We start from the raw sequence: 144179 nt of genomic DNA, 5'->3' as shown, positions 1-144179 counted from the left end.
TACATTATTGGACACTGAGCTCTCAGCAGTCACTCCTCTCTAAAGCTGAGGTCACAGTAGAGTGATGTGTACCTGGCCAATATGGATGCCGATGGGCGGTATACATTAGAATAATATAAAGGACAGAACTGCCCCACCTTCATTACCTTGCATGGCACCGCATGTGATATTGTGCGATTGACTGTACAAAATGGCCGACTGGACATCAACGCATAGGACTGCGGGAGCGCACAGACTGCCTTACAAATTGTAATATCTGGCCGAACTGAAACGACATATCAGCTGGATCATACAGTGTGATCAAACAGGATTTTATCACAGTGTGGCCTTGTGCTCGCGTGCTATGATCTGTACTAATGCGCAGTCCTTAGATATCTGCTCAAATCTGCAAATTTGTGGCCGTGTGATCAGATCTGAATAACCCTAACCCTAACGCTACTCCTAACCCTAATATTTCACTAATCCTAACCCTGCACCTAAAACTGATGATAAACCTAACGCTAATGCTATTTCTAACACTGGAACCAACCCTGACTGTGTCCCTAACCTACTACTAGGTACTTCTCCTAACCCTAAACCAGACCCTAATGCTACCCGTAACCCTGATGCTAACCTTAATGCTACTCCTAATGCTGATGCTATCCCTAATCCTACCCAGGGTTTAAAGTGAGGGAGAACGGGGTGGAACTGAGTTCCACCTCCTCTAAAGGTGAGGTGGAACATTTTAACCTCCACGTTGGCCCTGCACAGTAATTCTCACAGAAAAGCATTCTAGTTTCCATGGGGATGCCAAAAAAACTACCACTGGCCCTGTCTCTGCCTAATGGGGGGAGGGGGGTAATTAGGTGGCATAGAGAAATGAGTTCCCCCACATCTGCATGACCACTTTATGCCCTGATCCTACCCCTAACATTAACGATATCTAAAACCTAATGCTAACGTCAGCCACTCCTCCTAACCATAACATTAGTATTTTTTGCCATTATGACTATTTAGTGATGTTAGGTGTGTAATGTCGGCATTATTAAATTGGACAACAAGAATATATGGAGTGTGGCGTACCTTGCCTAAAAGATGTTCAAAGAAATCAATATATCGATTTGATACAGGATTTAATGCAAGTTAAAAAATGAACAAACACACATTTATAATGAGGTATATGAAATAACAAGGATGTAATACTTAATAGGAACATATGTTTCTCTCTGGTTCCGGGTACAGACAATCAAACATTAAATGGATATCTCACCATTTATGAAAACTGCGGTGGGCTATACTTGGAAGGTGTAAGTTTGCGGCACCACTGCAGTAAGCTTTGTCCGAAATTGATCCCAGGATCCAAAGTGCAAGTGCGTTCCTAGTCAAGTGCATCCAGAATAAAGTGTCCAAGTGCCAAGGTGCTTTTTTTCAGAAAGTGCAGTGGCAAATATCTAGCAGCAACGCGTTTCGGAGACTTAGATAATGTCTCCTTTTTCAAGCTGGGTATCCGCCCTGGGGTAGATGTATGAAGCAGTGATAAGGGAGGAGAAGTGAGCCGGAGGAGAAGTGAGCCAGAGGAGAAGTGCACCATGGCAACCAATCAGCACTGAAGTAAATCTATAAGTTGCATCAAATAAAATTATACAGAGCAGCTGATTGGTTGCCATGGGTTCCTCTGGCTTACTTCTCCTCCCTTATCACAGCTTCATACATCTACCCCTCTGGTCAACCTCACATTGTTTTCTCCAACCGTACTTATAATGCATTATTCTGCACTTTCATTAGGAGATCATCTGTGTTTTCTTTATTATATATTGTACCTTACAATGCCCTCCATTTATTAAACATTCCATTCTTATTATTTATTTTATTATTATTAATTTTATTATATATTTGAATTTTCTGCCTACTATTTTCTTCCTCAAGATTACTTTTCTCTGGACTATGGCCCTTAATCTGGTCCACATGCAATGCTGCGAAATTCGCAGCATTGGGCGTGGATGAAACGCCGCCCGCTGCCCCCATGCCCCCTCCTCGTTTGGCCACTTCCCCAGCACAACTGCAAATGGATGTGTAGCATAAACATCCATTTGCAGCCTTGGGTGTAAGGGCCAAATCATTCAATGGCCGGCGACCATCAAATGATTTGGAAGGTGCACGCAAATCTAAGACTCTCTGGTGTCTTAGATATGCGTGCTCCCTGTACGGGAAGAGGGTGGGCAGCTGACATCCGCTGACCTCAGCTACCTGCCCCCAGCACCCATGTCACGCCCGCATCAGCATGGAAACACCCAGCGTTTTCATGGGAAAACACATAAAACACTGGGCGTTTCCCGTGGGCGCCGCCGCCCCACGCCGCCCACCCATGCCCACTCGCACCCAGCGTCTGCACATGCACAGATGCAAAACATCGCTCCCCCGTGCGCAGGGGAGCTACTGTACGTAACTAAATAAGGCCCTATGTCTGCCACTATTTATTGACTTTTTTTTTACCATTCTGTTCTTAATATTGAAGTACGATTTAATTTACTGAGTGTCATCTTGTTTTTAATTGCTGGCCATTCACAAGGTGTTTGACAGAAATCTAGCGTTATGGGGTGGTAAACGGACGTTTTTGGGAGTGTAAGGGAAAATGCAGGCGTGCCCAAGTGTTTGGCGGGAGAATGTGTGACGTCAGCTCTGGCCCCCATCAGTCTGTTTCTATCGCAGCCACCGAGTAAGTCCTGGGCTTAGTACAGGCTGCCCCCCATGGGAAAATAATTTGAGGTGAGCGGCTTCATCTAGTTTGTATGTTCTTTTTATCGTCAATTTGCTAATGATTATGTTTAATTATAAAGGGTTTCCCGGTAGCCGCAGGAGCGCTGGGAAAGCCCCCAATGTAAAACAGACATATAACACGCAGGTCACATCCCGATACATCATATACCAGGGGCATAGCCTCACCTCCTTTTGATCACCTTCGGCGCCAGCGATGGCAAGTGGCCCGTGTGCAAATCACCACAGGACTCTGAAGAGCTGCAGACTTTACTGATCTATGGCTGCAAAGGCACATGACAAGTGGATAGCACTAATGCAATCCACACAAAGCATGTACAATAACCCTACCTGCACTTAGCACTTTTACCTCTAAAAGGTATACAAATTCATATTGAGCTAATGGCTCTAGAGCTGTGAGGCAGTACTAAGGATGGCCATCAACCCATCGGCAGTTTGACATTTATGGTCAATGTTTTTTTTCCCATAAATGATGGAGAGCTAGTGATTCTCTGCCATCGATGGCGCAAAGCATGGTGATGGTGTTTTTTCTTTTCACCTGTGGCAGAGAAAAATAGCTTAGCTCCTCCCACACCTCTGATTTGCTTGAGCAGAGATGGTTCCTCGATTGATGGTTTTATACCAATAATGTTAGCCATTGATGGCACTTTCAATGATTAAACCACCAATGGTCATCTCTGGACAGCTATTCCATCCATGACACCACTGTGCGGCATAGTGTTTAAAGATATGTCGAGAACATTGATATTTGAGATAAGGTTATGAATACTGAGGAAGGTTGTTTTTTCTTATGCAGTCTAGAATTACTTTACATCCTCATTCACAGGTAAGGGAAAGGGGGGGTCAGCGGGGTGGCGGGGATGCGGCGAGGCGGCGGGCGGCGAAAAGAAGCCCATAGGGTATCGCCACCTTTGGGTGGCGATACCCTGCCCGGCGAAATCCGTGCGGCCGGGTAATAGTACATAGGAAAATGCGGTAAAACAGGCGTTTTACCGCATTTTCCCTTTAGTACATCCCGCCCTAATGCTGGGTACACACCAGGATGACAAGGGTCCGATCCCATCAATCTAGATCCAATTCCGACTGATTGGATGTAGATTGTGTGGTGATTGGGCCCTTTTCTGTCCTGGTGTGGACCGGTACAAATCCGATGCGCGTTCCCGCAGGTCGGTCGTTATTCAGATCCTACCTGCAGCAGGTAGGATCTGGAAACGACCATACTCCCGGGTGCGGGTCGCCATCGGATCGGACCCGCTCACGGTGCACATCGTGAGCGGGTCGTGCCCCCGCGTCATCGTGAGCGGGTCTGAAGAAACACTGGCGACCCTCTCACATCGTGCATCGTGAGCAGGTCGACCTGGTGTGTACCCCACATAAGGGCCAGATGTATCAAGCTACAAAAATTGATAAAGTGAAGAGTGATAAAGAAACAGCCAACCATCTCCTCCCTGCCATTTTACAGGCTTGGTTTGAAAAATGACAGGTAGGAGCTGATTGGCTGGTTGTGTATTACTCTCCATTTTATCAATTTTTGAAGCTGATTACATCTGGCGCTTAATGATGAGAATTGCGGTGCACAATAATCGCTGAGACAGGTCGAGAGGATCGGGTGCCATTGTTTACACTCCTGTGCAATGGCCCCCGAACCATATGTGGTAAATAGGAATCCCCCCTACATGGGAATTTACAAATACCAGACATGATTTAGGCCGGAACGCAGTATCGATAAGTCAAAAACGACCAACGTTTTCAGGACTGTGTATGCACCAAGGCAGCAGTGCGCATGTTCTATGTTGTTAATGCGACCCTGGACGCTGCATCGGGTCACCAGCATGATGGGCGACAAGAATTAGGTCAACATGACTTAAGGTTGACATGCAGGAAGATCGACAGGGTCATTAGGTCGACAGGGTCATTAGGTCGATAGGGTCATTAGGTTGACATTGGTAAGGTCGACAGGTTCATTAGGTCAAAATGTTTTTTTTACTGTTTTTTTGAGCCAACATGCCCTACCATCCTCTAGGTCAGGGTGGGAGATTAAAATAGTGTGCCGAGCGTAGCGAGACACTGTGCCCGAAGTATGGCGAGGGGACACAGTGCTACATTTTAGTGTTTATGTTGACTGTGTTGACATTCCTGTAAAAAGAAAAAAAAAGTCAACTTTTTCAATGTCGACCTTAACAATGTCGACCTAATAACCCTGTCGACCTTACCCATGTCGACCTAATGACCCTGTCGACCTAAAGTCATGTCAACCTTCCTGCATGTCGACCTTAACTCATGCATGTCGACCTAATGGTGTCGACCATCATGCTAGTGACTTAATGATCCATACCCGCAGGGTCGCATTAACAGCATAGAACATGCACACTGCTGCCTTGGATGCTGCAGCATAAATGACATGCTGTAGGTGTTTGGGACAAGGAGATGGGTAATGTTCCTCAAAATGGAGGCATGTTGCCTCCATTTTGGGAGCATGAAGAGAACCTGTGGTTGAGCCCTCAGATGGAGTTTCATTGGCCTTGGCAGTATAATTTTGATGCGCATCCTGAGTTACCTGAGGGATAATCTGATGCTATGACCATTTTGACGGAATGTTGATTGGATGCTACATCTCTCAGGTGCAGCTACTTTCTCAGAGAGCCGGCTGTGGGCGTCCAATATACACATTCTGCGGCTTTTACATATTTTTACGGGCGGTCACTGTGTACATAAAAATGCTCCTATTTGCTTCAATCTCTGAATCAGGCCCATATTGTGACATCCTGCAGACATAGAGGAGCAGTGTTAGCCTTTTATTTTATGTGTTGAACATTGTGTGACGTCATAAGCACATTTTTGTTTGTTTTATAGCTTTTTAGTTTATTTTAATTTCCATGTCATGATGCTTATTACTATTGCTTGCATGTTTTAAAAGAATATATAACATGCAGTATTGAATGCCACCATGCCACCATCTCCACTGCTTACTCTCTCTATACAATATACATATTGTTATTACATTGTCCTGTATGTGGACTGTATATGATCGCTATCACGCACAGCACGAATAAAGATTGTATTTAAGAAGCAGCAAAAAACCTGCTCCAGGTGAGGCTCGAACTCACAACCTCGGCATTGCTTTGCATTGTACTGCTGTATAAGTACCGCGCGCTAACCGATTGCGCCACTGGAGCTCTGACACTGTCTTCCTCAGAACGCTTTATCAGGCTCACCATAGGACGGTTCTGTGACGTCATATGTGCCCGCCTACTCACGGCACGGAGCACAGCGGCGCCGCCGAGAGCTGATTCCCGGACGGACGGCGGCCGCTACCGATAACATGGCGATTGATATTAACACAATATTGTAGGGGGTAGTATCCATGGGGAGCGAGTGCAGGGAATGCCCGTTCCGTGTGGCAGTGTAGCGCTTGCTGTGTCTACCATGTAATGAACAACGAAGCCTGACCCCTAGCGGCTAGTTAACGCCTGCAATACACTACACGAATGGTATAAATACAGGTCTGCACATACCCGAAGTACTTTATTATTGTGATTAGCGACAGTCAACTAAAACACGTGTATGTATATATAATATTTTTTTTAATGGCAGATGTGCTACAAAATAGCATTTTTACACGATGCAGACCTGCGTGATGTACTTTGTGGTGAAGTCCAGGCGAAATCTCACAATAAACATTTTTCGCCACCTACAGGTGCAAAAACACTTTCCATTGCTGTTGTTTTTACAGGTGTTATTTATTTTCACTTTGAGGTGAAGAAAGTTTGTGAGGTTAGGAAGCAAAGTAATCCCTGGATAAACGATATAGGATCTGATTCACAACTGATTGCATTGGCGATATTGGTGTTGCATCGAAAGATTAGATGGAGGAAGCCCAGCCATTATTTGATGGTGGGCTTCCGATGTCCATCCCTAGCCATTGGTGGACCCCACCCCATACAATATTAGGTACTTGTTTCCTAGCACGGCCACACCGATTTACATCGGGGTGGTCGTGTCGGAAAAATCGGGTCGATCGCATCGCATGCGATTTGGTCGCATGCGATGCGATCGTCGCGACCGACCGATTTTGGACCCGATTTTTTTTTTTGAATTAAATGTAAATCGGGTCCCTGGGACCCGATTTTACATTGGATTCAATGTAAAATATTCCCAACCCCCCCAAATGTCACGGCGTACACCCCACCCCACGATAGACGCCAACCCAAAGCGTGGCGAGCGCAGCGAGCCCGCAAGGGGCGGCGGTGCGCGTCCTCCGACCTTTTCATTCCCCTACTATCCACGTCGGCGTGGAGTTGAGAATAGAATAGTGTGGCGAGCGCAGCGAGCCACCGAGCCCGAAGCGTGGCGAGCGGACGCGGATACCTTCACAGGTAAACGCGTCCCTTCGCGGACTTCACAGGTGTCCGCGTCGCCACGGACACCTGTGAAGCCCGCGAGGGGACGCGTATAACTGTGAAGGTATCCGCGTCCCCTCGCGGGGCTCGCTGCGCTCGCCACGCTTCGGGCTCGGTGGCTCGCTGCGCTCGCCACACTATTCTATTCTCAACTCCACGCCGACGTGGATAGTAGGGGAATGAAAAGGTCGGAGGACGCGCACCGCCGCCCCTCGCGGGCTCGCTGCGCTCGCCACGCTTCGGGTTGGCGTCTATCGTGGGGTGACGACGGGGACATCTAAAATGTGAAATGGGTCATATTGGCCCATTTCACATTTTTCACATTTTTTCAGGATTTCAATGTTAAAAAATCTTTTAACATTGAAGCCTATGTAAAAATCGGGGGCATCGCGTCGGGACCTATGTTAATGGTCCCGACCGACGCGATGCCCCCGATATTTTACCTTTCCCGACACGATTTCAATGTTAAAATATTTTTTAACATTGAAGCCTATGGGGAAATCGCGGGCATCGCGTCGGTCGCGTCGGGACCATTGTTAACGGTCCCGACCGACGCGATGCCCCCGATATTTTGTCCTAGCCGGCCAAATGGACCTGATTTCAAAGGAAATCGGGTCCATCTTATGGATCGTGTACCTTAACTAAAGGTACACGATCCATAAGATATGTGGCCGTGCTAGGAAACAAGTACCCAATATTATGTTAATATCAATGGCCATGTCAACCACAGCGGGCACCGGCCACAGATCCCACCGTCTCTCTTCCGCCTCTCTGTGCCGTGAGTAGACGAATGCCCAAGCAGCCTCAAACTAACCCAGAGAGCGATCAGCAGTGGGGAGGCCCAACGTACGATCGCCAGGTTGAGCGGCGGGTGGGGAGCGATGAGGGGGAGGGGCAAGAGGATTGGTGGTGCACTGCTGGAGGCGCCGATGACACATGCCTACTTACCACTGGCGTCACTGGAAATTTGGAGAGCCAGCAGCGCAGCTCAACCCGGAAAATTTCCGGGTATACCACTGATTTCAATGAATCTTCATTATCTGCAAATTTGTTTAAAATGTCGTCTAGTGTGTACCCAGCAAGGGTTTTTTATAATTACCCCTGATAATTACTTGCTAGTGATTGCTTAATTGGGGGCTATCCTATTAGACCTAATAAGCCAGCACAATTTGTGGTTTATCTGGAATTTTATTTTACCTGCCCCAGCCAGGTGTGTTTTTGGTCAAATAGTATTTTTTTTGCGAAAGATGTAACTGGATGTTGTGACATACTGTAGTCCTGTTTTTTATTTTGCACTTAGGAACCACACTTATCCATCGTGCCTTACAGATGGAGCCACACTTATCCATCGTGCCTTACAGATGGAGCCACACTTATCCATCGTGCCTTACAGATGGAGCCACACTTATCCATCGTGCCTTACAGATGGAGCCACAATTATCCATCGTGCCTTACAAATGGAGCCACAATTATCCATCGTGCCTTACAGATGGAGCCACACTTATCCATCTTGCCTTACAGATGGAGCGACAATTATCATCGTGCCTTACAGATGGAGCCACAATTATCCATCGTGCCTTACAGATGGAGCCACACTTATCCATCGTGCCTTACAGATGGAGCCACACTTATCCATCGTACCTTAGAGATGGAGTCACACTTATCCATCGTGCCTTACAGATGGAGCCACACTTATCCATCGTGCCATAGAGATGGAGCCACACTTATCCACCGTGCCTTACAGATGGAGCCACACTTATCCATCATGCCTTACAGATGGAGCCACAATTATCCATCGTGCCTTACAGATGGAGCCACAATTATCCATCGTGCCTTACAGATGGAGCAACACTTATCCATTGTGCCTAAGAGATGGAGCCACACTTACCCATCGTGCCTTAGAGATGGAGCCACACTTATCCATCGTGCCTTACAGATGGAGCCACAATTATCTATCGTGCCTTACAGATGGAGCCACAATTATCCATCGTGCCTTACAGATGGAGCCACACTTATCCATCGTGCCTAAGAGATGGAGCCACACTTATCCATCATGCCTTAGAGATGGAGCCACACTTATCCATCTTGCCTTAGAGATGGAGCCACACTTATCCATTGTGCCTTACAGATGGAGCCACAATTATCCATCGTGCCTTACAGATGGAGCCACAATTATCCATCGTGCCTTACAGATGGAGCCACAATTATCCATCGTGCCTTACAGATGGAGCCACACTTATCCATCGTGCCTAAGAGATGGAGCCACACTTATCCATCGTGCCTTAGAGATGGAGCCACGCTTATCCATCGTGCCTTACAGAGGGAGCCACAATTATCCATCGTGCCTTACAGATGGAGCCACACTTATCCATCGTGCCTTACAGATGGAGCCACACTTATCCATCGTGCCTTAGAGATGGAGCCACACTTATCCATCGTGGCTTACAGATGGAGCCACACTTATCCATCGTGCCTTACAGATGGAGCCACACTTATCCATCGTGCCTTACAGATGGAGCCACACTTATCCATCGTGCCTTACAGATGGAGCCACACTTATCCATCGTGCCTTACAGATGGAGCCACACTTATCCATCCTGCCTTACAGATGAAGCCACACTTATCCATCGTGCCTTACAGATGGAGCCACAATTATCCATCGTGCCTTACAGATGGAGCCACAATTATCCATCGTACCTTACAGATGGAGCCACAATTATCCTTCGTGCCTTACAGATGGAGCCACAATTATCCATCGTGCCTTTCAGATGGAGCCACAATTATCCATCGTGCCTTACAGATGGAGCCACAATTATCCATCGTGCCTTACAGATGGAGCCACAATTATCCATCGTGCCTTACAGTTGGAGCCACAATTATCCATCGTACCTTACAGATGGAGCCATACTTATTATCTTGCCTTACAGATGGAGTGACAATTATCATCGTGCCTTACAGATGGAGCCACACTTATCCATCGTGCCTTACAGATGGAGCCACACTTATCCATCGTGCCTTAGAGATGGAGCCACACTTATCCATCGTGCCTTACAGATGGAGCCACACTTATCCATCGTGCCATAGAGATGGAGCCACACTTATCCACCGTGCCTTACAGATGGAGCCACACTTATCCATCGTGCCTTACAGATGGAGCCACAATTATCCATCGTGCCTTACAGATGGAGCCACAATTATCCATCATGCCTTACAGATGGAGCAACACTTATCCATTGTGCCTAAGAGATGGAGCCACACTTATCCATCGTGCCTTAGAGATGGAGCCACACTTATTCATCGTGCCTTAGAGATGGAGCTACAATTATCCATCGTGCCTTACAGATGGAGCCACAATTATCCATCGTGCCTTACAGATGGAGCCACAATTATCCATCGTGCCTTACAGATGGAGCCACACTTATCCATCGTGCCTAAGAGATGGAGCCACACTTATCCATCGTGCCTTAGAGATGGAGCCACACTTATCCATCGTGCCTTACAGATGGAGCCACAATTATCCATCGTGCCTTACAGATGGAGCCACACTTATCCATCGTGCCTTACAGATGGAGCCACACTTATCCATCGTGCCTTAGAGATGGAGCCACACTTATCCATCGTGCCTTAAAGATGAAGCCACACTTATCCATCGTGCCTTACAGATGGAGCCACACTTATCCATCGTGCCTTACAAATGGAGCCACACTTATCCATCGTGCCTTACAGATGGAGCCACACTTATCCATCGTGCCTTACAGATGGAGCCACACTTATCCATCGTGCCTTACAGATGGAGCCACACTTATCCATCGTGCCTTACAGATGGAGCCACAATTATCCATCGTGCCTTACAGATGGAGCCACAATTATCCATCGTGCCTTACAGATGGAGCCACAATTATCCTTCGTGCCTTACAGATATAGCCACAATTATCCATCGTGCCTTTCAGATGGAGCCACAATTATCCATCGTGCCTTACAGATGGAGCCACAATTATCCATCGTGCCTTACAGATGGAGCCACAATTATCCATCGTGCCTTACAGATGGAGCCACACTTATCCATCGTGCCTTACAGATGGAGCCACACTTATCCATCGTGCCTTAGAGATGGAGCCACACTTATCCATCGTGCCTTAGAGATGGAGCCACACTTATCCATCGTGCCTTAGAGATGGAGCCACAATTATCCATCGTGCCTTAGAGATGGAGCCACACTTATTCATCGTGCCTTACAGATGGAGCCACACTTATCCATCGTGCCTTAGAGATGGAGCCACACTTATCCATCGTGCCTTACAGATGGAGCCACAATTATCCATCGTGCCTTACAGATGGAGCCACAATTATCCATCGTGCCTTACAGATGGAGCCACAATTATCCATCGTGCCTTACAGATGGAGCCACAATTATCCATCGTGCCTTACAGATGGAGCCACAATTATCCATCGTGCCTTACAGATGGAGCCACACTTATCCATCGTGCCTTACAGATGGAGCCACACTTATCCATCGTGCCTTAGAGATGGAGCCACACTTATCCATCGTGCCTTAGAGATGGAGCTACAATTATCCATCGTGCCTTAGAGATGGAGCCACACTTATCCATCGTGCCTTAGAGATGGAGCCACACTTATCCATCGTGCCTTACAGATGAAGCCACACTTATCCATCGTGCCATAGAGATGGAGCCACACTTATCCATCGTGCCTTAGAGATGGAGCCACACTTATCCATCGTGCCTTAGAGATGGAGCCACACTTATCCATTGTGCCTTACAGATGGAGCCACAATTATCCATCGTGCCTTACAGATGGAGCCACAATTATCCATCGTGCCTTACAGATGGAGCCACACTTATCCATCGTGCCTAAGAGATGGAGCCACACTTATCCATCGTGCCTTAGAGATGGAGCCACACTTATCCATCGTGCCTTACAGATGGAGCCACAATTATCCATCGTGCCTTACAGATGGAGCCACAATTATCCATCGTGCCTTACAGATGGAGCCACACTTATCCATCGTGCCTAAGAGATGGAGCCACACTTATCCATCGTGCCTTAGAGATGGAGCCACACTTATCCATCGTGCCTTACAGATGGAGCCACACTTATCCATCGTGCCTAAGAGATGGAGCCACACTTATCCATCGTGCCTTAGAGATGGAGCCACACTTATCCATCGTGCCTTAGAGATGGAGCCACACTTATCCATTGTGCCTTACAGATGGAGCCACAATTATCCATCGTGCCTTACAGATGGAGCCACAATTATCCATCGTGCCTTACAGATGGAGCCACACTTATCCATCGTGCCTAAGAGATGGAGCCACACTTATCCATCGTGCCTTAGAGATGGAGCCACACTTATCCATCGTGCCTTACAGATGGAGCCACAATTATCCATCGTGCCTTACAGATGGAGCCACACTTATCCATCGTGTCTTACAGATGGAGCCACACTTATCCATTGTGCCTTAGAGATGGAGCCACACTTATCCATCGTGCCTTACAGATGGAGCCACACTTATCCATCGTGCCTTACAGATGGAGCCACACTTACCCATCGTGCCTTACAGATGGAGCCACACTTATCCATCGCGCCTTACAGATGGAGCCACACTTATCCATCGTGCCTTACAGATGGAGCCACACTTATCCATCGTGCCTTACAGATGGAGCCACACTTATCCATCGTGCCTTAGAGATGGAGCCACAATTATCCATCGTGCCTTACAGATGGAGCCACAATTATCCCTCGTGCCTTACAGATGGAGCCACACTTATCCATCGTGCCTTACAGATGGAGCCACACTTATCCATCGTGCCTTAGAGATGGAGCCACACTTATCCATCGTGCCTTAGAGATGGAGCCACACTTATCCATCGTGCCTTAGAGATGGAGCTACAATTATCCATCGTGCCTTAGAGATGGAGCCACACTTATCCATCGTGCCTTACAGATGGAGCCACACTTATCCATCGTGCCTTAGAGATGGAGCCACACTTATCCATCGTGCCTTACAGATGAAGCCACACTTATCCATCGTGCCATAGAGATGGAGCCACATTTATCCACCGTGCCTTACAGATGGAGCCACAATTATCCATCGTGCCTTACAGATGGAGCCACAATTATCCATTGTGCCTTACAGATGGAGCCACAATTATCCATCGTGCCTTACAGATGGAGCCACACTTATCCATCGTGCCTAAGAGATGGAGCCACACTTATCCATCGTGCCTTAGAGATGGAGCCACACTTATCCATCGTTCCTTACAGATGGAGCCACAATTATCCATCCTGCCTTACAGATGGAGCCACAATTATCCATCGTGCCTTACAGATGGAGCCACACTTATCCATCGTGCCTAAGAGATGGAGCCACACTTATCCATCGTGCCTTAGAGATGGAGCCACACTTATCCATCGTGCCTTAGAGATGGAGCCACACTTATCCATTGTGCCTTACAGATGGAGCCACAATTATCCATCGTGCCTTACAGATGGAGCCACAATTATCCATCGTGCCTTACAGATGGAGCCACACTTATCCATCGTGCCTAAGAGATGGAGCCACACTTATCCATCGTGCCTTAGAGATGGAGCCACACTTATCCATCGTGCCTTACAGATGGAGCCACAATTATCCATCGTGCCTTACAGATGGAGCCACACTTATCCATCGTGTCTTACAGATGGAGCCACACTTATCCATTGTGCCTTAGAGATGGAGCCACACTTATCCATCGTGCCTTACAGATGGAGCCACACTTATCCATCGTGCCTTACAGATGGAGCCACACTTATCCATCGTGCCTTACAGATGGAGCCACACTTATCCATCGCGCCTTACAGATGGAGCCACACTTATCCATCGTGCCTTACAGATGGAGCCACACTTATCCATCGTGCCTTACAGATGGAGCCACACTTATCCATCGTGCCTTAGAGATGGAGCCACAATTATCCATCGTGCCTTACAGATGGAGCCACAATTATCCAATCTCGGTGAGCGACGCGCTGAGAGGGGACATTTTCGGAATGGATAATCTACTGACGTATGTATACTCTCCACTCTCCCAAATCCTTGGTTACCTTTCTAGATAGCGGATGTCTGGGTAACCTAAGTTAAATATGCTCATACACTCCTCTTTTCTTACATGATGAAATAAACTTTAGTTATGGATTTAGGTTTTTCCTCTTTTTGCTCTTAATGGTGCTTTGCAATAATGACAAAATGGTTGTCATATGTTGTCATGTATGTAGAATACCTCCCACCATCTATTGGTGGCCCAGCGTTGCTTCATGCACAGCCAAAATTTTTGGGTCGTGGCCTCCCGATGAGGGGGGCGTGGCCTTCAATCGAGTCACTTGCATGAGGCCACGCCCCCATTTTGCCGCTTCTGCCCCTCTACCTGCGGGGAATAGATGCTGTGCACACAGCATCTATTCCATGCTGACAAGCAGGTGGCAGCTGGGACTCCCAACTGCCCCCCGCCACTGCGGGACACTGCTGGCTGCGGGAACGTCCCCAAAAACCGTGACGTTCCCGCAGTAAATGGGACATTTGGGAGGTATGATGTAGATATTCCGGGTTCCTTAACAGACCGTGAAATTCACTCCAGATAATGCCTATCATAACCCTCTGAGGCACTTATGTATTATATAGCTTCCCTTCTGGACTTGAAACTTGGTGGGACTGCTATGCTATTACTGGTGCCCTGGTGCCTGTCCTTGTGTTTCCCTCCTATGTCCCTATAGATTGTAAGCTTGCAGCAGGGCCCTCTTACCTCCAAGTCTGTTGTTACCCAGTTTGTTTTATAACTGTCTACAATTGTAAAGTGCAACGGAATTTACTGCGCTATATAAGAAACTGTAAATAAATAAATGATAATGCACTGACGCATAATATGGAGAAACCAATCTGTGGCTACTAGAGTTCTGCCCTTTGTTGAAAGAGAACTAGTACACTTCACTTTCCCAAGAGACCCTCAAATAGTCTGCGGCTTTACTGCACTGACCTCTGTGACTTGTCATGGGAATCCAAATCATTAAAATCCTTCCAGTAAGAGGCTAATCACCCCCTGCACAGAACAGCCATCTACCCCCTTGTGTCATGCAGCTTAATATACTGTTACAGTTGCTCTAAAAACCTTTTATAAGTACTGAATTAAATGATATTGAAGAACTGGCAGATGCAAGCCTATTTATCATGTGTTAGAGATCATGCTATGCATTCAGCTGAAATGAATTTATTCCAGACCATGAAACTGACATATTTTGTGTCATTGTGATGATGCGTCTTTACTTTGTGCTTTTTAAAGTTAAGACGTCAAAGTTCAAACTGAGGAGTTAGGAAGGCATTGTAGGGGATTCATAATGAAGACACTGGGAAAGTTTCCCATACATTGGTTTCTTTCTTAACAAATTGGCACCAAACACTCACACGGGTTGATTTTTTTTTTTTTTTTTTTGGTGTATGTGTTGAAAAACACTCAGGGAAATGTGTTCTAGGAGGGAAAAGAAACCATTTTGTTTTTTTAGGAGGAGGACATTTGAAATATACAGCTTGATTTGAAGTGGGTGCGCTACTTAGTACATCGCTAGCATGCAGCATAAATATTCAGCTAACAAGTAAGCATTTCCTCCATTGATGGTTACCACCAATGTAAAAGGAGACACAAACCATCGATGGCAGGTAACTAGTCTGTGCGTATCCACAGAAGGTTTTACCATTAGTGCAGGGTTGCCTACCCTCCCGGAATGATTCTTGGATTTTGTGCTGGAGCAGGGGGTGGGGCCAGAGGCGGATCTAGGAGAAAATGACAGAAAGGGCACCATGATAGTGGAGGGTGATAGTGGAGCCAGTGTGCCTGCTCAGAGAGTGGAGAGAGAGATAGAGGAGGAGAGCAGAGAGGGGGCGGGAATGGGATTATAAATAGGCCCTGGCCTTTAAATCAGAATCAACTTTATTGGCCATGTATACTCACGTATACTAGGAATTTTTTGCGGATTCCATTGCAGCTACAAGCAGGGAAACACAAGGGGAGGCATGACATACAAAGACATTTCAACTTTTTTTTGCATACATACAATGGATGTTTTACATATTCAGTGGTGAGAATGGTAGGACAATTTCATACTGCGGATAGATCATGTATTTACGGTAAGCTCAATTTGGCATTAGTTTGCAATACTTGTTCAATTGGCAAGCATAGTTGGCGACGCAGTTTAGCATTAGTTTGCAATACATTGTTCAATTGGTGGATAGCTATCGGAAAGAAGCTACTCGCAGTTCTGGATGACTTGGCAGTGATCGCTCTGAAGCGTCTACGCGATGGGAGAATGTCAAAAAGGTGTTGTCCAGGGTGAAGCTTGTCCGTCGCGATCTTCACCGCACATTTCTTCACCCTGGCTGAGTACAGTTCCTGTACAGGGGAGGTCAGCCCCAATGATCTTCTCTGCTGTCCTCACCACCCTTTGCAATCTGCATTTGTCGGGCTCATGTGCCCCTCCATACCAAATTGTGATTGAGGAGCATAGAATGGATTCCACAATTGCCGTGTAGAAGATACGCATTAGCTCTACTGGAACGTTAAATTTCCTGAGTTGTCTCAGAAAGAATAGCCGCTGCTGGGCCTTCTTGATGGTAGTGTTTATGTTGGGGCCTCATTTGAGGTCGCGGGATATTCTTGTCCCACGGAATTTGTAGGTCTCGACCTGTGGAACCTCGCAGTTGGAGATGATTAATGTGACCAAGGCGTTCGGTTTTCTTCTAAAGTCTACCAGCATTTCAACTGTCTTGGTGGGGTTCAGGTCAAGGTTGTTCATGGCGCACCATTTGGTTAGCCTCTCTACCTCTCTTCTGTATACGGTCTCATCTCCTTCCTCAATTAGGCCGATGACTGTGGTGTCGTCTGCAAATTTTATGATTCTAACTGACTGCTCAGCTGAGGAGCAATCGTTGGTATAGAGGGAGAAGAGCAGGGGGGAGAGGACACATCCCTGGTTCGCACCAGTGCTGATCGTGAGTGAGTTGGACATGTGGGCTCTGGCTTTCACCACCTGTTCCCTACCTGTTAGGAAGTAAACGCGAAGGATGCAGTTGTGTGCGCATCTAAGGCGCACGCGGTTTGGAAAAGGGGGTGTGGTCACGTGAAAGGGGGTGTTGCCTTGAGTGTAGTGTATCACACCATATACCACTTCTACACATTATGCAACAAAATAGTAGACTATAGGGAATGAGCCCAAATTCACATAATGCCACACGGATTGAGCCAAAATTCACATAATGCCACAGGTATTGAGACAAAATTCACATAATGGCACACGGATTGAGACAAAACATAATGCCACATAGATTGAGACAAAATGCACAATAAATTCCACAGGATAATAAAACAGGAACATTGCGCTCCAAAGGCGCACATCAAAAATTGACACCATAATGCCCATTACACATTAAGCCACACACCATGTCCATTACGTATTATGCCTAACACCATAATACCTATTACAAATTTAGCTACATAAATGCTGCTTACCTACATGCTCGTTGCCAGGGGTTCCATGCTTGTTGCCAGGGGTTCTATGTACATTGACATGTGGGATTACATGCTCCTTGCCAGGGGTTCTATGCTTGTTGCCATGTGGGATTACATGCTTGTTGCCATGTGGGATTACATGACCATTGCCATGGGGGTTACATGGTCGTTGCCATGGGGGTTACAATACATTATGGAAAGAGGGGGGCCCTAGACTGCACACCCTGTAATGAGAGGTGCTATCTTGCTGAGATTTTTAGTTATATGCAAAACAGAGGGGGTTTGCAGGTGCACTAAGCAAACATTACTGCTAACATATATTCCTTTTATAATTCATTTCTGAGGATGTTAGCATACATTTGGCCAAATATATCTACCTGCTCACCACGTTAAGGTCTCAATAGAGCAGGTCCCTAGCACTATGGGGTTCATGCCTAGGGTGCAGGGCACCCCCAAGACAGCCCAGCAAAACCACCCCAGGACATCACATAAATAAAATATAGCTGTGAAGTGTAATGGAGTGTAAAGTGTCATAGAATGTAGGGTATGTGTAAGCAACTAATAGTGATAAAGGGTGTGTCAAAAAAGAAAAAATGTGAAAAATGTTACATATAAAAAAAGACATACATAGAAAAATGATATGTTTATGTGAGACTATGTGTAAAGTAGTGATGCCCTGGAGTGGTCCAGCCAGACAAGCTCAAGGGGACCCCGCACCCAGACAACAACCCCAAGAAAACTGACATTTATAGATTATTAGGACTTACTTGGAATTATGCCTTCATCACAGTTGTGCAGTCATTGCTAGTCCCTGCTTAAAAACAGGTATATATTTGGCCAAATGTATGCTAACATCCTCAGAAATAAATTATAAAAGGAATATATGTTAGCAGTAATGATTGCTTAGTGCACCTGTTTTGGGTTACAATACATGTTCGTTGCCATGTGGGAATAAATGCTCATTGCCAATGGGGAATATATGCTCCCGGTAATAGGGGACAGCCGCCGCCACCGGGAAGAACTGTATGCACTGACAGCCAGGCAGAGAGCCTGGGGCTGTATTCAAAGTGCTGCACGTCCCGGACTCCCAGTATCAGTTATTGGAGTCTGTGTGACACATGTACTGTAGCAGTTACTTACTGTCTGTGTACCTGGCCAGAGTTTGCCCAGTCACTGTGCCATTTTCTCTTTGTGCCAGATCAGTGTGTGCCTATCCCATGTCCCAGTGTAGTTTGCCCATGTCCCAGTACCATCTGTGTACCAGGCTAAAAACCGCTGCCCCAATGTTATATGTCTGCCAGCAGGTCAGTGCCATCTGTGTACCAGGCCAGTGCCCCCTGTCTCAGGGTTATTTGTACCATCATGTTATCTGTGTTCATGGGAGGATTTAGGGGGGGGGGGGGGGGTCACCCGGGCATGCACCCCCCTGTTATTTTTAAGTTGATGTTTTTGGTACTCTTTACCTAGCACGGCGCCCATCGCGGGCATCGCGGCCATCAAATGCACTTAAAAAAATGGGTGCGACGCGATGCCCGCGATGCCCGCGATTTCCCATAGGGATCAATGTTAAAAGTGTGATTGGACGCGATTTTACTGTTCAATGCCTCAATGCCCACGATTTTTCCATAGAAAACAATGTAAAATGGGCCACAGAGCCCAAACAGTCCCCCTGAAGTGTGAAATGGCCCCCACAATTGTTAACGCCACCCCACGATCAACGTGAACCCCCAAAGCGGGCCGAGCGCAGCGAGCCCCGCGAGGGGACGCGGATACCTTCACAGGTAAACGCGTCCCTTCGCGGGCTTCACAGGTATCCGCGTCCCCTCGCGGGGCTCGCTGCGCTCGCCGCACTTCGGGCTCGGTGGCTCGCTGCGCTCGCCACACTATTCTATTCTCAACTCCACGCCGACGTGGATAGTGGGGGTATGAAAAGGTCGGAGGACGCGTAACGCCGCCCCTCGCGGGCTCGCTGCGCTCGCCACGCTTCGGGTTCACGTTGATCGTGGGGTGGCGTTAACAATTGTGGGGGCCATTTCAGACTTCAGGGGGACTATTAGGGCTCTGTGGCCCATTTAACATTGTTTCCTATGGAAAAATCGCGGGCATTGAGGCATTGAACAGTAAAATCGCGTCCAATCACACTTTTAACATTGATCCCTATGGGAAATCGCGGGCATCGCGGGCATCGCGTCGCACCCGTTTTTTAGTGCATGCGATGGCCGCGATGCCCGCGATTTTTTACCCCCGATGACCGCGATGGACATCGTGGGCGCCGTTCTAGGTAAAGAGTACCATGTTTTTTTCCCGGGCCACTTGCGTTAACAGGGTCAGGACAGCTGCCACTGCTGTGTGAATACAGTCGGACAGCTCCCAGCTCTCTGCGCATACAGTTCTTCCTGCGGCGGCGGAGGCGGCTGTCCCTGTTAAAGTGAGCGGCCCGGTCAAAAAAAAAACCGTAATCCCCCCCCCTAAATCCACCCATGGGTGGGGCTGAGGTGTGGATGCCAGTTAAGCCCCTGAAAGAGGTGAGGCATACCATTCCCGCCACTTACACACAGAGCTGGAAGCTATGCAAGGCTGCTCCTATGCTTGGCTCCTCTTCATCTCCCCCTGCATGCATGAAGGGGTATCACATCCAGCACCCTGGACATGCGACACCCCCCTCCACCCCTAGTTGCAGCCCTGTGCAGCTCCCTAAATATTCTAGGGCAAAATATAAAAGCATTGGGCATAAAGTCAGGGGTGGTGCCAGGTCGGCCGGGCCCCTGTAAAATGGAGGAGCAGAGATGGAGGGAAGCGGACTACTCCCCTGGCGTGCCCCCCCCCCCAGCCTGGAGACGGGCCACTCCATCACCACGCCGCCGGAGGAGGATGGAGGCGAGGGAAGCAGATGATCCCGGCCAGGCGGGTGACAGGTGGCAGAGAAGCGGCCATGGCCCCCAGCCTCAGTGGTGGAAGACCCCCCCCCGCCTGCGGCCAGAGCAGGACGGAGGATGAGGACAGACGTGGATGACCCCAGCAAAACAACGGCAGTGCCACGGCCCCCCAGAGGTGAGGAGGGAAGTCGATGATCCTGGCAGGCAATGAAACAGCTTTAGGGATGTGAGGTCCCAAAATTCCCAACATACCCCCAACTCTTGCCCCCCCGGCCTCACTGACTGTCTCTACCCCTTCTCCCTGCATGCTGGCTCCCCCCTCCCCCAGCTACAGCTACAGCCAGGGCCCTGACACACTGCCCACCCAAGCCTACAGCCTTATGTCCATCCTGTGGAGGGCTGTAGGGAGATGGACCGTTGAGCCCTTCTGCTGCTGCCTGCAAAAAGCATGATCAAGATGGCGCCGCTAATGGCTGCCTAGGAACTGTGCACTCAGCCATATGTATTCCTGTGTCTCCCCTGTCTCTGCTTATATTGTTACCTACCTGGCTGTTGCAGCGACGAGTGGCGCAGCTGATGGCTGCCTAGATGCTGTGCAGCTCGGCGGTATGTGTTCCCTTGTGATAACTGTATTGTCTCTCCCTATATTGTTACCTACCTGTCTGCAGAGGTGACCAGTGGCACCACTAGGGTTGCCACCTCATCCCTTTAAAACTGGAGACATATTAATTACACAGGTTCTGTGGCTGATTAAAAAAATACAGTTGGAATGAAGTCTGATGGCTGTTAAAAAAAAAAACAGTTGAAATGGAGTCTTGAAGTGAGCCAGCCACAGAACCTGTGTAATTAATATGTCTCCAGTTTTAAAGAGATGAGGTGGCAACCCTAGGCACCACTGATGGCTGCCTAGGCACTGTTCAGCTCGGTGGGAATATGTTCCCTGTGTGATAACTGTACTGTCTCTGCTTATAGTGTTACCTACCTGGCTGTTGCAGCGACCAGTGGCGCCACTAATAATGGCTGCGTAGGTGCTGTGCAGCTTGGCAGGTATATGTTCCCTCTGTGATAACTGAACTGTCACTGCTTATAGTGTTACCTACCTGGCTTTTGCAGCGACCAGTGGCACCACTGATAATGGCTGCGTAGGTGCTGTGCAGCTTGGCAGGTACATGTTCCCTCTGTGATAACTGTACTGTCTCTGCTTATAGTGTTACCTACCTGGCTGTTGCGGTGACCAGTGGTGCTGCTGATGGCTGCCTAGGTGCTGTGCAGCTCGGCGGTATATGTTCCTTGTCCCCCCCCCCCTGTACATGTCCATCACCCTCCCCAGGGTACATGTAGTGTATATCTGTATGTGTTCATGTATATCTGTACTGTCACTGTTGAACTGTTACCTACCCGGCTGTTGCACAGCAATCCAAATCAAATTCCTACTATACGCAAATATACCTGGCCAATAAATCTGATTCTGGTTCTGAGATTACAGGTTGCTCCCTCCCCAGCTCAGCACACAGCACTGAGCAGCGTGTGCTGAGCTGCGTAGAGAGGCTGTGCTGCGGCGGCAACCTGTCATCTCTCTCCCCACAGCCTGACTCCCTGCAACAGGGGAGGGGGAGAGAGACCTGGGCCCCTCCAGCAGACCCTGGCCCAGGTAAAAAGTTCCCACCCCCCTCTCGACGCCACTGCATGCAGTTACCAACGATAGTGTATAATCATCTAGTTATATACCATGGATGGTAAAAGTATTCAACATCAAGTATAGATACTGTATAAAATCATTGATGCAGGTACAAAAAAAATAACACTTTCAAATATTATATTTATGGTGTACCCACACAAATATTACTTTTTTTTTTCTTCAGAAGACTCCGTTCTCAGAAAATACCATTAGTCTTTTTGTTTCACATGGAAGGTCAAATAAAATGTACATAAAATAAGATAAGTGTTTTTTTTTCCCTTGAAATTACAAGACAGTGCACTAAAAGAAAATGTGTGTGGTATATATTTTTAGATAGATAGACACACAGCAAAGCAATAATATAGGTCTGTTCCTGAGTTGGGAGAAAAGTCACAAACAAAACACATAGGGGGAAATTTACTAAGATGTATATTCTACTTCACTTGTGATGTTGCTATGGGCAACAAATCAGATCCTGCCTACAATCTTCTAGAGGATGCTAAATAAATAAGAAGTAGATTCTGATTGGTTGCCCATAGCAACATCACATGTGAAGTAGAATAGTCAATTTCCCCCTTAGCTTGATATATATTTATTTTTGTATTGGAGGTAAATGCAAATGTTGGACAGTTTCATACCTCCCAACTTTCATGCAGGAGATGAAGGGATGCTCACATGAGGAGCACCAGAAATTTTGGGGGTGTGGCCTATACTTGCGGCTCTCCAACGAGGCCACGCCCCATTTTCGACATTGTGGGGCATGAATAGACGCTGTGCGCATGTGCATAGCGTCTATTCACAGGCAACTGTGGGGACTCCCAAGTGCCCCCCCCCTCGCCACGGGATACTGCCGGAACTGGGACATTCCCTCGGTAAGCGGGACAGTGGGAGGTATGCAGTTTTATTTTAGCACTGCAGTTTAGATTTGTTAGGATGACATGTCCTTCCCAAACCTAAGTCTCTCTGGTGGAGAGGCGCTACATCTGACTGGGACGCAGTGGCGTAACTACATTTTGGGCGCCCCCCCGCCGTTAAAGGGAAGGCGCCCAGCCACTCACCCGCCGCTCCCCCAGGTAGCCGTCAATGCAGGTGGGGGGGGACGGATGCTGCGGGGGACACAGAGGCGGCAATTACTTACAGCTGAGCCGGGCAGGGGGAGCCGGGAGCTGTCACTAAGTACGGAAGGAAAAAAAAAAAAGCCCATACAATGAATGGGCAGCCTGTGATTGGCTGAGCGCTCTCTCAGCCAGTCAGCAATTGGCTGAGAGAGCGCTCAGCAGCCAATCACAGGCTGCCCATTCATTGTATGGGCTTTTTTTTTCTTCTTCAGTACAGACAGCTCCAGGCTCCCCCTGCCCGGCTCAGCTGTAAGTAATTGCCGCAGCTGTGTCCCCCGCAGCGTCCGTCCCCCCAGCCGCCTCGCAGCGTCCCCCCCACCTGCACAGGTAAAGACTGGGGATGGTGCGGCGGGCGGCGTGGTGTAACATAACTATAGCACTGCAGCCCCCGGCGCCCGCACATGCATAGCGCCCCCCCCGCGGTCGCGGGGGCTGCGGTGCTATAGTTACGCCCCTGCTGGGACGCACGTGCATCCCAGTCACACGGCAGCAGGGAGCGGAAACCCTCCCTGTCTCCGCTTCAGGAGACGGGCAGGGTTGGGGGGGGGGGGTTTTGCCGGGAGGTGACGGAGAGCAGGGAAGAAAGGTGGGGGCATGCCTGGAATTTTTCCAGGATAGCTCACGCCGACAGCTCAGCTCATCCCAGAAAGTTTCTGGGCATACAACCAAAGTAGTTAAAATCAGGTAAAAATCGGGCTTGACGTCACCCATCCACAGAACCTGTGTAGTTCATTAGTGTCCGGATTTAAAGGGATAGTATGGTCTGCGTTTTCACCAACTTGATTTAAATGTTTCCAGTATATTTTAATAATATGGTAGCCAACAATACAGACAATTTTTTTAAACCTGGCCCACTGTTTTATTTTCCACTTTATGGGGGGCATTTGATGTTATTATTTGTTTAGTGTTTTATTTGTTTAGTGTTTTATATAATTTTATGGAGATCCACTTGATCACCACGAAATACTTTTTTTTTTTGGTACTTGTTTCCTAGCACGGCCACACCGATTTACATCGGGGTGGTCGTGTCGGAAAAATCGGGTCGATCGCATCGCATGCGATTTGGTCGCATGCGATTTGGTCGCATGCGATGCGATCGACGCGACCGACCGATTTTGGACCCGATTTTTTTTTTTGAATGAAATGTAAATCGGGTCCCTGGGACCCGATTTTACATTGGATTCAATGTAAAATATTCCCAACCCCCCCAAATGTCACGGCGTACACCCCACCCCACGATAGACGCCAACACGAAGCGTGGCGAGCGCAGCGAGCCCGCGAGGGGCGGCGGTGCGCGTCCTCCGACCTTTTCATTCCCCTACTATCCACGTCGGCGTGGAGTTGAGAATAGAATAGTGTGGCGAGTGCAGCGAGCCACCGAGCCCGAAGCGTGGCGAGCGCAGCGAGCCCCGCGAGGGGACGCGTATACCTGTGAAGTTATACGCGTCCCCTCGCGGGGCTCGCTGCGCTCGCCACGCTTCGGGCTCGGTGGCTCGCTGCGCTCGCCACACTATTCTATTCTCAACTCCACGCCGACGTGGATAGTAGGGGTATGAAAAGGTCGGAGGACGCGCACCGCCGCCCCTCGCGGGCTCGCTGCGCTCGCCACGCTTCGGGTTGGCGTCAATAGTGGGGTGGCGTTTAAAATGTGGGGGCATGACGGGGCCATATACAATGAGAAATGGCCCATATTGGCCCCTTTCCCATTGATTACTATGTGAAGATGGACTTAATCAAGTCCATCTTATCTTGTGCCATTATAATGGCACAAGACCGACACGACCGACGCGATTTCAATGTTAAAAATATTTTAACATTGAAGCCTATGGAGAAATCGGGTCCATCGCGTCGGTCGCGTCGTGTGCCATGTTAAGGCACACGACACGACCGACGCGATGGACCCGATGGACGCGATTTCTCCATAGGCTTCAATGTTCAAATATTTTTAACATTGAAGCCTATGGAGAATCGGGTCCATCGCGTCGGTCGCGTCGTGTGCCTTATTAAAGGCACACGACCAACGCGATGGACCCGATTTTCCATTTGCCGGTAAAATGGACCTGATTTGAAAGAAAATCGGGTCCATCGTGGGCATCGTGTGCCTTAAAGTTAAGGCACACGACCAAGAAGATTGTGGCCGTGCTAGGAAACAAGTACCTTTTTTTTTAAATGGGTGTTACCATTATCTGGGGTGTACTCGGGGTTAACCCTTGCTGTGACTGGCAGGAGTGCAAGATATTGAGTACAGCCTAATTTGTACTCCTGTGGCCGAGGTGGTGAAACCACAGCAGTACCTGAACCTGACCCTGCCTCTCTCACTATACCCTGAGTCGGCTGGCACCTACACTGGTCTTAGACTTTGCCACTAATAGCTGTCTTTGCAGGGCAGACTAGCTCCAGCCTGTACTCAGATGCCACCTGGTCTTTTGCGGTGACACAAAGTCCCAACCGAGTCAGGGTACTAGTTAGAGGATAAACTGACTAAATAACAAAAGACAACTAGGCTCTGCACATATACAGATGGAGGGCCGGCCATCTAGCGGGGGTCTGACGGTCAGATCGCCAGCCGCCAGAAGGGGACGCACACGCTTCCCCTTTCAACAGAGCTCCCCGCCGCCTTGCTGCTGGTTCCCAACAGGCGCCGCCACCTCCCTGCACCCCCCCTTTAAACCTGCCCGTCTCCCTGAAGTGGAGACAGGCAGGGTTCGCTTCCCCCTTTGCCCGGAACTGGGACGCGAGGTGCTATGCAACCTTGCAAACAGGAGCTGAACACTGGATTTGCGGCCCCTACTGCTAAAATATGAATCTGTTACAAAAAAACAAACAAAACTATGACCAAGGTATTACGGCTAAGTTGGCAATATACCCACCTAAGCGCCACCATCTCCAGGCTAGATTAATGCCTCTGGCATCTGCCGGGAGACAAACAAACGAGAAAGTCTGATCTAGGACTTGTGCTGGGGTGTTCAGCATCACCTTGAAAACTATCATAGGCGTGCGCAGCACATTTTATTAGGGGGTGAGCATCAAAGGGATATGTCTAACACCACCCATCGGGTGTGTCTAACCACCAATCAGGCGTGTCTACCATCTGTTGGTAAGGTGCGCTCAGCACCCGTCTGCATGGCAGCCTCCACGCTGCGTGGTCCCTTCCGTTCCCTGTTCCCTGCAGTGGGAGGTCCCCTGGTCCCTGCACACTGTGACTGACAGCGCGCTCAGCCAAGTGTCCATTAATGCGCCTTCTCTGCAGTGTGTCAGCGTGCCCAGTCAGAGCGAGAGTGACAGTGTGCCCAGCTGTGTGTGTGTCCACGCGCCCCGAGTGTACTGAGGAGTCCCGCACTATTGTGCATCCTAGCCCCGGCAGCTACCCTGCTGGAAGCTGTGATTCACTGCCGCTGATTTGCCTGAAGAAAGCTCTGCAATGCTACCCTGCTGGCAGCCCTCAAGACTTCTTCAAGCTGTCAAAAAGACCTCCGTTACCTCCATGCCATCTGCTGCTGCAGGATAATGATAAGTACCTGCACCTTACACCGGTTCCAATTACACCTGTGTGCACCTGCCTATGTTATTACAATGCTATAGTATACTGTATACCCTTGACTACCCTGCATATTACTACAATAAACCTACATTCCTGGTTAAGTTTCCAAAACGTGTGTCATCTAACAACACCACAAGCACCGCTATATAAGAGGCGGGACCACGGCAGCGCAGGAGTAAGGAGGTAGCAGGGGAGCTCCCTGGAGAATATCCTGCACGTAAAATGACCCAGGGCTTGCCTGCCTGATCATTGCCCGCCGGGAGAACCACAAAGCCTGATCGCTTACCTCCCCTTCCTCTGTTTCCCTGTTGCGGTCCGGGGCATCGAGGAGATCCCACGGCAGCTGTGAGCGAGTGGGGGCTGAATCACTTGTAAAGCTCCGTTCGGTACACGCCGGCAGAGAAGGTACTGACAGTGACGCGGTGATTCAGCGCGGCGCCAGCCGGGTGACGAGTCGGCTAGACGCCAGTGCAGCCGCGACGGGGGAAGAAGCCCAGAGCTGCCAGCGGTAACATACAAGAGCTCCCCTACAAACGGTAGCCTGAAGCGCCGGCCGGGTGACGAGACGGCCAGACGCCAGTGCAGCCGCGACGGGGGAAGAAGCCCAGAGCTGCCAGTGGTAATCTACAATAGCTCCCCTGCAAACGGTTGCCTGAAGCGCCGGCCGGGTGACGAGACGGCCGGACGCCGGGGCAAATACTGAGCCGCATAACGCAGAGACGCACTGACAGGAGAGAGGGGCCATCCGCCCACCATTACATCGGGCAGACACCAAGGAAGAGCGCCTAGCAGTACACTCCGGGCTCTCAGGCCGGGTGAGGAGACGGCCTGTGCCGGGAGGAGTGCAGCAGGGCGGAAGAAATAAGTGAAGCCCAAAGCTGAGCTGAATCCTCCAGGGGCGAGAGACCCTGCAGTCTTTTCTGGTGATTGAGCGGAAAAGCCTGAAAAGGGAAAACTAATACAAGCTGACCGTGGAAAAGTCTCAACATACAAGGAGAACTGGCGACTCCCTGACAAGCACTGTGGGCGAACAAGGTGAGATCTACCCATGTTTGATATATCGGGTGTGCAATACTGAAGAAACTTTTTTTTTTTTTTTGTCTTTTTTCTTTTTGTACTTGGACTTGTTTTGTTGACTGCTCGCATTCTAATATTTAAAGATATCTGAGGCGCCTGAGTGCGTTCAATAGAAACGCCACAAACCTACCTCTGATAGGCCCGAGAAGATCAAGTGAGGCGGGCAGGTTCAGATAATCAAAAATATATTGTCTCAGTGCATCATGGGCAAGACTGGAAACGCAACAGCTGCAGCCAGGCTGGAAAAGTTTTCCCGTTCCCAAACTACCACCAGGGCACAAACCCCAACAAATACCCCGGCCTCTACGCCAGTAAAAGGTAGTGAACCTCAAGATTTGCCAGATATTACATTACAGCAGGTTTTAGAGGCAATTAGAGGAAGCGAACAGAGGTTAACAGACAAAATATCGGACATTCAGATAGATGTGACAGGCCTAAGACAAGACCTTAAGGTGGTGCAAGATCAAATTGGTGAAGCAGAGGGCCGTATCTCGAAACTTGAGGACAGTAACATTGCATTAACAGCAAAAGTGGACGGTATCTCTGCCCAAATGCGAGACATGAAAAATAAGATTTCAGATTTGGAGGGGAGATGTCGCAGAAATAATGTAAGGGTGGTTGGTCTGCCGGAGCGAGAAGAGGGAGCCAACCCTCCAATGTTTATGGAGAAGTGGTTTAGGGAAAAACTGGGTAGTGACATTTTTACCCCCTTCTTCTCCATTGAGCGAGCACATAGAGTACCCTCCAGACCACTACCCCCAGGAGCGCCACCCCGTACAATGATAATAAAAATATTGCATTTCATAGATCGAGACAATCTCCTTCGGGCCGCGCGTGTCAAAGGCCCACTTGAGCATAACGGGACAAGGATTTCAGTCTTTCCTGATTTTGCAATGGACGTACAAAAAGAAAGGGCAAAGTATTCAGAAGTGAAGCGAAGGCTACGCGAGAAGGAGTTGAAGTACTCTATGATGTATCCGGCCAAGTTGAGGGTGGTGGCGAGGGGGGAAACGTTATTCTTTTCTAACCCACAAGAAGCAGCAAAATGGGTAGATAAGTGGGTACCGGGGGCACAACAGCTTGCAGGCGTGGAGTTGGAAAAATAATACCAAACTCCTGGGAGCTCAACGCACGATGGTGGTCTGAAGTAGAGCCCAAATAGAAGGCAGGGTAGGGGGTAAAGGGAATAGGTATGCCACAAAAGGGGTGGGCATGCAGGGAGGGGGGTGGCTGGGGAGGGAGGTTGGGGTGTTATATGTTAAATGTATATGTTTGTAAGTGTCCAGTGCTGAAAAGGAAATATAGGAGGAGGAAAGTTAAAATGAAGGTACAATTATGGTAAAAATACTTGCATGGAATATAAGAGGTGCAAATGACAAGATAAAAAGATCTTTGATCATGAATCAGGTTAAAAAATATAACTCTAATATCACCTGTCTAGTAGAAACCCATTTAGTAGGTAACAAATTAAAATCCCTTAAAAAAGCCTGGGTGGGTCAGATCTTTCATGCCCTCTTCTCCACAGGGTCAAGGGGAGTATCGATCCTGATTAAGAGATCTCTTCCTTTTGTCACGAAAAGGGTAAAAATTGACGCTTTAGGTCGCTATGTTTTCTTAGAATGTGTGATTCACTCTCTACAATTGTTTTTGCTGGCTGTATACATCCCTCCTCCTTTCTCCTATAATGTAATGGCTGAAGCGGTGGACTTTGTTTCCGTCTCCCCGGACCTGCCGGTGATCTGCATTGGAGATTTTAACAACATTATGGATCCCCACCTGGATAGGTGGAGCAGATCATCGGCGGGGACGGGCAGAGGAAATGGAGGCTTTGATTCATATGTACAAAATGTGGGCTGGGTTGAAGCTTGGAGGGAGAAACATCCAGGAGATAGTCAGTTCTCATGTTTCTCCACCTCATACCAGTCTTTCTCTAGGATCGACCTGGCTCTGATCTCCAGAGGATTAATAACTAGAGTTAAATCGGTCGAATACCTCACTAGAGGCATATCCGACCACTCTCCAATAATGTTAGACTTGTCTGATGATAAAGAGATTGGTGTGGTATTTTGGAGATTTGACGCCAGGTGGCTGGAGAGAATTGACTGCCCCGACAGATTAAAGGAGAACTGGCTTGAATTTTGGGAATTAAATAGGGATTCTGCTCCCCTGAATGTTGTTTGGGATGCCTTTAAGGCTTATCTGAGAGGCCTGTTAAAAAAAGAAATTGTCAGGGTTAAAAGGGAAGGTAGGAGCAAATCAGCTGAACTAGAAAAAAAATGTAGAGAGTTGGAGTTAGTGTACCTGGGGAATACCACGGAAGAAAACAAAATTGCATGGTTAAAAGTACAGGGAGAGTGGTTAGATGGGTTGAAGGAAGAAAATGCGAGAGTGTTACAAAATAACTCATTTACAACGTATGCTAGCTCCGATAGATCTGGGAGGTTGTTGGCGTATCTGGCGCAAGCCGATCGCCCCTCAACAATAATAACAAAAATTGAAGATTCCTCGGGGAAGATGGTCGGTGAAGGGGGGGACATTTTAATGGTTTTTAGGGATTATTTTGCAAAAACTTATGAATCCAGACCTATACATAGCCCGTCTGAAACTGTAGACTTCTTAAAGGAAATAAATCTCCCTAGGATATCGGAAGATGGCAGGGAGGAGTTGGAAGCTCTGATAACATTGCAGGAGGTTAAAGACGCAATTGCCTCACTGCCAAATGGCAAAGCCCCCAGCCTGGATGGCATACCTGGGGAGATTTACAAGAAATATTCGGAGGTGTTGGCCCCAATGTTATTAGACACTTTAAACTATAGCTTTCAAGAAAATAAACTCCCGGTATCTATGCAAGAGGCTAAAATAGTGGTAATTCTAAAAGAAGGAAAAAAAACCTTGTTAGTTGAATCCTATCGTCCAATCTCTTTAATATCAGTTGAAGCCAAAATTCTAGCTAAAGTGCTGGCAATGAGACTGAATCGCCATATTGCAGAAATAGTGCATAGTGATCAGACTGGTTTTATGCCCGGAAAATCCACTGCCCAGAACCTGCGAAAAATCTTCACACATCTTCAGATCCCTAGGGTGCAGGACCCCTGCCCAGTGGTGGTGTCACTCGATGCGGTCAAAGCTTTTGACACGGTTGAGTGGCACTACCTCTGGGCAGTACTGGGTGCGTTTGGGCTGGGACCATGCTTTATTAAGTGGGTGAAGTTAATGTACTCCGAGCCTAAGGCCAGGATGGCAATTAATGGGAGTATCTCTCAACCCTTTGCCCTGTATAGAGGAACCAGGCAGGGGAGTCCCCTGTCCCCAAGCCTCTTTGCATTGGCGATTGAGCCACTGGCTTGTTTTTTGCGAAAACATTCAGAGTTGGACGGGTTCGGAATAGGGGACAGCACTGAGGTGGTGTCCTTGTATGCGGACGACCTGTTAATATTTTTAGCTGATGGGGTCAAGGCGGTTCCCGTGGCCCTGGCAGAGATAGAGAATTTTGGAGACTATTCTGGATTCAGGGTGAATTGGGGGAAGTCTTGTGTCCTTCCGATCATCCCCGGGACCATAGAATCACTGCCAACTCATCTACCCCTTAAATATGTTACCACCTTTAAATATCTGGGAGTTTGGATTTCTCGGGATCCAAGAGACTTCGCAGGGTTAAACCTCGAGCCCCTGATGGTCCATCTTGCCGCCAAATTAAAACAATGGGCTAGACTGCCACTTACAACAATAGGAAGGGTAAACTTATTGAAAATGTCAATATTACCTAAATTCCTATATATAATGCAACATTCCCCATGCTTTATAGGAGATGTCTTCTTTAGGAAAGTAAACAGCATGTTTACTACTTTTATATGGAATAACTCTCGACCAAGAATAAGGCTCCAGACTTTAATGAGGAGGAGGGAGGAAGGGGGCATGGCACTTCCAGATCTTAAATTGTACTATTTAGCGGGGCAAATAAGAGCATTAGCAGGCTGGATAACGGGCGATGAGGAATATGATAGAATAATGACTATGATAAAACCTGTGAATAAGAAAAACACCCCTCTGCAAAAATTAATAAAGGGGCAGACGAGTAAAAAAGATCCCCCCGCGGTTACGCAGGCGGTAAGAGTCTGGAAAGAGGCAAATAAGATCCTGAAATTTCAAAGTATGGAGATAGAACATCCAATAAATGACTTTAGAAGGTTAGCCGGGTTAAGAGCACTCCAGGTTGATGAGGTATGGGGACCATATAGTATAACAATGGTGAGCCAACTATTTATAAATAAAGATCTAAAGCCCTTTTCCCAGTTACAGGAAGAGTATAATGTACCGCCAACTCATTTTTTTAGATATATTCAATTAAGGAGGGCCTTGTATACGCAGTTTAGAGGAGAGCCCCCGGAATTCGGGATATCCCCAGTCAAAAATTTTTTGCAAAGGAATAGAAACTGTAAAGTCTCAAAAATATATAGTCAGTTAATGAGGGAGAAGAATGAAGGAAGTCTTCCACAGTTAAGGGAAAAATGGGAGAGAGATATAGGATCTATGGAGGATGTGGAGTGGGACAATGCCCTGTCGTCCGTCTATAAGTGTACAAACTCAATTAGAGTACACCAAGTTCAACTGTATATAGTGCACAGAGTGTACTTAACTATGGAGAAACTGATGAAATTTGGGGGAAGAACCTCGGACAAGTGCCCGAAATGTAATAATGCTGTGGGGACGTTTTTCCATTTGATATGGGAATGTCAAACTACACAAAGGTTTTGGGAAGAAGTAAAATCTACATTGGTGAATTTGGGGATAAATGGGAGTAGCCTCACGCCAGGATGTTGCTTGTTAAATATAAATGTTAACAGCCTAACGAAATGGGAGGATAGGGTGTTTGTCATGAACTCCTGTGCAATAGCTAAAGTTATAATAGCTAGAACGTGGATGGCAAAGGAAGCCCCGGAGTATGGGAAATGGAAGGCATTGATGGATTATACTGTATCTCATGAGAAACACCTTTATATGAATAGAAACACATTAAAGAAATTTTATAAAATATGGCACAGATGGTTAATGAAGTGATCAACTGATATGATCCTTAATATTTACTCGAACACTGAGTGGTGAGGTTTTAAGGATAAAAGGGGGGTATCACAAGGGTAAAGGGAGGGGGGGAGGCGGGGAAGGGGAATAAGTAAAGAAGGAGGGAGGTTCCGATGGGTCGACGGGTCACAGGAATAGGGTGTAGTTGGGGTTAGGGGAAGGGAGGTTGGGTAGTTTGGGGGGGTTTTGCTATCGGTTTAAGGGAGGGAAGAGGGAGGTGGATTAGTATGGTGGGTGGGTGGGTAGGGAGGTGGAATAGAGTGGGAGGGGTAGCCACAAGGAGAATATATGAAGATGATATAGAGTGTCACTTTAGTTGAGAAAATAACAGTCACGTATGTATTAACACACAAATTTTTATTGTATAATCCATAAAGTAAAAAAAAAAAAAAGATTTAATCAATGAAATTGAAGGACCGCGTTCCCTATTAGCCACCAAAAAGGTGACAGTGACGGGAGAGTTATATACCCCTAGGAACGGGAATAGTGGACTATGCACCCGGGATCGAATTGAACTGTACAAGATTTAGAGGAAACCTGATTAATAACTAGTTGAAAAGGTGTAGAGTGGTAGCACTGGACGCACGGGGGGGGGGGGGGGGGGGGTTGGTATGTATTGTAATGTTTTAATGTTTGATACAGCGATAATCTAATTTGATGTATTATTGAAAACCTTGGTTTGAAAAGTAATGGAATCCCTATAGAAAATTGTGTGAGTTCCAGGATTTTTTGGAGTTGAATGTTTCACTGTATCAATGAAATGTATATGTATGTCTTGTCTTATTGCAAAATTTAATAAAAAGAAAGTTAAAAAAAAAAAAAAACAAGCACCGCTATATACTCTGCCAACAGGTTATGGGCCCAGACCCTGCGTGCTTGGAAGATTAACCCCCTAAAAGCTGAGTGATAGCACTGAATATAAAAGAACACACAGATAACTCTGAAGTGACATTTTTTTTTAAATAGTTAAGATGTATAACACAGGGCACAGTGGGCCTTATTTTGGTTAATTCTTTCTGACAAAATCCTTCTTAGATGGGCAAAACCATGTGCACTGCAGGTGGGGCAGATGTAACATGTGCAGAGAGAATTAGATTTGGGTGGGGTTTTTCTTCAAAGTGAGATCTATATTGCAGTGTAAAAATAAAGCAGTCAGTATTTTCCCTGCACAGAAACAAAATTACTCACCCAAATCTAATTCACTCTGCACATGTTACATCTGCCCCCCTGCAGTGCACATGGTTTTGACCATCTAAGAAGGATTTTGTCAGAAAGAATGAACCAAAATAAGGCCCAGTATGAGGTTTACTAAGCTGAAAGGTTCGGAGAATTACACCACGTGGAAGTTCGCCATGGAAATGCAGCTTAAGAGGGAGAAGCTATGGAAGCTCACGGTACAGCCAGGAGAAAGTCCAAACCCAGATGAGGTAGACAGAGCCATCGGAATGATAGGTTTAGCTGTGGAGCAACAGGTCTATTCATTAATTAGTGGGAAAGAATCCACCAAGGACATGTGGACTGCCCTACAAAGTGTGTACAAAGATAAAGGTCTGATGAGAAGAATACGTTTGAGGCGCATGTTATACGGAATGAAGTTGAGTGCCTGCAAGGACATGAACGACTACATTGATAAAATCTTATCGATAGCTCAGCATTTGGCATCTGTGGGAGCACAGGTGGACTCTTCCCCAAACTGAACGAGAAGTAGGCGAACACTGACAGCAGTGTCCACCTACTCGCAACCTGTCAGCGGCTGCAGTGAGCGGGATGGACACCCACAGCACCTGCTCCCCTCCCACACCCAGTCTTTAGCGGTAACCACCACAGGCATCCCCACGCCCAATTTTCAGCAGGAACCCCCACTGTCAACCCCGCAGCCAATTATCACAAGTCACCCACTGCCAGCACTCCAGCAGCCTACACCAAGCACCAGACCTGAACCCTGCACTGATCCACTAGCAGCATCCTCCCTCCTATCTATCCTGCCAGGTACCATCCCCAGGATCAGCCCCCCTCCCTACCCCCATGATCACCGGGCTGCTCCCCCCCCCCGAGATCATCCGACAGCTGCCCCCCTGTGATTACCTGGCAGCCACCCACTGTGATCACCCACCTTGCAGCGTGGTCCTGGTCCCGCACCCGCGGGGGACCAGGTCCCCGCAGCAGACGTAGTGCAGGGTCCCTTGAGGAGGGTTGAGACAGCGGTATTCTTTTTTAAATTCCAAAATTGCCGCGGCTAGCCAATCCTGGCTAGCCATGTCATATCCCCGCCCCCTTAATCTGGCTATATTAGCCAGTGCGAGACACGGGGCAGGCAGTCCGTCAGCAGAGGAGGAACATAGAAGAGCTTCTGAAGACACCGCAGAAGCCCTGGGAGGCGGCAGCCATGCAAAAGAGCTTAAAAGGCCACCGCCCCCAGGTGAAGAACACAGATGGAGACATCAAAGCCCAGGGGGTGCGGCGGCCATGCAAAGGAGCTCAAAGGCTGCCGCCCTCTGGGCGAACACGCTGCAGTTTAATAAATTGTTTTTTTTTTTTTTTTAAAGAAGTGTTTGTTTTTCTTTTAATATTTCCTTTACAGGGGGGCTATAGGTACCCCTGTATTTTGGGGACCAGGGCTCAAGAACCTGGTGTTGGTCCTCAAAATACGGGGGGACCCCCACTCATTTCATCCCTTGTATTTTATGGGAACAGGGCCAGCTCAAGAGCCCGGTGCTGGTCCTAAAAAGATGGGGGACCCCAACTCACTGTGTCCTCCATACTTTGGGAACCAGGGCTGGCTCCAAAAACCCGGTGGTGGTTCAGAAAATCAGGGGGGCTGCTACTCATTTTATTCCTGCCAAAAACGACATCCTGCTAAAATGCAGTGTGTGGACACAAGAAGCTGCGGGATACGGTCACTATGAAGGTCGACCCTATGAAGATCGACATGCATTGGGTGGACCACTGAAGGTCAACATGCCGTATGTCAAAATCTGAAATTTACTTTATGTGGCGGGGATGTGTGCCTATACTCTAGGGGGAGGGGGTGTGTATATACTCTACTGGTGGTGGGGGGGGGGGCTTAGGGTTACCACCTTTCCCCTTTAATTCCGGACACATATTAATTACACAGGTTCTGTGGAAGTTTAAAATCAGGTGAAATGGAGTCTTGAAGTCAGCCAGCCACAGAACCTGTGCAATTAATATGTGTCTGGAATTAAAGGGGTGAGGTGGTAACCCTAGGGGGGCTATACCCTATTTTATTTTATTTTTTAAGTTTATCCTTAACCCCTTAAGGAAGACACATTAAATAAAACATTCATTTAAAAAAAAAAAAAAAACCCTTCCCCAATGAGTATGATTAATACATACTTGCTACTTTGCAGGGAGACTGTGAAGGTGACACTAATAATCATGGTTGTGCATACCTCCCAACTTTGTGAAGATAAGAATAGCGAGTGCCCGAAAAGGGGGCGTTGTGTATGCAAATGAGGGCGTGGCTTATGCAAATTAGGCAGTGCCCTCGTCAGCTGCAAATAGACGCTGTGCGCATGCGCACAGCATCTATTCTGTGAGATTGGGGCGGGGGAACTCCCAACTGCCCCCCCGCAGCGGGACACTGCCGGTCGCAGGAGGGACGCGGGAACGTACCCGAAAATCGTGACGTTCCCGCGTTTAGAGGGACAGTTGGGAGGTATGGCTGTGTACTGCTACTGTAGGTGTAGGTGTCCTTGAGATCTACCAACAGTCCACGTTTTCTAAATCACCTAGCTGATGCACAGCTGTAGTCATTACCAACTGTCACATTTTCAAACATGCTGCATTTATTCCTACTATAGATCCACAGGGTGCCTGAAAGACCTGGACTGTTGGTAGATCTTAAGGACAGGTTTGGCCACCCCTGTTCTAGGTGCTTCACCCTTGTGTCTCTTTTCCAACTGACTTTCCTGGCTGCCCTCCAGCTGCTACTCCTGACCTCCTTCCAGCTGTCACTCCTGGCCTCCCTCCTGGTATGACTCCTGGCCTCCCTCTAACTGTCATTTACTGTATAGTGCGTTTTCTGAGCTCCTGCAATGCATCCTAGTTGTGTGTAGTTTCATGGCTGCTGCAGCTTCCTGCAGCCTCAATATCCAGTTTGGACACCAGTGAATGTGATAACTCACACAATCAGTGGCAAAACACCAGAACGCATTTGTTATTGGCTACACCTGTGTCCACATTAAGCTCTTTGGGTCTCCAAAATAGTTTATGGATCAGAACAGGGCCTGTTTTGAGCAGATAAAGACTCACTGGTTTCTCATGTTCCACAACATTTTTACTGTAATGTGAGTTTTTTTGAACCCCACACAAGTAATTTGTACCCATTTGCTGATATTCAAATGCTCAGCATTAGGTTGCAGTTTTGGATGAATTAATATGTAAAATATAAACATTTTTATTTTTATATATCTAATCACTAGAGGGCGCCAAAGAACATGTAAACTGTATAGTCATTGACTTCACTAACCCACACTTTTATAGTACAAATTGAATACATTATATCTGCATTTATGCATTTGATACCTTATATACAGTATATATATATATATTTTTTTTTCTAAAGGAGATCCTTTGCTACTGAAGAGACACATCCTGAGGCTTATGTATATCTCTCTCTTTCTTCTGCATAAGATATGCATTTTTGTACTGTGATCCACATGTAAAAGTAGGGTGACCAACTCATCCCTTTAATCCGGGACACATATTAATTACACAGGTTCTGTGGCTGGCTTTCACCTGGTTTTAAACTGCCACACCCAAGACTCCATTTCACCTGGTTTTAAACTGCCACAGAACCTGTGTAATTAATATGTGTCCCGGATTAAAGGGATGAGTTGGTCAGCCTATGTAAAAGTCATATGCCGGACTCCCAACTGCCCCCCCACCCCCGCGCGCCGCGGGACACTGCCGGCCCTTGTGGGACGTGTGACTGTCCCAAAAATCCAGGACAGTCCCGCAAAAAAATGGGACAGTTGGGAAGCATGAATTTCCATTTAAATCCAGAACAACCCTGATCATGGCCACACACAGAGCGATTGAGTAAATAATCAGAGGGTTTACTCAATCTTTCTGTGTGGCTATGATAAGGGGTGTTTGGACATTTGGGGGTAAAAAGGTCCCTTCGGCGAAGGAGAACTAGCTGGACAATTGGTCGCAAAAAGGTCCCATCGGCGAAGGTGAACTAGCTGGACAATTGGGGGCAAAAAGGTTCTTTCCGCAACGGGAAACTATCTAGTCATTATGGGGAAAAAGGTACTTTTGGTCAAGGGGAACTACCTTTTGGTGTCAACCTATTGACAGTTTACCATGTAGACACTGTACTTTTCTATCAACATCCTGCCCTCTCCCAACAGTTTAATACATTGGTGGCAGTCCCAGGAAAACAATTGAATCACAAGGTCTATAGGCAGTGGCGTAACTACCTAATTTTTGCCCCCCCCCCCACTGCCGCAGATTTTTCGGCGCCCTCCTCCCCTCCCTCCCTCTCCTCGGCGCCCACCCTCCCCTCCCTCCCCTCGGCGTACCTGCCTGGCCGCATCTGCGGTCACGGTCCCGTCTCTCCCGGCGCCGTCTCCTGCTGCTATAATGAAAACGGACTCTTAGAAAATGGCTGCCCCCATACTGCAGACAGAACTGTCTGCAGTATAGGGGCAGCCATTTTCTAAGAGTCCGTTTTTATTATAGCAGCAGGAGCCGGCGCCGGGAGAGACGGGACCGTGACGGCAGGGCACCAAACAGCAGCGGGTAAGTGGTAACTATAGCCCCGCAGACCCCCCAGTGCCCACATGTTCTCTGCGCCTCCCCGCCACCGCGGGGGCTGCAGAGCTATAGCTACGCCCAGGGCTATTTTTGTGCAGGTTCCAGCAGGAACTGAGGCCCTTATTCTAGTTTACTGTTTCTGACAAAATATTCCTCAGATGGACAAAACCGTGTGCACTGCAGGTGAGGCAGGTGTAAAACCCCACCCAAATCTAATTATCTCTGCACAAGTAACACCTGCCTCACCTGCAGTGCACATGGTTTTGTCCATCTGAGGAATATTTTGTCAGAAACAGTGAACTAGAATAATGGCCACAGTTCCTGCTGGAGCCTGCACAAAAATAGCCCTGGCTACGCCACTGTCTATAGGTCATGCCCTACCATCCACTAGGGCGTGGTGGGAGAATAAAATAGTGTGCCAAGCGCAGCAATGCACTGTGCCCGAAGCATGGCGAGTGAAGCGAGCGATGCAAGGGGCTGTGGTTGACTTCCAACTGTGTCCATGTCAACTGTGTCGACATTCGGGTAAAAAAAAAAAAACCCAGTGAAAAACCCATGTCGACCTCGCAACCTGTCGACCTAACCCATGTCTACCTAACACATTTGTCGACCTAAACCCATGTTGACCTAAACCCATGTCGACTTAGACACCTGTCGACCTTCACCTATGTCGACCTAGAACCCTGTCGACCTTGCTGCCTGTCGACCCAACGGTGTCGACCTAATGACTTAGGGCGACAATTCGATCCACACCCTTGTCAACTTAGATCTTGTGCATGTTGACCTTTTGATGTTGATCCAGACAATGACTGTAAGCAGTGGCGGCTCCAGGGGTGAGGCTGCAGCACAGTTCAATATTCAAATAGGGGAGCCACACCAACTGCCAGTGAGTCAGTTTGGAATGGCAGTTGGTGGCAGTTGCTCCCCTATTTGAATTTTGAACTGCGCCCCCTGATGCCTCCCCTGTCAGCCATCCGGATAGCAATGTTGGGTTACTTGACTAATATGTTTAGAGATTCCAGATGACTGGACGGTTCAAAAAAAGGAAGTTGCCTGCCCACAGACTTCTCATACTGTATTTGTCATTTAGCTACACTTTGGTAACCTGTGTCTGTTTGCTGGGCGTAAAGGTTAGGAGTGAAAGCTTCCTGCTTCAGTGTGAACCCGTCCAAGGGTCACACATACTGTACATGACGTGAAGATTTATTCCATGTATAATATAACACATCTACAGTATATTCCAGTTGTAAAGTAGGTAAATATACTTTATTTAAACACATTTTGTTTTTTAATTTGTATCTACATGTGTCAGGATGCACCTTTGGCCATTGCAACCTTTGGCCAGTAAACATGCAGGGGTCAGTACATGTGTACTCAGTACGCCAAACATCAAACTTCAATAGCTTGCGGGTTCCAACTGCAAAACTCTTCTTAAAGTGTAAGCAGATCGGTTGTCACTTGTCTGTCATGGAGTTGCTGCCAATTAATGTAAATAAATGGATACAAGAGAACAGAACTTTCTTTCTGCCACCCGTGTGCAACAAGCTAATGTAAGTAAAACTTCTTTATGCTGATTCATTTTTTGCAGCTGTCATGACTCTTTAGTAGATTGCTGAATTTATATATTAATACTGATAATTGTGTTTCTCAGTACATGATTAACGCTAAATATGAACCTATCTTGTTTTGTTTAAGTATCTTATCAGGAAAATGATTAAACACAAGAGTATTGTAGGTGTGTCATGCATTCCTATTTTCCATTGCAATGGAGAAGGGACACTGGATAGGGTTACCACCCGTCCGGGATTACTCCGGACAGTCCGGTAATTAGACCGGGTGTCCGGAGTCCGGACGGGTGGCGTTCCCGGACTATTCAATGTCCGGGAACTGGAGCTGGTGGCGGGTATCCCTACAGCCGCCGCGGAGGAGGAGGCAGTGGGCACGGCGGCAGAGGACATGTCATTACCTTGCTGCCGCCAGCGATCGTGCCCCCCAAGCCGCCTCCTCTTCTTCTGTCCCCCCGCTGGCCTGGGCTGCTGTGACTTTCCGCCCCTCCCCTCTCACCTGGGCGCTGGGCAAGCACTGTGACTCGCCTCCGTCTCATGGGGTCACCTGACCTCGCGTTGTCCCAGCGGAGTCTGGCAGTGGTTGGGTGCTTCCTGACCATCATCTTGGGGGCGGAGCTGTGCTCCATCTTGCTGCCACTAGTACGCTGTAATTGTGCCTGCTCCTCCTCCTGCCCATGTGCGAGGCTGAACCCCCGCTCCGCACTGCAGTGTCTACGACTACTTCACTGGGCTCTTTGAGTGCAGGCGGGACCCGAGAAGCAGCAGAGTTGGCTTACTGATCCTGAGGCAGGTAGGCACCTCACCTCGGGCGCTTTCTCTGGTGCCTGTACACTGTGCATGTTGTGCCTGCTTGTATCCAGGCATCTGCTCTTTATTTCTGCTGCAAACTTCCCTTCCCTCCCACACTACCTGGCTGTGTCCTAATCCCCCTGTACCTCTGCTGTCACACCTTGAGGCAGTGTTACATATTTATGTTCATACTGATTATAGTAATTGTTTTTTATAACACTATTATTGTTTATTCATCTGTCACCCTTTGTGTGCCCCGGCACACTGTGTGTGCCCATGTCACCCTGTGTATGCAGCTCTGTCACCCCATGTGTGTGTGTGTGGGCATCAGGGTGTGTCGCATAATGTGTAATGGGCATTAGAATGTGTGTGATGTAATAGGCATCATGTGAGGCGTAACATTTAATGGGCATCAAGGTGTGTGGTGTAATGTGCAATGGGCATTACAGTGTTTGGGATACCGTGTAATGGGCATTATGGTGTTTAATATAATGTGTAATGGGCATTACGGTGTTTGGTATAACGTGTAATGGGCATTATGGTGTTTAGTATAATGTGTAATGGGCATTACAGTGTTTGGTGTAATGGGCATTATGGTGTTTGGTATAACATGCAATGGGCATTATGGCATGTGGTATACTATGTAATGGGTGTGTGATATGTAATCGCCATTACGGTGTCCGTGTTGTCCCTAATTTAGAAAAAATTTGAGTCCTGGCATAACAAGTAATAAGCATAATGTGTAATGAGCATCAAGTTGTGTGGCATAACATGTAATGGGTATTATGGCATGTGGTATACTATGGCATTTTGTATACTATGTAATGGGTGTGTGACGTGTAATCGGCATTATGTTGAAATTTTTTTATGCGCGCCTACGGCGCGCACTGTCCATATTATCCCTACTTTACAAAAAACTTTTTGAGTCCTGGCATAACATGTAATGGGCATTGCGGTGTATGGTGTAACATGTAATGGGCATCACGGTGTGTGGCATAACATGTAATGGGCATTACTGCGTGTGATGTAACATGTAACTGGCATTATGGTATGCAAAATCAATTGAAGCAAATCTTAAAAAAATCTCAACATAAGGCGGGTCAAAGGGGCGTGGCAGTGGGTGTGTCAAGAGGCGGGTCACTGTCCGGGAATCTCTCAACAAAAAGGTGGTAACCCTAACACTGGATCTGATAGACAGGTGCATGCAGATTATGGGGGGTATTTAATGTGGAATATCGACTGTCGGAACGTCCCGACAGTTAGAATCCCAGTCCGTCTCCGGGCAGCTCGCCTGCAACACGGCAGGCGGAATTCAATGTTCCGCTTGTCGAGTGTTGAAAAGTGGGCGAGTCGGCAAAAATTATCGTGGATTGCCGAGAAATGGCCGTGAATTTGACAATCCACAGCCGGTTCCGACAAAACAGATGCAATTTTTTTTAAAGTCAGATCTTTTTTTTGTCGAAATTCGCCTTTAATGCTGTCAGAAACGGCAGCATTGAATAGGCGGTGGGTGCTATTTCCCGTGTCGGAATAATTCCCTATGGGTAGAATCAGGTTCACTCGTAGTGAATCAACTTGCCCCGATGGTCGGGATTTGCCCATTTCTGTGCATGTGCAAACTCCGACTGCAAATTGGCGCAGCGAGTTGCTCACTCGCCAGGGCATGGGAACGCCCGGAGTTTCATGGGCGTCCCCATGAAAATGCTAGGCATTCCCATGGGTTTGTGGGTGGGCGCATGCCTGCTGGGGGTAGGCGACTGACATCACATGATGTCAGCTGTCTGCCCTGTCTTCGTCCCGGCGGGACATGTGAGTAGTGGATGTGTCTACCTAACACATCTATGCGAGGGGGTACGGCTGCAGGGGGGTATTCGGCGGGGCGGCATCACAGATACTTGGTAAGCTGCAAGCTTCGCAACTTACCAAGTCAATCAGAATGACCCACTATGTGTGGTTGCGGTTTATCATGGATTTTGAAGTGCGACAATATGTAATTGGGAGTCAGTCTATGTATTGCTCTTCTTCCTTCCCAATCTCTGTGACACCCGCCTTGCACATCTGAGCAATGTTCACCTACACTGGTAGATACACCATTGATGGCAGCACTGACTTTTCAAGCAGCCCCTGCTGCTATCAGCGCCCCTCCTTCAGGTCTCATCCAATAGATCTGTGCAATTAGATCCTCTCAGCGGCAGTGTCAGTGTGTTTCACCATCTCTTCCCCAAGACCCAGTGTGCATGTGCCACAATGCATGTGGCACAATACCGCCCCCCTCCCCCCCATGCCCCGGTGTCAACATCTGATCCCCAGGACCCACTATGCGTGTGTGTGTGTCACCAAGTCCTCACCAAGCTCTCAGCCAATCGGAGAACGGCCAGTCATTTGACAGGTTATTTTAAAAATCTAATTCCCACCACTGCACTGCCCGTCCCGCTGAGGATATCTGCGTTCACCACCCGGCCAGGTCAGGACTCGCCACCCGCTGCAAGCCCCGGCATCCCGCAGATGATGATGATGACCGCCGGCCCCACTGCTCCCCCGGTCAGGCATATATACAGGGAGGTCGGACGTGATCTTATGTGATGACCGTCCGACCTGATCCAGTCCGATGCGCACGGGACCACGCATCGGTTCGGATCAGATGTCACACACCTTTTGTGTCCCTAAATTAGAATTTCTATGTATCATTAGCATTATTTTTAAGTTATTTACAGTCAATGGATAACATTTGCAGTAGTGGAAGCCTGGTCTTTTGTAATTAAATTAAAAATAAAACCTAAACAGTAGAAATATTACATTATAAAAATAACATATATAAAATATAAAATTATACTTATAACATACAGTATATACTGTATATACAGTAGAACTGTTATATGACAGAAACATAACAGTAGATATATTCAATTATAAACATATACAATAGAATTATTAGATTATAAACATAAAATCTAGATAGTTGAACTAATGAGAACAGAAATGATAATATACACAAGAAGATGAAATCGATAACATATCTAATTAGAGCATTTCATACAGTAAAACTACGCATGACATGATACAGCACGGGGATACATTATTCTCTTGTTCTCCACATGGTTCTCTGTGGAAAGCACTGTACAGTAGGTGGTCAGCTGGAGGTCAGGAGGGATCATTGCCAATGTAAAGATATTCCGGTACTTATGTAATATGGGCGCCAGATTTTTTTCATCGCATCGCATGCAATATAGTAGCATACAATTCATGCTAGCTTCGCAACTTACCAAGTCAATCAGAATGACCCACTATGTGTGGTTGCGGTTTATCATGGATTTTGAAGTAATAAAATATGTAAATAGGAGTCAGTCTATGTATTGCTCTTCTTCCTTCCCAAACTCTGTAACACCCGCCTTGCACATCTGAGCAATGTGCACCTACTGTACACTGGTGAATCCTTTCTCTCTGTATCACTATAGACAGTGCTATTTTTGTAGGAAAATAGGTTCAGGAACTGTGGGCGGGGACAGAAAGTGGGCGGTGATGTGGGAGGAGCTACACAAGGGGCGGGGCATCAATCGGTGCATTACATTTTTTTTAAAAAAAACATACAATTCCTCCAAACAGTGCCAGTTACATAACAATCCCCAACAGCAAAGTGGAAAGAGACGCTGAGGGGGGGAGTCAGAGGGAGGGTAAGGCCAGAGACGCTGAGGGGGGAGTCAGAGGGAGCGTAAGGCCAGAGACGCTGATGATAAATAAATGTGTGTCTAATAAAAATAAAAGCATTAATAGAATAATGCCCCCCCCCCAGAAGACAAAAGACCCCTCCCAGCACACATTACATACCTTATCTGTGCTGTTGCGGCTGGCTGTAGGGCTGGCTATAATGCTGGCTCCAGTGAGTGCACATGTAACAGAGCATCGCAGGAGTGGCTGCCGGGCTGCTGCTATTGGTTAGGAAAGGGGGGGTAGCAGAGGGGAGATAGGAGAGTTGAACTGCTCTCCAGTACAGTCTGTATAGGGGAGGGAGGAGGGGGCGCCATGCTGCTGCTGTTAACTCCGCTCTCTGTCACACAGTGTGACAGATCGATGCGGGTAGGAGCTGTGTGCGGGGATCAGAGGGCGGAGCCATGAGCCGACACTCACGAGCTCCGCAATGCATGATGGGAGGAGCATCGCGCGGCCGGGCTTCCGCAGCAGCCCGGCCGCCGCCATTTTGGAGAAGGGCAAAATGCTGGCGCTGCGGCCGCTAACCGCTGATACTGCGGTTACGCTGTCCGCAGCCCAGCCAGGGGGGGAGAGTGGCCTGGCCAGCCCATGTCGCTGACCCACGGCCCTGTCTGGCATTGAAGGCGGGGGCGGCCGTGGCGCCGCCCCCCGCCTGCGTCCTTCCAATCCTGTGAGTGGATTGGAAGTGACAAATCAATCATGGCCGCCCGGCGCCCGGCTCAGCGCACATTACAAGCGGGGGGAGCTCAGTCGGGACACCGGACAGCGGTGCCGGGCCGGGCGTCCGGAGCGGGCAGAGAGGGGGCTCATTCCCGGCGTGGGGGCTGCGAGGGCTAGGCGGGGAGGTTCCGGAACGCCGTTCCTGGTGACCTAATTTTTCAGGTCAGCTTCAGGAACGGCGTTTCGGACCGTTCCGGCACAAAAATAGCCCTGACTATAGATACACCATTGATGGCAGCACTGACTTTTCAAGCAGCCCCTGCTGCTATCAGCGCCCCTCCCTCAGGTCTCATCCAATAGATCTGGGTAATTAGATCTTCTCAGCGGCAGTGTCAGTGTGTTTCACCATCTCTTCCCCTAGACCCAGTGTGCATGTGCCACAATGCATGTGCCACAATACCCCCCCCCCCATGTCCCGGTATCAACATCTGAGTCCCCCAGGACCCACTATGTGTGTGTGTGTGTGTGTGTCACCAAGTCCTCACCAAGCTCTCAGCCAATCGGAGAACGGCCAGTCATTTGACAGGTTATTTTAAAAATCTAATGCCCGCCACTGCACTGCTCATCCCGCTAATGATATCTGCGTTCACCACCCGGCCAGGTCAGGACTCGCCGCCCGCTGCACGGCCCGGCGTCCCGCAGATGATGATGACCGCCCTCCCCACTGCTCACCCGGTCAGGCATATATATACAGGGAGGTCTGACGTGATCTTATGTGTTGACTGTCTGACCTCCCTGATCCAGTCCGATGCGCACGGGACCACGCATCGGATCGGATCAGATTTCACACACCTTTTGTGTCCCTAAATTAGAATTTCTATGTATCATAAGCATTATTTTTAAGTAATTAACAGTCAATGGATAACATTTTCAGTAGTGGAAGCCAGGTCTTTTGTAATTAAATAAAAAATAAAAAATAAAGAGTAGAAATATTACATTATACAAATAACATATATAAAATATAAAATTATACTTATAACATACAGTATATACTGTATATAGTAGGACTGTTATATGACAGAAACATAACAGTAGATATATTCAATTATAAACATATACAATAGAATTATTAGATCATAAACATAAAATCTATACAGTTGAACTAATGAGAACAGAAATGATAATATACACAAGAAAATTAAATCGATAACATATCTAATTAGAGCATTTCATACAGTAAAACTACGAATGACATGAAACAGCACGGGGATACGGTACATTATTCTCTTGTTCTCCACATGGTTCTCTGTGGAAAGCACTGTACAGTAGGTGGTCAGCTGGAGGTCAGGAGGGATCATTGCCCACTGTAAAGATATTCCGGTACTTGTGTAATATCTGGGCGCCAGATTTTTTTCATCGCATCGCATGCAATATAGTAGCATACAATTCATGCGATGCGATTTTTCATTGTAAAGACCCGATTTTTAATTGTATAGTCACCCATGGGTGATTTCATACCCCCACTATCCAACTACGAATGGAGTTGATTTTATATAGTGTGGCGAGCGCAGCGAGCCACCGAGCCGTAAGCGTGGCGAGCGCAGTTAGAATACATGTAAAGTAATCCGCGTCCCCTCGCGGGGCTCGCTGCGCTCACCACGCTTCGGGCTCGGTGGTTCCCTTTGCTCGCCACACTATATATAATCGACTCCATGCGTAGTTGGATAGTGGGAGTATGAAATCACCCATGGGTGACTATACAATTAAAAATCAGGTCTTTACAATGAAAAATCGCATCGCATGCCTTAAGTAGTGGCATGCAATGAAAAAATAGGGTGCCCAGATAATACATAAGTATCGATATTCCTTCAGGGGGGCAAATAGGGTGAGCTGTGTTTAAATATATAAATATACTGTAGGTTGTTACATTGGATTTCACCAGTCGGGTTTTCGGTCACAGGGTTGACTCAATGAAGAAGATCAACGTACATTGGTTGGACCACTGAAGGTTGACAGGGCTTAGGTTGACACCTGCAATAGATCGACACAGCTAAGGTTGACACAAGCATTATGCCGACAATGTGAAGGTCGACAGTCAAAAGGTCGTCATGAGTTTTTCACGGTTTTTGTCCGGGATGTCGACATAGTGGTCATGGACATTCTCTAAGTGTACCGTGCCCCCTCTTAAATCTGGTCTAGGTATTAGTCATTTATTATTCTATTCTCCCTCTATGTTGGTTGTGGACCCCCACGAGGGAAAATAGCCAGTGGCCGTCGGGAACCCGTCTGTCGATGTTTTAAGTCAGGTATATGACTGTGGGGATTCAGACTGTCGGGACCCTGTCCCCGCACCCGGCCTAGTCTTAGGGGCATATTTTTTAAAGATTATTTGCCTGATATCTGGCGTTAGCCCATAGTCCAGTAGTTTATGGCCGAATAATGTACTGTATATTGCAGATTCTGATTCTTTTTGGAGAGGGATCCTTACAGGCTGCCCTAGTGCAATACAGTACATGCGCCAATGCCGAATCTGGATCCATGTCCCATCAACGGTTCTTTGCTCCATATTTTCACATTGCAAATTTAGGTTAAAATAACTGATCAATTCTGCATGAAAAATGTAGAATGTTATTATAAGTCGCTTGATGTGGCAAAAGTAACAGTAGATTGTTGCTGCGAGGCTATTCTTTGTGTCCATCATTATATAAATATACAGAGGGTTAATTACCTCCGGCAAAGCTAGTTGCCGATGATATACAACACAGTGTTATATGTTTCTATAAATACATAACCTTTTATAGCACTACTCGCACCAGTTCTTCATTATCTACTGAGTCAGTACCTAATATTTTAACATACTGTGTACTTAAGTAAGTTAATTATTTTTCAGTTATATATTAAAATATTGCATTGAGTTCCATTTTTGGAATACTTATCTTTGGAGTTTCCCCAACCCACTGAGTTGTATTTCTAGTCAATATTCCAGTGTACCTTTTAGCTCCTTGGTTTATGAACTGTATAGTCTGTGTACATCTTAAAGGCCCTTATTCTGATCGGTGCGGATATTCCCGCATTCTTACGGTGCGGTCCGCACGCCACGGTGTTTTGCCGCGTGCGGCCATCGTCCGTAGAAACGCCCACGTGTCCTCCGCATTCGGACGGACTCACTCTTTAAGAACAGGGCGTGTTTACGGACGACATACAAAGCATGCGTGTGCGGGAGAAACACTCCGATTCGGCACGGTATTACAGAGTATTACAGAGTATGCTCGGGAATACCGCATCCGAACGGGAGCCAAGCGGTGCTACCGCACGTAAGCGGAGTATTTACGCCAAACAACCCACTATGAAGTATCTTCTGCTATACATCACATGACCCACTTATTCAATTACCTATCCTCATAAAAAACTGCTTATTTGGAACATGTCGAATACACATGTGTATTGCTAGTATTAATATTCTGTCATGTCCATTGTTAGCAGTTTTAAAGTGTCTGACAAGTACAGGATATGTGGGTGTTTAGGAAGGGTTCCTTGAAGCAGCAATGGTTTCAATTAAAGCACTGACAAGCGGCCTATTAGTGAGTAATGAGTAAAGGAGTAGATTCTATTGGGTTCAGGTGTTAATGGTTGTAGTCATTAGGCGTACGTTCGCCTAGCGCATGAACGAGTGGTGTCCGCAAAGCAATAGTACACTTGTGGACACCGCACATTTCTGCCCTTTTTGATCGCGTGCATTCGGAGTGGTTTCCGAATGTACGCCCCCCAACATAAGTGTACTCCCCCGTGTCCGCCCATGTTTCCTCCCCGTTTTGCCCACTTTGAAACTACGCCCATGTGTCATTCCGCATGACGCCCATAATACGCCCCTATTTCCCGAATGATAGCGGTGAACAGTTCTGGACGGGATCTGGCCGAACTGGTACCGAGTCAAGGCGTGGCACATGCGCGTTGCGTTCTCCACGCATGCGCAGACGCCGTAAACACGCGATCCGAAAGTATGCGGTAAAGTCCGCGTCAATCAGAATAAGGGCCAAATTGTGGTAGCTCAGGGTTGCCGACCTTTTAAATCTCTGGAGATTTAAAAATCTGGACAGTTTGGAGGTATGCAATACCACTCCCTCACCTCCACTCCCACCCCCTGTGACGCGCCACCTCCCGCACTCCACTCCCTGATGAGCTCTCCTGGCTGCTCTTTCCCAGGGCCAGATGTACTAAGCTTGAGAAGTGATAAAATGGAGAGTGATAAACCACCAGCCAATCAGCTCCTACCTGTCATGTCACAGGCTGTGTTTAAAAAATGACAGATAGGAGCTGATTGGTTGGTGGTTTTTACTCTCCATTTTATCACTTTTCAAGGCTTAGTACATCTCACCCCCAGAGAGAACAGCCAGGAAGTCAGCAACTATGGTATAAGCAGGAAAAAAAAAGAATATGGAGCAGCGCTGTGCTGAATAATTAGAAAATATTTTTATTTAAAATATAAAATATAACAATATTGTGGCCAACAATAGACAAACAAGACTCACAACATATAGTTGGTTAGTCCATTCCCATCCCTCAGAACTGGTTAGTACTTGTTAGCATGCATATTTAAGACTTTTGTGGCTTTTTAGCAGATATATTCAAGTAATCAGTCCTCTCACTTGCTGTGCACATACAAGATTTTAGAATATACTTATGGTTCTTTAAAGTTTAGGAGCAGTGATGGGGTGTATTGGGCTGTAGATACCGCGATGCTTCTCCGACCGGTGGTTCTATCCAATTATATGGTCATATCCGAGATTTGATCGTTGGTGGTGTCTAGTGGTAGCCACAAAACGTCCCCTCTGTTCCTCAACGCGTTTCTCCACCTAAAAATACTTTTCAGCGGCTTCCTCAAAAGGAAGCCGCTGAAAAGTATTTTTAGGCGGAGAAACGCATTGACACCACCAACGATCAAATCTCGGATATGACCATGTTGTAAAATTTGGGGGTCTAGGGAATATTTTACATTTACAATCCAATGTAAAATTGGGTCCCAGGAACCCTATTCACATTTGATTCAATTAAAAAATCGGGTCGACGCGATTTTTCCGACACGACCACCCCAATGGAAATCGGTGTGGCCGTGCTAGGAAACAAGTACCATATTTTCTAATTATTCAGCACAGCGCTGCTCCATATTCTTTTTTTTTCTGCTTGGTCCTATTATAAGGGGTTTAGGTAATCCACCTTTTTTGGTGCAGCTGCAGTGCAGAATAATCTAATCAGCGCTCAATATCACCTTGTTTGCCAGTTTGTTAACTATGGTATAAAGCATTATAATATTTTCGATGCTGAAATAATCAGTAAACAATCTGGAAAAACAAGCTGAAACATACTGTAAGGCTCTGTTTATTCAATCCACTAGACCAAAAAGCTAAACTTTAATTAGCATACTTTACTGTGAGTGATTACAATGCTAAAGAGACCTGAATACACTGTTCCCTATCAGCTTGTGTATAATTTATGTCTACTTTATCCCATGATGCAATTTTTTCATGTACACAATAAAAGAAACTACAACAGCAGGATGCAACTTTGTGGCCAGACAGGGCCGGTGCTAGGGTGTCCGGCGCCCTCCTGCAAACCATAAATTTTGCGCCCTTTCACATTGCCATTGCAAAAAGCTGCAGCCCGATTGTGGGAGCGAATGAAACATGCGATCCTATGCAGGATCTCGGGTGCATGTACATGTATGCATACACCATCTCAGTGCTGTGTCCGCAAAATGTTGCAGGCGATCCGAAAGCAGTACAAAAAGTATATGCAGCACACGCTACTGAGGGGGAAAGAAGGGGAGAGAAGGAGGAGATGAAAGAAGAGGGGCAGAGATAGAGGGGGCGGAGTGTTGAGGGACTGGCAATGGCACTGGCACAGCACACTGAGAAGAGGGAAGGAAGGGGAGGCGGTGCTGTTGACTGTTTGTCATTTGACTGACAGCTGACAGGAGCATGGAGCAATGGGTAGGGGGCGGATCCGGACATGACATGTCATCCAGGCATTCACAGACAGCCCTACATGCCTTAGCGCAAGTGTCCGTGAGGAAGAGGGGGCAGGTCGCAGGAGGAGGACAGTGTGTACGCAGTGCAGGGAGCTGCTCAGCCTCTCCATACTGCCGTTCGCTGTCAGAGAGGTGCTGCGGGCAGCATGCAGGAGGCAGTGACAGTGAGGGCTGAGGCAGCTTGAGCAGGGAGGGAGACAGAGCCTTTTCAGCATGGCGCCTCCCTGCTTTGCAGGAGCTGCTGAGTGGGTAGCGCCGGCCCTGTGGCCAGACTAACAATTACCTTAGCTTTCATGGAAAGAAGGAGATCTGCTAATTAGAACTTGATTCATTGGGTCATATTATTTTAGATTAATATTTTATATTTGTTTTCAAAGGCACAATGATCAGCTTAAAGTAATGTTTGTGGGAGGCCCGAATCAAAGGAAAGATTATCACATTGAAGAGGGAGAAGAGGTAATATTGTTTTATTTACTCTCATGTATTGTTTTATATTTTATTTATTTATTACTTATTAAAAGTAATAGTTAGTAGTATTTATTAAAAGCACATCAAAATGACAGCTTCCGCAATATACTTTCACTTTGAGCTGTGACAGTTTTTAGCACATAAACTACACCCTAACCCCCAGTCCCTATCAAAAACCTCCCATCTCTGTATTCACGGCTCCCTCTCTTCATATTAAAAAATTGAAACACATCAGTGTCCCTGCAAAAATTGCTTTCACTTTCTGTTAATGAGTAATTGGGTCTATTGAATGGCCTCTAGTGGTCACTGGCTGTACTTCACCTCATAGAGGTGAGGAGTAGTTAGCCTTTTATAGATGCCCCTCACCTCTATGGGGGGAATTCAAGTGCTGTGCACGCTGGTCATCAGCACTGATATTACTGTTATTTTGTTCCATCATTTTGACTGGCTAGGAACTGCTTTAGAAATATTTACCCAAATTGAAACTGAAGCTGGCTGCCAGTCAACGTACAAAATATTTCATTTTCTCATAGGATAAATAGCTTAACCAGAGGAGACATATATTTCAGCCTTAATCAGGTTTTTGACAGCATATTAAATTTATTTATTCATTTTAAATCTTGTTTCAGAGCACACATTCATTAATCACCTAAATCTGTAAATTGAGTGCGTTGTTATTTATAATACACTTGGCACATAGATAATTCTGCTTTATAGAACTATCAACTTGTACTCATACAGTATACTATCTTAGCAACAACTGCTCAATATTTTGAAAGGCATATACAGAGTACAAAGAAGGGACATGCGGTGGTGGCTGTGTCCAGAGACTGCCACTTACCGCGGCCACCTCCCCCCCCCCCCCAGCTTGCTGCTGCCAATACCCCCCCTGCGCCTACACCCTCTGTGGTCAGTGCTGATACCTCCCGCAGCAACTGCAGCTGACTACCCCAATCCCCCCCCCCCCCCCGGAAAAAAAATACAAAACTCACTTGATCGCAGCATATTTGCCTCCTCAAAAATTGGGTGGGACTCTCGGCCCCAGGAAAGGTCCAATTTCTTCCATGAACCCCCTTGGTGGCAGAGACAAATGGTGATGATCGTGGCACTTCGTGGAAGGGGCATGGTCAAGGCGATGAAAATTGTGTAATTTCACATCATTTTAATGACATCAGCGTCCGCCTGCCGCTCCCAAACTGCACAAGCGTGTCACGTCAGTGGGCTTCTCCTGGAGCCAAGCACAATAACACAGGCAAATGTGTGCTAGGGCATTACTTATACGGAGGAACTGTGATGTGCCAAATTTTGCGGAGTATTGCATATTATTTATATTAGATTAAAGTATTGAGAACATCTGGGAATAATTTTGTGATATTCAGACGGGGCCACGGAGGAAGAGGTGGGGCCAATCACCGCAAACCCCCATTCACTTCGTTTCGGGGGTGGCTCCATTCCTCTGGCTCCCTCCCAGCATTCAGCAGATGCTGTACACATTTGCAGGACATCTATTCAGCACTCACAGCGATGCAGCGCGGTGTAGCTGTTCCCCTGCATGTGGGACTGTGTCTCCAATTAGCGGGACTGTTCCACTGTAATTGGGACAGTTGGGAGGTATGCCCATACCTCCCAACTTTTATAATTAGTAACCCTGGACATGGGTGTGGACTTGCGCTGGGTAGGCAGGGCATCTGCAACAGTAGCGGGGGGCTTGCACAGTGACCCCCAATTTTGGGGGATTGCCCAGTTTACCCTGAGCAACTAGGCAGCCCTCAGTTCCCTTCCCTGCACCGATAGATGCCGACATGGTTATCATGGTTATCATAGAGTAGCATTGATCGCTGGCTCCTTCAGCCTGCCACCCCACCCACGGGACACTGCAGCCCATAGATGGGACAGCGGGATAGTCTCCAATTAAAATGTAATACAGAAAGAAAAAACAAATCACAGCGCTATTTTTGATTAAAAATTAATATTCAAGGCTGGATTAAATCAAATCAAATATTTATTCACATTAAACAATAAAAAATCTCATAAAAACTGAGTTAAGCTTACAGTACCTTTAATAGATTTTGCATATTTGCTATGTGATCTAATCTTTACAGTAAGTGGACTGAAATTACAGCAATAGTCCTATTCCTATGGCAACCTCAATAATGGACACAGGTATGCAATATATAAGGAATGTACAATTTTAAACAAAATGAGACACTTTAAGTTTTAAACACAATTAATGATTTATTAACCCCTTCACGACATATGACGTATATATACGTCATATGTCGGTTGCGGGGGAATCAAGCCAGCTCACGGAGTGAGCTGGCTTGAAAGAGAGCAGGTAATGGCTGTATATTACAGCCAGGTCCCTGCTCTCACGGCCACGAGCGGCGAGTTCGCCGATCGTGGCCGTTTAACCCTTTAAGCACCGCGGGCAAAGCGCCCGCAGTGCTTAAATAGCTGATCGGAGGGGGGGCGCCCCCCTCCGGCGCCGATCGGGGCCCCCCGCAGCGAGATCGGAGGGTGCCGATCGGTTGCCATGGTAGCCAGGGGTCTAATGTAGACCCCTGTGCTGGCCGTGTATGCATACCTATTACATCCTGCCTCAGGCAGGATGTAATAGGAAGTGCATAAAATCACTACGTTCAGCCATAGAGCTCTATGGCTGAACCTAGTACAGGCGATCGCGCCCCCTAGTGGTCAAGTACACTAGGGGGCCTTGTAGTAAAAGTAAAAAAAAAAAAAAAAATAAAGTTAAAAAAAAAAAAAAAAAAAATATATTAAAAGTTCAAATCACCCCCCTTTCCCCATTTCCCAAATAAAAATAAATAAAAAATAAAAAAAATAAACATATTTGGTATCGCCGCGTTCCTAAAAGTCCGATCTATTAAAATATAACATTAGTTATCCCGCACGGTTAAAGGCGTAAACGGAAAATAATCCCCAACGCCAAAACTACGTTTTTTGGTCGCATCGCCTACCCAAAAAAAAATAGCTAAAAGAGATCAGAAAGTCGCCCATATCCCATAATGGTATTAATTAAAAAGTACACTTCAGCCCGCAAAAAATGAGCCCTCACCCAGGTCCGTAGGTGGAAAAATAAAAAAGTTATAAGCCGCAGAACATGGCGACGCGACGCAAATTCGAAAAACCGTAACATATTCTATTTTTTTTTTAGTCGTAAAACGTAACGAAAACTATATAAGTTTGGTATCACCGGAATCGTAACGACCCATAGAATAAAGATAACCCATCATTTTAAACGAACTATGAACTCCAAAAAAACCGTAACCAGCGCAAAATTGTGGAATTGCGTTTTTTTTTTCTTTTTACCCCACATTGAATTATTTCCTGATTCCCCAGAATATTATACGGTATAGTAAATGGTACCATTAAAAAGTACAACTTGTCCCGCAAAAAAAAAGCCCTCATGTGTCTATATAGCCGGAAAATTAAAAAAGTTACGCTTATTTGAACGCAAGGAGGAAAAAAAAAAAAAATTACCTTAAAAGGCAATGTCGTGAAGGGGTTAATATAATTCATAAAAAACAATCATGATAATAAAATATCAATATATATAATACTTAAAAAACTACTGTACATTCCTTTGCTACTACTGAGTGACACAGAGGTCCTCAATTGAGAGCTGCAGGTGATACTTCCATAGATTGGCACCTGTCCTTTAACTGTGTTGTGCTCCCGATTTTGGTTCTTCCTTTCGCCTTTCTGTGTGCCAAGAGGATGTGTGTTTAAATACATCACACATACCTTGAGGTGCAGTACGCAGGGACAGAGAGAGAAAAGAATAGTGTTGTTTTCTATGTAATATATAACAGCCCTGTTTCAGCAATCTCAAAACTCAGTTGAAGGATCTCACGTGTAGGTTCTTGGCAATGGTGAATGTCCTCGAGTGGAGAATAAGTATAGTTGGAGCTGTTCAGAGGGCTTTATGGTAGTCAGGGCCGCCATCAAGGGGGGGGTCTAGGGGTACTTGAGTCCCGGGCGCAAGTGCCTAGCGCTGGATACTCGCCGTTACCGCTATTGTAAGGTTCCTTGCGGCTTCTTTTACCCCCCCCCAGCAGCCTGAGCAGTTGGAAGAAGCTGCCTGGTCCCAAGGACCTTCATTATAACTGAAAAGAGCTGTAAAATTTTTTTGTTTTTTAACAGGTGCCACTTTTTTTTTTTGTTAATTTTTTTTTTTTTATATTTTATTTTAGTTTAGATTTTATACTTTTTTCTATTTGTTTCTGCTCTAACTTACTTATCTAGTGTTCAACACCCCTATTTAGCAGTCATGATGTAACTAGAGACGTGGACCGCAACAACAACATTCCGAATGCGGCAGCTGCACTAGGCCATCAAGAGCTAGGGCTTGCATATGTTAGCCAATCAGGAGCCACTGCCATAATGCTGTTAGCACTTTTCTCGTCTCTAATCACAGCATTGCTGCTGCAGCTCCCCTACCTATGCTCCCCACCTTTCCCCTATGGGGGCCCTGCCCATTATATCAGTTCCGGGCCCCACAATTTGTGATGGCAGCCCTTGTGGTAGTCCTGATGTCTGGTTCTAGTCCAGTTGGTGTTGTTGGTATTGCAGAATTTATTAATATGCTCGCTGTTCAAATGGATGCATACGGCTACACATCTATTCGCAGCCAATTTAATATGTCCAAAACCATCGTTACAGGCTCACCATCTAATGATTTTTACACTGAGCACAAGTCATCAGAGGCTCAGAGTATCCAGAGACCTACTCGGCAGTGTGATGGAAAACAGGCATATCCGGCCAGGAGCTGAAGTCACACACCCTCCTATAAAGCTCTCAGGCCCACCTAGCCTTCTCCCGGGCACTCTCAACCTTTTCTTACCATTCCTACTGAATGGCCCAGGTTAAAATACCCCAGGTGCCTACTTCTATCACCTTGCGAACAGCATGCAAATAGAAAAAGTAGCAGGACTTCATCACAGGACGGCCTTGATCATGCATACTATGGGCAGTATTTATAATTGGCCGCTGGGGAATTTTGTAGCTTTGCAATTTATTATTAACAGTTTATTATATAGCGCACACATATTCCGCAGCGCTTTACAGAGAATATATGAACACTCACATCAGTCCCTGCCCCAGTGGAGCTTACAATCTATCTTCCCTACCCCATGTACACGCACACACAGACATTCGAGGGTCAATTTTGTTGGGAGCCAATTAGCCTACCAGTATATTTTTGGATTGTGGGAGGAAACCGGAGTACCCGGAGGAAACCCACGTAAGCACGGGGAGAATATACAAACTCCACACAGTTAGGGCCATGGTGGGAATCAAACCCATGACCTCTGCGCTGTGAGGCAGTAATGCTAATCATTACACCATATGTACTGCCCAATCGGGTCTGAATTACATCCAAAATTCCCACAGATTTTCTATTCATTTTTGAAAATGGCATACCTGTTGGTAATCATATTTAATAATTAGCTGTGTTATTAAGATAGGATTCTTTTAAACATCATAGGAAAATCTTATTTTATTTGGAACATTGTGTACAGTTGCATTAGAAGATGTACAAAGTATCCCTTGAATACATGCTATACTATGATTTACTGATTATACAGCTACTGCAATGCCTACAGCGTGACTTGGAATCTTAATGTATTGTACTGTGTTACAGTTATTTTTCCAGGTGGAAGGTGACATGTGTCTGAAGATAATTGAGAACGGAGAGCACAGGGACATTCACATTAAAGAAGGCGAGGTACAGCTGATTTTACCATGACTTACAAGTAATTGCCATCTTTACGGGGTAACACTACACAAAACTACAAGCTTAGTTTTGGGTTGGGCTGCAATAGTTAAAATAAAATAAATTGAAAGTACATTCACTTTGCTAGCTCTACGAGCAAAATCCGCAAGGTTTCCTAATACCTAGAACTGTGGTACCCTTAGCAGCATGTGTTCTGACCAGGGCCGCCGGTAGGGGGGTGCTGTGCGTACAGCTGTCCCGGGCCCCGTCCTCTAGAAGGTCCTCCAGAAGGGCCTGGGCAGCTCATTTTGCACACCGCAACCACGCCCTCCCCCATTATCCTCTGCTGCGCTCGGTGCACTGAATAAAGCACAGGCTTCGTCAGTGCAAGATGCCGGCAGCCAATTAAATTGCTGCACTGGCTTTTGAGCCAATCAGAGCTCTTGTATCGTTAGCCAATCAGAACGGCTGCCGGTACACGAGCTCTGATTGGCTCACCAGCCGGTGCTGCATTTTAATTGGCCGCAGGCATCCTGTATTAAAGAAGCCTGTACTTTGGGACCTGCTGCATTCAGCAGGAGGGGATGAGGGAGCAGGAGTCAGGCGGTAAGTGAAAGGAGGGGGGACCCGGACTGAAAATCAGTCCTGGGCCCAAAAATTACTAGTGGCAGCCCTGGTTCCGACACAATTTTACTGTGATGTCAGTTGACTGTATTCTACAGTACTTCCCCTACATGCTTTTGCAGATCAGATCGGAGTCGCAGATCGTCATGGCTGCCTCTGTTCATGAAAACATGATTTGTAGCATTATGGCCCAAAGGGGTGTGGCAGTGGTGCATCTATAATGGATGCACCACAGCGCATCTACTAGTACTCACTAGTGCACAGATGACTAGAGTGGAGGGGACCCAGACAGAGACTGCACATGGACCCTTTCCTCTCTGAATACTCCTCTGGGGCATAGGCGTGCGCAGCCCATTTCCTTAGGGGGTGCACCATTGGAGGGGCGTGTTCATCACGCCTACTGGGTGTTCCCATTACACAGTTCGTAGTGACCCATATTCACATTACACAGCACAAACTGACCCTATTCACATTATAGGGGTTCGGCAGGCGGTGTTCCACTTGCTAAGCAGCAAAAGATTGCTACTTAGTGAGCGATCCTGAATCAGGCCCCTTGTTCCCCTCACTTCCCCTCAATGCATTCTCACACACAGCGCACTACTCCCTCACAGTATATGTCACACACAACCTTATTCACTTGTCCCCAGTCTCTGCACACAACCTTATTCACTTGTCCCCAGTCTCTGCACACAACCTTATTCACTTCTCCCCAGTCTCTGCACACATTACCTGCAGGCTTCAGCCAGGAGCCAGCCTGCCACAGTTCACTAGGTAGGCTGCAGCTTCACTAGTCCATCTCCACACTCCACCCGAGCACAGGACATGTCAGGGGCGTGGCCTAATCACGGACCTCCGTGGCCACGCCCCCTTAAAAAAACTCGTGCTGAAGGAGCCCAGCCACTGCAGCCAGGCCAGCGCAGGTACTGCTAGCCAGCCGGGCGAGGGGGCACTGTCGCTGACGGTCATTAGAGGTGCTGCAATTGTGCGGGGGGTGCCGGTCATTAGGAGGTGCCTGTGCACCCCTGGCACCCCCTGTGCGCACGCCTATGCTCTGGGGTGTGGTTTAATGTTTATAAACACCAAGCCACACCCCCTCAGTGTTTTGCGGCATAGAAATAACTGTGCACATGGGAAAAGCTGGAGATTGAATAGCTATGGAAGCCGCATTATTGCTGCCATCCTCTGCTTTACCATACAGACACAAAATAGGCCAATAATATCACAAAATGCCAAATGTGCATAATAAATATAAACTTAAAGTCTATTATTTATTTTGAATTTAATTTAGTTTTCTAACAAATATTGTTTTGCAATTATTTTAGGCACTAGAATATGTATTTACCACTTTATTATTCTCACTTAAAAATTCTTAATAGTATTGGGTAAGCAGTAGAAGTTTAAGAGCTATTACATCAAGGTCTCAAGGCACATTAACATTCCAGGTGCAGAGATGTGCATTTAATGTTTTTTTTTTTTTTTTTCTTGTCACTCATAAACATTTACGAGCGAGGTTCCTGCAGGTAACTGAATTTGGCAGCATGAGTGTCCCTTGGTTGGAGAAACTGTATTACATACTGTAAACCAATATTAAGACCCAAGTCTGTTCCATCTGTTTGTCAAAACTAAAGGTCCACAAAATACAGGTTCACAAAATACTGAATACCATAGGTTCCTAAGCACAGTACTCAAGTCCAGGGCCGCTGAGAAGTATGCCAGGCCTGGTAAAATTGTGGGGGCGTGAACTAATCACGAGAGGCGTGGCCACCTCTCAGGATTAGGACACACCCCCAAAATGTTTTGAGGGGGTTGAAAAAACAATCTAAAGTTGAGGGGGGGGGGGGTTATTGTCCCTCCCCTCAGCAGCAGCACACACCTACAGCATGTGCTGTGCTGACAGCAGGCTCAGCATGAGCTCTTACGCTCTCAGTGAGATGCTCGTGCTGAGGCTTCTGTCAGCACAACACATGCTGTAGAGGTGTGTGCTGCTGCTGACGGAGAAGGGGTGGTTTGGGGTACTAATTAGTACCCGCTCCCCCTCCTCTCTCGGCGACCCTGCTCAAGTCACCCTAGTGGTCAAGGTTTTAAAGACATCCATTGCTCAGCATTTATGGTTAAATCAGATATGCTGAGGCACTGTACTAATTAAATAACCTGATGCCAAGCATGCTTATACCTAAAACCTGGATGTTAGGATGCCTTAAGGACCGCAATTGGGAAACTGCTGTACAAAAAAAAGGAACAAGAGATGGAAAGAGAGAAGGCAGCCAGATAACGGGATTTCTCTAGTTTAAAAAGATAACTGAAAATCATAATTAAACCATCTGGTATTCTGGTGGCAATTTGAAAATCTAATGCACTTTCCTTATTGACAGAAGTTTAGCCAAATTACATTTTCCATATAAACTGGGGGTTTTGATAGCTGCACATGTAAATGATGTGAGTTATTACGGTGCCTAATGAATCCAAAATGTTTTCAGACCTTATCTTGCTAATTACTTGCGGGTTGTCAAACATTCTGTTTAATGCAGTACAAGACGGATTTAATTACAGTATACCGAGCAGAGTACATCTAAACAATACTTTATAGTTGTGTACACAGATATTTAATTTACCAATTATATATTATGGGATGTAGCTATGAGCAACCAATCAGAATCTACTTATGTATTTTGCACCTTCTAGAAGAAAATAGTTTCTGATTGGTTGGTCATAGCAACATCCCATGTGAAATATATCTCCCAACTTAGTCAATTTCCCACTTTGTCTTTTATGTACTTTATATGGACATTAAGGGCTATATTTACCAATTGAAGATTTCCCATTGAAGATGGGATGTTGCCCATAGCAACCAATTAGATTCTATCTAGTATCTTCTAGAAGGTGCTAAATAAATAAGTAGAATCTATGCAGCACATACTTTTTGTACTGTGCGATGAGATGCCCACAGGAGCGCGCATCGAATCGCACGGTGCAATCGCACCGTGTATGGGCACCTTTACTTTTATTTTATTATTATTATTTATTTTTGTTTTTTGGTGCCTTCCTTGACAGGAAGATTACCTGGCACTTTGCTGAGGGAAATTTTCTACCTTAGAATCTGAGGAGTTAGAAGTGTCAAAGTTTCTGATTGGGAATAGATCTCCTGTTAAATGAAATATCACCTCAAGAAGAAAATAAATTGTAGAAAGAAGATAGTTTCCTTTTATGAGCTCTTATCTATTAATGCTGCCAGCAATGGAGGACATTCTTAAGGAGTCTCTCACAGAAACAGAGATTGTATCCTCCATGTCAGTGATGATAGAAAAATCTGACCAGTGGCTCATGTGTGCACCTATGTGACCATAGGTGGGCACAAGACCCAGCACCCACGCGACTCATAGGTGCACATGCAAATGATTTCACTCTCCTCTGCCTCAGCGATTTCTGGAGGCTTGCCGCCTCACCCGCCTACTGTTAGCAGGGCAGCTGAGAGGGGGTGGGGGGGAGTGGGTACTCATTACCCGGGCCCGGGCTTGCTGGAGGGGCCTGGCAGGGGCCCTGGTCCAACCCCTCCCTTCCCCTGCCATCTCTCCCAGGCAGCAACAGCAGCACACATTTCTACAGCATGTGCTGTAGACAGCGCATGCTCATGCTGAGCCTGAGTTCAGAGTTTTTAGAGTTTTCTTTCACCCCTCTAAACATTTTGGGGTGTAGCCTAAGTGCAGGAGATGGTCACACCTCGCACACTTAGGCCACGCCTCAAAAATTTTACCGGGCCCAGCATTCCTCTCGGCTGCCCTGACTGTTAGATGGCAAACCTCCGGAAAGAGCAAAAAACGTCTGTTCAGAGTAGCTTCAGTCAATGTTTTCTTTTTTATTTAGAACAGTGGGGCAGATGTATTAAGCCTGGAGAAGAGATAAACTGCAGACAAAGTAGAGATAAAGTGAAAAGAGATAAAGCACAGCCAATGAACTGTGTTTGAAAATGACAGTTGGGAGTTGATTGACTGATGCTTTATCTCCTTTCACTTTACCTCCACTTTATCCCCAGTTTATCTCTTCTCCAGGCTTAATACATCTGCCCCAGTATCTGATGTAGTGCTTTCAATAAAAACTGTCAGCCCATGTTTGATAATATTATTGCCTTCTTTCTTTATCTTGGGGAAGTCAGATACAGTAGATCTTTGAATCAATGCTAAGCACACTGTAAAACTTGTCTTTTTGAATATGTGTACTAGCTTTTGTGTACATTTGTAGCTAATGTTATATAAGTAGCGGGTAATGCTGTTTACTGTGATTCCCCATGATTTCATCTTACAATACAGAGGCCAAAATACAGCCCTAAATGCAGCCCATTCTACAAAGGACTGAATCCAGCCATTAATGCTGAGGGTACAATCTGCCCACATACCTCCCAACTTTCCGGCTGCAGAAATAGGGACACTCGCGCGGCGAAGCCGCACGAGCGCCCAAAAAGGGGGTTGCGGCTTATGCAAATGAGGGGCGTGGCTTTGTAAATGAGCCGCGTCCCCGTTTTCAGCCGCGAATAGACGTTGTGCACATGAGCACAGTGTCTATTCTGTCAAATTGGGGGGGGGCTCCGACCCCCCCCCCCCCCCCCCCCGCAGCGGGACACCTCCGGCCGCGGGTGGGACAGCGGGACAGGACCCGGTAATCGGGACTGTCCCGCTGAAATCGGGATTGTTGGGAGGTATGTGCCCATCATAGAGGCCCATCATGCAGAGGATCATAGAAACATAACATTTGATGGCAGGTAATGAGAACTTGTCCCTAGTCTTAAGGGCCCGGTTTTTATTCCAATTCAGGTGGATTGAGTCAATTTATCTGACAAAATCTGATGTGCCTGTTTGACAAAATCTTATGTGCCTGATGTGTAGAAAACAATGCACAATCCTGTGCCATTGGGTATAACCAAGAGATTGTAAGAGATTGATCCTCCTGCACATAGGATAAATCAGGTCCAATTTGTTGAACAATAAGTTGAACAAGTGTAAGGGGGCCTTTAAGGCTCCCATACATTAGTCCGACATGACAAGTCGGACCTGATTGTACCAGCAGCTCCCCGGGAGGGATCACAAGCGATTAGGCAATTCATGTGCCAAGTTTTTGCATGTGATAAATTACATGCGAGTTATCACATGCAACTCCTGGGGAGCTGCAGGGACAATGGGAGCGGGGGGTGGCAGCAGGGGGTATGCTCGCGACCAGTGACAGTGAGCCAGGCATGGGGGGTGGCGCAGGGAGCCGGACAGGAAGCCACTGCTGTCAGTGGGAGCAGGGGGGGGGGGAGAAGACGCTGCCGGGCAGCAGCGGGAGCAGCATCAGAGGAGCACTTCAAAGGAAAAAAAAAATCAGCGGTCTCAGCCAATCAATGGCTTCCTATTAGTGTCTATGGGCTTTTTTGTATTGAAGTGCTCTGCTCCCGCTGCGCTGCTGCCCGCTGCAGCGTCTTCTCCTTCTCGACTCACTGGTTCCCTGTCTGCCCCCCCCCCCCCTGCTGACGGCTTCCTCCTGCCCGGCTCCCTGCTCCCAGAGGGGATGTCAACATATGCGATTTGGGCCGATTTCACGGCCCGATTCATACAAATTGGGTGAAATCATGCCCAGTCGCACAGTGTATGGGGGCCTTTAGTCTGGCCTTTTACAAGTTTTACTCTCACTAGTACATGTTGTCCTCAAGATCTACAAAGAAAACATAATACAGTATGTAGTAAGTGTAGAGGTTAAAAAATATCAGAAACAACATCAGCAGTTAAATATGTTTATGAGCTGCCTTTTCGCGAAGACATCTGCAAGCAATTCTGTGTTTTCTTGCTTTTGAGTGTTTGTCGTGTGTGTGATTATAGGAGAAAACAATTGATGTGTGAGGTTTAACTAGCATTTACCGGAGAAAGATGTTATATTTGCATGAATTGACTCATTTCCATAAAAACACGTTCTGTCTTGACAGATGTTTCTGCTTCCGGCACGGATACCACATTCTCCACAAAGGTTCCCACACACAGTGGGGCTCGTGTTTGAAAGGAGGAGGTTAAACACAGAGAAAGATGGTTTGAGGTAAAGGATCGTATTGTTTATAGTAATTTAACAAGTGACACCAAAGTGTCAGGATGTTGTGTTCTGTATTCTGTTATATTGTACAATATTGTGTTGCTATTTTTATAAGGCTACTGTATCACACTCTGGAATTATAACTAAACTTTAATGACAGGCGCACAGCAATACGCAGGCATACCACTGTGACTGCATAGCAAGTGCAGAGTTTTAAATTAGGGAGGAATTATTTTACGTTGGGATAAAATATCTTTCCCTGACATGTGCATTGTGGGGCAGATGTGCCTGTTCCCTCCCCAGATGCCTGTTCCCTCCCCAGATGCCTGTTCCCTCCCCAGATGCCATCTCAAACTTCTATGTACACTCTGGAGAATGAGCTCACATACAGTATACTAGGAGAAGAAAGAAAGGTGGAGTAACAAAATTATAGACAGCAACGAAGTAATACCCAAACCTTCAGCAAATGGAGAATAAGGGTCTCCTAACTTCACCCCTAAGGGTGATACTATAAGAACAAGATTTTCCCTTGCACTGGGTAATTTAAGGTTATATTAAGGGGATGGGGTCTGGACTACACACCCTAGCTACTTATAATGTGATGTGCTTCCTAGCTGAGACTACAACATAGGCCCTTATTCTGGTTGGTGCGGATATTTCCGCGTGCGTTTGTTCCGCCGATGTTTTGTGTCTGCGCATGTGCAGAGGCATATCTGCGCATGTGCGAAAGGGACATACGTCCAAATTCCGCATGAATTGATTACACTACGAACAGGGGGTGGAGAGGGGCGTGAAGGGCTGTTTGGCCTCATTAACATATGCATACGCCCCGCGTTTCATGGGCGTTCCCATGAAAACTGTAGGGGGCGGACATATGACATTGCCGGATGTCAGCTGCCCGCCCAGATCCCTGCTTTTGCACGGAGAAATGCCCGAGTGGTCTGAGCTCGCAGGAGCTGCCTGACCACTCGGTCCTGCATTCGATGGTATGCGACCATCGAATGATGAGGGAGGTTCCCAGAGATGGAGGAGGTGTATACATGAGAAATCCACTCATGCTCCATGCGGTCAGCGGCTTACCGCATTCGGACGGAGTGAGCGATCTGTAGGGAAGGCGGGGTTTAGGACGCACGGTCCTGGCCGCATATTCGGCTCTGGCCGCACAGACCAGAATAAGGCCCATAGAAACAAGGGAGCAGGTGAACCAAACAGCGATTACACTTATAATAGATGTAATAATTATACATCATATACAAGGTTTTGGCATACAATTGGTCAATATTATGAGCCTAACCATCCTACGTCAAGGTAACCTCATCGTGTAGGGCCCTAAGATTATCAGAGAACCCCCAAACCACCCTAACCAAACCACCACAGGGCACCCACAAATAAAGTATTAAGTAAGTAAAAGTAGCTGCTCAAGTAACACTGAGCAGTTACTTTTAATCTTATGGACCTACCTGAGGACGTTACCTTGTTATTGGGGGGTAGGCTCATAAATATTAAAAAAAAGTATTGAAACCCTCAAAAAAAATCATTGGTTCTCTTTTAAAGAATAATGTTTTTTTTTTTCAAATATTTCCTTTTGTTATTACCATCCTGATAACAATAGCAGAACATGGATTACTGCAGTGCATGTAGCCCCCGATCAATGATAGGTTAAACCACATTGGCAAATATGGGGACGTTTATAGCCATTGGGGTCTCCAGATAACAATAGCACTGCTACAGTGTTTACAGTAGTGACCCAATGATGTATAAGGCCATTATAAAGCTGGACATGTACTAGCTGGGTTCATGCACATGGCAATCATGACTTGATAATTGCTGTAAGAAATTACTGTAGTATTGTACAACAAGATTTCTCATGTTGCCTATCTGTTGGGTTGATGAAAATCAACACAGTTCATTGAATTAAAACACATATTTTAAACTTATTATTACTTATAATTGATAATTTTATTTTCAAAGGTATTATATCGACAATTCTACCGAAGTTTTATTTGAAAAGTGGTTTTACTGCGAAGATCTTGGAATACAACTTGGACCAATAATTAATGAGTAAGAATGATATGTACATACTGTATATTGTGGTATTTTATACCTTTTCTTCTTTGCTTCGTCCTTCTATCTTCACATCTAGACCTTCCCCCAATGCCGCTATTGTTACATTCATTATTAAAGTTCCAAGAGTCTCACAATCTTATTATCTCTTATATCATGTCTACTGTAATATACTCTACTTTTCTTACATCTCCCGCTTTGTCCTTCTTCAATCTAATCATAACTCTGCAGCCAGGTCCCTTCCCATGATGTCTCCGCATCATGGGATCTGCAGGCACTTAAAGTGCAGCTTAGCTGTAAAGCCAGGTGCATGCCGGCCATGTACTGGGTCGCAGCGGCTGTGTGTGACATCACACAGCTGTCGAGGCCCTCCACTGGAGTGGCCCAGACATGCCCGTGTTTTCTGGGTTGCTCCCAGGAAAAGCTGCCCCCACAATGATGCACCGCTGCTCTCATCACCGCCCATCGTTAGAAGTTAAACTGATCACCAGATGATTTCAGTTTTAGTGTTTGCATACGTGCACCGGTGCGTGCATGCTTATGCAATTGTCCCAAAAAAAAAGTGAACTAATTTTTGGACAATTGCGACCGAATCAGGCCCTATATCTTCAGTAGTGTTAAATGTATGCTACTGCGCAAAATACTAAATTAAAGATGCTACGATAAAATTATAAATCTGGTTTGTTCATTTTTGTTCTTAGATTTTTCAACTCCAAGCAATATAAAACGGGAAAACCTGACCCAGGTAATAGTGATAGTTAAAACTTAAATCTCATATTTATTTAATGGATTCAAAGCTTGCAGAACTGGTTTATTTAGGTTTTCTTTCTGTTTAAAGATGTCTGTACATTTGAGTTTCATTTCTCTATTCCCCAATCTGATCCAATCCACCACTCTGCCGATCATAATCGGCATCAGGCATCCATCAATAATTGCGGATTCACTGGGGTATCAGGAAAATTCTGCATGTTAAAAATCACTGATTTGCCGATCCTGATATTTTTTCAGTTGGGATCAGCAAATCAGGGAAATACGATGTGTTTTAATGTGTATGGAGCTTTTAGTGCCTGATACTAAGTCAGTAATATTAAAGTAAGAAATAGCAAGTCATTGTGAACATGGACAAACCATGAAACATAAGGGCCTTATTTTGGTTCACTCTTTCTGACAAAATCCTTCTTAGATGGACAAAACCATGTGCACTGAAGGGGAGCATATGCAAAATGTGCAGAGAGAGTTAGATTTGGGTGGGGTTTTACTTCAAAGTGAGATCTATATTGAAGTGTAAAAATAAAGCAGCCAGTATTTTCCCTGCACAGAAACAAAATTACTCACCCAAATCTAATTCTCTCTGCACATGTTACATCTGCCCCCCTGCAGTGCACATGGTTTTGTCCATCTAAGAAGTATTTTGTCAGAAAGAGTGAACCAAAATAAGGCCCTAAAAGTAATACATGTATTTTTTACTTGAAGGGAAAATATTGGCTGATTTCCTTGTAGCCCACAAATGCTGGACAGCTTTATTTTAACCCTGCAATTTAGGATTCAATTTGGATTCACCTCTCTCAAATCTAAATCTCTCTGCGCATCTTTAATCTGCCCCACCTGCAATACAACAAGGCTGAATTATGGGTCACATGGACCTAGTGATAAAGATTATCAATGGCCTATTGTGAGAAGCGCAGGAGCTGTGCCCAATGCTGTGTGTATGTCACCAGTGCCAAATAGGCATGTACAACACATTATTAACCACGATGGGGTATATTCAATTCCAGTCGGAACTGCCATCTTGTCGAAAAGATAGCAGTTTTCAACTAGAATAGACCGGAACAGGAATGTTCCAACCTGTCAGAAACCAGGTGGATTGGCAGCTATTACGCCTATCTGAAAGATTTTGGCCCCGTTTCCGGCAATCTAAAACCGCTGAAAACATGTTGGATTGAGGCAGGGAGGATGGCGCCGGGCTGGGTAAGAGCAGGTCACCCGGTGCTCCCGGCCACATACCGCTGCCTCCCAGGTGCACACTGCTGCCGCCGATGCGCTCACCTGGTCCCGGCGCCGGCCGAGTGAGCATCAATCAGCAGCCAAAGCTGGCGCTGTGTTGAACAGGTAATGTCGGATCCATGTCAAGAAAAGAATGTCGGAATGGATCTGACACTAATTGAATATACCCCAATGTCTCCCTAAACATGTAAAAAGTAGAAAACCATGGTGTTTTTTGTTTTGTTTGTTTTTCAAGGCGGTGACCATATATATTTTTTATCAGTTTAATTGTATTTACACCTAAGAAGCCTGCATAGTGATTTTTTACTTTTTTTACTTTTTACTTTTTTTTTTTACTTTTATTTATTATTGGTTTTGAGCTTCAAAACTGATTGGATGTAGAAGTGCACCAGCTTACTGACATCGACGTCAGGTTTCAATTAAAGCTAAAACCAAATGTACCCTGTCGGATTAAATACTGTAGTTATTTGTTGACAGCTAAATGCTGTTGATGATTGTTGGTAACAGTTGGTTTTGGTTTATAACCAAAACCGTCAGCTAGTAACATTTAATCATTACATGGTTTTTCTTTGTGAAAACTGTATGCTGAATAACTTTTTTAAACTGTTCCAGAACTTTTAGGGGGCAATTTACTAAGATGGGAATGTTGCTACGGGCAACCAATCAGAATCTATTTCTTATTTATTTAGCACCCTCTAGAAGATAGTAGACAGGATCTGATTGGTTGCCCATAGCAACATCACATGTGAGGTCTTATTCCCATCTCCCCCTTAGCGTTTAGCTAAGTGCATTACTGACAGTATATTATAATACCACTTCAGAATTTATTGCATGAAAGGTTTTTTTTTTTTAGATGTGAGATAATTAGAGGTCAATAAATCACTGTAATGGTTGTTCAGCAGAATATGACAAATGAGATTAAATTATTAACTTTAGTCCTGTTAAAATGATAACTTCCATGAATTTTGCTACAGCGAATGCACTCCAACCTTCAGCTTGTCTTTCCAAGAGTCTCTTAGGAGAGCTTGGTCACCAGTTTGTGACAGACAATATGACATATCCAGTGTTGTGTTAACTGTATAAACCAATGTTGCTCCGACATAGGAAGGAAAAAACTGAGAACTTCTATTTTAAGTAATTCAGTTTCAGTTCCTCTTCACTCTTCTGCTCCCTGCATGTTTTGTTGCAAATTTGTACTTGCTGTATATAAACTTATTGCACAAATGTTGCAATCATGATCTGTGACAATTTTATCTTCAGGTGCAAGATAAATGTGTTATACTGTAAACCAGTGATTTTCAACCTTTTTACCTTGTGGCACACTAAAAAAGATTTTAAAATTGCCAAGGCACACCATGAGATGCCCACGGGGCAAAACACATTGCCCCCCACAGGAAAAAATCAAACCTATTGCCCCCCATATAAAAAACAATCACACTGGTCCCCAAAGGTAACACAAATAAAATACATTGACCCTTTAAATAAAAAGAAGAGACCAGTAAATAACACTTGAACTGGTGGTGGCTATAAACTGGTTTGGGCGTCTCTAGATCTGGGGGCACACTTGAGAACAGCTCAAGGCACACTAGTGTGCCACGGCACAGTGGTTGAAAAACACTGCTGTACACTATTTATTGTAGAAATGAGGGAAATTTATTAAAATGGGTACATATGCATACCTCCCAACATTGCAGATCTTTAAATTAGGACGAGCCGCACCGAAGGCGGCCCGGCCCAAAAACGGGACGGTGCTAAGGGGAGAGTGGGTGGGGCCTCGAGAAAAGAGGGTGTGGTTAGTGCCACAACCCCCGTTTTTATCATGTTCAGTGGTGTGCCCAGCGCTCTCCTAGCGACTGGGCAGCTCTCTGAGCCAGTGCTGGTTCTTAAAAAGGTGAGAAATCAAGTAGGGTGCCCCTGTACTTAAAGAACTAGCATAAGGCTCTTGGACTGGTCCTGATTCCAAAAATTTGGGGGAACAAAAGATGTAGGGGTCCCCCATATTTGAAACCAGCACTGGGCTCCACTAGTCAGTAGGCTAATGCCACAACTGGGGAACATGTTTATATCAGTCCTTGCAGCTTTGGCATTTACCCCCAACTAGTCAGCCCTGAGCAGGGGAGGCTTGCTGGGACTTGTAGTTCCACATCCAATCACAGTATTTATTCAAATGTTAAAACTCATTTGCTATCAACCAGGTATCCATCACCCAGGGGTGCCAAGGATAGCCCCGAGCTTCAGCTCAGGAACTTGGGTGCCCTGGGAGGGCCCCTTCTTTTTTTTGGGACACTCAGGGACATCGGCCAGTTTTGACTAGTTGGGAGGTAAATGCCACAGGGACCGATACAAATGTGCCCCCCGCTATGGCATTACCTTACTGAATAGTGGAGCCCGGTTCTGGTTTAAACAAATACAGGGGAGCCCTACATCTCTTGTCTCCCATATTTTTGAAACCAGGACTAGTCCAAGAGCCTGGTGCTGGTTCTCTAAATACAGGGGGACTCCAGCCAAGGGGGGACCCAATGCCATTTTTGAAAAACTCTTCCTTTTGGTTTTACACATAGAAGCATCGCATGGCTCTGACTGATTCGTACTATTGGCCTTATTCTGGTTCACTTTCAGAGGCAAATTCCTTCTCAAATGGACAAAACCGTGTGCACTGCAGGTTGGGGGGGGGGGGGGCAGATGTATGTGCATAGAGAATTAGATTTAGGTAAGTTATTTTGTTTCTGTGCAGGGAAAATACCGACTGCTTTATTTGTACACTGCAATATATAGTAGATCTCACTTTGAAGGGAGATCTATAAAACCCCACCCAAATATAACTCTCTCTGCACAAGTTACATCTGCCCGACCTGCAGTGCACATGGTTTTGTCCATTTGAGAAGGGATTTGCCTGAGAGTGAACCAGAATAATGCCCTAAGCTTCAGGGTCAGCCGTGTTTGACTGCCGGTAAACTCATCAAGCAAATACAAATTACTTCATTATATTATATATTATATAGCAAATATGAATCATGAAAACATGGAACTCGTGTGCCTGAAATTTATATGAGGTCACGCCCACATTTTGCCAATGGAGGCATGGCCAGTGGCATAGTGAGCTGCTAGCCATGCCCCCAGCTCCTCTGTCTCTGGGAAGAGAAGCTGTGCGCAGCAGATAGCAGGGAGAACTCCCAACTGCCCCTACTGCGGGACACTGCCAACCCCAGGCAGGACCATTCCAAAGAAAAAGGACGTGCCGCGACAATTGAGACAGTTGGGAGGCATGGTCAATGTACTTCTTCTGTACATTCCTGTCTCTTTGATCTTCTGCTAGATTTGGTTTTGTTGGCTAACCCCCTGACACTGACTACACCTGGGGCCAAATGTTATAGGGCATGAGAATCAGAAACTACTGTATGTGATTTTGGGCCAGATGTACTAAGCTCAAAAAATGATAAAATGGCGAGTGATAAAACGCCAGACAATCAACTCCTAACTCTCATGTTACAGGCTGGATTTGAAAAATGACAGGTAGGAGCGGATTAGCTGGTTGTTTATCACTCTCTACTTTATCACTTTTTGAAGCTCGATACATCTGGCCCTCTGGGAGAGTTTCCCCATTTTTTTAAATTGGCAATTACATGGCAAAAGCAACCAGTTTTTTCCTAAAATCTCTCACTTTCTGATTATCACACCCTATTACATTTGCCCCCTAATTTTTGACATTGAGTGGCTGATTCAGGATCACTTGTAGTGATCCGAATTCGGCCTCTGCCCCGATGGTCGGGTTTTTTCCATTTCTACTCACTCACTAGTCCATTCCCAGCAGGGAGGGTGAGACGAGCGGTGGCAGTGCTGGGCCATGGGAATGCCCAGTGTTTTATGGGTTTCCCCATGAAAATGTTGAGCGTTCCCATGGGTACTTGGGCAGCCCGTTGCCTGCCTGTCTTTGTCCCGTGCCCGCAAAACTCTTTCTAGACTTACTTTTATTTGGAGATATAATTCGATGGTCGGCGACCATTAAATGATGTCTCCTGCAGTGGCGGCATTTGAGGGGGTGTGTTTTCGTTACACATCTGCTCGTATGGTTGTGAGGGGAAATGGTGGCAGGGGCGGGGGCGGGTATTTGGCGGGGTGGTGACACAAATACTCGCTAAGCTGCGAACTTCAAACTCAGAATCACCCCCTCAGTCTCCTTCAGTAAGTGGGATTTTTATTCTTGCCCATTATCCAACAGCAGCTGCTTAGTGGTGTATTTATTAAGTCTACTAATACCTTAGTCCTGCATGATTTCTTACACATGTGATGCCTTCATTAGATGTCTAGGTGACAACAACCACAATGTTGTGTGTTTCTACACCCTGGACTCAGGGGCATATTTACTAAATGTCGATTTTTATTTATTTCAGAAAAATCTTACTCGATGTTTAGTTTCCAGTGCATTTACTGTACTGTCATTTAATTTTTTTTTTTTTTATTTGTCAGCTAGAAGTTGTGTGTTTAACCCTGGAAGCCCAACAATCGATTTTACATCATTTTAAATAATCTGAAATTGCTCAAAGCTGATTAAAATTGACCTTTACCAAATATACCCCTTAAGGTTAGATGTTGCTAGACTGATAACACAAGTCTTGGTGTCAATGGACTGTAGGTGAGCATAAGGTAATTTTGCTCTTCAGGCTGAGTGTAGTAGAGTGAGTACAAAGCCACAGCCCATTGGAAACTTTAAGGCCCACATACACAATGCAAAGTGGGCTCGATTATACCTGTTTCCGGTGGTTCGGGCCGAGAAATCGGGCCAAATAGCATGTGTGAGACATCCGATCCGATGCACGGTCCCGTGCACATCGGATTGGAGATCATATGTGCTGCCCATAATATCTCTGGAATGGGCCTCCTCCTGGCGGTGGGGAAAGGGATTTGCATGCAACACATTGCATGCAGAAGTAACCTGCCGTCCAGTAGGGTGCCGGGAGTCTGAAGGGGGATTGGATGTGACTTCTCCAAGGGGAGAAGTTGCATAGTGTATGGGCACCTTTACACTGAAATGTATTTTCTGAAAGCAGCTTATATTAAAATGTTCTTGTGACTTAAGGAGGTTAATAGTATGAAAACATTGAATGGTTTTGTTGATCATGTTTAATATTACTTTTAAGCATAACTTTTTCTGTTCACCTAAAGACCAAATATTAGAGAGAATACCATTCCCTCTCAACACTCAGAAAGTCCAGGAACCATTCTCATTTCACAACTGGCTAGAGGAACATCGTTTGGAAATAAATCAGAAAAAAAATGTTCTTTTGTTTGAAGATCTTCATGAGACACAGGTACAATAATTTATTGCGTGCACATAATGGGACGCCTGTTCCTAAATATACTTCTGATTACAAAAATACATTGATTGTCCATTATAAAATAATATTCAGAAGTTGGAAACTCCAACTGTATATAGCCCCTCATTCTGATCGGTTCACTATGTTGCAAATTTGCAACGGTGACCAATGTTGTAGATCTAAGCGGATATGTGCATGTACAGGTCTTCAATGCGTGTGCCCTCGGAGACTTGCATAGTCTCTGTGGTGCTCTCAGCAGGGGGGGCGTGCATAAGGCAGGTATGGGGCATTTGCATGCTGGGCGTCCCCATGTGAACGGGGGTGGCTGCCAGTCTTCCGTGGGCGGGCATCTGACGTCACCGGATGTCAGCTGCCCGACCTGTTCACGGAGCAGTGCGCCGCTAATCTAAGGCACCAGAGACATCTAATGATTTTGGGAACCCAAACAAGATTGGGATTGGATGTTTATGTAAAACATCCATTCACATGCCTGCAGGGAAAATCGGCAAATAGCAGGGGTGGGGTGGGGTGGGCATTTGGACGCATGGTGGGCGGTGCTACAAAGCTCACAAAGCAGCAAACTAACGCTACCTTGCGAGCCGACCAGAATGAGGGCCATAGTGCAGATTGCTAGGTACAAAATGGATTTGCTGAGGTTTTTTCATTTGTATGTATAGTAGTTAATGTGTTCAGAAAAAAGCTTTTAATTGAATGAATAAATGGAACCTTTGCTTTGTGGTTTCCCATTGAGATGTTTTGTAGGGTATATCTTATTTGTATGAAATAACAATGCACATTAATTTCCCATTTCAGGCAGCAGTCTATGGGTCAGGACAAAGTGACAACAGCACATCTGATACGGATACCTGGCTCTGGCAACTGGTGTGTGTGAGAATGTTATGTAGAGCAAGCCTACTGCATCCTCCTGAAGGTTGACATTCTCGTTACCCATCTTCCATATACAAATGCATCTTTCTCTTGCCACTTAACCACTATGTAAATAATACCCAGCCTTCATTTTAAGCTACATTTAAGTTACTCCACTTTTAACCTGTGCGGCTGCTGATGCACACTGATGCAGCATTCTGGGTATTCATGGAGGTGGTGAACTGAGTTCCACCACCTCTCATGGTGAGGTGGAACATTGTATCCACACATTGGCCCTGCACAGTAATTCTCACTCAAAAGCATTCTAGTTTGCAGGGGATGCCAAAAACCCTACCACTGACCCTGTCTCTGCCTAATGGGGGGAGGGGAGGGGGTATATTTGGTGGTTTAGAGAAATGAGTTCCCCCACCTCTGCATGACCACTTTATGCCCTGCACATAGATAGTGAGGAAAGTGCCATATTAGAACACAAGAAATAAACATGTAATTAGGGTTCAATTGTAGATTAATTAAGGGAGACAAATAAGGTCATATAAAGCAATCAAAAAATCAAACAGGATAATTGGGTAATTGTTAGAAGGTAACTTCAAAGGGAATAATTGCTGGACCATATATGTGAAGTGTACACCACCGTGCTCGGCCATATGCTTCCTCTTACGATCAGAGAGACACGCTCAGTCTCCAAGTGAAAAAGGATGAGATCCGTTCGAGCACGGTAGCGTACGCTCATATGCACGCCACTCCCCTTTGCTGGCTTATTTCACCAACCATGTGCGGATGTTCTGTGGGCGGACTCACGCTCACCGAAAGAGTGAGCGATCCGTTCTGACCGGCACGTCCGCACACGAGTCCGCCTGATACGACCTGAATAAGGTCCTTAATGCCCCAGTAGTGCTTAATGCCCTGGTCTTTGGTACTGCTGCTGGGCTGCTGCCGCCGCTACTTCTGTCCATCCCTGAGGAGAGGTGAGCAGAGACCTTGCCATTCCTATCCCTCGCTGAGTCCGGCGGCCTTTTCAGATATTGTGCAGACTCGTGATCCAATCAGAGCTCTCAGTCAGGAATGTGTCTGGTGCTAGCTCTGTGTGGGAGCACTGCTCCCCACCAGCCGCCACAGGGTCTGCGGGGGCTATTGCGACCAGGGCTGGAAACAGAAATCTTGGGGCCCTGTACAATGATATTTCTGGGGCCCCCACCTAATCCCACATCCACACAACCCACTTCTGCATGAGCCTCATTAAATCTTTCGCTGCTCCAGATCCTGTTTTCAGGTATGGATTTCTCTCATTCTCAGTCCTGCTGGCCTGGCTCTTGGCTGCTGCTTCCTGCTGGCTCCCGGCTGCTACTGTCCTCTCACTTTTAGAAAATAACACCGAGCACTATGAGCAGACAGGGAACGTCATTCGCAGAGCGCAGAACAGATGACCCACGCATGCGCAGTGAAAGTACAGGAGCCAGAGACTGAGGCCGCAGTGCCAGCACTGGGTATGGCTGTGTGCCTGCGGCCCCAGGCCATGCGCACACACAGAGCAGATGGCTCTGAGCGCCAAACGGCAGGAAGCACACACAGTAGATGGCAGTGACACACCGTGAGTCAGACTCAGCCACAGACAGATGGTGCACAGTAGACGACCGAGCCGCGAGGGTCACTGACAGGCCAACTGGTACAGGCGGTGTCCATGCCAGGGCATGGAAGCTCTGGGGACCTTCAGATCACTGGGGCCTGTCACACTTGTCCCCCTTGACCACCCTGTTGCTGGCCCTGATTGCGACACCATTGTATGTAATGTAGTCTTATTGCGCAGAAGTTTGCTTGCAAAAGTTACTTATAACAATTTGATTATATAAATTACAGGAGGGCTCCTCCTTTGTAACAGTTGATAAAAAAGAGGTGAATCTCACTACTGGAGACAGTCTGCTCATCCCCCAAAAGTCCCTGTAAGTGTGTTAATTTTAATACTAAAATATATACAGGTATGGTTAAATTGATAATTTCACACTGTGCATAAACAATGCTCAAAAAAATAAAGGAAACACTAATCCCCTTTCAGACAGAAAAGTCTGAAAATCCCAGCAAATACACAGCATTTCAAATGCTGTGTCATTTTCCCAGGAGCAGCCTGACCCCCTTCACACAGAAGAACAAATTATCGGGTTGAACATTTCTACCTGATAATTTGCTGAATAACGGGTATTTCTTCTGTGTGAAAGGGTCAACCCGGGTCATAAATCCCGTGCTCTCGACCCTGGAATTGAATTGAATTCAATTCCAGGGTCGGAGAGACGGGATTTACGACACGGGTGTGCCCTTTCACACAGAAAAAGGACCCGTGTAATTTACAAAATTACCGGGTGGAACTGCTTCACCTGGCAATTTTGTTTTCTGTCTGAAAGGGGTATTACATAACACATCCTAGACCCGAATGAATGAAAATATTCTTATTAAATACTTTGTTCTTTACATAGCTGAATGTGCTGACAACAAAATCACACAAAAATTATCAATTGAAATCAAATTTATTAACCCATAGAGGTCTGGATTTGGAGTCACACTCAAAATTAAAGTGGAAAAACACACTACAGGCTGATCCAACTTTGATGTAATGTCCTTAAAACAAGTCAAAATGAGGCTCAGTAGTGTGTGTGGCCTCCACGTGCCTGTATGACCCCCCTACAACGCCTGGACATGCTCCTGATGAGGTGGCGGATGTTTCCTGAGGGATCTCCTCCCAGACCTGAACTAAAGCATACGCCAACTACTGGACAGTCTGCGGTGCAACGTGGCATTGGTGGATGGAGCGAGACATGATGTCCCAGATGTACTCAGTTGGATTCAGGTCTGGGGAACAGACGGGCCAGTCCATAGCATCCATGCCTTCGTCTTGCAGGAACTGCTGACACACTCCATCCACATGAGGTCTAGCATTGTCTTGCATTAGGAGGAACCCAGGGCCAACCGCACCAGCATATGGTCTCATGGGTGAGGTATAACACACCGACAGTCGGGATTCCGACAGTCATTAGCCCGACTTCGGAATCCCGACTGCAAAGTGGTAGGAGTGAAATGAAGCCCCTTACGGGGTCGCTGCGCTCGCCACGCTGCGGGGACAGTGGCTCGCTGCGCTCGCCACCTATTTTATTCTCCCTCTATGGGGGGCGTGGACCCCCACGAGGGAGAAGTTGGGATATGACTGTCGGAATCCCAACTGTCGGTGAGTCGTCCGGCACCCGGTCTCACAAGGGGTCTGAGGATCTCATCTCGGTACCTAATGGCAGTCAGGCTACCTCTGGCAAGCACATGGAAGGCTGTTCTGTCCCCCACACCATTACAGACCCACTGCCAAACCGGTCATGCTGGAAGATGTTGCAGGCAGCAGAACGTTCTCCAGACTCTGTCACATTTGTCACATGTGCTCAGTGTGAACCTGCTTTCATCTGTGAAGAGCACAGGGCGCCAGTGGCGAATTTGCCAATAAGTGTTATCTGGTAAATGCCAAACATCCTGTGGAGGTCGGGCCCTGTTACCACCCTCATAGAGTCTGTTTCTGACTATTTGAGTAGACACATGCTCATTTGTGACCTGCTGGAGGTCATTTTGCAGGGCTCTGGCAGTGCTCCTCATGTTCCTCCTTGCACAAAGGCGGAGGGAGCGGTCCTGCTGCTGGGTTGTTGCCCCCCTACGGCCTCCTCCACGTCTCCTGATGTACTGGCCTGCCTCCTGGTAGTGCCTCCATGCTCTGGACACTACACTGACAGACACATCAAACCTTCTTGCCACAGCTCGCATTGATGTGCCATCCTGGATGAGCTGCACTACCTGAGCCACTTGTGTGGGTTGTAGACTCCGTCTCATGATACCACTAGAGTGAAAACACCGCCAGCTTCCAAAAGTGACCAAAACATCAGCCTGAAAGCATAGGAGCTGAGAAGTGGTCTGTGGTCACCACCTGCAGAACAACTCCTTTATTGTGGGTGTCTTGCTAATTGCCTATAATTTCCACCTGTTGTCTATTCCATTTGCACAACAGCAAGTGAAATCGATTGTCAATCAGTGTTGCTTCCTATGTGGACAGTGTGATTTCACAGAAGTGTGATTGACTTGTTGTTTAAGTGTTCCCTTTATCTTTTTGAGCAGTGTATATTGTATAGGTGACTAATTGTTCATACAATATATGAGAATGTTTTATTAATATTATTTATCGGTGTGATTATTAGATAGTTAGGGCGAAATATAATAGGGTGAGAGTTTCAGAAAGTGAGAGATTTAGGGAGAGTTTTCCCATTTTTTTTTAAAGCAGCAATCAATTACATGGCAAAATCAACTTGGTTATTACCAGTAGATGAGTGGCTTTCCCGGCGATGATGCGGGAGCGCGCAGCAGTGCTCACCGCTTATCGCTGGGGCATACACACTGGGCGGCTTTGAGCTGAAAGCCGCTCAAACAGCCTTTTTTGAGCAAAAAAAAGTATACAACTTTCAGCGGCGCCTGGGTAAGATGAAGTAATTTGCAACAATATAATAATGTACAGAGGTGATAAGTGATGCAAAAAATACTTCCTTTAAGGTAAATGTAGCGTTTCGACCCCACAGAACGTGGGTCTTTCTCAAGGCTGTATGGTACAGCCTACGTTCTGTAGGGTCGAAACGCGTTGGTAGAGATTGGTGGCACTTTGTGCAGGACTTCCAGACCAGGGTGGACTTAAGGACTCTTTTCTCAACTATTCCCAGACCTGTTACCCAGGCACCGGACTGGTGAATATTGACTTAATGCTTGTGAACTGACTAAACACCAGTTCTGATACACTTTTCGGTAATTAGTACCTTTTGCACCCTGTTGTCTGGAGATATTTTGTTTTATCATTATGTGTGTTATGTGTTTGTATGTATAATAAAAACTGGCTTCACCATTACAAGCCTTCTTTTTCCTCATATGTTGGATCGATCTACCCTGTGGGGAATCTGATCGGAAATGAGGATCTGATGACACTACATTTACCTTAAAGGAAGTATTATTTGCATCACTTATCACCTCTGTACATTATTATATTGTTGCAAATTACTTCATCTTACCCAGGCGCCGCTGAAAGTTGTATACTGTTTTTTTTGAGCATTTACCTGTCTAAAGGAGTTGGGAATCTCCTTATTTACAGCTTTTTTGGCAGCCTTAAGGGAGCGCAGGACTAGAGATACCCGTCACTTTGCTGTCCAGGCTTTTTTGAGCGGCTTTCAGCTCAAAGTCGCCCAGTGTGTATGGGCCATTAGTGTCTAGATATACAGTCACTAGGTCTACCCCAAAAGGTCAACATGCAATAGATCCACAGGGATAGATGGTCAACAGAGTTTAAAGGTTAACATGAAAAAGACACATTACAAGATCATGGGTGAAATGTAATAGGATGAGAGATTCAGAAAGTGAGAGATTTGGTAAGAAATCTCCAGTATCTTTAAAGCGGCAATCACTTACACTGCAAAATCTAACTGCTGGCTGCATGGTGGTGTTCCAGGCAATATAGAGAGCAAATGTCCCGCACAGAACACAATGCTGTAGGTCTATCACTACTAATGTTAAACCAGTATCACATATTCAACTTGTAAAATTTGTAAAATTTCAGGATCGCAATCCCAAAAGGGACGTGGCTTCATGTAAAGGTCCATTTTGCCGCTGGCTCTGAGAGCTCCTGGCTATGACCCCAGTCCCTCCATCTCCTGTAAATAGATGCTGTGTGCATGTGCACAGCATCTATTCACTGCTGTGACAGGGGGACTGCCAACTGCCTCCCCTGTCACGTGACACCACCGGTCCCGAGTGGGACGTGGGACAGTAAAGAAAGATCGTCACTGTCCCATGGAAATAGGGACAGTTGAGAGGTATGGCATCATAGTATATCAACCTGATTGGAAATGCAACCACCAAAGTCAATTTCTTTTTTGGGGGCACACTTTTGTACTACAATAAATTGTGCATTTGCAATTGATAACCTACCCCCTTCCCCCTTGACTTAGTGTTCCAGGCACCCTGATTGTCAGATGCAGAGATTCTGTGGGGCAGTGACAGTGCTGGCCCTGTATAACCCTGGGTGGGGGAGCCTGGTAGACATATAGGTGAAATGCCCTTGCGTTTGCAGTTTTATAAATGACCTTTTTTATGAATGTAGATTTATCCACATAAAATAGCTAAAAGTCAGGGGCATAACTAGAACTTTGTGGGCCCCGTAGCAGCATTTTGAAAGGGCCTCCCTTCTACAGAGAGGAGAGGTACAGGGTGACACACACACATGGATATGGAGATAAAAGGTATCTTTCTAGATGCAATGCAGTGGCAATGGGCCCTGGAGGCACTCGGGCCCCACAGCAGCTGCATCCCCTGCACCCACAGTTGTTTAAAAAATGAACATTAAAGTAACATTTACTTATTACTCAATGTAGGTTCTCCTGGCAAAGAGAAGACGGTTGTATTGCCTTCTGCATTCGTCAGGATCCTGCCAAAAGGAAAGGATATAATTAATCAGCAGCAGGATTTTCAGAAGAGAACAGCTGCATTTTCATCATGACACATTGGGCACAAAACTGCTCATGCATACATCTGTTTATCTATGTTAATATATTAGCCTAATACTGGGGTTTACGTGTATAAAAAACTGTAGGATGAATTTCCTAGATGTTACCATATGGTCACAGAAGCCATTGTATAATGTATTATGCAAGTGATTCTAGAATATTTACAAACCTGTGTGAATTATATATTTACAAATACTGAGTTGTGGTGTTAATGATTGCAGGAGTGGAGGTATTATGGTGTGATTTTCGGTACATGGGTATATTATGACTAGGCGCTACTTCGGGCTTCTTTTCAACAGCAGTTATTATTAAAGGGATAGTCAGCCACTCAGCGCCGCCACTAGTGATGTTGGAGCCCGGGCCCCCAGCGTCCCCCCCCCGCGCGCGCACCGCCCTTGTGCGCCGACACCCCCCCATGCCCCAGCACCCCACTTCCCCTATCCCCCCAATTACTATTACTTACCAGCAGCGGCGGCGCAACATCTCCCTCCAGCAGCGGCGGTGCGGCATCTTCTCCCTCTTTCACGGACTCGGAGAGCACTTACTGCACAGTGCAGCCTGCAGAGCGCCGAGCCCCTCTGTATCCTAGACTCGGCGCTCTGCAAGCTGAACTGTGTATTTCAACGTGCCTGGCTGAGGGGCGCCAGGTGGGTGATGCATTTTTCGGGTGCGGGGGGGGAGGGTGGTGCCCTGCCACTGTGGGAAGCTGCCCAGGCCCCTCCAGAGGCCGGGGCCCGGGACAGCTGTACCCATGGCACCCCCCTGTCAGTGGCCCTGCAGTCACTTGTATGTGTACAAAAGAAAAAAGAAGAACCCGCGCTTTTGTAAACATTTGTTTGCATTACCTAACACATAATTACTAACAATGTTAATAATAATATCGCTAAAAGTGATCTTGACTTTGAATCAATTCATCAGTTTAGAAAACTGTCCTACTGTATTTCCACAACTGCCAGTGCCGCAATACAAGTTCAATATAGGAACGGGGATTGATCTAATGAGGAAAATTAGGGGTGTCTATTGCCTCACCAAGGGATTGATTCAAAGTCAAGATCACTTTTAGCCAGGGATCGCATGCTCTATGATTAATCAGAGCAACAGGAGCAGCGGCAGCTGAGTCACCGGGGCCCACACACACACAGCACTGCACTGTCTAAGTTTAGTTGCCACTTACAAATAATTATGTTATGGTGGGAGACTGGGACTGTCTGAGTTGTCCTGGGGTGCGTGTCCTCTTTTTAAGTTAAGTTGCTCTGTCTGCCTTGCCTAGAGTCCCGGGTGGCATAGCACACAATGTGGGACGGGTCTGACTTACTGAATTCAGAAATCTCAGATCAAGTCGCACTGCGCAGATGGACTCTGGAGTAGGAGGATACGACACACATTGTCCCTCCTCCTCCACCCAGCATGCACCGTGGCGGAGTGTGCAGTGTCAATCACAGACAGGCAGCACAGTGACTGATTCGTCACTGTGCCACATAGAGGTGTGGGGGGAGTGCCACACTGACTCCAATAGACCGGCCAGGCCGCGGCAGGGCGGAAGAGCTGCAGCTGTTGCTGCCAGGGCCACCTATCTAGAATTAATGGGTGGCAACCCTACCGGGGGTACAGTATACCCACTCCCCTTCCGCCTCTTTTATGTGGCTATGAAGTCCATATAGGCCTAAAATGTGTTAAATCCCGAGGGACAGTTGGCATTTGTAACTACACTATGGCAGGCTGTTCTTGGAGTAGTAAGTGACTGATGCATACCTCCCAACCTTCTGGTTTTGGAGTCGCATTCCCAAAATGGGGCATGGTCTCAGGTAATGGGGGTGTGGCTTCAAAGCCATGCCCCTGCTTTGGGCACTGTTGGGGGCATGGCCATGCCCAATTCCCTCTACCTCCCTGAATAGATTAATTGCTGCGCATATGCGTACATTGTCTATTGCCCACACTGACATGGGGACTCTCAACTTCTCCCCCAACCATGGAACATAGCCGCCCAGGAGGAGTTGAGGCCTCAGATGTCTTGATAAATGTTAGCATATAAAGACTGAGGTCTCTTTGATTTAAAGTATTTGTCTGGAAAATACAGTCTGTGTATGTTGGTGTTTCCTGTATGTCCCTTCTCCTTGTCTATCTATACTATTCTCATCCACATTCATTGCTCTTACGTTTCTTCTTTACCAGTGATGGCCAACCTTTGGCACTCCAGCTGCTGTGAAACTACACATCTCAGTATGCCTTGCTACAGTGTTTCTTTTAAACAATGCTATGACTGTGGCAGAGCATTCTGGGATGTGTAGTTTCAAAACAGCTGGAGTGCCACAGGTTGGCCATCACTGTTAATACTGTATTATTATTATTATTATTATGCTTTATTTATATGGCACCACAAGGGTTCTGCAGCGCCCAATTACAGAGTACGCATAATCAAAACAGGAAAACAGTGGCTTACATTTGAAGATAATACAGGACAAATACAGGGTAAATGATTATAGGAACATCAGCCAATTACTGCAAAATAAGTATCCAGGTGGCAGCAAACAGCATGCTTTGGTGCAGTCGAAGACTACTGAAATAAGCACATGAGGTAAGAGGTCCCTGCTCATGAGAGCTTATATTCTAAAGAGGGGGGGCAGACAGACAGGTGTGACACCGGAGGGGTAGATAGGGTGAGGAACAGAAGGTTAGGAGGACAGTTTGATGGGTTTGATGAAGAAGTGGGTCTTAAGAGCCCATTTGAAGTTCTGTATAGAAGTGGAGAGTCTGATGGGGAAAGGTAGAGTATTGCAGAGTAAGGGAGCAGGAGTTAGAGGAGGTAATAACTCAGCAGAAGAGCCGACGGGTGTTAGCAGAGCGAAGGGGAAGAGTGGGAGTGTAAAGGGATATGAGGTCAGAGATGTAAATGGTGTTCTGGTGGGATACAATGTCTTGATGTGTGGAGTCAATCTTGGATGTGAAATAAGTGGCAAAGTCAAGAGCAGAGAGTGAGGAGAGGAGGAGGAGGTGGGCAGAGGAGAAAGTTGACAGTGGCAAAGAGGCGTTGAGGGTTGGAAGACTGGGAGGAGATGAGAATTTTGAAGTAAGATTCTTTAGCGAGGGAAAGGGCTGCACTGGAGTATGAGAGCATAAGTTTGAAGTGGAGGAAGTCTGCCTTAGAGCGTGATTTCCTCCACTGTCGCGCGGCAGTGCGTGAGCATTTTTAAAGATATCTGGTGCATTTGGTGTGCCATGGTTGTGGCATTGATTTGCGAGGGTGAATTGTGGTCGGTGGGGCGACAGTGACAAGTGCTGATGAAAGGGATGCATTGTATAGGGAAGTGGCTTGTTCAGGGCATGAGAGAGAGAATAGGAGAGACAAGTGAGTCAAGTAGTGAGGACAAGGATGAGGTGTCTATAGCCTCAATGTTACGTTTTGTGATGGTAGCCTTAGGAGGTAGAGATGGGGAAGCAGAGAGAGATAAGGTAAAGGAGAGCAGGTGGTGTTCAGAGAGGGGAAAAGGCGAGTTGGAGAAATCAGAAATATCACAACGATGAGTGAAAAACAGATCCAGTGAGTTCCCGTTCACATGGGAGGGTGAGGTGGTCCACTGGGAGAGATGTTGAAATCACCTAGGATAATGTCAGAAGAGAGGAAGTGAGGAAGCCAGGAAGCAAAGTTGTCAAGGAATTTGGAGGGCATGTCAGGGGGGGTGGTAAATGACAGCAACTCGAAGATTAGCAGGTTGGTAGAGGCATATAGCATGGACCACAAATGTAGAGAATGTAAGGGATGGTTCTGGAGGAATGAGTTGATAGTAGTAGCTAGAGGGTAAAAGGACCCCAACACCACCACCATGGCAACTTCCAGGTCAAGGTGTGTGTGAGAATGTGATGCCCCCAGCAGAGAGAGCAGCAGGAGAAGTAGTGTCAGAGTAGGTAATCCAGGTTTCAGTAATAGCTAGGAGATGCATGGAGTTGGAAATGAAAAGGTCGTGAGTGGGGGCCAGTTTGTTTCCAACAAATCTGGCATTCCAGAGGGCACAGATTATTGGGAATGGGTTAGTGATTGGGATGTGAATGAGATTATGAGGATTGCTATAGCGTTGTATGTCTATCTTCGACCTTCTCCATTCCCTGCATTAAGAGATAAAAAGTGTATACTGTACAAACAGAGAGGGAGATGGGTAATATATGGCGTTGAATCAAGGGCGTAACTCCCAGAGGCAATGGAGGCCCCAGCCTCTAGGCTACAAGCCCTGAATGGGCACCTGCATGTAAAGTAGCACATGTTTGGCTTACCTGTAGTTAATTGGATCTATACTGGGAGCCTTGCTAACATCTGCAATATGGGATACTGCAGCAAGCAATGCTGCTGGACTCTGAGATGATATGTACAAGTGAATGTTGGCACACAACAGATTTGGGGTGGGGGGCACTGAACTCGAACTTGCCTGCAGGGGACTGAGATGAACTTATGCCTCTGCGTTGAATTGTTATTAATGTGAAATTAACCCAACCTTAGAAAAGAAAGCGCGTGCACTGTTTCTTTATGTATAAAAGTGTATAATGCTTTATATTTCAGCCTTTTCCCAATTATTTGGGCAATTAAGGTAATCTATTAGTTGAACACAGTTCCTATGACATTTAGTAAGCGAGTCAGCATCAACTGTTATGTACTTGCCAATCTTTAAACCATTTACACATTCATCTCCAAATACCCTGAGGCTCTCTCTAATTAATTTAAGTTTAATTAGATTTTATCGTAAAATAAAATAAAAAGTTGCATACAAAAGTGATACATTACTTACAGTATATGCATGCTAAGACTTCTGTGTGTGAGTGTAATACACACTCAAACACACACACACACACACACACACACACACACACACACACACATACACTGCTCAAAAAAAATAAAGAGAACACTAACTTAAGACATCCTAGATCTGAATGAATTAAATATTCTTATTAAATACTTTGTTCTTTACATAGTTGAATGTGCTGACAACAAATCACACAACAATTATCAATGGAAATCAGGGGCCAAATGTAATAAGGGCCCTTATTCTGATCTGTGCGGATATTCCCGCATTCTTACGGAGCGGTCCGCACGCCACGGTGTTTTGCCGCATGCGGCCATCGTCCGTAGAAACGCCCACGTGTCCTCCGCATTCGGACGGACTCACTCTTTAAGAACAGGGCGTGTTTACGGACGACATACAAACCATGCGTGTGCGGGAGAAACACTCCGATTCGGCACGGTATTACAGAGTATTACAGAGTATGCTCGGGAATACCGCATCCGAACGGGAGCCAAGCGGTGCTACCGCACGTAAGCGGAGGATTTACGCCAAACAACCCACTATGAAGTATCTTCTGCAAGACATCACATGACCCACTTATTCAATTACCTATCCTCATAAAAAACTGCTTATTTGGAATTGGAATCAATTAGATTCCAATATATCCTTACAAGCATGCCTAACACATGCATAGCACACATTAACCCTTACAGCAATTGAAGTGCAATGGTTTCAATTAAAGCACTGACAAGCGTCCTATTAGTGAGTAATGAGTAAAGGAGTAGATTGTTATTGGGTTCAGGTGTTAATGGTTGTAGTCATTAGGCGTACGTTCGCCTACCGCATGAACGAGTGGTGTCCGCAAAGCAATAGTACACTTGTGGACACCGCACATTTCAGCCCTTTTTGCTCGCGTGCATTCGGAGTGGTTTCCGAATGTACGCCCCCCAACATAAGTGTACTCCCCCGTGTCCGCCCATGTTTCCGCCCCGTTTTGCCCACTTTGAAACTACGCCCATGTGTCATTCCGCATGACGCCCATAATACGCCCCTATTTCCCGACTGATTGCGGTGACCAGTTTTGGACGGGCTTTGTCCGAACTGGTACCGAGTCAAGGCGTGGCACATGCGCGTAGCGTTCTCCACGCATGCGCAGACGCCGTAAAGACGCGATCCGTAAGAACGCGGTAAAGTCCGCATCAATCAGAATAAGGGCCAGGGTGAGAGTTTCAGAAAGTGAGAGATTTTGGGAGAGTTTTCCCATGTTTTTTTAAAGCAGCAATCAATTACATGGCGAAATCAACCTGGTTTTGCATTGTAATTGATTGCTCTTTTGAAAAAAAAGGGGAAAACTCTCCCAAAATCTCTCACTTTCTGAAACTCTCACCCTATTACATTTGGCCCCAATTTTTTTAACCCATGGAAGTCTGGATTTGGAGTCACACTCAAAATTAAAGTAGAAAAACACACTACAGGCTGATCCAACTTTGATGTAATGTCCTTAAAACAAGTCAAAATGAGGCTCAGTAGTGTGTTTGGCCTCCACATGCCTGTATGACCTCCCTACAATACCTGGGCATACTTATGATGAGGTGGTGGATGGTCTCCTGACGGATCTCCTCCCAGACCTGGACTAAAGCATCCGCCAACTCCTGGACAGTCTGTGGTGCAAAGCTGGTGGATAGAGCGAGACATGACGTCCTAGATCTGCTCAATTGGATTCAGGTCTGGGGAATGGGTGGGCCAGTCCATAGCATTAATGTCTTCATCTTGCAGGTCAGGAACTGCTGACACACTCCAGTCACATGAGGTCTAGCATGGTCTTGCATTAGGAGGAACCCAGGTCCAACCGCACCAGCATATGGTCTCTGAGGATCTCATCTTGGTACCTAATGGCAGTCAGGCTACCTCTGGCGAGCACATGGAGGGCTGTGCAGCCCCCCCAAAGAAATGCCACACAACACCATTACTGACTCACTGCCAAACTGGTCATGCTAGAGGATGTTGCAGGCAGCAGAATGTTCTCCTTGGCATCTCCAGACTCTGTCACATCAGTCACGTGCTCAGTGTGAACTTGCTTTCATCTGTGAAGAGCACAGGGCGCTAGTGGTGAATTTGGCAATCTTGGTGTTCTCTGGCAAATGCCAAACGTCCTGCACGGTGTTTGGCTGTAAGCACAATCCCCACCTGTGGACATTGGGCCCTCTATCACCCTCATAGAGTCTGTTTCTGACCATTGACACATGCACATTTGTGGCCTGCTGGAGGTCATTTTGCAGGGCTCTGGCAGTGCTCCTCCTGTTCCTCCTTGCACAAAGGCGGAGGGAGCGGTCCTGCTGCTGGGTTGTTGCCCTCCTACGGCCTCCTCCATGTCTCCTGATGTACTGGCCTGGCTCCTGGTATCGCCTCCATGCTCTGGACACTACGCTGCCAGACACAGCAAACCTTCTTGCCACAGCTCGCATTGATGTGCAATTTTGGATAAGCTTCACTACCTGAGCCGGTTGCGTGGGTTGTAGACTCCGTCTCGTGCTATCGCTAGAGTGAAAGCACCGCCAGCTTTCAAAAGTGACCAAAACATCAGCCAGAAAGCATAGGAGCTGAAAAGTGGTCTGTGGTCACCACCTGCAGAACAACTCCTTTATTGGGGGTGTCTTGCTAATTGCCTATAATTTCCATCTGTTGTCTATTCCATTTGCACAATATCATGCGAAATTGATTGTCAATCAGTGTTGCTTCCTAAGTGGTCAGTTTGATTTCACAGAAGTGTGATTGACTTGGAGTTACATTGTGTTGTTGGGAAAATTCAAAATTCAAGTGTTCTGCGAAATTCAAGTGTTCTGCTCAGCAGCGGCCACTAGATGGCACCCAATGGAGCAGTTCAGGTGTTGCTTCATTTGGATGCGCTCATCCTAAACCTGGAAAAGGGAGTGTGGCAGAGTCAGCATTCCCCCACATGAAAGTAATGTGGATGATCCAGACCAGGTTTTAGTAGCAGTAACAGTATCCCTGGTATAATTAGCAGCACCTAGGATTTCCTGATATAAGGGTTTCCAGGGCAGAGTCACCTTGTTCTTGATGGTGGAATATACACCCGAGTGATAGGCCAGGGGGTGTTAGCTTAGGGACCATTGGAGCCTTTTAAGAGTTTGCTATGCTGAGAGAGCCTGTATACTGCTGCCTGTAATACTGACTGCATGTGGATTGAACCTGCTATGCTGTAACCTGCTGTTGAGAATAAACAACAAAATCGTCATTTGAGACCTTATGTTTGTAAACTTGTCGAAATTGGTGGAGAATGCGAGCAAGGATCCATCTCTGCAGGACATGAGCCGCGGGTGAGATGGCAGTGTTAAATTGGGTATCCGGACTATTGATAGACAGCACTTACATAGACAGCCATTACATCGACACCATTAGTTTGACAGCTCAATAGGTCGACATGGTTTTAGGTCGACATACCATTAGGTCGACATGTCATTAGGTCGACAGCTCATTAGGTCGACAGCTCATTAGGTCAACATGTTTTTAGGTCGACACTGCCATTAGGTCGACAGTGTCTATGTCGACAGTCAAAAGGTCGACATTGTTTTTTTCACTGTTTTTTGAGCCGACATGTGCCGACAGGCGGTATTTCATGCCCTACTATCCACTAGGGCGTGGTGGGAGAATAAAATAGTGTGCCGAGCGCAGCGAGGCACCGTGCCCAAAGCATTGCGAGCGGCTGCAGTTCACTTCAAACTGTGTCCATGTCGACTGTGTCGACATTTCGGCCAAAAAACAGTGAAAAAAACCATGTCGACCTTTTGACTGTCGACATAGACACTGTCAACCTAATGGCAGTGTCGACCTAAAAACATGTCTACCTAATGAGCTTTCGACCTAATCAGCAGTCGACCTAATGAGCTGTCGACCTAATGACATGTCGACCTAATGGTATGTCGACCTAAAACCATGTCGACCTATTGAGCTGTCGAACTAATGGTGTCGATGTAATGGCTGTCTATGTAAGTGCTGTCTAATATCCGTCCCACGTCCGTTAAATTGCAGGTTTTTTTTCTCATCTCTGGTTACGTATTGTGCTTTTTAGCCTTAAAGGGCTATCGCATTATAAGCAAACTGTTTACTATTGTATGTTAAATAGCCAGCAATGCAGGCGGGTATCGGCTTGGTCTGTTTGATAAGCCTGGCACATTATATTAAATTGCCTAGGTTTGCCCTTAAAGGGGAAGCGCAGGGCAATATGGAGGAAATACTGGGAAAAGTTGCTGAACTGGCAGCTGGGCAGCAGAATATGGCTGAAAGACCGCAGCATCTGTTTGAAAGACAGCAAGCTCAGATGCAGATATTTCAGGAGGAATTAAAGGTGATGAGAAAAAGTGACCCAGAGTGGGCCAGGCTGGAGATATAGAGGCATTCCTTTGCACTTTTGAGTGCATGGCCACACAGTTATAATGGCCTGCGGAGGAATGGTCTGACAGGCTGGTTTGCTATTAAACAGGGGAGGCACAGCAAACGTATGTGGATATGACTGTGGCTGAGGCACACTCCTATCCTAGCCTGAAAAAGTCTATACTGGACAGGATTGGAGTGTCAGGGTCCAGCAGGATAAGCCGGATAAGAACTCCTCAGTGAGAATTGTGGAAATAGTCCCACTGAACCAGGCTATGTGGTTGTTAGACCGCTTGGTGCAGCAGTGGGCCCTTCAGGCTGATCCACATACATTTGAGGAGTTGGCAGTGGTGATTAAGTGGCACCTGACCCTGGGAAAGCTGAATAAAGCCAGGTCAGGATACAGTATGTGCCAATACCTAAGCCCAGAACTCAGGTCCCAGTGGTTTTACCAAAAGCTCCGCCTCCCTTGGTGTGCTTTGAGTGTGGAGAGCCTGGTCATGTGTGGTTGGACTGCCCGAAACAGGGCGAACCGATGGATTGCAGTGTGGGGAAAATGGCTCAGACATTGGTCAGCATGGTGGCTTCGGGTGTATCTGGTTGCTGGATGCTGGCAGCGAGTTTACCATTGTTGCTGCCATTGTGGTTCCTCCAGGAGCTGACAAGGTCCTACCTCCTGTCAGGGTGTTGTGCATCCATGGCGATGTGGAGGAGTGCCCACGTATCTACTTACCCCTGACCATTCAAGGCCAGACATTAAAGATGGTATCAGCAGTGATTGCCAGACCACCTTATTTTCTGATCCTGGGCCATGACTTTCCATTATTGTAGGAGTTGGTGACCTGACATGATACTAACAAACCACCAGCCACTGATGCATCTCAAAAGCCAGAGGCCAGAGACTACCAAAGTTTGGCATCCAGGAGAGCTGCTGCCAGTCCAGAACCACCCTAAGAAACTGAGTTTGAGGCCCAATGGAACCCAGTTGGTGAAAAGATATCACTGCAGGACTTTGGAAGATATCAATGCGATGATGGCAATTTGGTACATGTCTTTGAGACTGTTAAAGTGGTTAATGGTAGGATAATTGATGCTTTACCATCAGAGGGTGTGCCCTACTTTGTTTTGAAAAATGATTTGCAATATCATGTTGCAAATGTACAAGGGAAAGGGGAGAATATACAAACTTCGCACAGTGCTGTGAGGCAGTAATGCTAACCATTACACCAACCGTACTGCCCAATGGCACATCAGCAGCACAGCATCGGTGTATTTTTTTGGGAAGAATACCCCAAAAGTGCTGCATTATTATCACAGCACCTCCTCAGATAAACCAGCCCCTATATCTTGAAAAGTATAGTCTTTCCAATGGTTTGTTCCTGCTACATTTATTTTATTCCTCTCCTTATAAATACACGTGTGTTATGTGACTACATATTTAAACTTTATTATTTTCCTAACATATGGTGTTTAGCAAGTGAAGACAAAATGAGGTTTATAGCTAAAAAAAAACAATTTCTTGTTGACTTTTATTGATATTTTTCTGTGCGTTATACACTAACTTGTGCAGCTGTACCAAGGAAATGTACGTGTAAATAATCAGATGGCGGCACTCAAATTAGTTAGATCTCTCCAGAAGGATGTTGTTTATGAAGAACTTATAATTAGCAGTTTTAGAGTAATATCTTCTCAGCTATGTATACAAGGATTCAGTATTGAATCCCGGCGGTCGGGATCCCGGCGTTCAGAATCCCGACGCCGGAATCCCGACAGCCGAAATGCCGACAAGGGGGGGACGTGGATCGCCCCCCCTTGCGGGCTCGCTGCGCTCGCCACGCAGCGGGCCCGGTGCCTCGCTACGCTCGGCATACTAATTTATTCTCCCTCCAGGGGTGTCGTGGACACCCCAGGAGGGAGAATGTGTCGGCATTTCGGCGGTCGGGATTCCGGCGTCGGGATTCTGAACGCCGGGATCCCGACCGCCGGGATTTTAACTGCATCCCGTATACAACAATGCCGTACTCTCTACAAAGACTTAATTTTGGGAAGATTAAAATTAGGGGGATTTTTGGGGCTAATGAAGTTTGCTTCAGTCAGGGCCAGATTAACATTGTGGCGGAAGGACTTACATCCCCTCCAACATTATCCATTCCATTAGTTACAAAATTTTCTGTTCCTGGACTTACCAGTGGTAGTTGCAGAGGGGGGCTGCAGCACAGTCCAAAATTCAAACAGTGGAGCTTGTGGGCCTCACCCCCATAGCAAAATCTTCAAAGGACCCCCCAGCCCTTGTAACTACTATGCCTCTTAGGGGCAGGAAAGAGAGGGTGTGTTGAGAAAGATTTAGGGCCAGATGTATCAAGCTTCACAAAGTGATATAGTGGAGAGTGATAAACAGCCAGCCAATCCACTCCTACAGATGGAGCCTTCCTCATTTAGCCCTTTAATAGGATTAAATAAGTAATATGATTACTCTGCTTTATCGTTCTATATATTGTACTGCTGCTGAGTACAATAGGATAGCCATGGCTAGCCATGGTGAGCCACGACCTAAGAAAGATAGTTGAGAGGGGCTTCATCTGTACCTATAATTTTTCAAACCCAGCCTGTAACATGACAGGTAGGAGTGGATTGGCTGCCTGTTTATCACTCTCCAATTCACCTTTTTTTGAAGCTTGATACATCTGGCTCAGAAAGAGAAAAATTAATTAGATAGCTAGGGAGAGAAAGAGAGAGAGAGAGAGAGAGAGAGAGAGAAGGGGGGTTTATGAGTGAAAGAGAGAGAGAGACACAGTGTTGGGGAGAGAGAGAGTGAGGAACAAGCTAGAGAGACACTGCTTGATTACATCATAGGAAAGGTGGGCATAGACGGACAGATGGAGTGGGAGTGCATGGGTGGACAAATGGACAGACAGAGCACAATATGGGGGCCTAGATGGATGTTGGTGGCATTGACGGATAGATGGTGAAAGAGCACCATATGGGGGCATAGACAGATGGGAAGGGGCATAAACGGACAGACAGGATGGGGCATAGGGGTATGGACATGAGGGGGCATAGATCATACCTCCCAACTTTGTAGCTGCAGAAATAGGGACACGCCCGAAAGGGGGTGTGGCTTATGTAAATGGAGGGCGTGGCTTATGCAAATGAGCCGCATCCCCGTTTTTGGCCGGGAATAGACGCTGTGCGCATGCGCACAGCGTCTATTCTGTCAAATTGGGGGGCTCCCAACTGCCCTCCCCCGCACTGGTAGCAGTAATTTGGGGGGGCTTTCAACTGCCCCCCGCACTGGTAGCAGTAATTTATCAAAAAATTGAGGGTGTAGCCTTCAAGGCCTCATAGCAGCTGCATCCCCTGCCCCCTTTATATTTACCCCACTGGCCACACCAACTGCCACACTTATCACAGCCAGTGCGGACATCCTATGGTCATGCAGATGATTCCCTTGAAGCTTTTGCATCAGTATGTACAAAGATGCAGGCACTGTTTTATAGTGTCCATCTCTGAATCATGCCTTAAGGGCTCTATGTACTAAGACTTTCATTAGCTAAACGTTTGCCTCACTGGGAGCCTGAATCTTCCATTGTGTTAAATGTAATCTACAGTCAACTGTGTTAGTCAGTGTGCACTAACATATAGACATTGTTTATAATATAATATATATTGTTCATAACCCAAAGTATTTGAAAATGACCATTTATACAACAATAGTCAGCAGGTATTAACAATTGCAAGTCATTGAGCTCTAAGCCTAAATATCCAGTTGTATTTCACTATGTACCACAAAATCCTCTTCTGCATCTCTGCCATGGCATTCTCTCTGAGGGGCTGATTCAGACGTGCACGCACAGGTCCAAATTTGGCCCCTCTGTCGATGGTGCCTGAACTGCACCTGCTCACACCCTCTAATGTACATGTGCACACCCCGGCTGCGAGCGCCTTTGGCAAATTTTTCCTTCACTGAGGTCTGATTGACAGGTAGGGGCGTTCCGGGGTGGACCCCTGGCATTTCATGGGCGTGCCCACAAAAACAGCGGCACACCCATAGAAACACTGGATGGGCCCCAGTGAACGCAGGAATTCCTCTGTCTGCTCGGGGTGAGCGCATGACTGGTGCCCACCCAGAATTCACTACAAGCAGCCGCTGTGTCCAGCGGTGTCCAGCTCCTTTGTCCAGCGGTGGCTGCGAGCGCTGGACAAAGGAGGGGAAAACCTTTGATGTAAGTAACCACCTCTGTGTGAGCGCTAGTGAACGGATGTGTACCCGTACACATATGTTCACAGCCCGGCACATAGACGCATTAACCTGCTCGCTGGGCTCCATCCACAACCTCTTCATATCTCATAACTTCAACCTGCTGTCTATAACAGAAATATGGCTCACACAATCAGACACGGCCTCCCCTGCAGCACTGTAACAATCAGACACGGCCTTCCCCGCAGCACTGTCACAATCAGACATGGCATCGACTTTACACACACACCAACAGGCCTGGTAACAGTAAAGGTGGGGTTGGAATATTACTATCCCTATCCTTCACATATCCTTCCTATACCTGCCCTTATTCTGATTGAGTCGGACGGCTCCGTGTGCGGTCGGGCGGCCGATGTTTGGTATTTGCGAATGTTTCCTGCAGGGAGTGAAGTCCGTGCAGAAAACGATCGTACAGAACCATCCAAGCAGGGGGTGGAGAGGGGCGTGAATGGCTGTTTGGGCTCATTACCATATGCGTACTTCCCATGAAAATGCTGGGCGCACGTATGGTAATGCAGCCGTAATGCACGTGTTAGGGCAGACAACTGACATAGTCGGATGTCAGCTGCCCGCCCATATCCCTGCTTTCATACGGAAAAATGTCTGAGTGGTCTGGAGCACCCGGTGCTGCCTGACCGCTCGGTCCATCATTCCATGGTCGCGACCATCGGAGGATGGGGGAGGTTCCCACAGATGGAGGAGGTGTTCACATGAAACATCCACTCTCGGTCCATACGCTCGGCGTCTTACCGCATTCGGACGGTGTGAGTGATCCGTACTGTAGGCGGGGCTAAGAACACTCGGTTCCTGTCCGAAATACGCATCTGTCCGAATCAACTAGAATAAGGGCCACTGTACACAGTTCTACCACAGGTCCCATCACTCACATTCACATAATTTAAAGTACATTCTATCAGGACGTACACTTCTTTCTCACTGTGTGTTGCAACAGTGTGCTCCCTCACTTCCTATCAACTTACATCTCCACCATCATAATGGATGACTTTAATAAAGCTATTCATAGTCCAAAATCGGCTGCTCATGCCTCCAAACTACCCTCTCTAAACTCCTCTCTCTTTTGGCCTCTCCCAATTTACTGACTCCTTTACTCATCAGTAGGATCACTGCCTTGATCTTGTAATCACCAAGCTATGGGGTAGATTTATTAAACTCGGTGAAGTGATAAAATGTCTGTTTTTTATCACTGGCCAATCAGCTCCTACCTGTGATTTTTCAAACCAAGCCTGTAACTTCACAGTTAGGAGCTGATTGGCCGGTGATAAAAAACAGACCCTTTATCACTTCACCAAGCTTAATAAATCTGTCCCTATGTTCAGTTTCTGAATTCACTTACACTTCTTTCTCTCTCAGTTCACAACCTTATCAGCTGCAAGCTCTCCTCCATTACTTCAAACTCAATGTCACTGAAGTCGCCCAATCCACCTCAAACCCTTTGACCTTTCCACCTCTCTGTAACAACTGTGTTAACCTATTTCTGCTTTCAATACTGTATCACACCTGAACCAGATTCTTAAAATAGCCCATGTTGAAGTTGCTCCAGCTACCCATCATATTTAATGTGCCACCAACCATGGCACATTAAATATAAATTACATATAAGACTATCTACCTCTCCTGAACACTGCCAAACAAACATATTTCCAAACTCTCATCTCTGCTCAGCTGAATCACTTGTATATCTTCCCTTATACAAGTAAACAGTCACTATTGGTGCAGAAGATCTTGCTTCATACTTCAAGGACAAGATTGACAAGATCCAAGATTAAATGGTATGCTCCTCCTCAGTCACTGACCTGCTTAATTCCTTAAGTGAACCCTTTGGCACATTCTCTTCATTTGATCTTACAACTAAAGATGAAGTATCTGCACTTTTCTCTTCCTCCTGCTCCATTACTTCTCTCTTGATCCTGTTCTCTCACAAAAAAAGTAAAGCTCTGCCTCCTTTGCTCAGCGAACCTTAACTAAAATCTGTAATCTATATTTATTAATCCCATTCTGAAAAAATCAAATTCTGGTCCAAGCACTCTCTCAAATAAACATTTCTTAGCTTCCATACCCCTCCATGCTATCTGAGAGACTTGCCTACACTCACCTCACATACTTTCTTAACTCGTGCAACTTATTGGACCTAGTCAGGCTTTTGTTTCCAATACTCCACAGAGACAGCAATGACTAAAGCAGTGAATGATCTGGTCATGTCTAAGTCTAAAGGCAATACTCACGTCTTATTCTTTATCTCTATGCTGCTTTTGACACTGTTGACTATACTCTTCTCATACAAACACTACAATCTCTAGGTTTTAAAGACACAGCCCTGTCTTGGTTCTCATCCTGCCTACCTACTTAACTACTCTTTCAGTGTTTGTTTTTCTGATTCTACCTCTTCTTCACTACCTCTATCAGTTGGAGTACCTCAGGGTTCAGTCATAGGTCCTCTACTGTTGTCAATCTGTACAACATCTCCTAGCAAACTTATCACCTTTTTCGTATTTCAGTATCATCTGTATGCACCAATGTACATCTCTTAACCCAAAATGTCTCCCAAATTAACCTCTTCGCCTCTCACAAGATCTACAGTATGTCCAGTGGCGGAACTATACCTCCGCAGCCCCCGCGGTGGCGGGGGGGCGCAGAGAAATTGGGGGCGCCGCCGGTGGGCTGCGGAGGTATAGTTACCTGTGGTCTTCGTCTCGCCCGGCTCTCTGCCGGGACCTGCCTGACGTCACGGTCCCGGCCGGCTCCTGCTGCAATGAAAACTGACTATTATAAAATGGCTGCCCCCATACTGCAGACAGTTTTCTGTCTGCAGTATGGGGGCAGCCATTTTCTAAGAGTCAGTTTTCATTGCAGCAGCAGGAGCCGGCCGGGACCGTGACGTCAGGCAGGTCCCGGCAGAGAGCCGGGCGAGATGCAGACTGCGGGGACAGGTAAGTGTAAGAAGGGGGGGTCAGGTTAGGTGGGGGGGGGTGGCGGGCGGCGGCGGCGGGGGGGGGGTGTTCGAGGGGGGCGCCGAAAAACCATTGGGCGGGGGGGCGCTAAAAACTTAGTTACGCCCCTGAGTATGTCTGTTATTCAAATGCATTATTTGCTCCCATTCACAATTGAAGGACTTTCTTTGGGCAGCAGCCACTCTTTGGAATGCCCTCCTATGCACAATAAGACTCTCCTCCAGTCTCCAAAAACCTTCAAGCATTCCCTGAAAGCTCACCTCTTCAGACAGCTAATCAGATTCCAGAATGACCCACATAACCTAATAAACCTTCCCTGTCCAATTACATCTTCACTGTACAATCCAAATATATCCTCACTTATTTTCTCTTTCATACTTTCCCATCCTCCTGACCCCTGGATGACATTGGTTGTGCACAGTATCATACAATTTACCAAGAACCTTTGCAATATAATGGACTTTGGGGGTTATTCAGATTCAATCGGTCCCATGCGCATTTGCACGGGGGAACGATTGTTTGGGCCTGTGCATGCGCAAAGGTTTTTATGCGCATGTGCAGCCACTGTGTGCGAGGGGAGGGAAGGATGTGTGGCGGTGGGGCTGGCAATTTGGATATGGGAACGCCCAGCATTCCCATAAGAACGCCCATTCCCATGCAAATTGCCCTTGACACGTAAGCAGATGTCAGCTGCCCACCCTGTCCTCGCACATCACCGACCATCACATGATTTCTCCCCCCGCACCCAAGGCTGCGAATGGATTATTATGTAAATCATCCATTTGCATGCCTGAGTGGGTTCGGATGGGGTGGGCGGATGTGCGTGCGTGCGTGCAGCGGTGACCCCTGGTGGACTCGCAAGGCTGCGAAATTCGACAGCCTTGCGAGTCAAACAAACTAAGGGCCTTTATGCAATAGATAGCATATATCCTTGTGTAGCTATTTCCCTATAGATATCAAGCTGTCTATCATTTTAAATTGAGGTGTATGCCATATATTTTTCTTCTTCTTTGTAGTCTTGGTTAGTGCCACAATTGATGTGTTCTCTCTTCTTAATATACTGATATACTGTATAATTGCTATGATATGGTGATTATCATGCGTAATACTATATAGAATATCAATTCCAATGTGACAGCACCCCTAGTGGATGATGTATGTTGTGCAATGTTTGCTTGGCTATATCAAATATAATAGCAAATAGCAGCCCTGACAGACGGCAACTCCTTGATTTACTACTTGACAAAAATATCAATACGTTTATATTGATTTCATTAGGTTATTTTTGTCTTTGCCTCTTTATTTAGTCTATAGTGTGAGTATTAGAGCTTGCATAGTATTAAATCCCCTTGTGTTCTTTGCAGTCTCCCTTCTGGGCCCATTGCAGATTAAGTGTATGTTTGATCACCACCTGCTCTGCTATCATACAGCCAAAGAACCACGGCACGGCATACTCCATTGTGATAAGACCCATGATGTTTCCGGGAAAGTGAGAGTAGTCCCAAGGGCAAGCATTAAGACTCTTCAATATGAAGCCAGTGGAGAACTCCCATAGGTATGTCATCAGGGTGTATATTAGGCACCTACACAAAAGATGGCATCTTGTCTGCAGATGTAAAGATATTTTTTCTATGATGAAAATTGCTGTTCCATAAATGAAAAATGCCCAGATGCTACTGACGCCTATCAGCCTCCAGCTGAAGGTCGTGAAAAAGTCCCATGTTGCTGTAAACATTATTTCACATAAAAGTCCATGAGTTGCATAGATGTACCACCGACAGATCCCGGGAAGGGATCCCAGCTTCTGCATTCTGGCAATGCTCAGGTCCGGGAGAATTCCATCATTTGAAAAGAGAGAAAATGATAATACATTATAAGTTACTAGACAGGTTTAGAAACATAAGGGGCCAGATGCACTAGGCTTCAAAACTGATAAAACGGAGAGTGAGAAACAACCAACCAATCAGCTCCTGACTGACATTTTTCAAACACATTCTGTGACATGGCAGGTAGGAGCTAATTGGCTGGCTGTTTTATCACTCTCCATTTTGTCACTTTTGAAGCTTAGTGCATCTGGCCCAGGGGGAGATTTATTGAAGCGCGGAGAGGGATAAAATAACCACCAATCAGCTCCTAAAAATTTTCAAACACAGCCTATAACACGGGGAACTGTGGTGGGTACTATTGCTCTCCACTTCATCTTTCTCAAAGCTTTCAGAAATCTCCCCAAAGTGACCTGTGCAAATAAAGATAAATCATTTGAAGGAAATGGGTTCTTTGGACAATTATTTAGGTGCACACCTTGCTTTAAAATATACTTTTTCTATTATTTATAGCCATCTCACTAGGCAGAGGTGTTTATCATCATGCCTGGGATATGACACTAAGCTGATCTTTAGTAATGTACAGAGATAACATATCTGAATGGAACATAAATAGGCCACTCAGCCTAATGTTATCAAAACTTTGTTAAAAAGCACTGATGTAAGTCAGAAGCATTTGCTTACATTTCGTAGTTGATGGAGTGTATGTAGAACCGGATTTTTTTCCACAAGGCAACATAGGCAGCTGCCTAGGGCCCAGTAGGTCCCAAAGGGCCCATAAAGATCTCCTGGCTGTACAAAACATTCCCAGAGGATCATTGTATGACCTCCATGAAGTGACACCGAGAGGTAGGAGCAGGTACTTTTCACCCGGACCTATGTCTGAAGGAGAGGCCCGGGACCCGCAACCCCCTCCTCTGTTATAGGAGCTGGGCAGTGGTAGAGAGAGGACAGGATGTCGTTGCAGCACAGCCTTTCTCCCCAGCCAAGCACACGCTGCTCATCATTTCTGCGCAGGCGCAAACCCAAACTGCAAACGGCCACGACAATTTGCAATGAAGCCTTTCACACGGAGCATTGCTGGCCGGGGTTGTGTGGGCGTGGGACAGGTGTCACCCATGGGAATGCCCAGCATTTCATGGACGTCCCCATAAAAACGCTGGGCATGTCCATAGGTTTGTGGGTGGGACAAGGTGTGTCGGGGGCAAGCGGCTGACATCACACGGCTTTAGCCGCCCGCCCTGTCTTTATCCCGCTGCCTGCAAATATAAGTCAGTCTCCACTCATTTATATTTCTGAAGGCAGAAAAATCAAATGATTTCTCCTGCTGCGGGCACGTGCGAGGGGATATGTCTTTGTGAGGGGATATGGCGGCGTGCGGGGGTGGGGGGGGGGGCGGCTTGCATTCACCGGGGCGGTGTCACAAGGACTCGGTAAGCTGAGTCAACTAGAATCACCCCCTGTGTGTATAATGCTTTTTTTTTGTTAGATACACCGTATCAGATTACATCTTCGCACACTCCAGGAGTTGTAAAACATGGTTAATAAAACTATGCCAAAATACAGACAAAAAGAAAACACTATAACAAACATTCTTGAAACATAAACAAACAAAAAGACGATACAAATACTTGTGTTTGAGGGATGTTTTCTTTTAAATGAACAACTGTTCTTTACCTATACAGTAAGTATTTAAAAGGATACAAATGAGTGAACAGGACACTAGTTTTATCAGTGTGTCTGACCTATTGATTTATGGCATTGATCAGTAGACTTTGTACTAGAAGAAAAGATAGGAAGGGAAGTGGCACTGCCACACACCATTTTATATTATACTTCCCTAGACCAAAGTCGAATTAATCTTTTACTAGTAGTAAAATAATTGGGTTACAGTAAGATAATTTTGTAAAACTCTCAATGCTAACATACACTTGAAAAACAAAGGGTGAGATTTAATAGGATGAGAGATTCAGAAAGTGAGAGATTTGGGAAGAAATCTCCAGTTTTTTTAAAACAGCAATCATTTACCCTGCAAATCCAGTGTGATTTTGCAGTGTAAATGATTGCCGCTTTAATAAAGCTGGAGATTTCTTCCCAAATCTCTCACTTTCTGAATCTTTCATCCTATTAAATCTCACCCAAAAAGTTTTGATTCCTTTATGGCTTTACTATTTTAAAGAGTGAGTGGTCATCAGTGACATTTTACATAGCAAAGATATAAATTCTCAAGTTAGGTCCGCAGCAGTACACTATATGTGTACCCTGTGTTGTCGCATGCGACGGGACCCAGCGGGGGTGTCGGCATTGGCTTACACACTTGTGGATGCTGGCCATGATTACCAATGCCATGGTGGGGGTGAAAGTCAGTTCATGCTAACAATGGCCCTTATTCTGGTTCACTCGTAAAGTTCTTAAATGCTGTGTCTTACAATTGACAGGAGCTGGTTGGTTTGTACTCTGTCATTGGACATTGGCCCTTATTTTGGTTCACTTGCAAAGGCAAATTCCTTCTCAAATGGACAAAACCATGTTGCACTGCAGATGGGGCAGATGTAACTTGTGCAGATAGAAATAGATTTGGGTCTGGTTTTACTTCAAAGTGAGATCTATATTGCAGTGTAAAAATAAAGCAGTCAGTATTTTCCCTGCACAGAAGAACTCACCCAAATCTAATTCTCTCTGCACATGTTACATCTGCCCCACCTGCAGTGCACATGGTTTTGTCCATTTGAGAAGGAATTTGCCTTTGCAAGTGAACCAAAATAAGGGCCAATGTCCAATGACAGAGTACAAACCAACCAGCTCCTGTCATTTGTAAGACACAGCATTTAAGAACTAATTGGATGGTACTTTATCTCTCTGAAGAGTTTAGTACATAGACCCCTTAATCTGCATATTAAGTGTTAAGATGCCGGGACTTTCAATATCGACAAGTTCCATTGTGTTTCATCAGCAACACTCACTAGGCCTGATTCAGAGATGTGTGTGAATGCTCCCACTGCTGCAAATGTTTATGCAGTGACATAGTTACCTCCCCTCCTGCATTCTGCAAGAGACTCCCTGAAATAGCAGCAATCTCCCTCTCTCCCTCATTAGTCTAGCAATCTCCCTCATTTCACCTAGCCCAAATTACACTGTTACATTTTTGGGGAAAAAAGGAATGAGAGACAGATACATTTACATTGAATCAACAGCACCATTTCCCAGCACTTTAGCAAATATAGTAGCTCTTACTAACTGCTTTGGGGCTCATCTACATTTGGATATAAGTCATTTTACAAGATTCCTCTCAGATGTAGCAGTACACACCCACGATTCTAGGCGCCACATTCACAATCTCTTTTCACAGTCTCTAAATATATGGAAAAATTCAATAAAGAATATAAATTGGTGCCTAGACAGGGGCTGGATTTCACAATAAAAGCTGCTAAAGGTAGGTATGGTCAGTCCCCACTAAGGAAAAAACGCTGCTTTACATGCTGTTTGTGTATCCTTGTGTTTTCTCCATATATGGAACTAGACACGCCCTTTGGGAGAAGCATGACACTCCCCCTCAATGGGGCACTGTGAAAAATTATATTACCAACTATACTCTCTATGAAACTCGTTAGTAGGCAAGTATGTGCAGTGATTGTGAAATATTATGCAAATGCTGCAGCTCCCTGTATTTGTGTTGATACATTCATTAGTGACTTTGCGAGTTCAAGCGTCTGCATAGAAAGATGTAGCGTCAGGTGCAGATTATCCGATTTTTGATTTATGGAAGGTCCCTGTTGTTGCACAGTATAGCCGCAGGACATACAGTCAGATGGCAGAGATATGTTATCTATGTACAGAAGTAAGCGGAGACCCATCTTAAAGTTACATGTAGTTCCGTCACTCCTGCCTTTTTGCCGCCACCTAAACACACCCAAACGGTCCCTGACTGTGGATTACTTTATGGATAAATTCACACAAGTATTGAAAAAATGGATGCAGTGTGTACAGTGTGGGCCCCGCTGGACCCAGGGACCATGTTCAACACACACACTATTACAGACTTGCCACTGCCTGTAGCTGTTGCTATATTGTAATTTAACTTGTGTCTGAACACCTATACTGTACTAAGATACTGTTATACTGTATAGGGTGCATTGGAGGCGGGGCTATGGGTAGGGTGTGCAAAGCCCTTCTCCAATTCATGAAAAACCTAGGTGCTGACGCCCAATTGGGACACTAGTGTGTAGTCTGTGGGGTAGGTTTTATACTAATTCGCATTGAGGGATTTTATTTTTTACTATGATGAGAGTTGTATTGAAGATGGGATGTTGCCCATAACAACCAACCAATCTACCTCTAAATTAGTTAGCACCTTATAGAAGATAATAGATAGCAACTGATTTGTTGCACATAGCAACATCCCATCTTCAATAGCACTCCCATCTTAGTACATAAACCCCTTAGGGTGAGATGTACTAAGCCTTGAAAAGTGATAAAATGGAGAGTGATAAATTACCAACCAGCTCCTACCTGTCATTTTTCAACTGCCTGTAATATGGCAGTTCGATTGGCTGGTGATTTATCACTCTCCATTTTATCACTTTTCAAGCTTAGTACATCTGGCCTTCAGAGAGAGCGCAGGGAATGGGGTACTCACCAGTAACATAAAAGCAGCTTCTCCTTTATTAATTACATCAACTGTATGTTGACTTACTGTATGGATCTTTGTCAGGATCAATCAATCCAAATAACTGCTACATCTATTTGGACTAATTGCCTTTACAAAGGTCCATAAAGTACCGAAAGTCTGCATAGGCTTCATGTAATTAATAAAGGAGAACCTGCTTATTTCTTACTGGTGATTACCCCATTCCCTGCTCTATATTGTTCCAGACATGGATTGAAGCACCCCCTATTTTGGTCACTGGAAGTTAGTGCGGACTGATGTCTGTGCGAGGCGTGTGTTTGTGTATATATATATATATATATATATATATATATATATGTATGTATACAGTATATATATATACAGTATATATATATATATATATATACTGTACAGTGTATATATATATATATATATATATATATATATATATATATATATATATACATGATATGAATACACATTTAGAATGGCAGGGACAGCGTAAATTCACATAAAGTGAATGTGAACTATCTCAACCAGCTTTTCGAGCAGCAGCAGGATGATTAGATGCAGGCCAGCTTTTCCCAAAGAGGTGATCAAGGTTTGGCTAATTAGCAGCACCTGTGGTTTTCTGTTAACCCTGTGTACAGTATGCTGCAGTACCGTAACCTGTGTACATACTGGAATGCTGCTGCCTGCTACACATAAAGACTCAGACTGCATCTGTGTCCACTGTATGTAATTCCATATATATATATATATATATATATATATATATATATATATATATATATATATATATATACAGTATATATTTATTTGCTTGATACTTCTACCCAAGGTGATTTCACATCACATCTAAAACTATACTTTAGTTTATCCAGTGCTGGGACTTACACAATGTCTGTGTAAGCCTACATTGTTGCACATGCTGAAAGTTTAAGTGTTTGTACAATACATACTTTATTTTAAGAAAGGTATTAATGTGTTCTGAATTTTAATATCTGCTAATGGAAATAGATGAGGTCTGTTCGGAAAAGAAATTATAAAGTGAAAAATATTTCAAACCCTCAGGGTTCTCTTGAGATGTTATGTAACTTTGCAAACTATAATTTTATCAATAAAAAGTGCCTGCAGTGGTTTTCTGCAATGCACATGTAGTGCCATTAGAAAAGTTCCAGTGTCTTATATTTAAGTGGTTTACCCAAACTTCAATAGACTTTCTGGCGACAGTGAGGTTGATTCATAACTTGACATTTATGTGCCTACTTTCTAAAAATGCAACCATAACTTTTCAAAAACATAATTTATAGTTATTAAAGGTTTTAATGAAATCTCTAGGCATTGTGAAGTTTTCTATTAGTGGGACCATGATTAACCCCTTCCTGACACAGCATGTTTTTGCCTTCCTGACAGAGCCCTTTTTTTCAAATCTGACATGTATCACTTAAGTGGGGATAACTTTTTTTTGCTTTTACTTATCCCAGTGATTTTGAGACTGTTTTTTCGTGACACATTGTACTTCAAGTTAGTGGTAAATTTTCGTCAATACAGTCTGTGTTTTTTTGTGAAAAATACCAAAATGTCGGAAAAAAATGGAAAATTTAGCAATTTGCAAAATGTTAAATTTTCTGCTTGTGGGACAAATAATCATACCACTCAAAATAGTTAATAACTAACATAGACCATATGTCTACTTTATGTTTCCATCATTATTTCAACTTCCTTTTATTTTTTTTGGACACTAGGAGGCTTACAATATGAATAGCAAATTTTCAAATTTTCAAGAAAATTTCAAACACTGATTTTTTTAGGGACCAGTTCAGTTCTGATGTGACTTTGAGGGACTTGTATGTGAGACACCCCCATAAATGATGCCATTTCAAAAACTGCACCCCTCACAGTATTCAAAACAGCATTTTGGAAGTTTGTTAACCCTTTAGGTGTTTCACAGGAATTAAAACAAAGTGTAGGTGAAATTTCAAAATTTCATTTTTTTTGCAGATTTGCAATTTTAATACATTTTTCTAAGGAACACAGTACATTTTACTAGAGAAATGTGACTAAAAATTGATTCCCCCAATTCTTTTGTTTTCATAAATATCCTATATGTGGCCCTAGTGTGCACGTTGACCAAACCACAGGCTTCATAATAGAAGGAGCACCTACTTGATTTTGGAGCCTCCTTTTTATGAGATTATTTTTTAGGCACCATGTAGGTTTCTAGGCACCATAATATGCTAAAAGTTAGGAACCCCCCACAAGTGACCCCATTTTGCAAACTACACCCCTCAGGGAATTCATCTAGGGGTATAGTGTACATTTCAAACCCCCAGGGGTTTCACCAATTATGGTACAACTGGGCAGTGAAAATGAAAATTTATTTTTTTTACACAAAAATGCAGTTCTGGCTCCAAATTTGTCATTTTCACAAGGAATGAAGGAGACAAAGCACCCCAAAATCTGTGCCCCAATTTCTCCCGAGTATGACAATGCCTCATATGTGACCAAAAAATACCAGTTGGGTGCATGGCAGGACTCAGAAGGGAAGGAGTGATTTTTGGATTTTGCAGCTCAGATTCTGGTGGAATGTTGGTGGGTGCTATGTCGCATTAGCAAGACCCCCGAAGCACCAATACAGTGGAACCCCCCCACAAGTGACCCCATTTTGCAAACTACACCCCTCAGGGAATTCATCTAGGGGTATAGTGTACATTTCAAACCCCCAGGGGTTTCACCAATTTTGATACAACTGGGCTGTGCAAATGAAAAATTACATTTTTTACACAAAAATGCAGTTCTGGCTCAAAATTTTTCATTTTCACAAGGAATGAAGGTGACAAAGCACCCCAAAATCTGTGCCCCAATTTCTCCCGAGTATGGCAATGCCTCACATGTGACCAAAAAATACCAGTTGGGTGCATGGCAGGACTCAGAAGGGAAGGAGTGATATTTGGATTTTGCAGCACAGATTCTGGTGGAATGTTGGTGGGTGCTATGTCGCATTAGCAAGACCCCCAAAGCACCAATACAGTGGAACCCCCCCACAAGTGACCCCATTTTGCAAACTACACCCCTCAGGGAATTCATCTAGGGGTATAGTGTACATTTCAAACCCCCAGGGGTTTCACCAATTTTGATACAACTGGGCAGTGAAAATGAAAAATTACATTTTTTTACACAAAAATGCAGTTCTGGCTCAAAATTTTTCATTTTCATAAGGCATGAAGGAGAAAAAGCACCCCAAAATCTGTGCCCCAATTTCTCCCGAGTATGGCAATGCCTCATATGTGACCAAAAAATACCAGTTGGGTGCATGGCAGGACTCAGAAGGGAAGGAGTGATTTTTGGTGGTGGAATGTTGGTGGGTGCTATGTCGCATTAGCAAGACCCCCAAAGCACCAATACAGTGGAACCCCCCCACAAGTGACCCCATTTTGCAAACTACACCCCTCAGGGAATTCATCTAGGGGTATAGTGTACATTTCAAACCCCCAGGGGTTTCACCAATTTTGATACAACTGGGCAGTGAAAATGAAAAATTAAATTTTTTTACACAAAAATGCAGTTCTGGCTCCAAATTTGTCATTTTAACAAGGAATGAAGGAGAAAAAGCACCCCAAAATCTGTGCCCCAATTTTTCCCGAGTACGGCAATGCCTCACATGTGACCAAAAAATACCAGTTGGGTGCATGGCAGGACTCAGAAGGGAAGGAGTGATTTTTGGATTTTGCAGCTCAGATTCTGGTGGAATGTTGGTGGGTGCTATGTCGCATTAGCAAGACCCCCGAAGCACCAATACAGTGGAACCCCCCCACAAGTGACCCCATTTTGCAAACTACACCCCTCAGGGAATTCATCTAGGGGTATAGTGTACATTTCAAACCCCCAGGGGTTTCACCAATTTTGATACATCTGGGCTGTGCAACTGAAAAATTACATTTTTTACACAAAAATGCAGTTCTGGCTCAAAATTTTTCATTTTCACAAGGAATGAAGGAGACAAAGCACCCCAAAATCTGTGCCCCAATTTCTCCCGAGTATGGCAATGCCTCACATGTGACCAAAAAATACCAGTTGGGTGCATGGCAGGACTCAGAAGGGAAGGAGTGATTTTTGGATTTTGCAGCTCAGATTCTGGTGGAATGTTGGTGGGTGCTATGTCGCATTAGCAAGACCCCCAAAGCACCAATACAGTGGAACCCCCCCACAAGTGACCCCATTTTGCAAACTACACCCCTCAGGGAATTCATCTAGGGGTATAGTGTACATTTCAAACCCCCAGGGGTTTCACCAATTGTGGTACAACTGGGCAGTGAAAATGAAAAATTAAATTTTTTACACAAAAATGCAGTTCTGGCTCAAAATGTTTCATTTTCAGAAGGTATGAAGGAAAAAAAGCACCCCAAAATCTGTGCCCCAATTTCTCCCGAGTACGGCAATGCTTCATGTGTGACCAAAAAATGGCAGGACTCAGAAGGGAAGGAGTGATATTTGGATTTTGCAGCTCAGATTCTGGTGGAATTTTGGTGGGTGCTATGTCGCATTAGCAAGACCCCCGAAGCACCAATACAGTGGAACCCCCCCACAAGTGACCCCATTTTGCAAACTACACCCCTCAGGGAATTCATCTAGGGGTATAGTGTACATTTCAAACCCCCAGGGGTTTCACCAATTTTGATACAACTGGGCAGTGAAAATGAAAAATTACATTTTTTTACACAAAAATGCAGTTCTGGCTCAAAATTTTTCATTTTCATAAGGTATGAAGGAGAAAAAGCACCCCAAAATCTGTGCCCCAATTTCTCCCGAGTACGGCAATGCTTCATGTGTGACCAAAAAATGGCAGGACTCAGAAGGGAAGGAGTGATATTTGGATTTTGCAGCTCAGATTCTGGTGGAATTTTGGTGGGTGCTATGTCGCATTAGCAAGACCCCCGAAGCACGGTGAAATGATGAACCTAAAAATCCATAGATGTGTGGTATATTTTAAAACACTCCTTTATACATAGGCCGGGTTTGTCGGGGCAAGTGTCACACTGGAAAATAGTTTGCTTTCTTATTCCCTTTTTATAGCAAACTTTGCACCTTTTTTGTGTCCTGCCCTTTTTTCCAGTGGAGGGGATTTCATCAGGAAAATGCTGCCCTGGTACAATACGGGGGCCAGTACTAGAAGTACTGGGGCCCTCTGCCTGCTGGTTCCCAAATATTAGGCCCTTTATGACTTCCTCTTGAAAGTGCATAAATGTCCCCCTCTGGCTGGTAGAACGGAATAGCACGTAAGCGTTATACAGTGCCATCTGGATGATATACACGGCCAGCTTCTTGTACCAGATTTTTGTTTTCCGCAGGGCACTGTACGGCTTCAGTACCTGATCTGAAAGATCCACTCCGCCCATGTACCTATTGTAATCCAGGATACAATTAGGTTTTGAGGTGTGGGTACTGGTACCTCGTACAGGGACGGAGGTGGTACTGTCTCCGTGAATTGTTGTCAGTATAAGGACATCCCTCTTGTCCTTATATTTGACCAACAACATATTTTCGGTGCATATTCCCCTGCTTTCACCCCTTCTCATTACTTGGGCAATGTGCGTTTTTGGGAGGCCTCTTTGGTTCTTGCGCACAGTACCGCAAGCTGCTGTACCTCTTGAACCAAGGGCCTTAAACAGGGGGATGCTGGTGTAAAAGTTATCCACATAGAGGTGATAACCTTTATCCAGGAAGGGGTGCACTAAATCCCAGACAATTTTTCCACTAACACCTACGAGGGAGGGGGGGCATTCTGGCGGTTCAATTCTTGAATCCTTCCCTTCATATACCCTAAACCTGTGGGTGTACCCTGAGGTGCTTTCACACAGCTTATACATTTTTATGCCATACCTTGCCCTCTTACTGGGAAGGTACTGGCGGAATTTAACCCTTCCTTTAAAATGTATAAGGGACTCGTCTATGCAAATGAATTTATCTGGGATGTACATCTCTTCAAATTTGGCACTGAAGTGATCAATGACCGGCCTGACTTTGAATAGCCGGTCAAAGGTGGGATCATCTCTGGGTGGGCACTGTGCATTATCGTTGTAATGCAAAAATTTAAGGATTAACTCAAAACGATTCCGGGTCATGGCCATACGGTAAAGTGTGGTGCTGTACAGAACATCTGTACTCCAATATTGCCTAATTTCTGGCTTTTTTACTATGCCCATATGAAACACCAGACCCCAAAACGTCATCATCTCTACTGCATCTACAGGGGTCCACCTAGCAAATGATGACGTGGGGTTTTGAGCAATAAACTGCTGGGCATATAAATTAGTTTGGTCCACCATTAAATTTATAAAATCATCAGAGAAAAATAATTTGAAAAAGTCAATTTCTCTGAGACCTGTGGAATCAAATTGGATTCCTGGGATGGCCAAAAACTCAGGAACCTGGGGCTCAAAATTGTCTGGTGGTGGGGTCCATACGAGATCAATTATTGGGGGGGGGGTCTCAGCTGCTCTACGGGGGCGTCTTTGAGGGGGTCCCTCATCACTAGAGGAGGAAGAGGAGCTTAAGATGAATCCTTCAAATTCCCCGCTTGCCTCACTGGCTGTGTCAGAGTCAGAGGCAAGCATGGCATATGCCTCCTCCGCTGAATACATTCTTCTGGATGACTGGGATGACATTTGGGATGACATTTGGGATGACATTTGGGATGACATTTGGGATGCCATTTTTATTTTTGTGTTTCTGGTAGTGAAATGTTTCAACACGTGTATAGTGTAGGGGGGGTACAAACTTTATTTCAATGTAGTATGTAGTGTGTAGTGTGTATGTAGTGCAGAAAAAAAAAAAAAAAGGTCCTGCGCCAAAAATTGAGCACAGATGTTGGTCAGTAACGTCCGTCACTGAACAGCGCTCAAAGGCAACAGGAATTTGATCAAAAAAATTTGATCAAAAAAAATTTAAAAAAGACCCCACAGCACCCTCAAAAAAAAAAAAAAAGGTGATCAGTGATGCGACACTGATTACCAGTGAGGGGCAGCAGGTGCACAACCTTTGGTGCAACTGACAGTGCAACTGGCAGGTATATATAAAAAAAAAACCCTGCACCCCCAAAAAGTTGCTGATCAGCACAGATATACTGATCAGCACAAAAGGGGGGGGGTAGCAGACACAAAATATAGCACTCTCTATCACTCTCTGTCACTATCTCTCTCTATCTATCTCTCTCTATCTATCTCTCTATCTCTCACTATCTATCACTCTATGACACTGCAGCAGCAGCACTGACAGTTATATATATAAAAAAAAACCCTGCAGCCCCAAAAAGGGGGGGTAGCAGACACAAAATATAGCACTCTCTATCACTATCTCTCTATCTCTCACTATCTATCACTATCTATCACTCTATGACACTGCAGCAGCAGCACTGACAGTTATATATATAAAAAAAACCCTGCAGCCCCAAAAAGGGGGGGTAGCAGACACAAAATATAGCACTCTCTATCACTATCTCTCTATCTCTCTATCTCTCACTATCTATCACTATCTATCACTCTATGACACTGCAGCAGCAGCACTGACAGTTATATATATAAAAAAAAAAACCTGCAGCCCCAAAAAGGGGGGGTAGCAGACACAAAATATAGCACTCTCTATCACTATCTCTCTATCTCTCTATCTCTCACTATCTATCACTATCTATCACTCTCTATCTCTCTATCACACTGCAGCAGCAGCAGGAAGTCACAAGAAGTCAGATCCAGGAAGCATCCAGCACGCTACAAGCAGTGATCAGGTGATCAGGTAAGGTATTTGCAAGGATCAGGTAAGTATTTGCAAGGATCAGGTCAGTATCACGGCAGATAGGCACGGTGACCGCTCTGCACGCAATTCCAGACCGGAATGGCGTCTGCAGCGCAGTCACCGTTAGTTTAAATGTCGCGCCTTGGCTGTGATTGGTCCGTGGGTCCCACGGACCAATCACAGCCTTGGGGGCAGGTGGGGTGAGGTGTCGTCGTCACCGATGACCCCCTCATGCCCCCTGACGCCCGGCGGTGATTGACACCTGTGTTACCGAGCGTCTGATTCGCTGGTAACACAGGAAAACGCTGTGAATGGCTGTTCACACTGAACAGCCAATCACAGCGATCGCCGACGGGGGGGCTGCATCGCAGCCCCCCCTGGGCATGCAGGGACATGTCTGCTGTCAGGGACAGCAGACATCGTCCCTCTGTCACTGCGTCTCGAGACGCAGTGACAGTTTAACCCCTTCCCGACATTGCCTTTTAAGGTAATTTTTTTTTTTTTTCCTCCTTGTGTTCAAATAAGCGTAACTTTTTTAATTTTCCGGCTATATAGACACATGAGGGCTTTTTTTTTGCGGGACAAGTTGTACTTTCTAATGGTACCATTTACTATACCGTATAATATTCTGGGGAATCAGGAAATAATTCAATGTGGGGTAAAAAAAAAAAAAAACGCAATTCCACAATTTTGCGCTGGTTACGGTTTTTTTGGAGTTCATAGTTCGTTTAAAATGATGGGTTATCTTTATTCTATGGGTCGTTACGATTCCGGTAATACCAAACTTATATAGTTTTCGTTACATTTTACCACAAAAAAAAAAAATAGAAAATGTTACGGTTTTTCGAATTTGCGTCGCGTCGCCATGTTCTGCGGCTTATAACTTTTTTATTTTTCCACCTACGGACCTGGGTGAGGGCTCATTTTTTGCGGGCTGAAGTGTACTTTTTAATTAATACCATTATGGGATATGGGCGACTTTCTGATCTCTTTTAGCTATTTTTTTTTGGGTAGGCGATGCGACCAAAAAGCGTAGTTTTGGCGTTGGGGATTATTTTCCGTTTACGCCTTTAACTGTGCGGGATAACTAATGTTATATTTTAATAGATCGGACTTTTAGGAACGCGGCGATACCAAATATGTTTATTTTTTTATTATTTATTTATTTTTATTTGGGAAATGGGGAAAGGGGGGTGATTTGAACTTTTAATATTTTATTATTATTTTTTTATTTTTAAACTTTTTTTTTTTTTTTACTTTTACTACAAGGCCCCCTAGTGTACTTGACCACTAGGGGGCGCGATCGCCTGTACTAGGTTCAGCCATAGAGCTCTATGGCTGAACGTAGTGATTTTTTGCACTTCCTATTACATCCTGCCTGAGGCAGGATGTAATAGGTATGAATACACGGACAGCACAGGGGTCTACATTAGACCCCTGGCTACCATGGCAACCGATCGGCACCCTCCGATCGCGCTGCGGGGGGCCCCGATCGGCGCCGGAGGGGGGCGCCCCCCCCTCCGATCAGCTATTTAAGCACTGCGGGCGCTTTGCCCGCGGTGCTTAAAGGGTTAAACGGCCGCGATCGGCGAACTCGCCGCTCGTGGCCGTGAGAGCAGGGACATGGCTGTAATATACAGCCATTACCTGCTCTCTATCAAGCCAGCTCACTCCGTGAGCTGGCTTGATTCACCCCCAACCGACATATGACGTAAATGTACGTCATATGTCGGGAAGGGGTTAAAGTCATGACGTACATTTATGCCATGTGTCGGGAAGTACATCCCGGCCATGACGTAAATGTACGTCAAATGTCGGGAAGGGGTTAACCACTTGCCTGGCTTTGTCGCACCAAGCTGTGTGTTATCTGACCTGTTGCAAATAATGCGACCAGTCAGAAATGCTGCCAGAAGATAATATTCTAGCAGTTGTCAATCACAGATGGACCTCCTAGCACCTTTGCATCCCTGCACTCTCCCCAGAGTCTGCTGTGCTGCAAGATCGCTGCTGATCGATCAGCACAGCAGAACCCTTCCCCATTCCCCCCAACTGTCCCCATTTTGAAATAAAGGCGCAAGCACTTTTTGTTTGCCTAGACCCGTGGCTCGCCACCATACCTAAACTCTCTCCCCCACCATTGGACTCACCCTTACTTGTTGGAAGTCCTTTGACTCTCCCCTTCAATATCATAATTGGCTTCTCCGCTAATGTTAATTTTATCAAAGAACAGTATCCCCCCAGGTGTTGATATTAGAGCATTTTAGTGTTGGTTTGATGCAGGACTGTACTGCATTGTACAGCTGGTGAGATACATAATCCCTAATATGTCACTTGTATAGCGCAACAAAGGCAGTTAATCCTGTGCGTTGGCATTCCTCCTCTCCTCCAATGGTTTCCAAGTGGTTTACTAATATAGATTTTTATATGGAGATGGAATACATAATGTCTTCTGCAGACAGTAGATACAATGCTTTTATTGCTATTTGTCTAGACCAGTGGTTCCCAACCTTTTTTCTCTCCCGTACCCCTTGATTAGGCTTTTCATTGATAAGTACCACCTCCTCTAATTTTGAAATATGGACAGTACTTAGCGGTATGCAGATCTTTATGCATGTCCTTATATTAAGGAGGAGCGGAGGAGTATTATACAGCAAGGAATCATGCCCTTCTGTGTCTAGACACTGGTTGTGTATTATCTCCAGGATTCCCGCTAACACCGGTAGGATTAATGCCGCTGCTTCCTCCACCTTTGTCAGCACAGGGCAGATAACTGCTGATGTCTGAGGGCTGCAAGGGAAGCTCCCAGTGACATATGACACAATATGGTTTGACTCCATGGCAATGGGACTTCTTCAGCCATCAAAATACCTTTTCATCGTCCGCCATTACCAATATTATTTTCAAGTACCCCCAACTGTTCTGCAGAGTACCCCCAGGGGTACCAGTACCCCAGGTTGGGAACCACTGGTCTAGACTGTAGACTTCCGGTGGCTAAACTTCAATGACTCTAGGCTTGCAAAAACACCATTACCCGCATTCTCTTAAGCTCCTGATCAGTTGCTTTTCACTCTTTAGATCTTCAGACATCTGATGATTGCCTTTAACTCTGGTTTTATTCTAAGGTTCGGTTCTGGAATTAGCTTGGTGCTTTCTAAGAGTGGGATGACGGCTGTAGATGAGGCTAGGGGTGTTAGTGGTTCTGGGACTTCACCAGGATTGCTTTTTGCTTTGGCTGTACCCAAATACTTCCTCTTCTATATTTTACTTGCCTTTTATATATTGATGTCTCTGTGCTGGTTGTGGAAGATATCAATCCTGAAACATATAGCACAGCAGATTGTTTTCCTCCTCCTGTCCTGTCTTCCCCTATCTAGTTTCCTCTATCCTGCTATTCCACGTTCCCCATTCGATTCTTTCCTTGTCTTTGTTTTTATTTTCGTTTGCCCTTTATTCCTTTATTATTTTGATCTCTACATTTCAGTCATGTGCTTTGAATGTATGATTTGTTTTATTATTTCCATCTATTGTATATACCTGTTGCATTACTATTAATATGATATGGTTTCCATTATATTCTAGTTGCCTTTATTTTACTTTTTATTTTGGTTAATTGCTGTTTATCTTTAAACCTAATAAAGATGTAATTTGTACTAAACAGGAGGCTAGATTTATTACACAATATAAAAGTGTGGTACAATATAGTAAATTAAAAATCTAAAAAATATAACATTAAAAACATAAGGTAATCATACTAATTATCTCTAACTGCGCAGTCCCCTAGAAATTTCAATAATACACTATTTTGTGCAGAAAATGCATGCAAAATGTGCTAAAATACAGACATACAGTATGGGGGTTATTCTAATGGGTTCGGTTACCCACGCTTTGCACGGGGGAACCGGTTTTGTGCTTGCGCATGTGCAGATGCATTTCTGTGCATGGGGGGATGGGACCGATGGCGTTTAGTCCACTGGCAACGCTGCGAATTTCACAGCATTGCGCGTGAACCAGAATAAGGACCTATGTGTAGATTTATATGGGTAAACCAGCTTGTTTTAGGCTTGTGGATGACTCCTAATAAGCCATAATTTGGATATATAATAATTTCTTTTTATATTATTGGGTTTAGACATGAAAGAAAAAATATAATTAGGATTACATAGGTCTTAATTTTTTCCATATAATTACTGAAATACTATTTTCAATCTAAAAAATCTGTTGTCAAATTGCATTTCACTTTTCTTCCCAGTGTATCAGATGGAAGGAGTCTTGTCCACTTCCCAGCAGCCACCTCTAACCTTGGTGAAAGCACCGGGCAGCACAAAAGCATGCATGAAACTTAATACGCTATTTAACAGCTATCATTTAGTTTTGTACAAGTGTCCTATAAAGCATTTACAGCTTTGCTTGAAAAATAATGAGGACTAGATAGCTGTGATCCCAGATACAAACAAGACATCAGCTCCCAAATACCACAGAATTAACAAACCTGAAAGACATAGATGTCTAAAGATAGCATTTTGCTAACAGGGCTTTTATGGAGAGTGCAGTAATAGGTGTCATACTGTACTTTGTCCTTCTGTCTAGTACCTCCAACAGTGATGTACTGTATAACCAACCACAGCTCTGTGCTATTCAGAAGAGGAAATGCCTATGAAGCTGATAAAAACCTAATAAACTATTAACTATTTAATTAGTAATATAGATGTATAGTGCATGAACACTGCGCAATAGCTTCTATAAATAGAATATCCCTTTGGAACGCAAAATAAGGAACCATAAAGAAGCGTGACACGCAACATGTCTTATGCCTGGTACACACCGGAACAATGCAGACCGTAAGATAATCGTACAATCAGCTCACGATCTGTTGGAGTACACAATCTGCTCCCGACCTGCACCTGTACCAAGCTGAAGGTAGGATCTGTGAAACGACCAATCGACCTGTAGGGCCGCACATCAGATCAGAAATGGCCCAAAACATGCCCAATTGCATACAATCAGTCGAGATAGTATCTAAATTGGGTGTTTTGAGGCCAAATCATTCTGGTGTGTACCCTACATAAGAGATGATGCCCGTAAGCCTTATTTTCAGTATTTTGAGTCATATTCCAGGTAAGACGGAAAAAAAATAACAAAATGAGTACCCAAGCCAGTACGGGCTACGGAGGAGAAGCCAGGGATGTTTGTTTACATCCGGAAGCTCCTCCGAATACCGCTATTGGCCACCTCGTGGACAATCAGGAGTCGCTGCAGTCAATAGTGGTATTCGGGAGGAGGAGCCGCTGGATGTAAACACACATCCCCCGCTTTTCCTCTGTAGTCCGTACTGGTTTGGGTACTCGTTTTGTTATTTTTTCATCTTACCTGGATGCTACATGGAATGAAGAGGACTCGGTCTACACCGGAAGACTCCCGTGAGTATAATTTCCTTCCACAGGTACCCAATATTGGAGGATTTCTTCAGGACCAGCTGATGGACGGATGGAGGTAGACCTACCTACGGGGTCAAGGTAGGTAAGTATATGTATGAACAGTGCCAGATTAAGGTGTAAATGGGCCTGGAGCTGAAAATTATCAAGGGCCTATTATACGCAGTAATAGTGGTTGTGGCCAGTGCCTAATAATGTTGGGGGCGTGACCAGTGTTCTGCTCACGGGTGTGTCTCTATTTGTGTAAATACTTTCAACTAATTATATATGCCTGGAAAAGGAAGGGGGCTGGCATAGGAAAAATGCAGGGAGATATATTGGTGGGTGCCCTCCAAAGGTGCACCCGCAGCACGCCGATGTCCTAAGATACTTGCGGGGTGAGGCGGCACTCCAGTCATAAAAAATACTGAAAGCTGAAAGCACTTTTTATGTATTCACCTAAGTTTACCACACCATATACCCCCCTCATGCAACACAATAGTAACCCCCTTATACTGTACTTGCCTCTTACACATTATGCCACATGGAATGAGCCAAAATTTACACGGACTAAGCCAAAATTCACACTATGGCACATGGAATTCACGTTATATCACACAGATTAAGGCAAAATTCACATTTTGCCACATGGATTGAGCCAAAATAAACACTATACCAAACAGATTGAGCAATAATGCACAATATGCTCCATAAACAGTGGCATTGTGCACCAAAGGCATGCATTAAAATTTGACGCCACAATGCCCATTACATGTTAAGCCACACACCATAATGTCCATTATGTATTTTGACAAACACCATAATGCCTATTAAAAATTATGCTAAATAAGTGCTGCTTACCTACATGCTCATTGCCAGGGTTTCCATGCTCATTGCCAGGGGTTCCATACTCATTGCCATGTGGGATTACATGGTCATTACCAAAGGGGAATACATGCTCATGGTAACTGGGCAGAAAGGACAGCCATTGACAGCTGGGGAGAGAACAGGGGGCTGCCCGGCTGTATTCAGAGCACTAGAGGTCCCAGATATTTGAAATAATACTCCTTTCACACTAGAAAATGCAGGGACTTACCTGGTAATATGGTCCCAAGATCATGCAGGGACATTCCCGGGCTGGCCCCTTTTACACCCCCTTTTAAACAACCAGCTGAACCATTTTTATGTGGGCTTCAAATGATTTTGGTCCCATGAAACTGGGACGTTTGGTTCCAGAGAAATCTGCCCTCAAACAACATGAACAGCCATGAAATTACATTTCAGAAATGAAAAAAAAATCGGTTCACCCGCAATATCTCTAGAACCAATGAACCCATATGGACCAGCCTGGTATCAGGTTGAAGGCCCAGTGATTTGAGATCAACCTCAAACTTCTGTGATGCCAGAGGGGGAACTGGCAGCCATTGGAACCAGGTGGGGTCGGAATTAGCAGGTCCCATGTTATTCTATGGGGAAAACGTTCCAGCTTTGCCTGGCTGTATCTCCGGTTCGCAGGGGGCTAGCAACACAGGGCCGGGCTTGTTGGAAAACCCTGGCCCTCAGCTACAAAATGTAGAGAGTGGGCCTGGAGCTGTAGCTCCATCAGGCCCATTGTTAATCCGGCCCTGTGTATGAAAGGGCTCTGTGTGTAAAAAAGTTTTATTGTTCTGGTGTCAGTGTGTTTATTTTACTATTTGTATTGCTGTGGAACTATAAGTTCCAGTGGACCCTTTAATGCCCTGCATGCTGGGACTTGTGGTTCTCCAAGTCCATGCCGGGGATGCTTGCTGGGACTCATAGTTGCACAGCAATATACAATAGTTTAATCTTTCTTTTACCACATAATTAGCCCGGTACCCAGCCTGCTCAGGTAAGTTCTGGAGGGGGTGATCCCTTGATTGAGGGGGTCCCCACGTCCCCGGGACCCCTGCCTAGGCTGATCGGTCAGGGGATTAATGCTTTGTCAGTGAGACCTTATATAATAAGTGTCCGCCAGCTGTGGCATTACCCTGCTGGTTGGTTGGGCCTGGTGCTGATTCTTAAAATTTAGGGAACCCCGACTTTAATGGTTTCCTGATTTTTTAAAACCAGGACTGGCTCTTTGAGCCTGGTGCTGGTTATGGCCATGGGGGGGGGGACCCCACAGCGTTTTTTAAAATTATTATTATTTTTTTCACTGATCTGACTGATCCGTGCTGGCTGATGATACAAATTTGTATTTAAAATAATCCATTCGACATCAGAAATTACGAATCAGTCAAATACGACTGCTTTGTAATTTACCCTCCGGAATACGAATTTGTATAAAGCTATACCAGTCGTATGCATTCATATTCAGAATACGAATACAAAAATTCGTATTCATATTCTTAGTAAATTTCCCTGGGAAGTCTCAAATCATTTATGAGAACTGATACAAGGAAAGTCTTTCTGGTGTGTAGTGGGTGTAAGTTACATGGTGAAGGCTCCAAGTATCTCTATAAGCTGCAATCAGTGTTGATTTTATGCGCCCAGGTAAACATTATTTTGTATTTGGCTATTGATTTTTGGGTAGCCATGGGTGTTGGGATGGGCTGTAACAATTTAATATGCCCCAAGGTTTTTTTTAAAGGTTTATAATCATTTGTCGTATATGAAAGCAAATATTAAAATCAAGTTGAAATCATAATAACCCCCTAAATAATCCATTAATGTTATATTTTGAAATTCCCCAAAAATGAATCATTAAGGTTGTTCACTTGTACCTACTGTTTGGGAGCAAATCTGTACTGCCAGCAAATAATCCAACTATGAATCAGTAATAGTAAAATATATTGCTATTTTGTACCTATCCGATTTTAACATGAAAGATGTTACTGTCACGTGATAAATTACCTGATTTTTTATTATATTTTTTGTAGTTTTTCAACCTTCTTAACTGCCGTTAAAATTGTGCTTGCAGGTAATCTTATAAAACTTTCCAATAATTGCCCAGACATAATTGGTTAAAAATTATTCATTTTTGCTACTGTTTTAAAGTAGGTATCTTGCATTTGTGTTGTAAAACACATCAAACACATGAAATAAACACAATTATATTTTATTTGTGCATGAAACAAGGTTTTAAAATGTGAAACAAAGTTTGTGTAGAATCTTTGTTTCATGTTTTATTTCCTTGTGCCAGTTACAGATGTCTCCAGTATGTTTTTAACAAAAAAAATAAAAAATAAAAGTACATTTTGGAGACTGTGGTTTTTGGAATAATTTGGATAACGGATATTTGGATAAAGAATACTCAACCTGTTTTAGTTTTTATTATTTACTAGTACAGCAAATAAAGTAAAATTTAGTTATGAGCAACAGGCTAAATTTTCCCGCAAATCAGCCTGGAAGTACATGTACAACAAGCTGACGACCAGTTCAATAACCTAGGGCGCATCAAAATGTTGCAATGAAATGTAAGCACTGAAAGTGAATAGGATAAATATGACACTTGTAGCAGTGAATAATAATTTGTTGCAAAATCCACTATGGCTCTACAATCATCCTCAGAAATTGTTCTCACCTGTGCCTCTTCCAAAGAAATTCCTGCTGTGGTTCCTACTGTATAGTATATGCTACTCATATGTACTTCAGTGTAACAATACTTAATCTAGTTAATATTTTCTTAGCTTACTCAACTAAAATAATATTGATCAATATCCTGTTGAAGTACAAGGCATAGAGTGGTGCACAGAAGAACGGAACAGTATCTCTGCTCTTACAAAGGTCAGTTGTCTGCAATAAAAGACAGAATCACTGAGCAGGTGTCTAATACATTAATAGATTTAGTATCTGCTGCTTATCAGCGTTAAGCAGTTCCACTTTACGTTTTACACATCTTTATATCACATAAGGAAAGAGTTGAAAGCCAACAAGATTGTAATTACAGAATTTAATTGGACCCAATGAGCAACGAATCAACTCTTGACTTGACAATATGACAAAAGAGAATACAATGCCCTGGCTATGGATTCTTTACCGTTTCGAAAGATATATTAAGTTGTTGTGTAATTGCTATAAAGCTTTAGCTTGCAAATCATCCAACACAAGCAGTAACCAGATTTGTTGGTGACCTGTACCAGCAAGAGAATTGGTGCCCTCTATGTTGGGGACAGAAGGTGCATGCACTCATGGGGAAGGGGTACAACAAAACACATTCCAGACAAAGCATATATATATATATATATATATATATATATATATATATATATATATATATATATAATAGCAGCAGGTACAGCACTCCAAATAAATCCAATTGGGTGGTAGTAGAAAAGGAAACGTTTCAATACCAAACACGTATGCCCTGCTATTCTCTATATTACCCGTTTTGTGAAGGCAAGTTCCAACCACTTATTCCAGAGGCTGTGCCGGGCATCCTGACTGTCTATCTATTTATAAATCTATCTATATGTCTAGAGAGAATAAATGGATCAGCACTCATTGTTCTGTAGTCACTAGCCTGCTTGCCCTTGTCACAATAGCATAGACCACCAGGTGTGGACCCCGCCATGCATATTGGACAATCATGCAAGCACGGCACTGTGTAGTGTGCAGCCAGACATCCTATCCCATGCAGCCACACACAACAAAGATCTGCTCAATTGCAGTGCCCATTATTTTTTCACAATGTGCTAGATAAGCATCCAAAAGCTAGAATTATCTTGCTTTCTAATCAGGGTCAGATAGGTCATGAATAGAGTGCATGTCTGTAATGTCACAGGTGATGGGTTTAAATCCCGGGTAAAGTTTGTCAGCATTTTGAAGTGTAATAAAGGGCAGTGTGGCTGAGCAACAAAGAGCTCTTTGTTGGTGGGTTAAGAAACATGGACAGGCCAGAGATGCTGGACTTCAAAGATGAGGGAAGATATAAGTGAAGATAATTAAAACAGATAATCAACAAGTGGTACCCTGCAGCTCTGTGTGCAAGGACACTTTGTACCATCGAAGTTATGGACCTGGATCTAACAATTAACAACATATCTGATAAAACAAAACACATGCAGACGCAGTGAACATACAGCATACCTCCCAACTGACAGCAGGACAGTCCTGCTAACTGGAGACTGTCCTTTTAGTGGGTCTCAGTGTCCCACCGGCAGGGGGGAGAGTTGGGGGGAGAAGATGATCAGAAGCTGGTGATCGCTAGATAGATGCCAAGTGCATATGCACAACATCTATCATTGCAGAGAAGGAAGCCCGGGGCTGCCCAGCTTCTCAGGCAGTGCTGGCACGCCCCCCAAAATAACATAAATGGGGTCTTGCCACCCAGCCCCGGCCCATTTGACTGTAGCTCTGAATATTATCTGAAGCCCAGCCACAATATCAAGTTTTACTGGTGAAACAGCACCATGTGTAGACCCCCCTCCTCCCCCGACTACAAGATTGCCTGTCTGTCGGGTGATTAGCGTAAGTAACTGCTACTGCCATCATTGATTGGGGGGTGGCATAATTTAGTAAGGGGGAGCCCCTAGGTAAAATCCAGCATGGATGGTGTAATGGTTAGCATTACTGCCTCACAGCACTGAGATCATTAGATTGTTTCCCACCATGGCCCTTACTGTGTAGAGTTTGTATATTCTCCCCCTGCTTGTGTGGATTTCCTCCGGGTACTCCGGTTTCCTCCTACAATCCTAAAATATGCTGGTACTGTAGGTTAATTAGCTCCTAACCAAATGAACCTGAGAATGAATTTGTGTGCGTGTACATGTGGTAGGGAATATAGTGTAAGCTCCACTGGGGCAGGGACTGATGTGAATGGCCAACTATACTTTGTAAAGGACTGCAGAATATGTGTGCGCTACTGTATATAAGAAACTGTTAATAAAACAATTCAATCTTTTAAAATAAATGGGGATGCTAAGCTGCTTGTTGGACTGAAGAAAAATATATATTATCCATCCAATGAAAACAGTTACCGCAAAACATTTATTTTTTCCTATTAATCGAAACATGGTACTTCATCCTAAAATCCTTTTGAAAATATTTTGTGACATTTTCTTGTCCTTCTACTTGATAAACATTTTGAAATAATTTACCGCTAGACTATGACACAAGTTATGTTCTATTTAAAGCATAAAATAAAACGCAGAGTAATTAGTCCCATGTGCAATGTGGCTATTTCAGTTACAGTAGGTTGCAAAAGCAGAGTATTAGGCTGCACTGCAGTTTATTACATGGTAGTCAGATCAAAAACAAAGTTGACTTTGTGTTTGATCTGAGCTGGTATTGAGACTACAGCGGAGCAATGCAACAATTATTCCTGGAAATATCATCTTTTTATAATTAAATACGTAAATACTGTAGAAAAACAACCAAACCACAGTACTGTTACACCCACAGATGGTTCAAGGGAAGCGCACACATATTCCTAAGCGCTTTACAGAGAATATTTGAACATTCCCATCAGTCCCTGCACCAGTAGAGCTTACAATCTATATTCCCTACCACATGTACACGCACACACAGACATTCTAGGGATAATATTGTTGGGAGCCAATTGACCTACCAGTATATTTTTGTATTGTGGGAGCTTTGAGAATGACAGGGAGCAGTGGTTGGCCCAGGTGCAAAAATATTTTTTGTCCCTCCTGCTTCACTCCAACCCAAGTTCACAATATTCAGCAATGGGTGGAAGAAGTGGTCCCATTAGTCCTCAGGGGCTCCGGGGCAATGTACATGCACTTTCTATTCCATTAAGTTTAAATCACTGCCAACTAAGCTGAACTTCACATGCTGGGCCTTGTCACACGGCAAGAGGGGGAAATTGCCACATGAAATGACTCGCTCTCTCCTGAACGAGATCGGCAAACAGAAAGAGCCACTGGTCCTGCCACGATTCCAGCAGTTCTCTCTGTGCACCGATCGGGAGGTGGGGCTTACAACCATGGAGCGGAAAATCATCCCATCTAGCCATCGGCCCTTCTTACATTTGCCAGACGTTTCCAGATGGCCAGTCCGGCCCTGGAAGGAAGTAAGTTACTGTACGGATGGGAGCTAGACCCAAACTGCTGCAGCGACAAGATCTCAGAGAGGAGGTTTCACATCACAGAACACAAGACAAATCTGTCCACCTCTGGGCCCATTGGTATAGTGTTGTTAGTTTGACACACCAAAGGTCGAAATGGCTTTGGTCGTCACCTGAAATAGATAGACATGCATATGGTCCACATGGTTGGTAGGTGGTCACAAGCAATAGGTCGACAATGGCTAGGTTGACAGTCAAAAGGTTGACAATGGTTTCTCACCTTGTTTTTGATCCAAATCTCGACATGATTGACATGGACACAGTATCGGTACGCCGCGTCCACTCGCCAGGCTGCAGGCACGATCTGAAGAAGAACTGAAGGTACAGTAGCTCTTCTCTTACCTGGTGCTCTACTTCTTCTTTATCCAGACAACTCTATGACAGGATGGGTGATACTGCACTGGGCCATACAGTGGAACATTATACTTTGAGACATCCATGTTCCTGAATAAAGAAATAACACATTCACTCTCCGGACATAGCCCATCATTGGGCTCTAATAGACATCTTTCCAAAAATGATCTTATCTCTCAGTACCCCAGTGGTAGTTATGTTTGCATCTCCTCTGAATGCCCAGAATCCGCAATTTAAAGATTCTGGGAAAAAAAGTGTGTGGAAGGAGGATTCACATTCTTTTCCATGGACGGATATTCCATTTCTTTTTGCATTCCCCCCCACGGCTCTTCTGTCAAAAGAATTGAATAAAAATAAGATAGATCAGGCTACTCAAATGATTATGGTCTTCCCCATTTGGCAGTTCAAACTGTGGTTCCCCTCGCTGCACATACCGTATCAGAAAAAGTCTTAAAGTTCTGCTGGGGTTTCCCACAGATTGCTTCCCAAGCACCCCAGATGTTCTGCAGAATCTCCCTTGCTTCATGTGTATGGCTACATTCATAGGTTATTGATGGACCCCCTATCTACATCTACTGTACATCAACTCTCATCTCATAAACTCTTCCTTGAGAGCAAGGATGAAGGTTAGATACTCAGACACCACAAAGGGTTTCACATAATTCATAATGGCAACATATGTGCATACACACTTGCTGATGCCGGGGGGAAAGGGAGTGATGGAGAGGCGGAGCTGCGGCCAAGCTGCAGATGCAGCATGGCTGGCGTTAAAGAGGACTCCCTCATCTGAACATGCATTGTTAATGCTTTCTGAGCAATATTGTAAACAATATCACTCAGTAAGCCCTTTCTGAGTGATATGTGAACAATATCTCCTAATGTTTATTGGTCTACACTGGTATGTTTAGTTCTGTGCAACCTGTATTGTTCTAATGTATGCCATATATACAGAGCTGCGAACCACGTATGGTACTTTATAAAAACATCCCAAATCGGATGCGTGTGACTTCCTATCCGAACCAATGAGCGGGTCCATGCGCATCATGTTGGATGCTACAGATTGAGCCCACTGCACATAACATTTATTGGATCAAACCCATCAGCAGCACATTGCGGGAGCATTTTAGCGCCCACAATGTATTCGGTCCGATCCGCAGGTGTGTGCCAGCGGTGAAGCACCGCTGGCAAACACCTATTTGCGAAGGCAGACAGTGGCAGGATCTGGGCGGGGTCCGGGCAGCTGCTGGGGCTTGGCAGCTGGCAGCGGCAGGTACCGGACGATGGGGCGGGAAGCGCAGCATAATTTAAAAAAATATTTTTAAAATACTGGCTGGCTGCTGGTTGGCTGAGAAAATTCTCTCAGCCAATAACCGGCCTGCCAGTCTTTTGAAAATCATCCTAATGTATACATCATAGCAGTGTTACTAAAGTATGTTTCTTCTTCACCAGATGCCGCAGTTATGAATGCACTAAGAGCATATATGATGACTTTGGGGGTTATTCAGACTGATCACACGGCTACTGTTTTGCAGAGCCCTGCAATCCCACCTTGTGCAAGGCTGCGATAAGCCTACAAAAATGTCAGAGTTCCGCGATTAGCTGCAAATTCATTCGGAACTTACTCACCGGCTGATGATTTTCCCAGTGTGTGCAGTCTGTGCGCAGCCCAGGACTAACTCGGCAGCTGCAATAGAAACAAGCTGTCCGGGGCCAGAGCTGAGGTCACATTGCTTCCCTTCAAATATCTGGTCACGCCATTTTCACCAATATGAAAGAAATTCTTAAACATCTTGGAACAACCATGGTTTTAATGGGAGACCAGTTGAGGTAGTGACGGTATGATCTGTTAGAATGAAAATAATAAAGAATCCAACATATCCATGAATAGTTCAAAGCCTTTGCCACTAAATTCTTGGCTTTAATATTTGCTTGAACGCACCATTATTATTTTGTAACAGATTCTTATTATTGTTTTTTTTAATTTATTAAGATTACATAGGTTATTTAAGGAGTGTTACATGAAGCTGTAGCTTTTTCTCTTCTGATCGTATCCTCCCTTATAATCATTATATAATTAATTTCACTATCCCTTTGTAAATTAACATCACCAGGAAAACAAGAACCAATTTTAAACCAAGATCACTCATAATTGCTATAATCACTGTTGGCAGGCAATCAACAACAGTAATTAAAATTAGCATTATAGCAAGCAGCACTGTATTGGAGGAATGCTAAAGCACCGTATGTTGGGGAATGAAGAGGAAATCCATCTTGGATACAACAACTGAAGATAATTGTGTAAAGTTTCTGGTGCTTTTATATCTACACTCCTTCCCCAGACATTCTATAATATGTAGTTGCATACTGTACTCTAAGCTTTATTTGCCCTTTACTGAATTGCCTCCCAATGAAAAACACAATTATCTCAGTCAGAATCCATCTTACAAATATTTGTTTCTTTTTTCAATTTTGTCAATTACTATTGGATTACTTTAGTCAAGTGACAATAGACATATTGTTCCGTCCTTCATTTGAGAGAAATTGGTCGCTTGCATTATTGCCCGGTTGGCCGACCTGACGATGCTGCTATTGACTGCATTTTGGGCATACACATTGAGCGATATGTCCGATATCTCAATACGATTCAGCCAGAAACCACATATAGGGTCAATACCGCTTCAGTGTGTACCGGTATAAGGCAGGAAGGGAGGATGCTCTTCAAACAGTGAGGCAAAAATAATCCTATTCCAAAGACTAGTGGGACTCTCTGCAGCACTTGCCGCCACCTCAAGGCTTGAGGTGATTTCTGTTACAACTGTTCAAAGTATAACTACAGCAGCTGCATTATTATATCTTTTTATCCATAACTTATCTTGTGGCCATTTTTGGGTCTATGCTTGTACCACATTCTATGGGCAGTATTCAATGCCCTTTTGTGAGCTGTGACGGCGAGCAGTGCTGATTGCTCAGCGTCACAACTCGCAGGTCAGTATTCAACTGCCCCCCCCCCCCGCACATGCCGTTTTCACCTCCCTGGGTTTTTACAGCGAGGTGGAAATGACGTGTGCGGCCTCCAAAACAGCGAGCTCCCTGCATTAGATGTGAATTTGGGGAATCCTTGCCATCCTCTGAAAGCGAGGATTCCCCCCGAAACATTGAACAGGGTGAGAGGCCAGCCCGGGGGTTAAACGGCGAAGGTTGCTTGTTGTTGGCGATCCTCGCCGTTTAACCCCCTCACCGGCCACATTGAATACGGCCCTATATCATTTTGGTATGTTTAAATGCTATCATTTATAACAGAGCAAATAAAACAAATGCTGAAATAGTGAAAAGTAGTCTAACTCTATATAATTATTAATTAGAAAACAATGATATTTGTGAAATGTCACAGATCAAAAAGAGATATTGGCCGGGATGTAATGAGAGACGATTTTGGTCAGATTTTGTGAAAGTTCAGATTTTTCCGCAAAAGTAGAACATTCATCACAGTGAGCCTGCTGAATGCACCATGGTACTATCGTACATAACAACGTTGTCCCCTGCATTGTGCAAGTGTATGAGCGGCTTAATGCAAGGTGCATTGGATCTGCTGGGTGCAAATTACATTGATACCTGGCCTAAGATTCCTACCTGGCCTAAGGTTCTTGTTAAACATCTGAGTTTGGACTCAACCAACTGCAGCAGTCTCACCAGTGCAGGAGCTGCTGTTTATATTTTACAAACCAGAGAAGACGGACACCTACAGCAGAGATTTGACACTGTAGTCAAAAGTAGAATGAGACTGATAAAGGACATTTGGCTGAAACTACCCTTTTCTTTATTTACACAGCTTACACACCATCTGCACACAGGACCAGCACATGCAAGGAAGGTTATATCTGATATGGCGAGATAATGAGAAATTAGCCATAATTCTAATTCAGTTATTCTGGGACATACAGTACTGATGCAGCCTGCATATGTAGCTTATCAGCGATATTGGTCTTTTCTCACAATTAACTAGCAAGTGCTTTTTACATGACTGGATATAAATCATTGATAAGCGAATGGGTGTTTTTCAATTTATCTTATTGTGACAATTATGAGCATTAAATATGTCTAACAAGTAATCAGCCCCCAGCAGCTACCCTGTGTTAGTACATGCTACTTGTTTTACTGACTGGCAGAGGCCTGGTGGGTGAAGCAGACGCCAAAACCGTAAGCTTCAGATTGGCCAGGAACATAACCACTGTTTGAACTATGAATCTCATTCTGAGCTGTGTGCAAAAGCAAATGCGTCTGCATCCAGTGATTTTAGCACAATGCACATCTCAGCGGGTGTGTACCCCAGATATGTCTTTGACATACGCCATTCCCAGATATATTGGATCTTTGTAGGTACTGTATACAGGTGCATTGTGCCGTGTGTTTGGGTGGTCTACAAACTGCCAGGATATTTGCTACAGAGGCTGCTAGTGACAGCACAGATGGGAGTACAAATGTAAATGCACACTCAGTTACATCAGCTACAACACATTGGGGCAAAAGTGTGCAAAGCAGGGAGATGCCAGGCTTTCTCCCCACTTTGCTACCATGCTTTTGCCGCTAGCTGCAGCTGCACTGTCAATCTGTATAACAGGCAGCTGTGCTAGCAGTGTGAAGGGTGGCTCCTGTTGGAAGAACCCTTTGGTTCCCTTCTTTATGCTTTCTTCTTCCCTTCCTCCTGCTGCACCGGTCAAGCTGAATGATAGGCAACAGTGCTGGCAGCTTGAAGCACCAGCTTATCAATCCACACTAGTGATCTTCTGTGTAGGAAGGCATCAGAAGGGGGGGACAGGGGCGTTGGTCTGCACCTTGGTGTCACTCTCAGATGGGGTGACACCAAAATGTTGGCTTCTCTACAGTGACAGGAGATGGGTTCTACAGTGTGATATTCTGCTGCAGTACCTGGCTCCTGTCATTGAGCTGACCATGCAGGCACTAGTCTCTGTGGGCATCCCATCATCCCCGAGATGGACTGATGTAATTGGGATGCCAGCTGAGTCAAATCCCAATTAGCTTAGGCATGTTCCACTTTAGTCCACGTAGGACAGAGAAAGGGTAGGAAAGAGAAAGGGTGTCATTGGCTGGTTGTTTATAACTTTCCATTTTATCACTTTTTGAAGCTTGATACATCTGGCCCTAAACCACCACCAATACATGCAGTGTATGTGAATAATATTGTGCCACTATGTGACGTAATTTGAATTGAAGGTACAATTGAGTGATGACATCCCTTCCTTGTGAGACCACAACCATGTTTTCACGCTGACCCATATTCGAGGGTGCACATTTACAGTTTGCAGTAGGGAGCTGAGCACCTTAGCACTGGTCCTGGCTTTACCCTTCCAGTAGCTAGCCACACCTACCAAATGGTTGGTCACACCCCTATATTGCAGTGCACCTCAAACAGGGAATGGGAAACGACTGTTGCTGCTCAGTGGTAGAATGCTCCCAGGATCCTTCCTTAGCCCAGCAAACACTAATTACATAACCTAATGGACAGGCATTATCGTAAAATCTTATAGCTACAAATTTCTATGACTTGCTGCCACAGTAATGCTATTGGGAGAAAAACATTCACAACTTCTGTGCACAATGAAAAGGATAAATATTGAGCCTGATTCGGAGATTGTTGAAAATGCAATGCTGCATGCATGCAGCATTGTATTTCTGTCTGATCTCCAGGAGACATCTCAGTATAAAAGACGCCTCTTGCATGTACAGTAGCTGCGATCCCAGCACTGCGACTGATGTCACAATCTGGGATTCAACATGCAATGTTCCATGCAATTGGCCAGGTGAATGGACATTTAACAAGGGCATCTTTCTGACAACTGGGATTCTGCTTGTGGCCACAGACCTGCAGTGAGATCTGAATCAGGCCCATTGTCAACAAAATGATGGTCTTTATTAACCATTTTTAGCACTGCCTTCTATTTGCAATGCTTATTTTTCATTTGGACTAAAGCACGAAAGATTTGATTTGTAAAGAGAAAACAACAGATGGTTGTATTTCATTTATTTAATTTTTATTTTGCATCTGTGTTTGTATTTAATTACATTTTATATTGAAAATGTGACTTTTTGCAGTTAATAATAACTTATGACAAAACCATGTGCACTGCAGGTGGGGCTGATGTAACATGTGCAGAGAGAGTTAGATTTGGGTGTTTTATTGTTTCTGTGCAGGGTAAATACTGGTTGCTTTATTTTTACACTGCAATATAGATATCAATTGGAAGTACACCCCCCACCCAAATCTAACTCTCTCTGCACATGTTACATCTGCTCCACCTGCAGTGCATATGGTTTTGTCCATTAGAGAGTGCCTTTCCAAGTGAATCAGAATAACCCCCTAAGTAAACCTTTGACATACGTCCTATTTATTTTACATGTTACTATTTTTAGCTGGAGGTCCGTCCAACTGATGATATTCATGTAAATACATTTTCTCTTGCATTCATTCTTCTACTTAGCTAAAGTTCCAAATATAATATCCTGTAATTTGCAGTAATTGCGGGGATTCTGGCAATTTAGGTCCTGATTCATAGCTGCACAAATTCACGCAGTTGGGCTATTGTTAGTGGTGGTGTTCATATGCGTCACAACCATGTTGCACATGGTCGGCATTTGATTTGCAATTGACAGGAAGTAATGGGGATTGCAAATATGTCGATGCATGGTGACTGCAGTCACGGTGGTACAGGTAGTGTCTGCAATCCCATGTGTAGATAACACAGCTCCAGTATCTCAGTTAGGGCAGTAATGCTACACAATGTTAGACTCACTAGACCAGGGGTTCCCAACCTTTTTTCTCTCCCGTACCCCTCTATTAGACTTTTCATTTAGGAGTACCTTCTCTCAATTTAAAATATCCACAGTACTTACAAATAGAGTGTAAGTGAGTGGTATGCGTATCCTTATATTAACGAGTATCAGAGGAGTAGTGTATGGTAAGGAATCGGATCACTCTGTGTCTGGCCGCTGGCTGTGTACTGTCTTTGTAGGATTAATGCTGCTTCCCGCACCCGTGTCAGCATGGGGAAAATAAACAGTGATGTCTGAGGGCAGTGTGGGTAGCTCCCAGTGTCCCAATCTGATAGATATTATTGGTCAGGATAGTCCCACGTGAAAAGTGCTCCTACAACCGGTGCTCCTACTTTTCACGTGGGACTATCCTGACCAATAATATCTATCAGATTGGGACACTATTATCTCTCTTATAGAGTACTGAAGATAAAAACTGAAATTAGATCATATCTAATAAGCGTGTGGGATAACCTGGGCCGATCTGGCGGAGCCAACTAATGCCACTTGCTGAGGCAATTGAAATAGGGCATACGAGCCAATAAATCAAAGTGTGAAATGTCACAAATAAGATTGTCACAGGTCAAGACAAATTAGTAATTATGTGTGTTTATGTATGTATGTTTTTGTCCTGTCTCTGTGTTGTGTGTTTTTTGATTGACAGTCAAACTATAATGTACTAAATGACTGATTATTAACTAATGAATGCTCCGTATATTTTATATTAAGAGATCCATTAAAAGTTATGTTTTAAATAAACAACCAAACCATATAAATTTATAGAATAAAGAGAGCACCCAAAAAGGCACATTTGTCTTACCGTTTGCCTCTTGCAAACAAACCCCCTCCTACTCAGTCACAAATATTGAATGTGTTGGGCGCACCACCAATCCAAGACTACAAAAATCTACAAAGGTAGTCCAACATATTGGTCCAATAGATGTTTATTTCAGAATGCTCTAAGTTTATGATTAAAGTCTTTGCGGATCCACACCCTCTCTCTTTGTGCAACATGGTTCATATCCACAGAAAGGCAGCAAAGGGAAACTTTTTTTTTAATCATTGGGAGACTTCTTACTCTTCTTCCACCATTACCAATACTTGTTTCAATTGCCCCCAACAGGTCCAGAGTGTAGACAGAAAAAAATATGAGTGACCAGCGCTAAAATGTGAAATATAGGATGTAGATGTCTTAGAAGAGAGACATATCTATACTCCACTGTTAACTTTTTCTACGGTTTCCAGGTCCAACTTTGAATGGAACTGCTCCAAACTGTTCTTGATAGTAAGAAATTGACTTACTTTAAATTTATATTCAGTGGTGCACGTAATAGTTTCTTTATGGTGACTTCAATGCATAAACAAATTGAACTTACTTTGTAGTACTCACTCGCGTGCCCATCAAGGTATCTTTAGCCATATAGTAGTAGCCAGACATTGAAGGTGAAAAAGACTGAATATAGTGCAAAGTACAGTCCAAACTGGATTAAAAGCTTAAAAACACAAGTGGCAAATGAGACCATTGAGGAGGGAGCTGTACAAACAGTGTAAGCAATGACGGCAAGTTCTGTGTAAGACACGCTGCAGGATGCAGTCAGTCCAGATGACAGCGTCTTTACTGAGAGTCCGTCCTTGTGTCTGGAGGCACACGGTCTGCTTTTTCTTCCTCTATTGTTGCAGTGGTCAGCGGTCAGATCAATGCGTTTCGGATATGTAAAGTATCCTTTTTCAAGATAGCCGCTAGACATCCAGTCAAGCTATTCGAGGAGTGTCCAGGTCTGTCACCTGATGTGCTGACTTCCAATAGGATTCAACCTATACCCAGCTTCATTTAACATATAACTCTTCAATGCCTGGCTGGTATTTAATCTACAATGATTGCTATATATTTTATCAACATCACAAATGACAATAATAACATTATAAAAGGTTTACCAATAAAATACAGTGAACAACTAGCACTATAACAACAGTGTACACCAGGCATGTCCAAACTATGGCCCTCCAGCTGTTGTGGAACTTTAGTAAGTACCCCCCAATGTTTATTTATAAGACCCTCTATTTGTTTGTATTGAGATGTGTACTTGGTGATAAATCTGACTTCCTCATTTATTTCCTTAGTTTTTTTTTTTCCCCTTAGTAAAATTATCATAATTTCTAGTATAAGCTTCTTGAACCCATAGTTGATTATAACCTTTTTGTGTGAAATTCTCCATAATTTCTTGAGCCTGAATTTCATAATCCTCCAACTTCGTGCAGTCTTAACCTGTAGAATTGGCTAGATGGTATACTTTTTATCCAATTCACATGGCGATTGCTTTCACTGTTTATATAAGAACAGCAATCTGTGGGTTTAGAATAGTTTTTTTTAAGTACTTTTAGATTTTCTACAAAAATGGTAAGGTCAAGTAAATTGACTGATATGGGACTAATGGTGTATGTGAGCTCAATATTCTGATCGTTCTTATTTAAATACATACAGAACTCATCTAGAGCTTCTTGACCTCCCCTCCAGACGAACAGGAGGTCATCTATATATCTGACCCATAGCACCAGGCTGGCACCAGGGGTGGCCTGACCATACTTGTTGGTCCTCCCACCTTGCCATTAACAAGTTGGCATAACTGGGTGCCAGCCTGGTGCTCATCGCTGTTCCTGGTAGAAGTCACCTTCGTACCAAAATAAGTTATTATTCAAAATCATAGGAGATCCCTTCCAAAATGAAATCTATTTCCCTCTCATCAATTTAATGAGATGGTATTCTGTGGCATTAATGCCATGTTGATGTTGAATGATTGTATATAGAGCTCTGACGTCAGCTGTGACCAATAGGTCACCATCTTCCCATTCTAGTCCAGATAGTTTATCAATGACTGCAGTGGTATCCTTAGTATATGACCTAATGAGCTTAACCAAGGGTTGGATTTTGTGGTCCAGAAATGGGACAAATTAGATGTTGTCGACCCCACCATCGCTACAATAGGGTGGCCTGGAGGGTTAGTTAAGTACTTATGTACCTTTGGCAGTACATATAATTCTGGAATGGAGGGGCTATCCACCTTCAAGTAGTTAGACTCCTCCTCCGTTAATTTACCCTGAGTGAGGTATAGATTTATAGAGACCTCCATTTTTTTCTGGATCTGGGCGGTGGGGTCGCCCCTCGACTTTTTATAAGTGTTTTTATCTGCTAACTGACCAGTTATTTCTCGATGATAATCAGTTTTGTTGAGGATGACGACACCACCGCAGGTTTTATTACTATGGTGTCATTATTTTTCAATGATTTTATGGCCTTTCTTTGACCTGCAGTGAGATTATTTTTATCACTACTTCTAAAGGTCATTTTATTGGGATCTTCCCTTACTAAATTTTAAGAAATGTCTACATAACTGCCCTTTTTGTTTCGAGGAAAAAATTTTGATTTACCTCTAAAGATTTTTATTTCTCCTTCAGGTATTTGATCGATTTCCTGATTTTTTTCCATAAAAAATCTTTTCAACGCTAATTTTCCATCGAATTTTTGTAGGTCAGTGAAGCCCTCAAATTTATCTGTTCTATTAGATGGAGAGAACTTGAGGCCCTTTTCTAGGAGATCTTTCTCATCAGTCGTGAGAGTGTGATCACTGAGGTGGTAAATTTTTGAAGTGGTTTTAATACTCTCATTATTCTCCTCCACTACCTCTTGATTGATCATAGTGTTTTGTTTTTTGCGTTCTCTGGATCTTTTAATTTTGAATATGCCTAATTTGCCTCCTGCCCTCTTTCCTAGTTTTTATTTTATGAGGATTAAAAATGTATTGGCGTTTCTTGTCTGGCGTCTTTCTAAAAAACGGTCCTTATTGGTATTATTCCTCCATTGTATTTTATTGCTTCTAGTTTCAGGGGCATCATACCATTGATCTTCCTCTATTTCATCTCTGTGATATGCAGTTGATGTAGAGGTTTGATGGTGGCGTTGATTTCTCTCTCTCCAAGAGGGGTAAAAATCCTCTCTATATTCTTTAAGGTGTTTTTTGTAAACTGTGTTCTTATTGGAAAATCTGGGGCTTTCAGGGATATTAATATTAAGCTCACGTCGTGAGCTGCCCTGATAATTTTGGTGTTCCCCTTGTTTTTTAGGATTTTTATTCTTTTTACCAGCATATCGATACCTTCTAATGCTGTTACCCTGATTAACCCTTGATGTTGATGTCCAGAGTGTACCCCTAAGGGTACAAGTATCCCAGGTTGGGAACCACTACATTAGAGAGTCTATGGTGTATATTTACTAAGATGAGAGTTCTATGCAGATGGGAGTTCTATGCAGATGTAGATAGCAACCAATCAGATTCTACTCCTTATTTAACACCTTTTAGAAGATAATAGATAGAATCTGATTGGTTGCTATGGACAGCATCCCATCTTCAATAGAACTCTCATCGTAGTAAATTTGCCCCTATAGAACTATTAATGAACAGAACAAATAACAAAGCACTATGAATTGCCACTAGACAGACTTATTTTCTTGTTGGGGTCACCCCTTAATTTTTTATATGTTTCTTTACTGCTAGTTTTCTATATTTTTCAGTCACTTAGTCAATTTTATTAAAAATTATGATCCCACCCCTCTTATCATGGTGTTTTATTATAATTTCATTATTTTCTACCAAGTTTTTAAGAGCCTTTTTTTCTTTTGTTAAATTGCTATGTCTTTGTTTTTATACTCCCATGTTTCATAGGTCATCCATCACTAGATTACAAAATATCTCAATGTACTGTAGCACCACTTTAAATAATTCAGGCAAAAAGAGGATTTCGGTCTAAATTTTGTGTAAGGTTCTTCATCTTCTGTTCCTCCATCATCTACCTTCACAGCGAAAAATTTCTTAAGGGTTAACTTTCTTAGAAATTTATGGATGTCTACATAAATATCAAATTGGTTAACTACAGTAGAAGGAAAAAAATGTAAGCCTTTATCTCGGAGACTTCTCTACTCTTTAAGTAATAGATGATTACGGCAACCATTGAATGATTTCTCCTCCTTTTAGCAGCATGCAAGTTTGTGTGCACATCCCCTCGCATGCTAGCAATGGGATTTGGGTGCTGGGTGGGGGGGGGGATTTTGGCCAGGTAGTGGGTGACGTTTACCTGTTCACTAGGCTTGATTACACGCAGCCTACCGAACAGGTCTGTATCAGGCCCATGCTTCAATCAATTGGTTTTGTTATTGAGGGCCAGATGTATCAAGCTTCAAAAAGTGATAGAGTGGAGAGTGATAAACAACCAATCTAACAAACTAGCACTAGTCAAACTAACACGATTTTTGCAAAAATGTGCTCTGCTGAACGCCTCTGGAGGAAATCTCATTCTCTGACAAGTTTATTCTCTCCTGCTACAGCGCTGCTCTCTCCTTTGCCAAACAATCTTTTTTCAAATCGCTCATCTCTTCTCATTCCTCCAGTCCCCGCCGTCTCTTTGAAACTTTCAACACTCTACTTCGTCCTTCTACCCTCCTCCCTTCATCCCTTACTGCCACTGACTTTGCGTCCTTCTTCCTCTAAAATTGAGATTATCCAACATGAGATCTCCTCTCATCCCCCTTCTGCTGTCTACCCACCCCAATTATCCTCCCCCCCAACTACCCAACTCTGTCCTCCTTCTGCCTTATTACAGTTGAGGAAGTCCGCTCCCTCATTTCATCCTCTCCCCCTTCTACCTGTCCCTTGGACCCTCTCTCCTCCCGTCTCCTACGTTCCCTCTCCCCCACTGGCTGCTCCTACCTTGCTCACCTCTATAACCTATCCCTTTCTATTGGCATCTTTCCCTCACCCTTCAAACATGCTTTGGTCTCACCTATTCTTAAAAAACCGAACCTGGACCCTTTATCTCCCACAAGCTACCGCTCTATCGCTCTTCTCCCATTCGCCTCTAAAATATATGAATGGCTGGTTTACAGGCATCTCACCAGCTACCTGTCTGACCACTCCATCCTAGATCCCCTTCAATCTGGCTTTCACCCACTTCACTCCACTGAGACTGCTGTAGTGAAAGTCACCAATGACCTGCTGTCAGCCAAATCCAGGGGTCACTTCTCCCTTCTCGCTTATCCAGGGGTCACTTCCTCTTACCTCTCCTCATCTGTCCAACACTGTTTTCTCTCAGGTTTCCAACTGCCTCTCTGCCATCTCCTCCTGGATGTCTGAGCGATTTCTGAAGCTCAATATGTACAAAACTGAATTTATTATCTTTCCCACACCCAGAGCTACGCCCCCTACTAATATCTCTATCAATGCTAATGACACCATCACCTCCTATATTCCCCAACTCCGCTGCCTGGGTGTCACTCTTGACTGCTCCCTCTCCTTTGCACCCCACATCCAAGTTCTAGCCCATTCTTGTCAGTTCCAGTTATGCAACATTGCTTGTATCAGGCCTTTTCTCTCACAGAGTGCAACAAAGCTTATCATCCACTCACGGCTCGACTACTGCAATGTTCTCCTCACCGGCCTAGCTCGATCCCAACTGGCTGCTCTCCAATCTGTCCTCAACTCTGCAGCCAGGCTTATCTTCCTCTCCCACCACTCTACTTCTGCCACTCCCCTTCAACAAAATCTGCACTGGCTCCCATTCCCCTACAGTATCCTCTTCAAACACCTCACACTCACATACAGGGCCATCTCTAATTCCATTGCTCCATATATCTCTAACCTCATCTCCAGTCATACACCCTCCCACCCTCTACGGTCAGCCGACGACTGTCGTCTCTCCTCCACCCTGATCACTGCTTCCTATGCTAGAGTACAGGACTTTGCCCGTGCTGCCCCCCTCAGTGGAACGCACTCCATCGCTCCATTAGACTCTCCCCGACCTTGCAAAGCTTCAAACGGGCACTGAAAACTCTCATATTCATCAAAGCGTACCTTTCCACTGTATAAACTAGCTGGTTCTCCGACCCACTGCCTGTTTACATCCTGCTATCTAACCACCACCCACTCACTTGCACCTCTTGTAATCTGTCTGTCTCCTCTTCCTACTAGATTGTAAGCTCCTCAGAGCAGGGCCCTCTTCCCTCCTGTTGTCAAAGCCCTCTTCTCTTCACACTTCACTCACAGCTCTCCCGTACTCAGTAACCATCTTGTCTGCATACTCATCTCCATCATTGTCCACAAGCCTCTAGTAGTATGTTAATTGAGTCCCCGCTACTTATATTTAAGCTGTAATGTGTATTGAACTGTGACACTCTTTACTTGTACTCTATTTTTGTTATTTATTCAATGTTATGCCAAGTTTTGTCTCCCTGTATTGTTCCTATGTACGGCGCTGCAAAACACTTAAAATGATAATAATAATAATAATCAGCCTAACTATCTGCTTGTGTGGACCTTTTATCATTGTTGACCTTGTGCATGCCACCCTTTTGGGATCAACTCTTTAAGGGCCATGTCATGGGCACACGCCACTGCGCACGCGGGCACGATACTCACACCGTCTCTGTGCGGTAGGTGCCGCTCCATTCTGGCTGTTGGTCATGCTGTGCATCTGGCAGGGGTCTCTCAGAGGTAGGGCAGAGGTTCAGTGTAAGCATGCAGGCTCTGAGAGTAGCAATGAGGCCTGGTTCCTTGGTTGGTGCTGGGAGGCCGGTGTCGCCATCTTTATTATAGGTAAACCTGGTATTGATTAGCCTGAGTCCTCTTCCTATTCCTTTCCACTGTCAGCCAATTGCAGCCAGTCCTGGGGTATATAGAGGCTTTGTCTGAGCTATGTGCTGTCAGTGCACAAATATATTTCATGCTAGTCACTTCCTGGGACTCCTGGCTTAATCTGACCATTTGTATCACTCTACTCAGCCTGATTCTGTTGTTACTTCAGAGATCATATCACAGCTTCAGCCTGACCTCTGCCTGCTCGCTCCCAGTCCGGATTTACTACAGTTAATCTCCAGGGAGCAGTTGCTCTGAACCTCCTCTCTTCTCAGCTCCTCCATCTCATCTTCATCAGTCCAATTCCTCCAGCCCAGTATCCGGTTCTGCACTATCTTCTTCACTATCTACATTCTTCGACAGCATCCTTCTTCATCATCATCTTCAGTGAACTTTTCTCAAGTTAGTGAAACCACGTTTATTTCTTAAAGGGGACATTTCTCAAATACTTTATTTGTGGATTCTCCTGAACTTTCATTGGCATTCTACAATTCCTTACAAGTTTTATTTATGTACAAAAGCTAATTAAAACCTGCACAATTTAATTCTCAATCCCCTGGGTCCATGGTCGTTTCTGGCAGTCACGCAAAACCATCCAAAACACAACTGCTGACAGGCCATATGTATCATGCTTCAAAAAGTGATAAAGTGGAGAGTGACAAACAACCAGCCAATCAGCTCCTAACTGTCATGCTTTAAGCTGACATATGAGAGTTGGGAGCAGATTTAATGGCTGTATATCAGTCTTCATTTTATAACTTTTTTGAAGCTTTAAACATCTGGCCCTTAAAGAGTTAATTTTAGAGGATGACATGCACAAAGTCAGTTATGAAAAGTGCTCAATAGAAAAACAACTATGCATTTAATTAATACAGTGATATCTTTGCAATCTGTAAATAAAGTGAATGTGTGCTGTGCTGAGGCCAGACTCATGGAAAGTGGGGAGAAGAGTTGCTGCTGGCTGGTATCTGTCACACTGAACTACACCTTGGCCTATGACATCAGGAGATTGCTGTAAAGATCTGGTTAGCTACGTGTTGGAGACCACTGCCGTAGGCCACACTGCAATATATTCTGTTATACTGCTGAGGGTTTCCTGTCCTTTGAGGGATATATTCGCTTTCTGATTCTTTTTATTTTCAAAAAAATTGTGCAAAATGTATTAAATTCAATTACTCTATGTCGAGCAAACATTATATCATATTTACTTTCCTTCTATTACAATGAATTTATCATCATTTGCCTTTGGCTGAATGTTTACTTAGTATTAGTGTTGTAATATATTACAGTAGTCCAGGCTTTTTGTCCATGGTGCATTTCCTAAATAAATAGTCATGCGGGCATTTTATCTACAATTAAACAAATAAACAGAAATAATGTAATGTTGTCATATTCCTCTCTGTAGGGTTGAGGGAAAGGTGTTGATGATACTTGTTTTGTTTCTCAGTTGAAGAGACTCCAGTAATGTGGTACATATGCACATATCAGGAGATAACGGTACATAGTAGTATATCTGTATAGAGTGCAGCCCCCCCCCCCCCCCCCCCACCCCCACTGCACACCTTGCACCCATACTTAGCTCTCTGACTCAGCAGCAGCACTGCACACATCTCTGTAAAAATGGAGTGGCTGCCATTTTCCTGGCATTTTGCATGCACGTAATAGTAAATGGCCACTGATCCATTTTCCCAGAGAACACTACAAGCGCATACCTCCCAACTGTCACGGGACCATCCCGTTTTTTTGACCCACCCACGGCTGGCAGTATCCTGCACTGGCACTGGACAGGGGGGGGGAGAGTTGGGAGTCCCCCTAGCAGAGCAGTGCACATAGTGATTTGTCCTCCTTGTTTCCAAATTAGTATTGGAACTTGTATTGATGGGTATCCATAAACCGGGCAGTGTTCTTGGCTTTGTGTGATGGTACCTTTCTCCTCTTTAGTAGGGGCAGGCTTCACAGGCAGTAGGAAAGAAGAACCCAAGGATTGAGCAGGTGGTGGTGTCACAAAATGCTTGGTTCCAGTGGTGGATAGTGGCCCCAGACAGTTGTTAGGATTGGCAGTCTCAGCAGGGTATAAAGTAAGTTAAAAGGGGAGTCCAGATAACGCGTTATACCGGCTGCAGTCACAGTACTTCTTCTGTATACATTCTCCTCCATTGAAACAAGGAAGAACTTCTGCGAGGGACAGAATACACATGCAATATAGGTGTATCAGGAAACCCCTCTGCTTTCATCGGAACACCTGGGCGAGCAGGTGCGGACGCTGTGGTGACCTTACAGGGCTATCCGGGGAGTTCCCTACATCTTCCTAAACCAAGGCTTCATCTCACACAGTTTCCAGGTATAAAAACCAGACATGGGGCAAGTATTCCTTTGATGCTGATCACATTCCCTAGAAAAAAAAAGAGGCTTTATTACGCAGCCTAATAACCAACAGCGAAACCGAATGTAACCGTAAGTTAGAATAAAGAATAGGGAACAAAAAGTCACACAGTCATGCAGAGATTTTAATTACCTCAAATTAAATATTTTGTTAGATCTCCAGAGAGCACACAGTTTTTATCTTTTCTTTTTATTTTGTTACTCTTGGCCATGGCCTAGCCATTATTTTTTACTTTTACTTTGTGATTATTAAAAAAAAAAAAACACTGTAAAGCTATCTACAAGCCAGTCAGTTCTTTAATGTAATTATTGTAAGGGCCTGATTCAGACTTGACTGCCAATTCAAAATGTTTCTCAAATGGACATGACCATGCTGCACCCCAATTCTCAATCAGTAAGGTGTCTGTCTACAGTAAGACAGGTCATGGGTTCTAATACAGAGTGACACTTGCAAAAATGATGTTAGGAGGGGGAGTCAGCCACAGAAGCGATATCGATGGCTTTCAATTAACTTATTCAAACAGGCAGGTGAGGAGAGGTGCCCCCTTGGTAACAGGAGCCTGGCGGCAGATGACCATTGTCACCCTGGGGCTGATGTAACATGTGCAGAGAGAGTTACATTTGGGTGAGTTATTTTGTTTCTGTGCAGCATAAATACTGGCTGCTTTATTTTTACGCTGCAATATAGATTTAAGTTTGAACACACCCCACCCAAATCTAACTCTCTCTGCACATGTTACATCTGCCCCACCTGCAGTGCAGCATGGTATTGTCCATTTGAGAAAGATTTTGCATTTGTAATAAATGTCCAATCTATATGGTGGGAACAAAAATCGGAAAACGTATGGGAGCAAATGACAATTAATCAGTAACTTCCAAACAAGTAAAACAGATAGCGATCGCTCAGACAAATTGGTTAAACCTTTTTGATTTAATAAAGTTGAACATAAACTAGTTTTGTCCATTTTCCAGAATTTGGGAGCAAATGGTTGATTATCATTTCCTCCCAAACATTATGAGATTTTTGCTTCCAACAGACAGATTGGACAAATACAAGGTTACACACATCGTACTTATAGTGCAGTGGTTCTCAAACTCGGCGTCAGGACCCCACACAGTTCACGTTTTCCAGGTCACCCGACAGGTGCACTAATTACTCACTGACACATTTTAAAACATCCACAGGCAGAGCTTATTATTTCACTCGATTCTGTGAGGAGACCTACAAAACATGTGGGGTTCTGAGGACCGACTTTGAGAACCTATGTTATAGTGGACGTATGGGAGTGCCAATGTTATGGAGCTCAGAGGCTTAGGGGGCCTTGGACACCCTTCTCCATATGGGTGTGGATCATATGGTCAACCTAAAGTTGGTTGACAGTCATTAGGTTGACACCACTAGGTCAACATGCTGAAAGGTCGACAGGGATCTAGGTCGACCTGGAACAAGGTTGACACAAGCATTAGGTTGACATGGTCTAGGTCGACAGTCAAAAGTTCGACATGGGGTTTTTCACAGTTTTTTTACCCGAACGTCAACACAGTCGACATGGACACAGGATAAAGTGTTGCGCTCGCCATGCTTCAGGCACGGTGCCTCTCTATGCTCGGCACACTATTTTGTGCTCCCACCACACCCTAGTGGATGGTAGGGCATGAAATACTGCCTGTCGGCAGGTGATGGGTTAAAAGAACAGTGAAAACCCCCATGTCGACCTTTTGACAGTTGACCTAGACCATGTTGACATAATGCTTGTGATGACCTAATGACCTGTCGACCTTATCCCATGTCGACCTAGACCCCTGTCGACCTTTCAGCATGTCGACTTAGTGGTGTCGCCCTAATGACTGTCGACCAACCTTAGGTCAACCATATGACCGTATGCCCCACATATGCCTAACTAGCTCAGGCTCTTTGAGCTGTCCCTGGTTCTAAAAATAAAGGGGAAAATGTGTAAGTTCTCCTTGTATTTAAGGAACCAGCACTAGGCTTTTTGACTGGTCCTGGTTCCAAATATGAGAAAAAAAGATGTAGGACTGTAGACCTCACAGGCTCAGTACTGCCTCTGGTTAACAACCCTCCCATGACAAGGCTGCTGCTGCTGTCCTCCATGGACCTGAGAAGCATGTAATGAGCTCCACCAAACAGAGCTCAGCACAAACCTGTCAGCCTCTGCCCAGGGCCAGATTAAGGGGGGTGGCACAGGGGGTCAGTACCACTGGGCCCCCCCTCTAGCTAGGGGCCCCCTGTGATCGGCATATATTTTTCACAAAAAAAAAAATCTTGTGCATTACTGGGAGTTGACTAAGTCCCATGACACTTTGCACAAGAGGGCAAAAGTGTACTGTGTTTCTTTTAATATTTATTTAAAAGGGGACCACTTGCCTACCTGACCCTCTCTAGGGAGGGAGAAAATGCTCTGTTATTGGACTTCCCTGATAATGTATGATTGCCATCATCTGTGGTGTAACACCTTTCTTATCATTTATCTAGCTCACCACAAGGGATGGCAATCATAAAAGACCAGGGAGGTCCAG

The 144179-nt window shown here is 45.1% G+C and overlaps 2 protein-coding genes, 1 long non-coding RNA gene and 1 other non-coding gene across 9 annotated transcripts; 2 read left to right on the top strand and 2 right to left on the bottom strand.

The window, feature by feature from the left end:
• Positions 1 to 5836: 5836 nt before the first annotated feature.
• TRNAI-UAU (transfer RNA isoleucine (anticodon UAU)) lies at positions 5837 to 5930 on the bottom strand. The gene is made up of 2 exons: positions 5893 to 5930; positions 5837 to 5872 (listed from the first exon to the last, which is right to left on the bottom strand). It is a non-coding gene; the product is annotated as a tRNA-Ile (tRNA).
• A 34260-nt stretch (positions 5931 to 40190) lies between these two features.
• HAAO (3-hydroxyanthranilate 3,4-dioxygenase) lies at positions 40191 to 81502 on the top strand. 4 transcript variants are annotated; one of them, XM_083175699.1, is made up of 10 exons: positions 40191 to 40405; positions 51983 to 52061; positions 57745 to 57816; positions 64379 to 64485; positions 66451 to 66540; positions 67245 to 67288; positions 73711 to 73856; positions 74676 to 74744; positions 76605 to 76687; positions 81176 to 81502. In XM_083175699.1, exons 1-10 carry the CDS (start codon positions 40206 to 40208, stop codon positions 81252 to 81254), a joined length of 969 nt encoding a protein of 322 aa, XP_083031825.1. In that variant the 5' UTR covers positions 40191 to 40205; the 3' UTR covers positions 81255 to 81502. The 4 variants fall into 4 exon arrangements, with proteins under 4 accessions (XP_083031825.1, XP_083031824.1, XP_083031826.1 ...); XM_083175698.1 differs by having other exon boundaries at positions 57733 to 57816; XM_083175700.1 differs by lacking the exon at positions 57745 to 57816.
• A 17356-nt stretch (positions 81503 to 98858) lies between these two features.
• On the bottom strand, positions 98859 to 120975 carry TMEM229B (transmembrane protein 229B). 3 transcript variants are annotated; one of them, XM_083175696.1, is made up of 3 exons: positions 120895 to 120975; positions 117307 to 117439; positions 98859 to 99509 (listed from the first exon to the last, which is right to left on the bottom strand). In XM_083175696.1, exon 3 carries the CDS (start codon positions 99506 to 99508, stop codon positions 99038 to 99040), a length of 471 nt encoding a protein of 156 aa, XP_083031822.1. In that variant the 5' UTR covers position 99509; positions 117307 to 117439; positions 120895 to 120975; the 3' UTR covers positions 98859 to 99037. The 3 variants fall into 3 exon arrangements, with proteins under 3 accessions (XP_083031822.1, XP_083031823.1, XP_083031821.1); XM_083175697.1 differs by lacking the exon at positions 117307 to 117439 and having other exon boundaries at positions 120895 to 120952; XM_083175695.1 differs by lacking the exons at positions 117307 to 117439; positions 120895 to 120975 and having other exon boundaries at positions 98859 to 99719.
• Positions 120976 to 124639: 3664 nt separating this feature from the next.
• On the top strand, positions 124640 to 126637 carry LOC146063376 (uncharacterized). The gene is made up of 2 exons (XR_014471572.1): positions 124640 to 124719; positions 126202 to 126637. It is a non-coding gene; the product is annotated as an uncharacterized LOC146063376 (long non-coding RNA).
• Positions 126638 to 144179: the final 17542 nt, after the last annotated feature.

The sequence above is a fragment of the Crinia signifera genome, chromosome 3 (genome assembly GCF_055691185.1).
Source record: "Crinia signifera chromosome 3, ASM5569118v1, whole genome shotgun sequence".
NCBI classification, from domain to species: domain Eukaryota; kingdom Metazoa; phylum Chordata; class Amphibia; order Anura; family Myobatrachidae; genus Crinia; species Crinia signifera.
This window is presented reverse-complemented; position numbering and strand designations above follow the sequence as displayed.

What these genes read in the sequence shown, in the direction of transcription:
- HAAO (XM_083175698.1), top strand. Translation starts at nt 40,206, where the DNA reads ATGCAGGGGTCAGTACATGTGTACTCAGTACGCCAAACATCAAACTTC. An exon ending in ACATTGAAGAGGGAGAAGAG is followed by an intron (nt 52,062 to 57,732) that starts GTAATATTGTTT and finishes ACTGTGTTACAG; the next exon opens with TTATTTTTCCAGGTGGAAGG. An exon ending in TTCACATTAAAGAAGGCGAG is followed by an intron (nt 57,817 to 64,378) that starts GTACAGCTGATT and finishes CTGTCTTGACAG; the next exon opens with ATGTTTCTGCTTCCGGCACG.
- TMEM229B (XM_083175696.1), bottom strand. Translation starts at nt 99,508, where the DNA reads ATGCAGAAGCTGGGATCCCTTCCCGGGATCTGTCGGTGGTACATCTAT.